Genomic DNA, 144,179 nt, shown 5'->3' on the forward strand with positions numbered 1-144,179 from the left:
AGAATAGAGGGATCATTTCTGATTTTTCAAATGCAGCTACCTTTCCCCTCTTTTTCATTACTCCCAACGACTCTTTCTGCGGATTGTTCCTAAGCAAAGCAGAAGCTATCGGATAGACACAAGTAAGAATGAACATAAGAATGAATGATATAGATAACCTTGAAAAGGTGACAAGAAAGGAGTTTTTATTAAACGCAAGTGAGAAGATATAGTATCACGTCGAGAAGCATTTCAAATGTAAATGCCATTAACCCATACTAAATTCCCACTAATGGTTCCTTATCCCTAGCTTTATTTCTCATTAATGTTTTCAATCACAAATCGGGAAAGAAACTTATTATGGTGGAGAGATTTTTAATTGCGAAAATGTTGATTTTGCGATTGCGATGCAATATTGCAAATCACATTATCGTATTTTGTGGGTGCACTTTCTTTGACATTCCTTTTGTTTTTGTGGGATGCCAAATGCAAAATGTTCTTTATTGTTTTCAAAGCACAACTTGTTCGATAGGATTTCCTTTATAAATTCTTTTTTAATTGCACAGCAGACTTGAGTGTTTAATTATAACATAGTTGGCGATCGGGTCCGAGCTTCTATCGTATTTTGCAATATCGCATGTTTCAAACCTTTCCTAAGGGTTTCCAATGTGATGTGATAAGGGTGACCGTGTCATCACAATATCGCATATCGAATGGTTAAAGATACTTTATGAGGGTTCACCCTTTGTAAGTGGCGATATGCGATGCGGGCCTTATTTTAAGAAGAAATGCCTTAGGACTTAGTTCAAATGAAAATCCTAATAGTTTCGAGGTTAAGCGCGGTAATCCATTTTGATCGTTTTTCGTGAGTTTTGGTCGTTAACAGGGATTATGACATGTTTAATCATGCGATATGCAAAAAGGCGAGCATTTTATAGCTTTTCAAAGGGTTTTATCTTGATATCTTGCTTTATTCCAAAAATAACAAGAAAATGCATAAATGCTAAATTTATTATTTGGAAGGATTTTTTAAGGGTCCCCATTTATTAATAGAATATGAGCTATTATTTTAACAAATGGGGGGGGGGGGGGGGGTTGTTGAATAGCACAACACTCCCCAACAATGCAATTTCTCCTCACTATCATTGATTATAATGCAATTTCTAGTTTTTGTATGGTCAAAGAACCACGTTACCATTTCCCAATGCATGAAAATGGTTTGTCTTGCAACTATGGAGTGGAAACAAGGCTTTGTGATGTTTTCATAGGTGGAACTATCCATTTCATCTTTGTGAGGACCTTCTTCTCATAATTTCCCTCCAAATTAACAATCTTGATGGGACCCTTACTCTTGGGATGTTCAAATTGTTGGATAATTGTGTGGTGGACTGACCAATCTGGGAAATTGACGTCCCTTATGGCTAGGGAAATATCTAGGAGGAAACTTGTGTTGGAGTTCTTTTTATCATTGAGCACTAAGCTCTGAGCTAGTCCCCCACAACAAGCCTTTCTTTCTTGGTAGAAAACTTCAACATGGTACTTTTTTAGTTTTTGCAAGCATAGTGACAAAGAACTAATTATGGAAAACTAACCATTAATGTGAAATTGGGGACAAAATGCACTTAAAAGCTAAAAAATTAAGACTTATCAATGGAAGTGGAAGGTAAAATAAACTTACTAGACTTGAGAGAAAGATTTCCAATGATTATATCTGCATGATAATTGACTTTTATTGACTTAGATTGTTTAAGTGCTAATTTTACATGCTTCAGGAATAGAAGTACTTTAAAAATAGCTATGGTTGAGGCTTTATTTCCAAAATCGTAGCAAGAGTAAAATATCTAGAATTAATGAGCTACCAACTATTATAAATTGTATGTAAGTTAAGGTAGATTGCATATTGATCTAGATCCGAAACGACTATACTTAATATTGATGGAAAACTTTAAATGTTATGATAATGTGATTTGCATGTGAACCATCTAATGTTGAGTATAAATGAAAATTGATGAATGGAGAAGAACATAATGGAGACATGTGTCAAGAGAGGATATCTACAAGTGTGAAAAAGCTTAAGAAGGTTATATTGGCTACAGTTTGGTTCTCCTCAAGGGTTTGTTGATACAATGACTTGGATTGCTTATATATATGTTCATGTTTATACTCTAGTCGAGAATTGCAGAGAGATTCACTCTCCCTTTTGTGATCACTTCTGAATTTGACCAAGTACATTTTATGGGCAGATAATTGGTTATTATAGTGGTGACTTCAACCTGCCTTGACAGTGCCTTCAATAATTCAATTCAGACCTCTTATTCAAACTGTTCTTGGTGATCAAAAGTGACATCTCTATTGGGAATCACGATTTCAACCCGAAAGTGTCACTCAATGATCGGATCGCCAAAGATATGGATTCATCAGTATTGGTTAGTCCATGTCATGAAACACATGGGGAGCATTTGTTTATCCAATGTCCAACAATATACCCCCCAACAAGAGTCGGGTGTGTATCGAACTCATGACCTACGCACTAATAACACTTGTTGGGAATCATGATTACCATTAGACCAAAACCCACAGGTGTCACTCAATGATCACATCACTGGAGATAAGGATCCAAAAGAGGTGGTTAGTCTATGTTGAGAAACAAATGAGGAGCGTTGGTTTATCTAATGTCCAAAAATATCGGCTAGTAAATATGAAGTCAACCAACAAATATGAAGTTGTCCTAGAGTGGCCTAGTAAAGCCCTTGGAATACTATATAAAGAGGAATACTTTGACCTCGTGGAAGAGCCTACCACAGAGAATGCAATATCATGGTATATATATACTACAAGATCATTATGATATGGTCACAAACCTCAGAGAGTGAACCTTATAAATAGAACTACAATGTGTGAGCCTAAAATCATAAGTGTGAACCATATTATTCATGATCTACAAGACATGAGAGAAAGAGCCAAAAATATGTTCGAAGCATACTGTAAATGCAAATTATGACTAATAACAGATAAAAACTATGCCAATAATGGAAATTAGAGAATAAACACTTCAATAAAAATTTGATTTGATCAAGAGGTCCCTAGGAGATTGTATTTTATGATTGATTCAATAGGGATCAAACAGAGCTAGAAATGACCTCACATAGATAAGTTGATTCATTCAAGTGAAATGGTTACAAGTCTTGGACATCGAATGGTCATAAATTTTTGAATACCATGTGAAATGCAACACATAATGGTACTAGGAATGCAACGTATAGACTAACCTTATATTTAATTATTAGGTTATTTTACCATTAGCACGAGAATATTTTGCTAACTGGTGGGATTATACTCTTTTCCTCTCTCTTTCCTATCGGCATCAAGGGACTAACAAATGGCCTGGTTTTGTGTAAACTATAATAGGCTCTATGTCTATAGCTATCCATATATTTTCCCTTGCATCGCCCCTAGGAGCATGTGCTTATCCTAGATACCTATTTTGAGATCATTGTTTCACATTTCATTTATAGTACCCCAAGGGTGATTTCATTCAATCCAATAAGAATTCATTCATGCAAATGAATTCCACATGATAACATTTTAAGACATATGTGGTTGTCATCTAAATATCTATATTTATTTACAACTTTCCAATATTTTGTTTCATCTTTTAGTTCATTCTGAATCTTTTCTACAACATTGATTACAAGCTTAATAAAGAATTTTTTTGGAACCTCTCCATAAGTGAGCAATGCAATCAAACGTCTTGAAAGGGATGTTATGCTCGACTAATAGTTTTTCCCCAGATTTCCAAGGGGTTGATACTTGGGTAACAAACATAATTTTCATCTCTTTCAACTTTTATCATCGACTCTCAAAAAATGGATCATTTTACATGGAAATATTCATTTAATAAGAAAGTTTCCTTTGACTGCATAGCCATTATAAAAAAATAAAACATTGAATGATCAAGTGGCAGGCCTATGAAATCTAATTTCTTAAACATTTTCATTCAAATACATTTTTTGGGTATTGTGAAGCCAAATTTTGTTGAGTCAAAGTCAAAGCCATTTTTGTAAGAGACCCTTATTTGGCTCCTTAAGGTCAAGAAAGGAAAAAAAAATTGTTTCTAAATATCTCCTCCACAAAATAAATTCCTTCTCCCAAAATGATTACTACCCACCTTCAAAGTTAGCCTCCAAACGGAAGATAATCAAGTCAACCTTCATTACAAGCATAAAAGTTGGGTTCAAGTCAAATTGTTCATGTTGGCTTAAATGCACAGTGACCAATAAGTATAAATAGCCTACTATTTCACCATTTGAAGGATATAACTAAAGAATTTGTTCAAGAAGTAAGAGAAACAATTACAGGACTCAAAAAAGGAGAGGAAGTCGAGAATATTAGAAGACTATTATAGAGAGGAAGCTGAAAATGTCAATTGCAAAAACAATTACAAAGAGGCTGAAGTTCCTTGTCGCTAAGATGACTACAGAAAGGGTTGAGACTATTGCAGAAGGAAGGTTGATATTTATGAATCAGGAAGGCTGAGATTTCTAAAGTAGGAGGGTCGAGACTATTGCAAAAGGAGGGTCAAAATTTTGACATTGAAACAAAAGGAGACAAGAACTGTGATTGCAGAGAAAATTGTTGGAGGAACTGGTCTAGTGGTTATAGTAAGTCTATTTATTTAGTCAAAGGGTCAAGTGTGTCTCAACTTGATTTGATATACAAGAGCAAGAGTTGATTGGGTTTTCTCCTTCATACAGGTTTTTCCCTGGCTATGTGCCTATATCTTATGTTCTTTTCTTTGTGATATTCATGTTGGCATTTATTTGATGAAAGGAACACTAACATAATCAACGTATAATTTTACAAGTAACTGCCAAGATAAGAGAAATCAAGTTGAAGAATCTAGCTCACATAATTCCCTATATTTCTCAACCAAGGAGAGGTATTGGACCTCATTTGAGTTACACAAGTGATTTGGTCTCTTCAAGAATTCCGAGGAAAATTTAGAGTGAGAAATAGGTGAAGAATAGCGAGGAAAGCAAGAAGGTGTATTTTTTTAGCTTGTGCATCAATTCTTTGTTTGGAATGCTCGCACGTATGGGAAGAAAGTTATCTCTATTCATATTTGGAGCTACAGAAGAGTATGAAACCGAGTTGTAAAGAGAATAATTACTGTTTGGGTGGTTTACCTATCACTTGGTGAGTTTTCTTGATCAAAGGTATTGGAAGTCTTCCTTGATTTTATATAAGAAGATAATTTTTTGGGTTTTTCCCTAGCGACTTGGAGCCTATTTCTGGTGTTCTTGTTTTCATTGTGATATTATTTATTGGAATTTTCTTGATGATGAACACAAAATAATAATGATGATGATGAACTAACATTATATCACAATAATTGTCAATATAACAGGTTATAAAATAAACACTAATTCTGTTTTCCCTACCTTTTCGCAACATCTATTTTCTTGGAATATTTGCAATACATAAATTAAAAATTGCTTGAAATCAAATGCAACGCAAAACTAAATAACACACCTGGTAGCCAAGAACTTTGTGGGCTAAATTTTAGTAGTACTTTAATGAGTTTCTTTCATGTATATGACTCCAACCATAGTTAATCTTTCAAATCCATATATGCGAATGAAAGTAACTACAAAACAAAGGACAGAGGATAAGTTAGATGCGATAAATAAATAATAAAATAGAAGAAAAATCATACTCATGCCATATGCCCAATTAATTGAGTAAGAGTTTATCCTACTTCCCTGCATGAAAAATGACAGTTTATGGGCTTTCACTAAAATACAAACGTAATTGTCAAAGAAAGACAAATACTACATGAATTTTTTTCTTGGAAAAGTTTGTTATTTCTTACAAAACTTTATGTAACTCCCACTCGACCAAGACATACAACACAAATATCAAAAAACAATTGTTGTATCATCTAAACCCTTACCATTTTGAGTTTTTCATTCAGATAGTTGTTCCACTTCAACATCTGAATTGAACTAGTTTTCCTACATATATTCATGAGATCAATGAGGCAAACTTAGATTAAATTTGACAAAATATTAAATTTAATTGCATGAATAAATAATAATAAAAAATACTTGTGTGCATGAATATTTGAAATAGCTCCTCTTGGTTTTGATTAAAAAATGTTGGAGTAGTTTAACCTTGGAGCAAGCTTCCCTCCACTCGACGAAGAAACAGTGAAGTCAACATTGACTTTGTTGTTGCTCTGTTGGATTGAGGATGTTTTTCTCCAATATTATCCAAATCCTAATTTATTCTCTACTGAACAAGGCCAACCACGTGAAGCTGGAAGATCTCATAGCCCATCACCCTCCACCCCCCACATCACTCTCAATTCCCCAATACCCAATCTATCTACTATATAGGAAATAGTTGAAAGAAAGACATTAAGTTACATAAAAAAAAATAACAAACATTAATTCACTCACTCATTCATTCATTCATAAATCCATAAAATATTTCATCTCAATAAATTTTATCATAAAAAATATGTTTACAAAATATGAAACAATGTCATGTGCATAAAGAGACATATAGAAATTATCCATTAACATATAACATTCATCATTCATTCATTAATCATAGACACAAAATACTTTATCTCAAAAAAAATTATCATCAAAAATATGTTTTCATAATATGCACGTGATGTTTCTAATGATATATCTATTACAATCATTTCTTTTTCTTTTTTTCTTTTTTTTTTTATGGCCTAGTCGTGTACTCATGACGTTGTCGAGGCTGCCACAAGAGGGGTAGATCATCCGTTGTAATAAAAGATAAATGTTAAATTGATATTTTTTGTTATTATTCATTAATAAAAATAGCATTAGAGTTTTCTTTACCTCGCCAACTAGTCGACACTGTAATTTAAAAAAGGAAACAATTACCACAATATCAAAACATAAAAGTGTAATTTTGTAGATACTTCTCAAACGGGGCAACAATACTAGTCAAGAAAACCAATATTGTCTCTTATATTCACAAGTATCGTGTATGGCATATATGCATGAATATGTTTAGAATTCATAGATGCCTAAAATGCTACTGGTGAAGATGAGAGGTAATATTGGTTGTCTTGATCAATACTAATGCTTTTTTTGAGAAGTATCTGCATAATTATACTTTTCCATTTTGATATTGTGGTAATCGATTCCTATTTTAAAGTTTTGAAGATCACTTCTAGGTTTTTTTAGCATTTATCATTTTGTTTTTAAACATGAATCATTAATGGATTATGGATATGCTACAATGGTTGAATGTCGTATTTTCCAAGAAGAGGACAACAACGGAAATATGGAGATTCTTTGTGCATGTTCTACCATTTTGAAGGTACAAATTTTAGGGGAATAGATAAGAGGGGTTTGTATAAAATATTTAGGGAAGAGTAGTCATTGATGTTTTTATATGCTTAAAATGGGAAATTCAATAGCATTGGAAAATTAATAATTGCACATTTATCCTTCAATAGATTAGGTCTCATCCAAATGGCATGCATGAACATTATTTTATGAAACTATGCATTTAAATTGTTGCATCAATTCAAAAATCCAGAAACAAATATGTTGGCATTATGATTCAGGTGTTGTCCTTGATGGAAAACTCATTCAGGTGATAAATCAAGAAGGACGCAGAAAATATGTTCAGCAAGTGCGTCCCCACAGGTAGACCATGCAGAACCCGCGTCCAGGGCCGCAGGCCAGCCGTTCAGGAGGTGCGTCCGCCCAGTGCACACATTTCAAGGCAGAGAAAAGCACGTGGGGGTTTCTTGTGTGGTATCTAGCCGACGGTTTTGTGTTTCTATGGTGTCGGCTCGTGGTATTGTTCCACGCTTTGGGGAGAAGCTTGCCTATATAAAGCAAAGGAGTTCATTTGGATTAAGCATCATCTTGGTTGAATATCTCTTGGTGAGATCTAGTCCAAATCTATAAGGGCGAATCTTCTAATGGACTACGATCTATATGGCGCATGATCAGATCTGTGGATCTGAGTGTTTGGGTTGGTTCTGAAGTCCTCTTATCTTCTATATCTGAAGGGACGCAGATTCAGTGAAGGGAAAGTGCGCCGGGACGCAGTACAGTAAAGGCTCAGGTGCGTCTCTGAGGCAAAGGGCGCGGCGCGACTGTGGTATTGGGTGCGTCTCTGAAGCGAAAGACGCGGCGCGATAGTGTTTCTGTGTGCGTCGGTCGCAGAAAAGCAAAGAGGAACAGTGTGTCTGCACGCAGAACAGCATAAGGTACACTGCGTCCAGTCGCAGGCCACAGAAAGAAAATATGCGTCCCTGTCTTAAGATAATCTGTTGACTGTATATTTCTGTCCATAAGGTGTTCTGGGTTGTTTCTGTAATTACTGATCTGATATCTGTAGTAGACTGTATCTGTTGTATACTTGTTGATCATTTGATTCTTCATGAAAAGAAGTAGGGGGTTGTAGCTCCCTTCCAGGAGAGACTGGAAAACGAGAGAGAGTTGTAGCTCTCTGCAGGTTGCAGCCTGCGTGCTGGTAAAGGACTGCACCAGTACAAAATCATTGTAAAAAGAATTTCTTGAAAGAAGATAGAGACATATTGCAGCAGGTGGTTTTTCTCCCGCATTGGGTTTCCACCTTACATCTTGTGTTCTTTGGTGTGACTGTCTATTTTCTTTATTCATGCTCATTGTTTTATGGTACTGATATGCAAGAATATTTCAAAAGATCAAATAAGGAAGATTTGGTAAATTGCTAGATAATACTGATTCACCCCCCCCCTCTCAGTATTATTTCCAACAATTGGTATCAGAGCAGGTCCTTCAGAAAAGCTTGATCGCTTGAAGGTAGATCGTTCATCATGAGCAACTACGAGAGAGAAGCATCAATCAGGCCACCCATCTTCGATGGGACAAACTTCAATTATTGGAAGGTAAGAGTTACTGCATATCTTCAATCTCTTGGTACAGAAGTTTGGAACATTGTAGAATCAGGCTATGCCTTTCCTTCAGCTACTCCTACAGATCCAGCTGAGAAAAAGCAGTATGAAACAAATGCAAAAGCAGTCAGTACTCTATTAGGAAGTATATCTCAAACAGAGTTCATGAAGGTCATGCACTTCAAATCAGCAAAAGAGATATGGGACAAAATGATCACTAGCTATGAAGGAGATGAACAGGTAAAAGAAGCTAAACTTCAAACTCTCAGGATTCAATATGAGACTCTCAAGATGTATAATGATGAAAGTGTGGCTAATTATTTTCTTCGGGTAGATGAGATTGTTAATTGTATGAAAAATTTGGGTGAAGAAATAAAAGAGACTATAGTAGTTCAAAAGATTCTAAGATCTTTATCCCCCAAGTTTGAATCTAAAGTATCTGCAGTAGAAGAAAAGGAAAATCTCCGTGTTCTCACTATGTCTCAGCTGCATGGAATTCTAACTGCTTATGAAATGAGAAAGGGAGGTCCATCAGACAGAAGGGAAGCTGCTTTTAAAGCATCAGGCAAAGAAGATCACTATGAAGCAAGTCATGTTCCAGAAGAAGAGGAAGAAGAATCAAATTTTGTCAGAAATCTTCAAAGGGGTTCTGGAAGGTTCAGAGGTAAGCTACCTTTCAAATGTTTTGCTTGTGGAAGAGTAGGTCATTATGCTGCAAAATGCTCTTATAAGGATAAAGGAAAGGAACCAGTTAGATGGAACAAGAAACAGAGTGCAAATAAGAAAAGCTACTACACCCATGAAGATAGTGATGCCTTATCAAACAGTGATGAAGATGAACAAGGTAACAAATATAGATTGTTAATGGCATTTGAAGATGATGATTATGAGGATGCTGTAGATGTGGATAACCTTTATGATGAAATTACTAGACTCAAGAGATGTATAGAAGAAAAGAACATGATTATTGATACTCTACAATTTCAAATTGATGAAAAGGAAAAACATCTTGAAAAATTAGAAGGTGAAATTGTTGGTCTTAGAAAAGAAATTGAGAAAACAAAAACTATTAATCTCAAGTTTGTCAAAGGATCTGAAACTTTGAATGAGATTATCAGTGTGCAGTGGTCTCCACTAAATAAGACAGGTCTGGGCTATAATGGAGAAACTTCTCAAGCATCCACTTCAAAAAGTTATCTTGATGCAGCAAGAAGAAATGAGCAAGAGCACAAGGAAGATCATCAGGTAAAGCAGGGACAAACGTCAAACAGAAACTATCAGGGGCAATCCAGCTTAAGGGTGAACAAAAGCCACAACCAGCCACAGGTAAAATCTTCCCAATTTGGTTCAAGAATAGATGAAAATAGAAATTACAATCAGTTGGCTGGTAGATTCAATAATCGCAGAAACTTCTTCAATGGACAATGCTTTTCTTGCCATAACTTTGGTCACAAAGCAGCTCAATGTGTTGCGTATAAAACAATCATGACTAGGGAAGCTCAAAAACAAAGAAGTATGACAGGGATTACAAAAAGGACCTATAACAACTTTTCAGCTCTTGAAAATGAAGTTGAATGCTCTATTTGCAATAATTTTGGACATGAAGACTTTGAATGCAGAAGCAGGTTTCCGGAAAGAAAGGTACAAGAACAAAAAAGGAACAAGCCTCAGGCACCAAAACATGGAAAATAAAGGAACCTCAAACAGAAAGATGTGGGATAGCATTCTATGCAGAAGGACAAGAAAATCTATGGTACATTGACAGTGGATGTTCAAAGCATATGACAGGTGATAAAGAAAAACTTGAATCTTATTCTAATTTAGAAAAGGGAAAGAAAGTCTCTTTTGGAAATGATACTCCTGCAACTATAAAAGGAAAAGGTATTGCTCCTTTAAAAGAAGATGTTAAGGCTGGAAATGTTTTGTTTGTTGATGGACTAAAGCATAATCTTCTAAGTGTAAGCCAGATGTGTGATCAAAGAACCGAGGTTATATTCAGATCAAATGGATGTCTTGTTCGTGATCTTGATACAGGTAAAACAGTTCTCAAAGGAAAAAGAACTCCAAATAATCTATACATATTTGATGAAGGACAACAACAATGCTATCTAAGCAAGGAGGAAGAGCACTGGTTATGGCATCGAAGGTTGGGACATCTAAGCTTCTCACAAATAAGGAAAGCTTGCAAATATCAGGCAGTTCGCGATCTTCCAGATATCAAAATTCCTGACAACACCATATGCAGATCATGTCAGTTTGGAAAACAGACCAGAACTAACTTTCCAGAGAAAGAAGGATCAGCCAGCATGCCTCTTGAGCTAGTACATACAGATGTATGTGGACCATTCAGAAAAAGAACACCTAGAGGAGAGGAATACTTGATATTATTTATTGACGATTTCTCCAGGTTTGTTTGGTTAGGACTTATGAAGCACAAAGATGAAGCTTTCGAAAAATTCAAATCCTTCAAAGCTTTGGTTGAAAATGAATCAGGTCACAAAATTAAGTGCCTCAGATCCGACAGAGGTGGAGAATTTACTTCAAATGAATTTTTCGATTTCTGTGATGAACATGGGATAAGGAGAGAATTTTCTACAGCTAGAACTCCTCAGCAAAATGGAGTAGTGGAAAGAATGAACAGAACAATCCAGCAAATGGCTCGTGCTATGCTTGATGAATCAGGAACTCCTGCAACCTTCTGGGGTGAAGCTGCACATGCGGCAGTTATTATTCTCAACAAGACAAATGTCCGAGTGAACAGCACTCAAACTCCTCATGAGCTCTGGAGTGGTAAAACTCCTTCGGTAAAGCACTTCAAAATCTTTGGGAGCAAATGCTATATCAAGAATACTGAGGAGCAGCTTGGCAAACTTGATCCTAGAGCAGATGAAGGAATTCTTCTTGGCTACTCTCCACATAGCAAAGCATACAAATGCTACAATAAAAGACTTGGCAGAATTGTTGACAGCATTGATGTAGTGGTTGATGAGAAGGGATACATTCCTAGGCAAATACATCGTGAAGACATTGAAGAAGATGAAAGCTACCCTCAAAGACAGAATGATGAAGAAGAAGAACCGCAAGAACAATCTCAAGAAGGACCTCACGAAGAAGCAGAAGAAAGAACAAGAATAGAAGAAAAGACTCCATCCAGATATGTTCAAAAGAACCATCCAGAATCTCAGATCATGGGACAAAAAGAAGCAGGTATACAAACTAGAAGAACAGTTGCAGAAGCTTCAAGTTATTTGGCATTACTCTCCTCTACTGAACCACAAAATGTGAAAGAGGCATGCAAAGATGAATGTTGGGTGAAAGCAATGGATGAAGAACTTGAGCAAATCGAAAAGAACAACACTTGGGAGCTGGTTCCTAGACCAAAGGATAAGAATGTTATCGGAACAAAATGGGTTTTCAAAAATAAATTGAATGAAAATGGAGAAGTAATTAGAAACAAAGCCAGACTTGTTTGTAAAGGGTATGCACAGCAAGAAGGAATAGACTTTGAAGAAACTTTTGCTCCTGTTGCAAGACTTGAGGCCATCCGAATGTTTCTTGCTCTCTCAAGTTGTCAGAACTTCAAAGTATTTCAAATGGATGTGAAATCAGCCTTTCTAAATGGAGACTTGGATGAAGAAGTGTACATTGAACAGCCAGATGGTTTCATTCTTGGAAACGATCCAAATCTTGTATGCCGATTAAAAAAGGCTCTCTATGGTCTCAAACAAGCTCCAAGGGCTTGGTACTACCGGTTGGACAAATATCTTCATCAACAAGGTTTTTCAAAAGGTTCAGCAGATAGCAATCTTTATATAAAAGTTGAAAATGACAAATTACTAATACTTGTTGTGTATGTAGATGACATTATTTTTGGCAGTAATGAAGAAGCTATGAGTCAAAGCTTTGCCTCGGTCATGCAGAAAGAATTTGAGATGTCCTTGCTAGGAGAACTGACATACTTCCTTGGTTTGCAAATCCAACAAAAGAAAGGAGGAATCTTTTTATCTCAAACCAAGTATCTCAAGCAGATTTTGAAGAAATATGGCATGGAAGATGCAAAACCAGTATGTACACCCATGGTCACAGGATGTAGTCTCAGTGCAAATGATGAATCTGCAGCAGTACATCAACCAACCTACAGATCTATGATTGGAAGTTTACTATATTTGACAGGTACCCGACCAGACATCATGCATGCAGTTGGAATAGTTGGAAGGTTTCAGGCAAATCCAAAGGAGACTCATCTTCAAGCAGTGAAGAGAATCTTCAAATATCTTCAAGGGACTCAAAATTATGGCCTATGGTATCCTAGAGATACAGATCTCACTCTTCATGCTTATACAGATGCAGATTGGGCCGGAAGCGTGGATGACAGGAAAAGCACAAGTGGTGGTGCATTCTTTATGGGTCCCAGACTGGTATCTTGGTTCAGCAAGAAACAGAGTTCAATTGCCTTGTCTACAGCTGAAGCGGAATATGTTGCTGCTGCATCTTGTTGCACCCAACTTCTTTGGATGATGCAGACTTTGCAGGATTATCAAATCACTTGTACACCTCCTATTCCTATCTTATGTGACAACACAAGTGCAATCAGCATCTCAAAGAATCCGGTTATGCATTCAAAAACCAAGCACATACCAATCAAGTACCATTTTCTCCGGGAACAAGTACTTGAACAGAAGGTCAAGTTGGAGTATGTTCCTTCTAAGGAACAAGTTGCTGATATTTTCACCAAACCGTTGCCCAGGGACACTTTTGAATACCTCAGGCAAAAGCTGGGGGTTGTTGATGCATCATCTCACTATTGATCCTCTTCCTATTGATGGTATAAGCTCAGGGGGAGCACATAATGCATTGTTGGCATTATGGAGAAGGAGATCTTGGAAATAGCTGCAATATGTCTCTGTCTCCTTCATGATGGATTTCTGGTTACAGATCTGGAGAAGCATGAGCATAGGGGGAGCATACCCTTTGCCCTTGATGTCAAAGGGGGAGAATGATGAAGCTGAAGATTATGTGGTTGCCATCAAGTCCAAAGGGGGAGTTTGTTGGCATTATGATTCAGGTGTTGTCCTTGATGGCAAACTCATTCAGGTGATAAATCAAGAAGGACGCAGAAAATATGTTCAGCAAGTGCGTCCCCGCAGGTAGACCATGCAGAACCCGCGTCCAGGGCCGCAGGCCAGCCGTTCAGGAGGTGCGTCCGCCCAGTGCACACATTTCAAGGCAGAGAAAAGCACGTGGGGGTTTCTTGTGTGGTATCTAGCCGACGGTTTTGTGTTTCTATGGTGTCGGCTCGTGGTATTGTTCCACGCTTTGGGGAGAAGCTTGCCTATATAAAGCAAAGGAGTTCATTTGGATTAAGCATCATCTTGGTTGAATATCTCTTGGTGAGATCTAGTCCAAATCTATAAGGGCGAATCTTCTAATGGACTACGATCTATATGGCGCATGATCAGATCTGTGGATCTGAGTGTTTGGGTTGGTTCTGAAGTCCTCTTATCTTCTATATCTGAAGGGACGCAGATTCAGTGAAGGGAAAGTGCGCCGGGACGCAGTACAGTAAAGGCTCAGGTGCGTCTCTGAGGCAAAGGGCGCGGCGCGACTGTGGTATTGGGTGCGTCTCTGAAGCGAAAGACGCGGCGCGATAGTGTTTCTGTGTGCGTCGGTCGCAGAAAAGCAAAGAGGAACAGTGCGTCTGCACGCAGAACAGCATAAGGTACACTGCGTCCAGTCGCAGGCCACAGAAAGAAAATATGCGTCCCTGTCTTAAGATAATCTGTTGACTGTATATTTCTGTCCATAAGGTGTTCTGGGTTGTTTCTGTAATTACTGATCTGATATCTGTAGTAGACTGTATCTGTTGTATACTTGTTGATCATTTGATTCTTCATGAAAAGAAGTAGGGGGTTGTAGCTCCCTTCCAGGAGAGACTGGAAAACGAGAGAGAGTTGTAGCTCTCTGCAGGTTGCAGCCTGCGTGCTGGTAAAGGACTGCACCAGTACAAAATCATTGTAAAAAGAATTTCTTGAAAGAAGATAGAGACATATTGCAGCAGGTGGTTTTTCTCCCGCATTGGGTTTCCACCTTACATCTTGTGTTCTTTGGTGTGACTGTCTATTTTCTTTATTCATGCTCATTGTTTTATGGTACTGATATGCAAGAATATTTCAAAAGATCAAATAAGGAAGATTTGGTAAATTGCTAGATAATACTGATTCACCCCCCCCCTCTCAGTATTATTTCCAACAAAATATTGATCATGATTAAAGGCTGAAATTCACTTTATGAACACGGTATCCGAATTAATTTTGAAAACACTTTGTTAAAAGATCAAACCTAGTCCGAAAAATATATTCATCGTACTTGAATAGAAAAAACGGTCTTGCACATACATATATAAGATCTGAATTCTGGACAGGAGGATAGAAGTTGAGAGCTATGTTCGATGCATAGATTTTAATGATTAATATTGGATAAATATTGACATATGTGTATGGGTGTGGTATGAGCACGAGACCTCTAATATCAATCAAACTAAGAAAATAGAGAATATGAATAACCTATAAGAACCCATATAATATGATTAGAAAAATTAGTTTTGTTGTGTTAAATTCATTTTCAGAATATGTTAAAAGTGCTTAAGGATTCATGAGGTTAATTGCAAGTTTAATCATGAGTTTTTGAGTTATTTTATGTAAATTTTACGTGCAAATTAACATAAATAAATGACTGGACAGTAACATATCACAGACATAAACATCACCATAAACAGTATCATAGCAGCACATGATGAAGGAGTTCACCCCTCTTGGGCTATGTCTCCTTAGTCCAGCTTCCATTCGCTTATCCCTCTCTATTATGCTCAAAAGTATGATTACATCAGTTTACAATACTCAGAAAGCTCTGAAACTTGTTCCAATGGCTCCAGAATGCCCAAAAATGCTTTTGTAGCCTCTTTCTGCTCTTGATTTGGTCAAACACTGAAGAAGTTATGGCATGTTCAAGTTTCTCGCTAATCGCACCACAAATTCCCCAAAATTTGACACCATCCTACAAATTTGCCCCAAAACGTGCTAACGGAGCGATAATTTCACCGATTTTTGGGCGAAACTGTCAGACACTTTAATTAGCCTCAAACGCCTCGGGTCCGAATTTCATGGCCATATGGGAGCCATGTGCTCGTGGCTAAGGCCAACGACCCGCCCCCACCATCTGAGCCCCAACACTACTCCATTGTTGGTCGTATGCTGGTGGAGTGACCAAGGGTTGCCCCCCACGGGCTGGCCCAGCCACAAAATGGCACACATCTAACCTTCATATATATGGTGTGCCCTTATCTTATTAATAATTATTGCTATGGCATATTTGTAGAGGCTTTGGACTTGTGCTTAGAGGTTGCGGGTTCGACCCTCGTTGTTTCTGCTCAGACTTCAACCCAAATTTTTGGTGGCCCTCGGGCTACCACGTGGCGGCCTCTAGTTGGGCCACGTGTCAGCGCGTGGTTGGCCACCTATCCAACCAATCAAAACCACCGAATCTGAATCAATAACAAAATTCCACTTGTCAACCTACGATTCGCCAGAGGAGCCTGTTGACCAGTTAAACTACCACATAGACCTACATAGTCAGTGCCATGTCAGCAGTACAAACTGCTGACTGGGCTGTCACATTTTGCAAAAATTCCCCTGTTTTGGAAAATGAATAGAACATGATTCTGGGAGCATACATTGTTTGTTTCCCATGAAATGAGTTGCATCAAATTTAGGATGACGATCAATATGCGATCTATAGAAAATCTGTGATAGGTTAACCCGATAAAGCAATATAAATCAAAGCAGAATACTATAACCTACTTCTACTATCAATTCGCAGAAGCTTAAAGATCGAGATGAATAATATAACCAGAAGAAGAATAATCAATGGCATAATACACATGAAAATACTTTGGGGAAGTCTCAGATAAAAACCCCACACTATTGTATTATCATACATGGTGGAAATACATAGGAATTATACAAAGCCTTAGCTCTCACAACTAGCTATCTCTCAGTACAATCCTCACAAATGCTCACAGGCAATCTTGGCTTCTCTCTAGCCTTCCTCTCTGCCCTCCAAGCTCCTATTTTCTTGCATTGTTCGTTGTGGATGATTAGCCTATTACCAAGTGGAAAAACAAGCCTTCAAAACTGCACAATCCTCAAGGATGAATCCTTGACTTCATGCATGAGTTTTCTCCATGAGAAAACACATGCAACTGATAGTACACTATCCTTGAACATTAATCTCAACTGGCTCTTTCTCAGAATAGACATGCATGAGTTTTTGATGAGGGAATCTTCAGTTAACTGGAGTAGAACTAGTTGAGTGCATTAATGCATCAACTAATTGTTAACTCACTATTAGTTCCTCAAACATTTTGGAACTAATTTAACTGGGCTTAACTTAGTAAACTGAGTTAAATAATTACAACTCAAATGTAACTCAATCTTATCTCCTTAATTTAAGGGATAACTCTTGCATGACTTCAGAAAGACTTCTAACTTGAATTTCTCCATCTAATTAATCTAAAATTAATTAATTAATGATTTCCAAATAGCTGTTAAGACTAAATTCGATTTTAATTCACAATTTATTTCAAGGAAAAATTATATTAGAATATTCTTGTTGCCATATTTCAACACTCCCTCTCAACAAGAAAGGGATTATCTGCCACGCTAATCCTATCTCTATGGAACTCGAATTTACACTTTGACAATGCCTTTGTCAAAATGTCAGCATCTTGCTCCTCTGTCAAAATATATACTGCAGCAACATGATCCTCCTCAACATGTGAAAAGCCACGGGCAAAGAATCTTGCCTTATGCTTCTCCACACTACCATCAGCAGCTTGTTTTATCTTGTAAAGCCAATGGGAACTCACAACTGACTTGTTCTCCAGTCTCAAAACCACATCCCAAACATTGTTACGAACTATGGAGTCATACTCCTCCACCATAGCATCAACCCAAATCAACTGCTGCACTGCTTCCTCAAAGGAAGATGGCTTGGTCTCAGCACATTCCCCAGCAAGCGCCATGTATCCAGTGTACCTCTCAGGTGACCTCCTCTGTCTATGCTGAGAAGATGGTGCTCCCACATTCTCTCTCGCATCCTCCAAAAATTTGTCAGCTTCTCTTGTGTACTTCCATCCATCTCTGGAAGACTCTACCTGAGTGGATGTCTCCACTCTTGGAACCTCTACATGCAGCTACTCCGCATCAGTGTGAGGCTCCTCCTCCTTAGGAACCAACAGTTCCTCCACAGCCTGTAGTTGGAGCTCCCTCTCAAGGGAAACTCGCATGGCCTTATGCTCATCAAACTTGAGATCTCTGCGAACCACTGTCCTCCGACTGGTAGGAAAGTACACCCGATAGTTGTGAGGTGTATCAGTGTACCCCACAAATATCCCCAACTCTGTTGTCGGCTCAAGCTTCTTCCATGCATCCTTTGTCACATGGAAATATATCGATGAACCAAAGATCTTAAATTGACCCACATCTGGTCTCTTACAGGAGAAAGCTTCCTCTGGTGTCTTCATCCCAAGTATGTGATGCGGGCTTCTATTCTGCAAATAGACCATTGTGTTGCATGCCTCAGCCCACAAGTGAAGTGGTAGGCCTTGGTCATGCAGCATTGCCCGTGTTGCCCCTAAAATAGTTATGTTCTTCCTCTCGGCCACTCCATTATGTTGTGGGTTATGAGGTGTTGTCAACTCTCGTTTAATTCCTTCCACTACACAGAAGTCCTTAATATCTTGAGAGACATATTCTCCACCATTTTCACTTCTCAAGGCATTGATATTCTTTCCTGAATCTTTCTCGACCAAAGCTTTGAACTCACAAAACTTTGTGAAATTTTGGTCCTTCTTCTGCATGAAACAAATCCAACATTTACGAGAACAATCATCAACGAAAATCACATAATACCTTTGCTTCGTTGTGAATGCCATCGTAAATGGTCCACACAAATCAGTATGAACTTGATCTAAGATAGCCTCTGCTCGACTATCTCAATAATGAAAGGAAGACTTGGTGTACTTTCCTAAGGTACAACCTTTACATGTGTCAACTTGCTCAAGTTTACCTTTGGGAAGTCCTATAGATATTTGATGCATTATCTTCAAAGCCCCATGATGCAAATGGCCCAACTGCCTATGCCACAACTCACCAATGTCTTGGCTTTAGACCAATTCTACTTTCATACTCAATGATGCACAATCATCTACCTCTAGTTTATAAATATTCTTCACCCGAATCCATATCCTCTTGGTCTGACCCGTGGCTATGTGTCTTAGGAACGCCTTTCCTTTACTGAAGACAACATCATAGACTTTGTCCTCCAATATTTTGACCGATACCAAGTTCTTCTTCAGTCCAGGCACATACATCACATCTGTCAAGGTGAGAGGAGCTCCATGCTCCCTTTGAAAAGCAACCATACCCACTCCTGAAATATTATACCTCCCGTCGTCACCCATCTCTATGCACATCTTGAGGTCTTTCTCCTCCAAGGCACTAAATAATTTTTTATCACCGGTTATGTGGAATGAGGCTCCACTGTCAAGATACTAGACACAACCCATCATCGATGACACCATGCATGCGATGAGGGTAAAGTCCATTTCGAACTGAGAGGCTAATGCCTCACCTTCCGATCCTTCCAAGGATCCATTCTTGGACTTCTTCGATGGGAAATTAGTCACATAATGTCCCATCTTGTGACAATTAAAGCATTTTACTTTATACATGTCACCCTTCTTCCCTCCATGAGAAGAATTCGATTTGAAATGGGAAGCCTTCCCCTTCACTTTCCTTGCCTTACTTTCTAAGGCCATATTTTCTTCATCATCATTCTTGGATGAAGAACCATTTCATGTGCTCCTTTCGATCTCCTCTTGCATAATGTCCAACCACAATAGTTCCCAATCCGACAGTTTCTCCCTTCCATTCATAGAGTCCTAGTAGCTATTCCAACTCTTTTAAAGGCCAGGGAGAGTGAGGCTCACTATATCATCATCGGAAGTAGTTATTCCCACACTGCCAAGCCCATCTCTACAGGTAGTGAGCTTGTTCATATATGTGGAAATAGTATTTCCCTTCTCCATCTTGATTCTTCGAGTCTTATCCTTGAGCGCCAATTTCCTCTAGTCACTACTGTTATAGTAGAGGTCCTTCAATGTCTTCCACATTAAAAATGGAGTATCCTTCCCATGGAGACTCGAGACAATATGGTCTCGAACTCCCTCACGGATGATCCGTCTCGCCTTCACCACACACTTCTTCCACTCAGTGAACTCTTGTCCATTAGTTGAAGTTGGCTTTGGGATTTCTTGATCAATGAATTCCTTCAAGCCATTATCTTCTAATACAGCCTCCATTCTATCTTTCCATGCTATGTAATTCGGGCTACCTTCGAAAGCATACTCGAGTCTCAAGCCATAGAAAGCCATTGGCAAACCTTGAAGTATGATATGAATTCGATTTAAACCTACAACCCCGAACTTCAAACTTTGAATTCTCTTCTTAGTATACTATTCATAGCTCTGATACTATGTGGAAAATATGTGATAGGTTAACCCAATAATGCAATACAAATCAAAGCAGAATATTATAACCTACTTCTACTATCAATTTGCGGAAGCTTAAATATTGAGCTAAACAATATAACCAGAAGAAGAAGAAGCAATGGCACAATACACATGAAAATACTTTGGGGAAAGTCTCAGACAACCCTACACTATTGTATTATCATACATGGTGGAAATACATAGGAATTATACAAAGCCTTAGTTCTCACAACTAGCCAGCTCTCAGTACAATCCTCACAGATGCTCACAAGCAATCTTGGCTTCTCTCCAGCCTTCCTCTCTACCCTCCAAGCTCTTATTTCCTTGCGATGTTCCTTGTGGATGATTAGCCTATTACCAAGTGGAGAAACAAGCCTTCAAAACCGCACAATCCTCAAGGATGAATCCTTGACTGCATGCATGAGTTTTCTCCATGAGAAAACACATGCAACTGATAGTACACTATCCTTGAACATTAATCTCAACTAGGTCTTTCTCAGAATAGATATGCATGAGTTTCTGATGAGGGAATCTTCAGTTAACTGGAGTAGCACTAGTTGAGTGCATTAATGCATCAACTGAATGTTAACTCACTATTAGTTCCTCAAACAGTTTGGAACTAATTTAACTAGACTTAAATCAGTAAATTGAGTTAACTAATTACAACATAAATATAACTCAATCTTATCTCCTTAATTTAAGGGATAACTCTTGCATGACTTCAGAAAGACTTCTAACTTGAATTTCTCCAACTAATTAACTTAAAATAAATTAATTAGTTATTTCCAAGTAGTTGTTAAGACTAAATTTGATTTTAATTCACAATTTAATTCAAGGACAAATTAAATTGGAATATTCTTGTTGCCATATTTCAACACAATTGTTCAGTTTCCATATCGTTCTGACAACTTTTAATTTTGAGCTATTTTTTGAGCACTTGATCATTCCTCCCCACTGGAAGCCTTTTGGTCCCCAAAATATCACTTTTAGTTGTCCAGCAGGTGGGGTTATAGTTCCCTCACCTTTCCAATCTTGATCCATTTGGCCTTTGAAGGATTTGCTCCCTTGAGCCCCACTCGTACGTAGTCTACACTCCCTCGTTTTGAAGACCTTGTTCTTTTGTCAAGAATGGTGTCTTGTTGTAGTTCATTAAGGTATTCAGGAGAAAAATCCTCAATGGAAGGAATTTAGACATTTTCTCCTTGATCTTCAATCAAAGGATGCCCATACAACCTTAAGTTCTCAACATTAACAACAACATAAATTTGCATATATGAAGGAAAATCTAACCTGAAGGCATTGTTACCAATCTTTTTCAAAATTCTCATTGGACCATATCTAATTGGTTTTAACTTTTTACCTTCTACTGGGAGCCTCTCTTTGCTAATGTGAAGCCAAACTTCATCACCGACTTGGAACTTGTGATCTCAACAATGTTTGTCGTGCCTTGCTTTGTACTTGCCTTGACTTTTTTCTAGTTGTTCTTGAAGTCTTTGGCGTACCAATTAGATTTGTTCAATGAACGCTCTTACTTTTTCTATGTCACTATGACCAGCAATAGCAACATCCTTTCCAAAAATGAAATCCAAAGGAGACTTAGGCAAGTATCCAAAACATGCTTCAAATGGTGATGTTTGAGTTGAAGAGTGCTTGGCCCGGTTGTAAGCATGTTGAATGTAGTGCAAATGTTCATCCCACAACTTAGGATGCTTGCTACAATACCCACAAAGAAGATGTATCACTGTCATGTTCACCACCTCTGTTTGACCATCTGTTTGTGGATGAAATGTTGTACTCTTTTTCAATTTGGTGTCCATGAATCCCCACAAGCTTGACCAAAAATTCCCAACAAAGCGAGAATCTTGATCACTAATAATGGATGTGGGGAATCCAAAATGCACCCATACATTCTGAAAGAATAACTGAGTAGTTTGTTCAATTGTAATTTGATTTTTACATGGCATCTAAATACACATTTTGTTGAGCCTAACCACAACTACATACAAATAATCATGACCTATTTTTGACAATGGAAGACCTCCTACAAAATCCATAGCAACACTCTACCACGGTCGTGAAGGAACCAGAAGCAGTGTGTACAATCCTAACTTCCTATTGCTAGGCTTATTGATTGTACATAATGAACATCCTCTAATAAAATGTGACACACTTTCAAGCATATGAGGCAAATAACAATACCTCCATAGATGTGCCACCATCTTACTTATGCCGAAATGACCAGCAATAAGAGAAGTGTGTGCCTCTTATGATGTTTACTCTTGGTCCCTGTGGCATACAAAGCTTGCCAAGATGGTACAACAAGTTATCATGAAAATGATAATCAAATTCCTCTGCTTGGTTACCTTGACTCAAGCTTGCATAACATCCTGAAAGTCATTGTCTAATGCATATTGCTCAACATAACTTTCATGAAAAATAGAATTATGCTTGAGTAAATTAGTTGCACTAATAATAGACCTAGAAAGCATATCAGAAACTTTATTTTAGATACCTTTCTTATACCTTATTACCAAGTGGAATTGTTGAAGAAAACCCATCCATCATAAGTGCCTTGATTGCTGCAACTTAGATTGAGATTGCAAGTATTGCAATGGTTGATTATCCGTGTGCATTATTGTTTCCTTACCCATCAAGTAGTGTTTCCACTTTTTCACACTTTGCACCAATGCATACAATTCCTTGTCATATCTAGGATAATTAATCACTACACCATTGAATGTTTTCGAATGAAAACAGATAGGCTTACCATGTTGCATGAGGACTACATCCATGGTGTAGTCACTAGCATCAGTCTAGATCTCAAATGACTATCTCAAGTCTGGAAGTGCAAGTACTAGAGTTGAACTGATATTTTCCTTCAATGCATCAAAGGCCTTTTGTTGTTTTCCTCCCCACTGAAAAACCTTTTTCGCACTAGTAAATGCATGCAGAGGAGCTGCTATAGAAGAAACGTTAACAATGAATTTCCTCCAATATTGGGCTACCCCCAAAAAACTTCTTACCTCAGTAACTGTCTTGGGCCTTGGCCAATTCAAAATGACATCAACCTTGGAGGGATCTATTTTCAACTCACCTCCTCCAACAATATGACCCAAGTAAACTAAAGAAGTTTTTCCAAACTCACACTTTGACATCTTTAAATACAATTGTTCTTTCTTTAATACATCAAGTACTTTTCTCACATGCATGACATGTTCATCACGATATTTACTGAAAATTAAGATGTCATCTAAGTAGACTATAACAAACTCATCAAGAAATGGCCTCAACACATCATTCATCACACGCATGAAGGTAGCAGGAGAATTACATAAACCAAAATGCATAACTAGCCATTCAAACAAACATTGTTTTGTTTTGAATGTTGTCTTCCAAATGTCTCCTTCAGCAATTCTAATTTGATGGTAGCCACTCCTTAAGTCCAACTTAGTAAAATACTTTTCATATTTCAATTGATCAAGTAAACCATCTATTCTAGGAAGTGGGTAACGGTTATTTACCTTAATCTTGTTCAATGCACGAAAGTCCACACACATGCGCCATGTTCCATCCTTCTTTGACACCAAAATAATAGGTGAACCACATGGCGAAGAACTTGGCCTAATGATCCATTTATCCAACAACTCTTGAATTTTCTTTTTAGTTTCTGCACTTTCCATCACTAACATCCTATACATGCCAATGTTAGGAATAGGACTATCTTGCTTTAACTGTATCTCATGTTGGATTCCTCTCTTGGGAGGTAATCCTTTTGGTTCCTGAAACATCGCGTCATATTGGTTAACAACATCAACCAATTAAGATTTCAATCTTGAATCACAACCTTGAAAAGCTTCATTATCAACATCATTCTTGGGTTTGATCATTAGAAGCACAAAATTCTTGCTAGAATTCACCAGTATTTTCATCTGCCCCGCATTAACAAGTGAAAGATTTAGTTTCTTGCTATGGGCTCTCACAATATATTCTACTCCATCTTTTGAACAAATGGTATTTGTTTTCATGTCTATGGAATATAGCTTTTTTTTCATAGAGATATGGGTTGCCCAAAACTATACCACATATGTCTAATGGCACAACATCAAGCTCCACTTCATCTATGAAATTTGCAGTAATGGTGAATTTCAGTTTACACTTTCTAGTTACTTGCAATTGTGCCTTGTCACACACCCATCCTAATGGATATGGTTTATGATGTGGAATGGTTTCCAATTTTAAACTTTTGACAATGTTTTCAAAGATAATATTGGCTTGAGATTCATTGTCAAAAGAGTATCAATTTTTCTATGTTTTGAGATTACCCTTATGTGAAAAAGTTTTATCCCCTTCTTTTCATTTGGAGTTTATTGTGTAAATTTGAAGTACTAGTGATAGCAATGGATTATTTTCCTTTCATACCCATGGCTGTAATTTTAGTTTCATCACCCGAACCAAATCCCAAATCATGTTGAGTGGTTGTCATTGTCTTTTGTTTTCCCTTGTTGTTGAATTTCTTTGGTTTCATCTCAGGATGAAACTTCCAATAATGAGCTTCATTATGTCCCTCTTTGGATAAATTCTTGCATGCTAATTTCTCTCCTTCCTTTTTAATGGATGAATTTTTCTTTCCCTTCCCTTTGAAACTCTTTTCTTTTCCTTTACCCTTAAATGGATTTTTACTACCCTCTTCTAGTGATTGGGATTAAACATAAGGATAGTATGCCTAAGGTAACTGTGTAAACCCCCTATATGCTTCAGCAACATGTCTTGTGATTGCATATTTACACCTAACATTAGAGACCTTTTTCTAAATTCTTGGGTGTAATCTTGCACATTTGACCTTTAAGTTGTCTAAGGTTCTGCCAATTCAAGAGGGCTTTCTGCATATATGCTAGAGGGTGGAATTTTCTTTTAAATGCAACAATGAAATCAAACCAAGAAATTGAGATATTACCGTCTTTTTTTATCTCTTCTTGTGTCTTTGATTCCCACCATACTAGTGTTGCACCCTCCATCCTCAAGGAGGATATTTGAATCTTTATGTCCTCATCTTGAAGGTTTTGAATTCTGAAATAGACCTCTAACTGATGAACCCAATTGTCAAGCTTCTCTGCATTCACTTCACCATTATACATGGGCAGTTCAAAGTTAACATCAAGTTTAAACAGGGGTGTTTTACCAATTCCTTTTGAGGTATGTTGATGAGTATGAGTAAGGGTTGTATTAATGGAAGAAGATGAAGATGCTTGTGAAGTTGAGTAATAAGATGATGATGGTGGAGAGGGTGGAGGTTTACCTCCATTTCCATTACCTCCTCCTCCTGAAGAACCTTCTCCTTTGGGAGGCTTAGAGATTTCACCATGCAATCAGGTATTCCTCTCTTCATATAGGACCTTCACCATCTTTGTCATATCAAAGAAAGCCTTCCTAAAGACCTTATCATCCTCTATCATGTTTGTAGACTCTCCTTCATGTGACATGCTCATTGAAGCCTCAACTGCAACTTGAGGAAAAACTGGTGGTGGATATTGTGGCAACCTTGTACTCCTCCTTGACCCAACTTCAGGACTTTCAACCAACTTCCCTTCTCCTCTCTTCAGCTTCAACCTTGTAAGCATGACATTCACTTGTAAACAATTAAATCATTCTTACACAAAGAAAACCAAGAGCTCTGATACAAAACTTGATCTGATCGGGAAAATTCGTTTTGATGTGCTAAATTCCTTTTCAAAATATGTTAAAAGTGCTCAAGGATTCATGAGGTTAATTGCAAGTTTAATCAAGATATTTTGAGTGCTTTTATGTAGAATTTATGTGCAAATTAACATAAATAAATGATTGAACAACATCATATAATAGACATAAACTTCACCATAAACAGTATCACAACAGAACATGATGAAGGAGTTCACCCCTCCTGAGTTACATCGCCTTGCTCCAGCTTCCAATGGCTTGGCCCTCTCTATTATGCTCAAAAGTGTGAATACATCAGTTTACAATGCTCAGAAAGCTCTGAAACCTATTCCAATGGCTCCAAAATGCCCAAAAATGCCTGTGTAGCCTCTTTCTATGCCAGAGTTGATCAAAAATTGAATAATTTATGGCCTTTCCAAGTTTTTTGTTAATCGCACTGCAAATTCCCCAAAATCTGACAACATCCTACAAATTTGCCCCAAAAAGTGCTAATGGAGAGAAAATTCACAGATTTTCGGGCAAAATTTTCGGACGTGTTAGTGTCAGTCTTTGGAGCCTTCCTCCAGTGATCAAACATGCTCTTACAAAGTGATTGTAGGGTGTCCAGGTCAAATTTTGTCATTTCAGCGAGTCTTCAAGTAAAATTTGGTCACTAGGTATTAGGTCTAGGATTTGTTTTCACTCCTTTCAAAGTTTTCCAAATGTCAGTACATGTCACCATTCAGTTGAGTGTATCAAGATTCAAAAGTTTGTCATCATCATTTCAGGTTCCAATGGGTCATTTTACACCTTGTTCGTGCTTGAGTTGTACTTGGGTAAGGCTCATTTCCCTCTCCTAGGGTTTTTGTTTCTGAGCAAGACAAAATGAATTTGGAAAAATTGAGAGAGGTGTTTATCCAAAATAGGCCAAGAAAGAAAATCCTCCTTCACTTTTTACACAGGTGTCATGGTTTTAGAGAAATGTCAAAAATACAGTTGCTACAAGAGAGTTGTTGCACCTATGGAGTGACCTTGGTAAAATCAATTTTTCTCCTAGATGAAATGACCAAATGAATTTCTTGATGAGTCAAATGACAACTAGACACAAATATATTTCCAATGAGCTATCGTGAGCTCAATTTGGAGCTGAGTAAGACCTTCAAAAGTTGACTGCAACAACACTTTTCATTTAGGTAGCCCCATTCTGAATATTTTTACCAGTCTTGGGATATTGGACTTTTGACAGGGAAAATGAACTCCAAATTAAAAAATTCAAGATTTTTTAGAAATTAGACTCAACAAGCTTTCCAACAAGCTATCCTGTGCCCAATTTGGACACTGGGAAGGCCTTAAAAAGTGTCTTGCAAGAAGGCGCTATGCACTAAAGGCCGGTGCTATGCATAGAGTTGGCACTACGCACTTGGGTAATTTCCATAGTGTAAAAATGAATGGGTGCTACGCACCAAACCACTGCTACACACCTGGGCTAGTGCACTATGCACCTGGTAACCAAGCCCAAAAACTTCACCAAGTTACCATTTTTCCTTAAAACTTCAATTTCTCCCTCTAAACAAGTAAGTACATGAATCCTATCTTGTGTGTTAGGGTTTGTTTACTAAGATTGGTGTTTTGTGTTCTTCAAACTAAAACCCTAGCTTCTAGGGTGAACCCTAGTTTTCTTCATTGCACCAGCGGTTGTATACCCTATCCCCTTAATCCCATTCCCCTCATACATTTTCCCCTTAATCCAATTCTCCGCATATAATTTCCCAAACTCTACACTCCCTAAACTCTACTCACATCCCTAAACTCTTACTCCCATCCCTAAACTCTGTTTACACATACATTTTTACACTATCTCTTCCGTACACTCTACCCATTCCATTCCTTCATCCTGTTTCCACACTATTATCCACAAAACAATCATATATAACCACATTTTGCAAAACCAAAGGAGAAAAATGGAAAGAGAGTGATTACGAATATGAGCAAGAGATATTCAGTGATAGCTCCAGGGAGAGAACCATACAACAAAGGATGCCCACATTCAGATTCTGATGGATAGTTTGGAAAAGGCTAGATATATTGTCACATATCTAGAGCAAGAGGACAAACAGTTGGAGCATAAGCAGGGCCTAATGGAACTTGAAATGTTGAAACTGAAAAGGCAAAGTGACCAAAAGCATCCTGTCACTTTGACTCCAATTGAGCAAGAGATTGAACATGACCAGGAAACTTAGCTCTAGAGGGTCAACATGCACTTGAAGGACTGATCAACAAGGCAAACAGGGACAAGAAGATGCTTCGCAACATGGCCTACCACTACATGATCCAGAACAAAATTTGCAACATAAGAATGAGGTAGCTTAAGGCTAGGTTGAGGAAGGTCTTAAGGAGCAAAAAGGAGCAAGACAAATTGGAAATATTGGTTGAAGCCTCACTAGTTCATCAAAGCAATTAATGATAGTGCCTTGTGCCAAATATGGGCAAGTTTTGACAAATTTTGGTCATTTTCAATTTTTGAAATTTTGTAACTCGGAAATTTGCCCTAGGTGCATAGTGCCACCGGTTCTACGCTTTTCACTGGAGGACTTTTTGGAGAAATGGCTTGTATATTTGGATTCAGCATGATGAGAACATCAAACCCAGAAAATCTCAGAAATTTTGGAGCAAAACTTGGTCACCAAAAGGTCAAAAAACCATCAAAAAATGACCTCTCTGCCTCTTTTTGGACACACAGAAGCAACCTTGGGAGATTCCACTTTTGAGGGGGCAAATGACCTCCAAATGCAAAATTCAAGATGTTCCAGAAACTAGACAGGAAAAACTTTCCAATGAGATATCTTAGGCTCAATTTTTCCAAGGGAACGACCTCCAAAAGTGGGTCTGAAGTGGCGCTACGAACCTGGCCAGTGGCGCTACGCACCTGGCCAGTGGCACTATGCATAAAGCCAGTTTGCCCAAAAAATCCAGTTTTCGCCTAGTTTCTCTGCAAGTTCACTTTTCCTCTCTTCATGGATGAATTTATTATTGTAATTAATGCTATGCTATGTAAATGTAATTTTGAAATGACCTTAGAGGGTAGATTCATCAGTTTGAGGTGGTTTGGGGGTCAATGAATCAATTTCCATTCTTATAGAGGCAAGTTGTTTAACTACCTATATTCTAGTTCTTCGTTGAGAAATGGTTGAAATTGCCCTTATTCTCATGGATTCGACCCCTGAAGGTTAGGATGAGTGGTTTGGTTGTCTATATTATGTATTTTCTTCCTGATTTGTAAAGGTTGGACTCTCTTGGATGCTCTGAGCTACATTGTACACATTTATCAGCATTTTGGCAAGGAAATAAACCAGGATTTGCAGCTATTTTTATGGGATACTTGTGGTAAAGTGTTTTTGCATAGTTCCTTCTTCTGTTATTATTTTTTCTCATGTGTTATGTGTGCCACAATCTAATTCATTTCTTCTAGCTAAATGATATCAAGTTAGATAGGTATAATACATTGGTTACAGAGCTTTGCCTTGGGAAACCATTTAGTTTTTAACGTTTTCTACTGTTTGAGAAAGATAAATGATCTTTTTATGCCCTCCTTAGTTCCTCACCAGTCTTAGACCTATCATATCACTCAATTTCAAGTGCCAAAACACCTACCTACCTCGCCCCATAGAACACCCTGCATTCCTAACTTGATTTCCCGGACCCAAAAGCTACCTACTCCATTTGATCCAGCAACAAAACCATCAAAATCAACCAAAAAACCTAGAGCTACTATACCTAGCCTAAAATCTATATTTTATTCAATCATCTCAACTAATATTGACAAGGAGAGAGCCCTCTCCCGACCTGGTAGGGCTAGCTACCAGGTTAAGCTTGGTTTGTGGTTATCCTAAGATTACCTCCCTTCAGCCTGAGGTCAATCTAGTCTCTAACAGGATGCTTTAATTAGCCTCCAATGCCTTAGGTCCAAATTTTGTGGTCATATGGGGGCCATGTGCCCAGGGCTAAGGAAAATGGTCCACCTCCACCAGTCGAGCACCCGCACTGCTCCGTTGGTGGTCGCATTTTGGTGGCATGACCAAGGATTGGCCCTTCCCTGGAATAGCGCACATCTAACCTTCAAATACATGTCAATCCCTTAGCTTGTTAAGAACTATTTCTATGGCGTATTAGTAGAGGATTTAGACTCATGCTCGGAGGTCACGGTTCCGCCCCTGCTACTGCTACCCAGACTTCGACCCAAAATTTTGGTGGCCCCTAGGATGCCATGTGGCGGCCTATGGCTAGGCCACATGTCAGCCCGTCATTGGCTACCAACCCAACCAATCAAAACCACCGAATCTGAACCAATAACAAAATGCCACTTGTCAACCTACCATTCGTTGAAGGAGCCTGTTGACTAGTCAAACTGCCACATAGACCTGCACAGTCAGCACCACGTCATTAGTATAGACTATTGACTGGGCTATCACATTTTGCAAAAATTTTCCTGTTTGGGAAAATGAACAGAACATGATTATGGGAGCATACGATGTCTGTTTCACGCAAAACAAGTTGCGTCGAATTCAGGATGATGAGCACTACACGGTAGTTCAGGTTCCACACCGATCCAACAACTTTGAATTTTGAGCTATTTTTTGAGCACCTGATCACCATACCTATGATGAAATGTTTGCAAGATCTTTTGAATATGGATTATGGACAATAAACTACCTTCATCAAACCTATACTAATTAATTTAGACTTAGTGTGCCACTTGAAGCTAAAGATCCTTGAAAATAGTGGAAGGCTACATGTCTTATCAATTGCTAGAATTTGAATAGAACCTCACAATAATATTATGAGATTCAATGATTATTGGGATAAATCATGAGACTAGTTGATACACCATCCATGAAGCATCAAGATTAATCTCAATATAGACTAATCGACACTATTGGAATGGCTGCCACATTTTCTACTATATTTATTGTAACTAATCTATATATTGGTTGCATTTTTTAATCTATATTAGTCTAAAAAAAGGCTAACATATATTAGTTGAAAATTCACAACAGTTTGTGATTATGATGACAATTTAAGTATACATGAGTGTAATGTCCATGATGGAATGTATGAATTGTCCTCCACACATTTCCCATCAATGACTATAATCTTGAATGGGCTAGTGCTAGTTTGTCCTCACCATCTCAAAATGACATGGCAAATGAAAATTTACCATGTTTGTCATAATCACTTCACATTGTCTCATAGATAACCACTTCTACAAATTATATGCATGAATTTATGGTAGACCATCCCCTCTACCTAGCCTATGATTGATTGTGAGAACAAGTGAGAGAAGTACAATTTATAAGTAGGGGATAAATAAAGTGTTGAAAACGATGATAATACTGAGAGGGGTGGTGAACCAGTATTAAGGCTAATTTTAAAATTTTATGCTTATTTACTTTTATTCTTCAAGCTTGGAACCCATCCATATAATTAGTAGCAATATGTAATATGGCAGCAACATGAAATTAACATACAAGCATACACACCATGAGTATCATACACATGAGACACAAGTTTTTTCACGTGGAAACCCTTTCAGGAAAAAAATACCAAGATTTTTGTTGTTATTGATGTAAAATAAGAGAACCTACTCTATTACATCAATCATTTTTGTGAGTACCCACTCACAGGAAGCACCAACTCCCTTTGATTATTTTCTAGCATCAACTAGTAAGAAACACCAACTCCCTCTTTTTGTAGACACTTGTCCAACTTACTAGAAGCACCATGTGAGGCACCGACCTCATGGATTTTTTGCAAGAACCAACTTGCAACTCCTTGGATTTTTGCAATCCAACTTGCAGGAGGCACCAACCCCCAAGCCTTCTCAAGCGCCCACTAGAGATGGAAGCACCAACTTCCTATATGCAGGCACCAACCCACACTCAAATAGGAACTATATGTTCTCTTTAAATTGATAGCCACTCTACTTCATATCATCTATGTTATCTCTACTCACATTACTCACTCTGCAACAACGCATTGATATTCTCAACAATAGTAACTCATCATAGTCCACACAGCTCTATGTTCTCTACTCTTTATCAGCATACAGTCGTCTCTCAGCCTTCTGCTCTCCACAGTGCACACTCATCTCTCGGCCTTCACTCTCTGCACAGGCACCTTCAGCCTTTCTCGCAGCAGAGGCAACTTCCGCCTTTACTCACAGCACACAAACAACTTTCGTCTTACACATAGCGCACAAGTAACATCGGCCTTACTCTTAGTAGCGTAGGCAACTTCGGCCTTTATCACACAGTATAGATCTCAGGGTCTCTTACCTCTGCATAGGCACTTTCGACCTTTTTCTATAGAATAGGCTCTCTCTCAACCTTACATAGCAATGCACTCACATAGAGCCTTTTCTACTTAGTTCTCACTAGAAACTATGTTTCTTTCCCCCAATTACTCATCTAAGATCTTGGGATTTTTTCCTCTATTGCCCCCTATCGATGCTACCACTCTGTCCTATATTCACACTATGCGAGTGTACCTCGGCATGGATCTACCATTTTGGTATCACATCTAACTTGATCTTTGCCAATGCATTCACCATGAGAATGGGAACTTGACTATTTCTCCATACTAAGAATAAACTCTTAGTCCACCTGCACACTCCAACTAGGCACAGTCCTCTCTATGTGAAACTCTCCTATCACTAAGGCTCTCCATGCTTATTCATGGTTTCACACGGCTTGGCTGTACTTCGGCATGGATTCTCTGTGGACCATTTTCCTTGTTGCCTTGTCTCAGAGTTTTCTGCTAATCTTTGACAGTCGTCATTTATTCTAGCAACCAACTCCTCTACTCTCATTTACTCTTCAACTGCCAACTCATCCAACCTTCAATACTCCTATGTGCTACTATATTGGATCTTTTACACCTCAATGTAATTTCAAAGCCCAAACATCTCATAAATCTATTAATAATATGTTACAATATTAGAATATTTTGATTGGCCTTTAACCCCTTCTGCTTAGCTCCTTATCACATATCCACCATAGGACCACTATCTGTGACTATCAGTATAGCACTTACTTGCTAAGTCCTTTAGCTTCCTACCGGGGGCCTTTCTCCTCATGTTATTTCTCTATGCCCTTGGTTTTCTAGGCTCCATGACCAAGCACCAACAACATCGGAAGCTTCACATATCATGACTTTCTCCAAAATTCATTTAAAGGGGAGTTTTGAAATCTCCAACCTCTGATATTTTCCACAACACTTAGGTGCTAAGCCTTGCTCTACGCCCTTGTCTCTATTAGTTTCCTCACCCAAGTGCCAACACATTGGAGCCCCCTTATCGGAACTTTTTCAATAACGAATTGTTCTAAAGTTATAATATCCTCAATCCTCTGATTGTCAACTTCTAATATGAAGTCATCACTAGCACATAGTGACTCCATAGAGGTGACATGTGTCACCCAGTTATGTCCCATTAGGCCCCATTAAAACACCAAAATTGTTTGCCATGTGTCATTTCGTACTGCCACATCATGATGACATCATCTGCCACTTCTCCCTTATCGAATCCAACCAAACATTGTTATTTGTCCTTATCAGAGCCAATCACATGCTTCCATGTTTCCTTATCAGAGCCAATCATATGCCACCACGTGTCCAGCTAGAGGAGAGATAAAAGGGCCCGCACTCTTTTGGTTTTGCAATGAAATCCTTTGTTAATCCTTATCGTGTTAAAATTGGCAACCAGGGCAAAACTTCATGTGGGTCACCTTATTCATGGCTGATAATATTTTTTATTAGATTCCTCTCGTCGAGAGGTGTAGGATTGATATAAATATCATCCGATTCCGATAAGTATTCATGGAGATATGAATTTATTTTGATTATGGAATTATTATCAAGCCGACCTACAACTCATGTAGGCTCAGAAGCCCAACAGTCGCATCTATTCACCCACCAATGTTGTGTATAAATATAAGAGAAATTTTCCTCATTTGGACTCACTCATCTCATCACATCTCTCTCTCTCTAATGCGCAGATATGAGTCTCTTCTCTACTGCGCTGAAATGGGTCTCTCTCTCTCACACATGTGAAGCCGGAAGCTGTTGAATTTGAAGCTGCAACTGCAGAAGTAAAGATTGACTTGCGTGGCCTAGAAGATCTCCTCTTTGGAACTGTGTTGTAGGTTCATCTGAACTTCCTCTGAAAGCTGCAACTTTTGGTGGTGGAATGAAGTCAATCCGACAAACGGTTTGCAAGATATCGACTGCCCTAGTTTGAAGCCGGAAACTGCTGAAACTAAAGCTGCAACTGCAGAAGCAAAGATTGACTTGCGTGGCCTAGAAGATCTCCTCATCTGAACTACGTTGTAGGTTCATCTAAACCTCCTCTGGAAGCCGAAACTTTTGGTGGTTGAATGAAGTCAATCCGACTGTCGGTTTGTGAGATATGGTCTGCCCTAGTTTGATAATGAAGCCGCTAATGCTAATGTTGCTGATCTAGGGTTTGCTACTACTGATATAAATCAGATTTATTGTACTATTTCTCTTTGCTGAATTATTGAAGATAAAAGAAGATTTGATCAAAGGGTTTCCCCACACATTGTGGGGTTTTTCCTGGCTAGCCGCCACATCTTGTGTCTCTTGTCTTGGCTTGTTTTCTGTCGATCGTTTAATGTTCTATCTGCACTTTACTTTATGTACATGTGATTGCTAATCGGTGGAATATAATAAGAAAAAGAAGTAAACTGTTATAAGCATAGAACATATCATAACTTAACATGGTATCGGAGCTAAGGTGAAGACAAAGCCCAAGCAAGAGCAAGAGCAATCATTGAAGAGAAGATTGGCAAGGCCATCCTAAAAGAACTATGGGGTCCTCAACACTCTTTCCTGCCGAAGACAAGCTCCGCGAGAAAACTGACTATCACGGATGGAAGATGTCTATCGATCTAACCCTTGAAGATCAAGGAGTGTTGGACCATGTAAGAGGCAATATTGTTGAGCCTTCATCAAATGCATCTGCTACTGCCTGGAACAAATGGAAAAATGGAGAAGTCAAAACAAAGAAGATCATCTCGGACTCTATCGACAAGCGCTTGGTGGCCTACATCTCTGATCTAGACACCTCCAAGGAAATATACGACAGACTGGTGAGTTTATTTAAAGTTAATGATGCAAATCAAGTTTTGTTTCTTAGAAATAAGTTGAGGGAAATCAAGAAGGGTAAAGATGAAAGTATGCAAGCATACTTCTTAAGAATCACCAAGATCAAGAACGATCTCCTATCTATTGGGGAAACTATTACTGACAGGGAAATGGCACTCACGACTCTTGGAGGATTACCATCCGAATGGTACGTGTTCAGGACTACTCTTCTGAACTATAATGTAATTCTTGGTTTCGAGGAATTAATGGCTAGATGAATTCAAGAAGAAACAAGGGAAGAAGTGCAAGAAATGCCCATGCCTAAAGGTCCTCCTACTGCCTTTTCTTCTCATACAAAAAGAAGAAAGGACTCACACTGGGATGATGATCAAAATCCCTCTGATGGCAAATCAAAGGATGAAAAATTCAACAACAAAGGCAAGAGGAGAGTTGGGAATCAAGGAAGAGGACAAGCACTCAAGAAGGCTAGAAATTCTAGGATGTATTAAATGCACCTGACCTCAAAAGGAACCTAGTGTCCATCTTGGCAATGGAAGACAGAGGCTACAAGGTAACCTTCAACAATGGCAAGGTATGTATATGGAAAAATAATGTTAAAGATGCCTTTACTCTTGGGTTTAGTGTTGATTCATTATATCAGGTCGATGGAAGTCCGCTAGGTGTCATGTCTTGTGACACAACTCTTTAGTCCGAACTTTGGCATCGGAGGTTTGCCCACCTTCATTACAAAGCTCTACCCGATGCAAGACAGATGGTAAGAGGGATGCCTGAATTCCAAGTAGAGAAAGAAGGTGTATGTCCGGGATGTGCCGAAGGAAAGCTCAAAAGGGGACCATTCCCCTCAAGCCAAAGCAAGTCCTCTGATATATTACAATTGGTTCACTCAGGCATACCTGAGGTTGGCATTAAGAGGGAGACTACTACACCACATACTCCGAAGCAGAATGGTGTGGTGGGAAGGAAGAACCACACGATGATGGAAGTTGTCTGGGCCATGCTACATGATCAAAGACTTCTGATGTTTCTATGGGCTGAAACTACAATCACCGTCGTATATGTACAAAATCGATGCCCTCATCGAGCATTGGGTTCCAAGACTCCTAAAGAAAAGTTCACCGCAAGGTGAACAATCTTTCGACTTTGAGGAGCTCTCAAGAAGCCAACACCAGGGAACCGAAAGAAAAGGATGATGAATCAATGCCTGATGTAGAAGAACCCATGGATCTGATAGATTCTCATCCACATGAGCCTTCCTCTTCTAGGAAGAGGCCTTCATGGCTTAGGGGGATACTTGATGATGCTAAAGGACATGCTGCACCCTGAGGAACCTTCCGTCAAAGTAAGAAACTTAAATCTTTTTTTTAAGTGTACTAACTGGTTTTGCATTGTGCATGTTAAATCTTTTCAACACCTTTTGTATGTACTCATTCTGAGACAATGTTAATTTATGATTTTTCCTGTCTCTAGTTATTCTCATACCAAGGATTTGTTTCGCAGCTCCCAAATCCTTCATTGCAAATGAATTTGCCAATTTTCTTTTGAGCACATTTATTTCCTGCATGTTAGATCCTGCAACAAGCATGTCATCTACATACAGTAACAATATAATATAGCTGCCATCATTTTGCTTTTTCAAATAAACACAATGATCAGAGTGACATCTAGTATAACCTTGTTCAGACATAAACTTGTCAAATTTTAGATACCACTGCCTTGGAGCCTGTTTTAAGCCATACAAGCTCTTCTTCAACCTGCACACTAGTTTCTCCTTCCCTTTCACCTCATATCCTTGTGGCTGCTGCATATATATCTCTTCCTCCAAATCCCCATGGAGAAAGGTTGTCTTTACATCTAACTGCTCAAGATGAAAATCTTCAGCTGCTACAAGACTTAAAATAGTTCTGATTGAAGTCATTTTAACAACAGGAGAAAATATTTCATCAAAATCAATACCTTTCTTCTGTGCAAACCCCTTCACCACAAGTCTAGCTTTATACCTCTGTTTTCCTCCATCTTCTTCCTTTAGCCTGTAAACCCATTTATTCTTCAATGTAGTTTTTCCTACAGGCAACCTGACTAAATCCCAAGTCTGGTTATGCATTGAGGAGTCCATCTCTTCTTCCATGGCTACCTCCCACTTCTTCCTGCTTTCAACCTGCATTGCTTCTTCATAACATTCGGGTTCACCGGAATCAGTCAGCAATAAATAATATAATGAAGGAGAGTATCGTTCAAGGGGTCTATCTATCCTGGTAGATCTTCTAACACCACTTTCAGGTGTTTGGGGTGCCTGTTGCTGTTGTGGTGGTTGCTGTTGTTGTGGTTGTTGATTATTATTATTTTCAGGAACCTTTACTTTTTCAGTAATTTCATCAAGAACTGCGTATTCCTTGTTTTCCTTTTCCTGTTTCTTTTCCTGCAACTGATTCTTATACAAGACCTTTTCATTGAATATTACATCTCTGCTCCTAATGATTTTGTGATTTTCGTAATCATATAAGCGATAACCAAAATCATTAACACCATATCCAATAAAGGTACATTTCTTTGACTTTGCCTCAAGCTTTGTTCTATTTTCTTTATCAATATGGACAAAGGCCTCACAACCAAAAGGCTTTAAAATAGAGTAGTTTACCTTTTTACCTGTCCATGCTTCCTCTGGAACACCACCATCCAAGGAACTTGAAGGCACTCTGTTTATGAGATAAACAGCAGTATCTACAGCATCTGCCCAAAACTGTAAAGGCAATCCTGCATGCAATCTCATGCACCTTGCACGCTCCATGATTGTTCTGTTCATCCTTTCTGACACACCATTTTCTTGTGGTGTTCTTGGAACTGTCTTCTCTCTGCGAATTCCATGCTCTGAACAGTACCTATCAAACTCTTTGCTGCAATATTCACCTCCATTGTCTGATCTAAGACACTTCAATTTCTTTCCTATCTCAATCTCAACCAAAGCTTTCCATTTCTTGAAAGTATCAAATACATCAGATTTATTCTTAATACAATAAATCCAAGTTTTTCTAGTTGCATCATCAATAAAAGTAACATAATAACGAGAGCCACCAAGAGATGATACCTGAGCAGGTCCCCATACATCTGTATGCACAAGCTCTAATTTTTCATTCTTCTTTTCTTTCCCAACTCTGAGAAATCTGACTCTCTTCTGTTTTCCATAAATGCAATTCTCACAGAAGTCCAAATCAACATTCTTCAAACCCGGAAACAAATTCCTTAAGTGAAGAATCTTCATCCCCTTTTCACTCATGTGTCCGAGCCTATGATGCCATAATGCTGCATCTGCTCCTTTGGAAGTTAAAGCATTAACAGAGTTAGAAATACCATTGCATAAATACAATGTACCAACCTTTTCGCCTTTTGCTATTACCAGGGCTCCTTTGGTGACCTTCCAAGCTTTATCTGTGAAAGTTGTCACACAACCTTCACCACCTAACTGACCTGTTGAAATCAGATTTTTCTTTAGATCTGGAACATGCCTTACCTCCTTTAATAGCCATTGGTTTCCGTTCTGCTGTTTTACAAGAACCTTACCCATTCCAACGATTTTACAGGGTTTATCATCACCCAGACGAACTTGTCCAAAATCTCCTTGAACATAGTCATGAAAGTATTTCTTATCACGTGTGGCATGGAATGAAGCCCCTGAATCTACCACCCAGGAATCAGTAATATTTTCAAAAGAAAGAATCAAAGCATCTTGTAACACCTCACCTGTCACATTTGCTTCATGATTGTTTTCTTGCTGTGCATCTCCTTCTTTTCCCTTCCGAGATCTACAGTCTTTCTTTAGGTGTCCTTTCTTTCCACATTTCCAGTACACTATCCCCGATCTGGACTTGGATCTGCCTTTCCTTGATTTACTGCGATATCCTGAGCTCTTTCCTCTTTCCATTTTTCTTCCTCTATACTCTGCACTCAAAGCATTTCACGATGTCTGACCGGAGATTTTCCGTCGCATTTCCTCGCTAAGGATAGCACCGACAACATCATCAAACTTTAAAGTACTAGATCTAGAAACAGAGTTACTAATGGCCATTACCAAACCATTCCAACTTTCTAGTAATGAGCACAAGAATAACAGAGCTCTAACTTCATCATCAAAGTTTACCCCTACAGAACTTAACTGACTTGTAACTGTATTAAAATCATTTAAATGGTTTGCAACAGATCCACCTTCCGACATATTCATATTAAATAACCGTTTCATAAGAAATACCTTGTTTGAGGCCGAGGGTTTTTCATATAGTTTCGACAACGTCTGCATCAAACCCTCTGTCGTGGTTTCCTTCGAAATGTTGAAGGCGACTGACGCAGCAAGGCACAACCATATTGTTCCGAGTGCCTTTCTATCGAGAAGGTTCCATTCTTCGTCTTTCATACCCGTCGGCATCTTTGTTTTTCCACCCAATGGTAGGTATAGATCTTTCTGATACAGATAATCTTCCATCTGCATCTTCCACAGCAAGAAGTTTTGGCCGTTAAATTTCTCGACCCTAAACTTACCATCTTCCGCCATTGCTCCCACTCGAACCAGGAACCCTTCTTTCCTGCGAGTTTATCAGCCAAATAGACCTTCGGCTCTGATACCAGTTGTTAGAAAATTATATATTATGGAGCAATGGAACACATAAAATATTGCAGAAATATAAACACAGAAAACACACAAAACAAGAGAGACATAGATATACGTGGTTCACCCAGTTTGGGCTATGTCCACCCCGAACAGCCAGTCCTTCCTTTTTATTATCCAGCAAAATGAAGAGACACAACCTACAACAAATCCTCTGTAATATCCTCTGTTTTCTCTCACAGTCTCACCTCTCTGTTTCTCGCTCACATAATACACATCTATCGCACATCCTCAAATACAATACCCTCATACAAAGAGAGGGGTTGCCTTCTAGGGCAAAAAACCCTAAACTAAAAATAAGTTCTACCGTCAGATCATCTGCCTAATGAACAGCCCAGATTGACTAGAAATTACTATACTTTTACAAGGCAATTTTACAGCTGTTTTTAGCTTCGAGGGTGTTGCCCCCGAAACCCCCCGCCAGGGGGGGGCTCCCAAAGGTCGCAGCCGCCCCCCCCTGGACCCCCCTTGCAGCGAACATTTTACGGGCGGCGTTGCCACCCCCATTTCGAACTGGGGTCCTATGTGGCGATACCTTTGAATATAGAAGATAATCAGGCTCCACACCCAACAGCCTCTGAGTTTCATAAACTCATTCGCATTGATGTTCTTGGTGAACCTCCATCCGAACATATTTTTTACAGTTAGCATTGTGAGCTCATATTTGGTTGAGCCTCACTAGATTGATGCTAGGAATCTTCTGAGATGTCTTCAGGACACAATCTCTCATGGATTAAGATACACTGCCGGAGATGTGAGACTACTTGGATATACTGATGTTGATTGGGCAGGTAGTGTGGTGGACCGTAAGAGCACTTCCAGGTGCTGTTTCACCTTGGGATCTACTTCGATATCCTGGATGAGCAGGAAGCAGAAGTCGGTGGCTTTGAGCACCGCCGAAGCAGGATATATTGTTGCTAGCATAACCTCGTGTGAGGTAGTCTTGTTGCGAAAGCTCTTCATTGAGCTGTTTGGATTTACATTGGATACCACTGTGATTCTCTATAACAACCAGAGGTGGGATTCGATTATTGAGGAATCCCATATTGTTCGATTGCTCCAGCAGATAGACATCATCTTGGATATGGTAAGTTGATGAGCAAGGAGGCTCCATCGCATTAAGATGATGTACAGGTTGATACACCTTATCAAAGCCCTGAGGAAAGATCTAATCTGTGATTTTCCCAAACGACTTGGAGTTGGTAAGAAACCCTTGTACAAGGGTCCTACATCTTGCATACATTGAGCTCTGGGAGCTCTGAGGGCTTGCGGTTATTACTGGAGCAACATACGACCACAGGGTGACTCACCCTCCCCTGGTGGTGTGCACTGGAACAAGATGATTTGCTCTCTTGTGGGACAAGATGATTCACTCTCTTGTGGAACAGGATGATTCGCTCTTCTGTGTAGCAGGATGATTAGTCCTCCTGTGAGGCTTGGATTGATGTGCATACGACCACAGGGTGACTCACCCTCCCTTGGTGGTGCGCACTGGAACAAGATGATTCGCTCTCTTGTAGGACAAGATGATTCACTCTCTTGTGGAACAGGATGATTTGCTCTCCTGTGTAGCAGGATGATTAGTTCTCCTGTGCGGCCTAGATTGATGTGTTCTCCATGGCAGCCTGGATTGATGTGTTCTCCATGGCAATTGTAGCAGGATTGATGTGTTCTCCTGTGAGGCCTGGATTGATGTGTTCTCCATGGCACTTGTGGCAGGATTGATGTGTTCTCCTGTGAGGACAGGATTGATTAGTTCTCCTGTCGAGGCATCCTACCCATGCAGTCTGGGACTCATGGGAAGTACCTCTCATCTGATCAATGAGCAGGGAAATGAAGTTAGGGACCATAGTAGTACCGATGGACGCATCGTTGTAACTACCGTACTCCCTACGCTAGGATGACCTCCATTGATCTAGGATCAATGATACTGGTCTGGGACCAGTGGTAGGAGTGGTACTTACTATGATGCTGACTTCAGGTCAGCTGAGACTGGTCTGGGACCAGTGGTACGCACTCTGAGACTGACTTTGAGTCGGTGGAGGATGATACTGGTCTAGGACCAGTGGAGTTGTACTCACTATGACACTGACTTCGGGTTGGTTGAGACTGGTCTGGGACCAGTGGTACATACTCTGAGACTAACTTTGAGTCAGTATGATACATCCTCGATCATTTCTTCTTCTTCATAATTCGGACAAAAGCATAGCAGAATAGAACAATGCAAGAGCAGAGCAGAACAGAGTAAAACAGTACAGATCAGTGCAGGGCAGAACAAGACAAAGCAGAACAGGCAGAATAAAGCAGAGCATAATAGAACAATGCAAGAGCAGAGCAAAACAGAACAAAACAGTACAGATCAGTGCAGGGCAGAACAAGACAAAGCAGAACAGGAAAAATAGAGCAGAGCAGGGCAAGGGTCAGGCTGTACAAGGCAGTGCATTTGATGGATGAATAGTAACGACCGATAGACAGATTGCAGATGAAGTTCTCCATGGTTGAGAGGGAGTATTAAAATTGGAAACCAGGGCAAAACTTCATGTGGGTCATTTTATTCATGGCTGATAATATTTCTATTAGATTCCTCTCGTCGAGAGGTGTAGGATTGATATAAAGATCATCCGATTCCGATAAGTATTCATGGAGATATGAATTTATTTTGATTGTGGAATTATTATCAAGCCGACCTACAACTCATGTAGGCTCAGAAGCCCAACAGTCGCATCTATTCACCCATCAATGTTGTGTATAAATATAAGAGAACTTTTCCTCATTTGGACTCATTCATCTCATCACATCTCTCTCTATCTACTGCGCAGATATGAGTCTCTTCTCTACTGCGCTGAAATGGGTCTCTCTCTCTCACACATGTGAAGCCGGAAGCTGTTGAATTTGAAGCTGCAACTGCAGAAGTAAAGATTGACTTGCGTGGCCTAGAAGATCTCCTCTTTGGAACTGCGTTGTAGGTTCATCTGAACCTCCTCTGAAAGCCGCAACTTTTGGTGGTGGAATGAAGTCAATCCGACGAACGGTTTGCAAGATATCGACTGCCCTAGTTTGAAGTCGTAAACTGCTGAAACTGAAGTTGCAACTGCAAAAGCAAAGATTGACTTGTGTGGCCTAGAAGATCTCCTCATATGAACTGCGTTGTAGGTTCATCTGAACCTCCTCTGGAAGCCAGAACGTTTGGTGGTGGAATGAAGTCAATCCGACTGTCGGTTTGTAAGATATGGTCCGCCCTAGTTTGATAATGAAGCCGCTAATGCTGATGCTGCTAATCTAGGGTTTGCTACTGCTGATATAAATCAGATTTATTGTACTATTTCTCTTTGCTGAATTATTGAAGATAAAAGAAGATTTGATCAAAGGGTTTCCCCACACATTGTGGGGTTTTTCCCTGGCTAGCCGCCACATCTTGTGTCTCTTGTCTTGGCTTGTTTTCTGTCGATCGTTTAATGTTCTATCTGCACTTTACTTTATGTACATGTGATTGCTAATCGGTGGAATATAATAAGAAAAAGAAGTAAACTGTTATAAGCATAGAACATACCATAACTTAACATATCGGTGCTCCCTGATGATTTTTAATGCTATCAAAACTTTTAACAATATCACAACCTTTTAAAGATTTTCACTTTCAGAAGTTCTGATCCTCAAATTCCTGATGTTCCAATCTCCTCTGAGCTTCGACGCTACCTACTCTGATGTATTGGACCTTCGACATTGCGCCTGTCGATAATGCGATGTGCCAATAATGTGACCATCGATATCTCTGACATATGATATGCGACCATCGATATCTCTAGAGCTATGATGTTGCGGTCATCGATATACCTGGTCCTCTGATATGCGACCTCTGATATTCTGGATAGTCGATCTCCATTATACCAATATTCCTTCCTGCCTAAGGCTTCAAATCCCTGAACTTCAGCAGGCCATAACTTTTTAACCAGAAATCTATTTCTGGACTTCCACATATTGTTGAAAATCTCTTCCAGAGCACTTTCCAATGGATAGGATCCAATGTGGGCTTTGAATCCATCTTCTACCTCTAATATGACTCCAAAATCTTTGCCACTCTTTTGCTCCTTGACTCTCCTGACAACTGGAATCAAAACCACCAAGGTGATCCTCTGCATGAAATCTGCAGCTGCCATGGACTTCCTCCTGGTCCATCACTGTAATCATCGGTTTATGGCTTCTCCAATAAGCCTTCTACTGTGATTATTTTCTACAAGAAGCCTACAACTACCATGTACTTTTATCTGGCTCATCACTGTAATCATCATTTTATGGCTTTTCCACTAATCATGTTTCTATGATGATTCTCTACTTAAAGCTTGCAGTTATCATAGGAATCCTATGAGCCATGAACAACCATGGTTTCCTCTTGGGCCATCACTCCCAACATTTGCTGCGACAAGCATCCAAGCTATTCTATTCAACATCAATTCCAACACTCCTGCTAATAGTTAGGAAATGCCAACTGTCCAACACATCTCCCTGGCATAACGGTTGACATCAATGCCAACACACTTGTAGATGCCTTCACTAGGCCACTGACCATCCAAAAAATGCCAACTATCCAACACAAAGATCTGTCAATTGTCATTTATTCACTTGTCATCACAATCAATCATAGGATAGGTAGAGGGTGTCCTTCCATAAATTCATGTAGATAATCTATAGAAAGGGTCATTCATGAGATAATCTGAAGTCACGATGACAAAAATTGTAAATTTTCATCTATCGGGTCATTTTGAGATGATGAGATAGACCAATGCCAACCCATTTAAGGTTATAATCATTGACGTGCAATTTGGGGACCAAAATTCATACGTCCCATCATGGACATTACACACATATGTACTTAAATTGTCATCATAATCACATTTTTTTGTGATTAAGCATTGAAGCAGGAGTAGCTATCACCTAAATTAGGAGTATGGTAGTGTATGGTGGAGTGGGATAGGTATAAAATTAGTATATGGTTGACTAATCATGGGCACGAATTGTGTAAATTCTTAGTTTAACATGCGAATCTAATTATAGTCACTTGGTGTTCATAACAGAGTTAATTGACTTATACCACGAATTTATCAGATATATGGTATTCTACACCCTCCTTGTATAAAAAAAAATATGTTTACACAATATGAAACAAAATCGTTATAATTTTTTGCAATGGAAAAATCACAACTTTTTATCAAGATAGTCTAAAGTTACATGTGCCATGAGGCATTCAACCTCCCAGTCAAAAATGTGGTACTCAAAAAAATGGGCTCTAAATAAACAAGTTCAATCATTTTTTATTAGCTTTCTTTCTCTTCTTTAACATGTAATTAGCCAGTATGTCTTGATCTTGGCCCCCTTAGGTGTTGTGGCCTCTAGTGTAATATGTCTTGTTGTTGACCTAGTCCTACGAATATGCCGCTACAAGTGGGGTTGAGCATCAAGTGCAATAATAAATAAATGTTAAATTCATATTTATAATTATTATTATTACAAACTTTTTATTAATAAAAAGAGTTTTCGGATGTGGCCCTATATTCCTCCTCTTCTCTACCACATCCTGTACATGGTTTGGTGTAGAAACAAAAAAGGTTATAATTAATACACCATTTTCATTTAAATATTTTTAATTGTATTCCATACACATGAAATACCTCTAGTACTAAGCTAAACATCAGTCTCAAGATCAAGCACTCCACTGTCAGTAGGCTCATGTGTTGTATCTACATTGTTTGTCTGCTGTTTACAATCAAGCACATTACTTTATGGCCAAAAATAATAACTAATATATTGTACAAGTAATGCTTTATAAATGTTATTTATTTTTTTATTTTCCTGAGTTTTATGTTGAATGCTAGAAGACTATGAAGACACCAATCTTGTCCTTCGTTCAACCACAATTTGATAGTCATACTTGAAAGCAAGCTTTAGGTCTTCCTCCATGGGAGCCTCTTTGAATTTTGTCCCCTGCAATTTTTCAGTAGAACATGAATTTTTCTTCTTCTGTGATATTAAATTAAAATTGTTAATAATTTATAATTTGGATGCAGATTATTTTTTTATATACTTACAACTTGTGTGGCCAGTTTCGAGTAACCACCCGGGCCGAGATGATGTTGCCCATATTTAGCTATTCTAGCCTCTGTGGCTTTGGATGTATTTGGTAGCCTATATTTAAAACATTAGAAAACTTAATTAGATGTCACAATGATGATAAAGCATCATAATTACATTATTAAAAGTGCCTCATACCTTCTTGGTCCGGATGGCGTCTTCCCTGCTTTTTGAAGTGCCTTCTCGTGTGTATCTTCCATGAGCACTCTCCACTCCATCTCTAGGATCAATGGAGAGATCTCATGCAACCTAGCCCTTTCCAATTGAGACCTATACTAGTCCCACAAATATTTTAAATGTAGGCCTACCTTAGAGGTAACTCCATATTTTTTGAAGGTATCATCACCGAACAGATGAACCATCCTGTTAATAAGTGCCTATTTTAACTTAGAACTTTAGGAATTCCAGTTTGTGTGAATAGTCATCCTAAATATTTCCAAGGTTATGTCATACAAGCACCTATAAAATACATCATTTCATGCAAAATGATATTATCATTAGTTTAAAATCATCACAAACTATACCTTAATTTCATTTAGGTTGTATTTAATATTTAAAACAATTCTTAAATACCTAGAAGTTTCTCTATTTTCATAGGGACATTGTCATCGTCTACCAAAAACATGATCAGTAGTGATCTGGTGCTAGTAACACATTAAGATTTAGGAAGGCTCGTTTCAAATTGTGTAATTGTATCATGCTTTGCATCCACTGCATCGTGTGTAGATCTTGACGTACGTTATTCAAGGGGTGTAGATCCTATTGTGGGCGGTTCAACAGTTGTACCAATCTCAATGATCAGTGACTCACTCAAAGGTGGAGCATTGACACTACTACCAACACCGGCCCAACCCATAGTCATAACATGAGTATCAAACTCCGCTAAAAATACATGTGAAATAAAGAGTTTTTTTTATAAAGGATGAGTTAACAAAATCATAAACAAATAATTAGGATAATTAAATGAGTTGCTCACCCCATACCGGCGAAATTGTTGCATCAAGGTGTTGATTTTCTCTTTTATCTCATTTGTCTAAGGCTCATTCAAAACTAAAGAATTAATTTTCTTGTTTTCTTTGTATTTAAGCTTCCTTATTTCTTGCATTTAATCGCTGGACATAAAAGTTACATCATCAGTAACCTCTTCCTCATGAGCATCTGTGGACTTCTCTAAGGCTAGTGCCTTCCCCTTATCACCCTGTTTATCAAATAAGTGTAATTTTCAATTCATCCACAATTAATCATCATTATATTAATAAGAAAGCCACTATTTACATATGTCTAAATTTATATAGAAACTTCACGTAGTAAATGACAATCATAACAAACAATAGACATTGCTTACAATTTGGGTAAAATTGAATATATATAGCCCCCATAATATCAATATTTGTATTTATTCTATTCAAATTGTAATCAATGAGCAATTCCCCTACAACTGTTGATTTAATGGCACATACATATACATGGTTTCCTTAACATCCCTCGAATATGCAATTGGGTTGCTTGTTTGTGGTGACAAGTTGTGTACTATTTATAAACCCTGCAATATTCCCTATTGCTTTTGGCCTTCCATCAATATACATAGTTACGCCTTTATTTTCATCATTTCCTTTTAGTTGTATATAATTTGTAGCTACTCCATATCTTCACATAATTTTGGTATATTGGACTAGCCATACCCAATCATTATATTTATAACAAGGTTTGACATACTCCATCAATTCAAATAATCCTTCGTAACATACCTATATGCCATCCATGGAAAATAGCCCAAACCATGTAATGACGATTTGGAAATGTTGTATATCCTCCCATTGAAAGAAAAATCAGTGTTTATTTTAGGAAGATCCTTGGGTTCCCATTATTTCACTAGGTGTGTGTACCTCAAGGTCACCTTGATGTCATATATTCTCTCATTATCATAAGAACATGACCCCCATTTAGCAAGAAAAAAATTCATTTGTTTATGAAATTATCTTCTAATATTTTCACCTCTAATTGACCTTTGTCTTCTAGATGACATAGTAGATGCTTTATCAATATCTTCTATCCTACCTAAACTTCCATCACTCAACAAAGATAGATTTGACAAATACCAATTTGGTTGAATGTCCTATAAAACTCCATCAAAAGAGAGAAATTATTATTGAGTGTCATAAGGGATGTTGAGAAATGTCTTGAAAAAACCACAAGAACATTATATTAGTACAAGTGAGTTATAAGGAAGTTCTTTGTGTTTAAAATATTCAAGTAATATTTAAAAACTTGAGAAGCTATTCATCCTAACCAATGAACTCACTTGATAACTTGAGAACTCAACATAATCTAATAGCATTTAATATTCCATTACAAAAAATTACCCACATACTTCGATATGTTGAAGAATGTAACTAGTTTCTCTCTTCATAATTGTCATTTGACGAATGTAACTAGTTTCTATCAAAAGAAGAAAGATAATGATTTTTGTAAAGCATGGGTTTCGTGCTCAAGTCACATTGTCATTAGGTCAAGCATCCATTGAATGATCCTAGGGTTTTTCATGAGTAAAGAGTCTTTTTAATATTGTAAAACACCCTTTTAGGAATTTGCATCAAGGAAAGAAAAATTATTTTGAAATTAGAAATGTTTAGAAGGCTCCCAAGACCAAGTTGGCTAGCCAAGGAAAATTTGGCCTAAAGAGGGTTAACGGAGCTTCCTAGAAAGGCTATATAAATATGGATATTCGACCTATTGAGAGACACATCAAGATTTCAAAAGTTTGGAATTTGTCTTCTAATGTTCACACATGTGAACACCCTAAGGTTTTTAGGGTTTCCTCAAGTCCAAAATTGCAAGAGGTGTTGCAAGTTTCCTTGGTGAGCACAAAAGGCTAGAAGAGCCATCATCTTGAAGAGATATTTTTTCACTGCACTTGGAGGACTAGACAATCTCATCATGAACCATAGTTCTCTTGTTGTCATCATGTATCAAATGAAACTTTGTCCCAAACTTAGCGACAAAATCAAAATGGAAAAATAATTGGTGTTGCTCCTATGGCTTAGTTAAATCAACATGCTCCTATCTGTTGGGAAATGAAACTAGCTTTGGTCTTCATAATTGTCATTTGTCTCATGTCATGATGTAATTATTATATATTGATCAAAATAAGAAAGAAATTTGTAAAAAGAAAATTTTATAAAGCATGGGTTTCATGCTTGAGTCTTTAGTTAATATCTCATGCATCCATTACATGCCTATAAAATTGGCTTGAGTCAAAATTCCATCCTCATTATGTAAAGACTGATTTGGGCACTTGTATCAAAGAAATAAAATCATTTTGTATTTTGGAAAAATGTTTATAGTGCTCCTAAGAACAGGTCACCTAGCTAGTTGAACTTGGCCTCTCATTGGGCTTAAAGATCCCTTGGAAGGCTATATAAAGTAGACATTCGAGCTCCTTTGAGAAACATCACACATGCACTTAATTTTAGAGAAAGTCTGCAAATAAGGAGAAATGTGAAGTACAAAAGAGAGAGAGACGAGTTTAGTTGAGGAGCAATATTCCTTAGAAGACATTGAAGGTTTGTAACATGCGATGTTCATATTGAAAGTTATAACTAGTATTGGTCTTCGTAATTGTATTTGGCTCATGACATAATGTATTTCTTATGTACTTATCAAAACAAAAAGGAAATTATTATAAAAGAAAAATTATTTACTAAAGCATGGGTTTCATGCGCAAATTTTTTGGTTCCTATGTCTAAGCACCCATTGAGTGCTATAGGGTTTTTGTCTTCAGTCAAAGTTTATGTCACGATGTAATAGACCCAATTCGGCTCTTGTATCAAGAAATAAAACATTAATTTGATTTTTGTAAAATTTTAGAAAGACCCCATGACCAAGTCGTCCATCCATGATAAAGTCGGCCTAGAGAAACCCACTCTAGTCAAGCTTGTGAAGACTATAAATAAGATGAATTTGACCTCCTCTAGTGACACACATCTTGGAATTTGATCTTCGATAGAAAAGTAAAGTGAGGAGTATAGAAGATAAGAAATCACCCTAGCAAAGAAAAGAAGAGTCCCAACAAAAGAAAGAAGTCTGATCTCCTAATATTATTGGCCCACTCATGCGAGTTTATGTGATTCTTGGGTTACTGTAGGTTCAAGTTTTTGGAAGTCAAAGTTTCAGACCTAATTGATGAAGCTGAAATTTAGAGAAGTTACATTATTGGTAAGGTCAACCTTGTTGACTCATTGGAGATCTTGTTTTTGTTAAAGGAAGATTGTTTGGTGGTTGGCTTGGTTTTGGGAAGTCTTTGTAGGGATTGTTTGGTGGCATTATTTTTATGACTACTTGGTATAGAAATTCAAGCATTATTAAAAAAAGATTGTTGGAATGAAATTTTGTTTTGCTGGAATTAAATGTTCCTTTTACAAACATTCAGGCATTGTAAAATTAACCCATTGTTTATGTGCAACCTGACAAAGCATAAGATGATATTCAAGTGTAACCCATCAATTATTATAACCATTTAATAGCATGTAACTTATACTTCAAAAAAAATTGTTTAGGTTGAAACTCTAGAATATGACTTGGTCAAAGACATGAAAAGAACTATAGCTAATATTTATTTGTATAAATCGTTAAAACATACTTAACATAAAGGGGAAAAAATTATTTAAAGCCTTAGAAGCTAGCACAAATAATATTCATATAGGAAATAATAAAAATAATTCATCCAAAAAGGTAGGTTACATTGACGTAGCATTGATCGAAGACAAGTCCTCTTCACATACTCCTCCCTTTAACCTCCCACGTGCTCTATTAAAGAACAATGTCTTCACTGTAAGTAGTTTTATAATTTAGTTGAATTACAGTTTTGAGAAAATTTTCAAGGTTATGGAAGAAGAACATGGTCAGGGTTTGAACTAATCTTTTCTAAAGAAGTAACTAGTGTCGGTCTTCATAATTATATTGATGTCATGGTTAGATGTAATTATTGTATTTGTCAAAAAAAAGAAAAGAAAATTATTTTATTATGAAATGGGTTTCTTGCCCATTGGTTATTTTTCCTAGGGTAAAGCACCCATTGAGTGCTCTAGGGTTGTGAAGAAGAGTCAAATTCAAGGTCATGATGTAAAGTCCCTTGAAGGGCTCATGTATCAAAGAAAGTAAATATATTTTATGTAAAAATATTGGTCTAGAAGCTACCAAAATGACATGTCTTCCTAGAAGAGGACTAATTTATCCCTAAAGAAGCATATTTATTTCAATGGCTCTCAAAACACGCTGTAACTAACAATTTTTAAACTCCACACAAATTTTCACCAGTTGGAACTTTATTTCAATGGCTCTCACAACACAATGTAACTAACAATTTCTAAACTCCATGCAAATTTTCATTATAAAGAGAAACAAGCTTCTTAGGAAAAACAAATAAGTAGTGAGTGTTGGCTTGTTGGGGCCTGACCCATGTTTAAAGGTGAGTTAGCCAAACAAATCCTGGTATTACTCACCCTTTCGGCAACAATCCGCGGAGCGCAGACTGAGGTCTCACCCCAAGTAGTATGGGAGGGTGCTAGAACCAGGCTTCCACACCCTGGGGATGTCCTGATGTGTTTCAGGGGGTCCACGATTTGACCTTGCACGTACGTCGCTACGCACACCTAGTAGTACCTCATAGTCTAAGAGGCTGCCTACGCGCAGCCCTACTCAGGGGCCGAACATTTTTATTACCCAAGTCCTTGTTAGTACCTGTTATTAGTTACTTACCTTAGCTTACTTGTATGTGTTTAGTTATACTTAATTTCACCATTCATACAAGTGCGCGCAATAAATAAAATAGTATAATTGCAGAAGATATCAACCATATAATAATTCAAAATAGATACACGAAATTCAAATAAAACTTCTCTTTATTATTCTTCTTCCCTATTTACAGATTCGACTCTACCCTGCGCACTCAACTACAGGGATCTACGCACTCAGCTACAGACTCTACTAGGCCTCTACGCACTCAGCTGCAGAGCCTCTTCCTACTCTATGACCCAAGACACACTCCGCACCTTTTCTTACACTCTAATACCTTTTCTATCCATCTTCTCTATGATTCTATTCCTTCCTCTTTACAACTTAGAGCCTCGCTCTTATTTATACAATCCCATGGTCCGCAGACCATGGGTAGGCCGACACTACATTCAAAACATAGGGTGGACAGCCCTGTGATTCTAACATACAATTCACGCTCTGTACCCATAATTTGCAGAGTCTTTACAACAATATTACTCAAAACTTGGGCTTTGAGCCCCAAGACATGCTTTGGGGGGATTCCATGCCCAACAGGCCCCAACAAAAACATCATGACTTGCCCTCGAGTCACTCTGTTGGCGCGACGATCTTGGCGTGGAGTCCCTCCAGCTGGTCCCGAACGGTCTTGATGTCTGCAGCGCACTGAGCTGTTGTTTGTTGAACCTTCTGCACTCTGTCTTCTGAGACCTTTGTGTCTGGCATACGACCTTACATTTGTGCATGCATCCCCTGAATTTGCACAATCTTTCCTTCAATATCTGTCGTGATTGTGAAGGCATTGTTAATCCATGGCTAGACGCGCACTTTGAGAACAACTTCCTTGTGGCATGCCGCATCCACTTGCTCCTTTAATGCCTTGTCTTGTTGCATCCTTTGAAAGCTGTTGAGTAAGGACTATTGTCCACGCAGTCCCTCTGATGATGTCATATTGTTGTTGGAGTTCGCGTGCCCTAGTCTCTAGCCGCTGGATGTTGGGGTCCTCTTGCAACGTCGTGAGGACCTCAAGCGCTTGCTCCAACATGTTGGTACAGTTGCGTACTGCACCTCCAATCTCTTCCATCCCTGCTGTAATAGCACTAGCATGCTGCTCTCTAACCTCTAGAGGAGTGGAAGGTTATGCCTTCAACCGCAACTCAGCAATCTAAAGGTTTAGCTCCAGTTGAACCTTTGTTGCCTCTTCTCTCACATTACAGATTGCACTTGCCAAACTGTGAATCCGCACTTCTATCGGTAGATCTGCTATGATAGCCAGTTCTGGGACACATTGGCAAGAATCATCTACCATCTGCATGAACCTTTGGTTCTGCAACACCAACTCATCGTGTTGCAAGCTGAGCTACTCCATATTGATCTTATGTTCACTAAGAACTTAGATTGTGTGGTTCTCCCTAGTGCACAGCTCTACTGTTATTCCATCCTGTAGTTGATAGAGTGTTTCTCGGGGAAGGGTAGCTAGATTAAGGCCAAGGCCTTTCATCATGCTAACTGTCATTCGGTCCATCGCATCTGCTGATACTAACACTCCCTCTGGCAACACTATTGTGTTGGCCATCCTCGCGCGCAGCATCTGCTCTGTTGTTGAAGTGCCCACTACGACATGGGTAGACAGGATACCTTCCTGAGGGGGCTGCACCTTTAACTCCTGCAGTTGCACCCTGAGGGCCCCCAACGCACTCTACTACTCCATCATAAACTCTTGGAGCACTTCAATTATGACATCACAGACTGTCTTGTTGATGTCATGGAGATCACCTTCAGTTACGGTGATCAGGTCAATGGCCAGTTTCGAAGCCTTGACCTTCTTTCTTGGACCCAATCTTTCTGCACTGCGTGGCCATTTGAGTTGTCTAGACATGTTCCCTGGATCCACGCTTTCTTCTGCTATTTATGTGCCCTCAGCCTCCTACCCTAAGGACGCTACTTGGCCCTCCTCTGTCTGTGTTGTTGCCGCCTCTACTGCCTGCACTGCTGCTACTACTTTTGCGGCCTTCTTCTGTTCTACAGCCTTCTGTGTCATGTCACGGACTGCCCTTACCTCGCCTACCACTTTTTTGTTTCACCTTCTCTCGACCAGTTGGGTGACGTGCAGCTTGGCATCATCCTTCTTTTTCTAGGCTGCTGACTTTTCTAGTTCTGCCAAATCTGGGGCTCGCCATTCAGGAGGCCATGTCTCCAATACAGTGAAGATCGCGTCGTCAGTGGCTATAAATGGTAGCTTTGTCCACTGCTGTATCAGATCCTTTCATGCCCTGATGTCTATGTTGTGCATATCTACCTTGAAGTCTGCAAAACTCTGCAGACTATTGTGCACTGTAGGTGACAGTTATGGCCTCCTATTGATCCACATTCGGGTTCTTGCCTCCATGAGCACCCAGGAAATCTTTGTATCGCGAATCTATTTCATGTCCTTGGTGGCCCAGAGCGAAGCATACTTCGCGGCCTCTGGTATATCTCGATTAATGTTCGAGAACTGACTATCCTTTGGTAGTTATCCCGCTACCAGCAAGATGGATAAGAGAAACCACGCGTAGTGGAAGGTCTTACCCTGCTCCTGGGCCTCGCGATAGTTTAACAGAAATTCCTCACAGAGGAACTCAGCCTAGTTGAACTGGACCCCCTCCTCGCACTGTTCACCCAATGCGACCATCGGCACTGGTACCTCATCGGCACAGCATTTTCTCGTCACTTTACCGGCCAAGAGTTGGGTGGCTACGTGCACCCCTTTGTCCTTGATGCTAGTGATAGCATAGCCCCTATTTTTCTTCTCCAGCTTATACTTAGCCTTCATGGCATTTGCGAGAGCCAAATCGCTACTTTTCCCGGTTATTGTCACGTGGTCCTTTCTCTTACAAGGAAGCCGAGAAATTCGGTGGATGAGGTCAGTCGTGATGGGAATAAGCTCCTCCAGCCATAGTACCCATCATGCACCAGGCAGAACAACTGCCTGATGACGAAAATGATGATGGGCGCACGGTGGAAATGTGGTATCCATTATAGGTGCAGTAATCTGGCCTTTTCCACAGCACGCAACCATTTTCGTTGCTGTAACGTGATCACTGCCCCCTCAGTATTCTGCTTCATCATATTTGCCATCTCTAAATGCAGGAACTTATCGCTATTCGTGAGGTCCCAGTCTTCAAATTTCATGGTGGGCACGTGGCCTAGGTGCGAGCCCTCAAATACAATACCATCGGGGAGGAGCGAGGTCTGGAGTGAACTCTTTGTTGCATCCAGATCCTTTGGTACCTTGGCTTTCCCTTTCTGCGGAGGGACATACGCAGGCAATTTCACTGTAGAGCACAACAGTTGGACATCCTCTTCCACGTCTTCTTCTTCTTCTTCTGCCACAATGACCAAGGCCTGCAAGTCTTCTTCTTCCTCATCTGTTTCAATTGTGACTGCCTTCCCCTTTTCCTCCATTGACAACTTGTTGTGTCGTGGATTCCTCGAGGACATGCATACTGGTCCCATTGCCTGCTTATCCTTCTTTGGCTGCAGCACCTATGGTGATTTAGGGATTTTTGTTACCGCCCCAGTGCCCTCGGGAACATCCTGCACCATGTGGGTCTGCACGGCCTCATCGGCAGTTCCTTCTTCAATTCCTAACCCATCCCTAGTGGTCGTCATCATCTCTACACTATATGTGGTTTCTCACGAACTTAGGGGCTCAATTATCGCTCGGTTCACAACACTCTATGCTCTGATCAACTGCTCAATTCTCAAATAACCAAGTTTTGTTCGTTGGTTAGCCCTATGAGTTTTATATCGCCTTTTGAATTCAAATTCGACCGTTCCCCCCAATTCCAGGCCATCAATGCTTTCTTGGTGGCAAATTTGTCCAAATCTTGCCCATAACTCGCATCATAAATGCTCGTCTCTCGCTCCATTTGGCCTTAAATCAGACATCTTGTCATCAACAATGACACCAATGGTCACTCCCCAACCAACCCGCGCAGCAACGCAACACTCCATGAGCGGTCACAGACCCTGTGACATTCTGCTCTTGCACACACCTCTAAGAGCGCGCAACTCCCAAGCAGGATAATTTATAGTCTCGCGTTGTCTTTCAACTACCTGGAGTGCTAAGACTATTCTTCCTATGGCTAGTCAGTGGCCGCACCACCTGTGTGAGGCTCCATCTCATCCTTTTCCCTGGTTCACAGGGAATCCTCATCTGCCATTGTGCTGATCAGCACCATGCACTCTACTTTGTGTAATGCACTTCCCTGGTTATTGCGGTTGCTGATATGTGGTCCTAGCCATGACAACAGACTAACCCTTTCTCGGCGATAGTCCTCCAATTCGTCAGTATGATTGGTCGCACCTTGCCTTGCCATCCTTGGTTTAACGAGAAAGGCTTCCTTTATTTCATTTTCCAGCCTCTTGAACTATACGTCCATTGAAGCACATTTCTCCCTTAGCCATACCTAGTCTTTTTCAAGTTCGTGAAGTCTAAAGTTTCCCCCTCGAATCTCTTCCTAAAGCCTTATATGTTCTGCTTCGCGAAACTATGTGGTTTCCTCGTTCTAGTCCACACGGATCATTGTATTTGTGGGTGCTATTACACGCGGACTCAACTTCGCATGTTCCTCAGAGATTACATCCCATTCTTCATACTTCAACTTCATAATTTCTCTCGCGGTCAAGGTTTTGCAAATAGTCCTATAGGCCCATTGAACCGCTGGTACGCACAGGTCCTAATTAGTGTGTTTCACATGGTGGACCCTATTCAGTACCTCGCACACCTTATCAAAGGCTTTCCCCCAAATAATCTTAGGCGTACTTTGTCTTTCCTACCATTGTGTTTTGTTCCTATTTTCTATTATGGGAGTGGTGTGTGTTTGTGCGGACTACGTGCTATACGTTTTTATCCATTGGGAAAGGTGGGCACACAAACTGTTTCACTCCTCAAAACCAGTTCTCATCCGTAGTGGAGGTTTTCCAAATCACATAATCATCATCCTTCTGCAGTCACGCCAATCCTCGAAACTCTGCTGGTGCATACCCCACCACCTTGCGGGTGTAACGCACAGTGCCCATTTCAGAGCATCAAACAGCTGTTGTTCTGGTACTTCACTTTAAAATTTGTTCAGGAATTCATCCACCAATGTCAACCTGTCATACATAGGCAGATGCCTTTCATCTGTTGCTACACAGCGTAGTAACCTTATCATCATGTTGTGTTGAGATTTACAACAAGAAAAGCTAAAAATAGAAAATGATAAAAATAGCACTGCTATAAATAGCCAGGCTATAAATAGTAGTTCAGCCATTGGAGATCTTAGCTACAATGGGTGAAAAGTGAAAGTGCTAAAAATAGCTTTTCTAAAAATCGAATTTCGGGATCCCTTCTTATTTTAGTGAATCCTTGGACTAAATATAGGAAGTAAAATTCGAATTTGATATTAACAGCAATTTGTAAATTGATTAATTAATTCATCTTGAGTTAATTAGTTAAGGAATTATGAACTTCAAGTCTACGTGAGAACGTGCAACAGTTTCTCCTTTGATTGAAGGATTTATCCATCAATTAAAGAGATAAGAGTGAGTTGTAATATTGAGTTGTAATTAGTTGGCTCAGTTAACTGAGTCAAGTCCAGTTAGATTAATTTAACAGTTTGTTAAATTAATGAGAGTTTAGTTAGTTAATGCTTGCATGCATGTAACTACTGTATTTCAGATAACTGAAGATTCACTCATGGATAACTCATGCATGTCAGTTCAGTCAAAGACCCAGTTGAGATCAGATGGAGGGACAGTGTACTATCAGTTGCTACGATATTCCTTGGTGAATATTCCTTGCATGTAGAAGGAATATTATTCCTTAAGGATTGTGCAGTTGGACCTGAGGTTACAGTGACTGTGATGAGGCCAATTCACACATGTGACATCATTGGACCCCAATCAAAACTGCACAAGGAAATAGGAGGCTTGGAGGGCTTGAGGAAGATATATTCTATGTCTATTTAGTCTATGAGTAGTATTGTTTGATTGTAGAGAGAGCAGGATAGCTTGAGAGCTGATTCTTTTTGTAACTTGAACAAGATTTCCACTTGTATGATAATACAGAGTTGGGGTTTTAGGCTGGTTCTTTCCCTAGTGTTATATCTTTTGTGTTATGGTTGATTACTTCTCATTCTCAGTTATATCTATTCATGCTTGATGTTGCTCATGTTCGATTAAGCTTTCGCTAAATTGTTTGTAGAAGTAGATCAAGTGTTTTTCTTTAGTACATTTCATTACCAGGTGATCTACAGTGGGAATTTCTACATGGTATCAGAGAAAAGGTGATCAAGGAAGAACAATATACAAGCAGGAGAAGTTCAAAGTTTGGTTTCTAAATATTGAATTGAGTTCTTATCACATCTATTTCACCGATGGCATTTAGTGGTTTGAGACACGAATATTCCCTTGATGGCAATTTGAATTATATAGCCTGGAAGGATCGCATGGAGTCAGTATTAGAAGATTACGACCTAAAAGAATTCATTGATCAAGAAGTCCAGAAGCCGACTGATGCTACTCAACTAGTAGAATGGAAAAAGTGTGTGACTAGAGCTAGGAGAATCATCCTGGAGGGAGTTCGAGATCACATTGTCTCGAGCCTCCATGGGAAGGAGACTCCATTTTTGATGTGGAAAACATTGAAAGATTTTTATCAGAATAGCAGCAATCAAAGGAAGCTTGCACTGAAAGATAAACTTCGAAAGATCAAGTGCGAAAAGGGCGACACAATCTCTATGTTCCTGAACAAGCTCACCACCTACAGGGATGAGCTTGGAAGCGTAGGGATCGTGACAGCCAATGATGACATGATGAGTCTTGCACTCCTCGTTATTCCTAAGAGTTGGCATAGCTACTAGGACTCGGTTAATGGAAAAGAGAAACTACCAAATTGGGAACGACTTTGGTCAGATCTGATGTAAGAGGAGATAAGGCGAAGCACCCGGGATGGATCTTCATCAAAGCAAGATGATGAATAAAATATAGCTTTAGCGAGTAAAGCTAAGAAAGGGAAAGGAAAGGCGTCCCAATCCAAATATTCTCATGGAGAGAAGAAGGTTGACAAATCGAAAGTGCGATGCTTTCACTGTCATGAAGTGGGCCATTATGCTATGAATTTTCCACAGAAGAAATCCAAGAAAGGTTCCTCAGAGGGATTTGATGGTGATGCACTAGCTTCACAGTTTGAGCTAGATTTCTCATTTATCACATGCATGGTTTCATCCATGGTGGGATGTGTTTGGTACTTGGACAGTGGAGCTTCTTTCCACATGTCGGGTGACAAGAATCTTTTCAATACATTGGAGGAGAAGGATCTCTAGATGTGGATCGAGATGGGTAATGATGGAAAGTACTATGTCTTCGGTGAAGGTACAGTTGTGTTTCAGAGGGAGCATGGTGCTCCTCTCACCCTATCTACTGTTAAGTATGTACCAGGTTTGAAAAAGCATCTTGTGTCTGTTGCTATGCTAGAAGATAAAGGCTATGATGTAGTCTTTAGTAAAGGAAAAGTTTTCTTGAGGCATATCGTCACCAGACAGACCAAGAAAATAGGGATTCGAGTAAAGAATCTCTACAAGCTAGAAGTAGATGATTGTGCTGCACTGAGTTCCAAAGCAAAGTTGGTGCAAAGTCAAGATGTTGGCGAGCTATGGCATAGAAGACTATGCCACTTGCATCACAGGGCCTTGAAGATCATGCAGCAAATTTCTACTGGCTTACCCAAGGGAAAACTAGAGCAAACAGACACATGCAAAGGATGCACCCTAGGTAAGTATGCAAAAGCTTCCTTTCAAGATCGGGATAGTAGAGCTGGAGCAATCCTGGAGTGTGTTCACTCAGATGTATGTGGACCATTCTCTATAGCCTCCACCACTAAGCAAAGGTACTATGTTATTTTTATTGATGATTTTTCATGTAGATGTTGGATCTACTTTATGCAAAAGAAGGATCCGACCTTCTTGAGGTTTTGTGATTTTAAACCCTTGGAAGAGAAAGAATCAGGAAAGAAAGTAAAAGCCTTGCGTAGCAACAATGGTGGAGAGTATGTTTCCTAGTAGTTTAAAGACTTATGTGCAGCAGAAGGAATTAAATGGGAACTGAAGGCACCTCACAACCCACAACAGAATGGGGTGGCCGAAAGGAAGAACAGATCTATTGTGGGAGCATCTCGAGTGATGTTGCATGACCAAAGCCTACCACTTCATCTGTGTCTTGCGGCATGCAATATAGCAATGTACCTTCAAAACAGAAGTCCTCATCGTATTTTGGGGATGAAGACACCTATGGAGGCCTTTTCGGGGAAGCGACCAGATGTGAGTCACTTTTGCATCTTTGGATCACTAGTTTTATGTCATGTGACCAAAGATGCTCGGAAGAAGCTAGACCCAACAGCTGAGTTGGGGATACTTGTGGGGTACACAGATACACCCCACAACTATCGTGTGTTTTTGCCTACCAGTCAGAGGACCATAGTGCATAGGGATCTGAAGTTCGACGAGCAGAGAGCCATGCGAGTGTCACTTGAGAGGGAGCTCAAGTTGCATGGTGATGAGGAACTTTTAGTTCTAAAGGAGGAGGAGCCTCCTGATGATATGGATCAGCCACATGCAGAGGATCCAGTAGTGGAGACCACCATTCCTAGAGAGTCTTCCAGAGACGGGCGGAAACACTCGCGGGAAGCTGACAGATTGATGCTAGATGTGAGAGAGAATGTGGGGCAGCCATGTTATAGACATTTTTGTGCCTTGCATCACTGAGCATGAAATGTCAATAATCAAGGGATCCAAAGTCCCTAAACATGTTGTTCCTACCCCTAGAGGAACAAGGCCAACTAACCACAGTAATTCACTGAAGTTCTCCACCTGAAAACACTCAAAAACAAGCCAATTCTGGATCATGTCAACAGCTCCACTGAGCATCTGCGCTGAATGTCAACTGCTCCACTGTCTACCTGCATTGAATGTCAACTGCAACAAAGGCTACCTGCGCTGAGCGTAACTGGACAAGTGGCAGGCTCATTTCTCAAGGTGTCAATGCCCAGGAAGCTTCCAAAATGACACTTGGATCAGGGAATTCGACTGGTGATGAGTAAGAGGTTCCAAATCTCCAAGTGGAAGCAAGAACCTCCAAGTGGACTCAAGAACTATGAGAGGGAGAGGACATTAGTCAGTTTCATACCAGTCTCAAGCTGACTCATCCTCTCTCTAATATCCCTATATATAGATCTCTCCTACAAGAGATCAGGGAGGCTGGAATTTTGTGAACGTAAAGAATTGCTGTTGGTTTGTGGCTGGATACATTGGGTGTTTATGCTTTGAAGGGAGCTGAAGAGGGAATTCTATTCTGCTGGGAAGGAGATGCTGGATTGGAGCCCTATGGGTTGTATCTCTTCCTGAACCCTGTTACTTTCAATAAAGCTATCTTGATTCTTTCCTATATGCTGGTGTATTTTGTATGAGTGCATTAGTGTATTTGATTTACGTCTAATCCTGAATCGTTTATGAATATGTATATTTTCCTTTGTATTGTGTTCTTCTCTTGTCGCAAGTAGTTGTTCTCTTGTCACAGGTAGCTGTTCTCTTGTGACCTCGTGGGATTCAAGTAGCTGTTCTCTTGAGCAAGCGAGGAGGCGAGTAGCTGTAGACACACAAAGGGAAAGAGGATCTAGATTGAGGGACAACCGGAAGACAACGGTAAGTCTGCCAATCTCCCCTCTTTCACATTTCATAAAGGAAGAAATCATAATAGTTGTATTCGTTTGTTGCTAAGGCGCTGTCACACCTTAGGTGGATAGGATCGTCCTAAATAGGCATTTTTCCCCACAACAAATTGGCGACTCTGCTGGGGAAGAACTTGTTTATTCATTCCATTTGTGTTTCCATCATTTGTTTACTTCATAGACTTGACAGCAACTTTGAACTACAAAGTGAAAAGTTGCTGCTTTGATCCAGTAGTTGGACTTGTCTATGATCTAAACTAGATCCACAAATGATTTGATTGATCCTTGTGATAGTCTTTAGTACCCTATCAAAGCATCCCTCTGTTTATACCTTGCTTGTGTTTCTGATTTGGCCTGAAACAGTCGATTTTTGAGCATTTTGTGACCCAGAAACCAAGGGAAACGAGAGTTTTCCCTTTCAGCGCAGACACTGTGAAGGCAGTCTGCATTTCAACGCAGGTCCCGAAGGGGCTACCTGCGCTGAACCAGTGTGGCCTTGTGCAGCTGGGGTTCTTTGTCCTTTGTTGCCCTGTTTTGATCTCTGTTTTTGTAACCTTTGACCAGCATAGGTGCCAGTCTGATAAGCTTTTCTTTACTTGATTCCGCCTCATTGTTTGTACAAAAAGATTGTGAATGTTTTTATGTGTTTGTGGCGTCATTTACAGTCTTCCTTTGCATGAGTAAAGTAGTCATCTTGTAGCCTTTGTTTCAGATTTGATTGTGATCTTAGAAGAGAGTTCATTGGCTGATTGCAGATTGACTATAGATTTACTTTAGCTTATTGGTTTGAATTTGTGTCTTTTAAGTGTCAAAACAAGTCTCTATTTCGAAAATCGCAAAGTGATTGTAATCTCTTCTACCCTTGTTGATTTCGAAGAAAGTGAACTTGTTTGTATTGTTCATTTTAAAAGCAAATTCAAATTTGTGCAAAAAGCTTTCTTTGTAGGCATTTATACTAAGAAAGTGGAAAACAAACACTTGCATTGTGCATTTTGCATTTGATAAGTTTGCATGTTGGATTTAGGGAAAGTGCATTAGAGTGTGCTGATTGCTCTTTGAGGAAAGATAGTGTTATTCTTTTCCCTTAGTAGCTAGGATTTTCAAAGTTGAAAGATAATAAAGCTTGCTTATCATCTTAGACTGCATTTAGGAATTTGTATCATACATCTCGTGGTGAACCTTGAAAGGCAAACTTTAAAAAGATCAACCTAAAATAAACTGAATGAACCTAACAACGCTTTGTAACATAACGCACAACATAGAGGTCTAGGCTAGAGACGTGTTCCGGCGTCGTTAAACATAGTGACTGTCGATCTCGAAGAAGGTGGGTGATTCCTCCTGAGAGTCAGTGGCGCTAATACGGATTGTGCTCCCACGTACCGTCGCGTATATATTGGGAGACCCCTATAGGCATATATCTTTTATCCTTAGGAAGCCGTGTCAGCCGCCCTACTGATCGCAATGCAGTGAACACAACATTCACGAAGATCGACCACCCGTACCGTAAAAAGTATTCTGTGGTTTTGCGAAAAGTTTGGCACACCCTCTGCCTAGATCTCCAGAGCAGTTTCTTTTGGCCTTTTTCAGACTCTATAATAGAAAAAGTCCATCCGAGCATTTGTCACTTCGGGCTCGTTAAAACATCGAAGGAGACTAGAGTCATCTTTAGCTTTTTCTCGACTCTTTAAAACTGAAAAAGCAAGTTGTGTCTAAAGCGTCGTTAACAATTTATTTTAAACAAAACAATCACCCTTTTATCCTGCGTTGATCTTTAGGTTGAAAAGATGGAGCACACCAACAAAGGAGTTCCCTTGGGTGGGAATCCTAGTCCCTTCTCCTCTTGGGGAGATGTTGGTGCGCCCCACATGGCCACATTGTTGCTTCCAGGACTGACAATCGGCCTACCAGTTTGGCTCTTTTCAACCAATGTCGTTCAGAATACCACAATTCCTGAACAGTCGAGTCAACAGTTAGATCAGACAAGAGTTGCCTCCCAGCCTTCAACTTCATCTTCTTCCCCTCCTTCCTCTTCGCTTGACGGAACTGGTAAATCAAAAAACCGTGTTCCTAAGGAGAAGAAGGAGAAGAAGAAGAAGGAGCCTAAGGCGACTGGGGGCAAACAAGTGTCATCTAACAAAAATCCACACACCGCACTCGTAAGGCCTAAATCGCCATGCATCATATGCAGGGGAGACCACTTCCATAGAGATTGTCCCTGTATCCCCCGGATACTAAGAGACTGGTCCCCCCGTTTGCACAATTCGGTAGCATCGACCTCTGATAGCCATGTCGACTGCTCACCGTCAACTAGTGGGAGTGAAGCTCCAGGACAGAGCGGGAAAGCTAAATTTCCCTGCAGACTGTCTGAAGGCGATCACGCCATCGACCGTTGTCCCTTCTTAGACGAGGCAAAAAGAGTTCTGGAAGATCGCCCGATTTTACGAGCGAATCTTCCTCCTGGATATCAAAAACTCCTGCCAAGTCCCTCACTAGTTGAGAATCCGGCTGAGCCGCTTAGATGGTCAGCCGAAGCGCCTGTCATTGAAGATGAGCCGTCTGGATCCATGCCTGACGAAAGTCAAAAGGTTGATACGGCAGTTGACCCAGTTTTGCCTTCAGAGGCTCTATCTTCGAATGACACCGTCACAGAGGAGAATCAAGACGACACCGTCCAGATTCTCTTCATCAGCACTGACTCTGATGATCAAGGGGGCAATGCCACCATTCCTTTATCGCAGGAAGGAAGTTCATCAGAGCGCTATCCGGCCGTATATTCGGTCCCACCACCAAGCAAACTGGTTGTGTCCTTTGATTGGAACCAACTAGGCAGACCTCGGTTGCCAGCTAGTATACCATTGAGAATTATTTGTCAAATATATAGAATGGTAATGGCTGGCACTATCATTGATGAGGGGGCATATGTGAGTATCCTTTCCTCTATTGCTTGGAGAGCGCTTGGTTCACCAGCACTCTTACCTGAGATGAGAAATCTATCAGGTTTTGATAAAGGAACCAGTCGACCTTTAGGGATCCTCCCCAATGTGCCTATAACATTGAAAGGGAAGACCGTTCAAATGAACGTGATGGTCGTCCAAGGACCCTTGGATTATAACCTACTCCTTGGACGAGACTATATATATTGCATGGGAGCTGTAGTCTCCTCACTCTTTAGAGTAATGTGTTTTCCGCATGAAGGAAGAATGGTCAAGCTCGTAGACCAACTTTCGTTTCCCGGATCACGCATCGCAAATAGTCATGTGCCATCCCTAAATGGTCTATTCATGCAAGAAGTGTCTCAACCCACGGTCCGTCCTCCTGATGAGTGCGAGTAATCCGGGAGGATATGACTGGAACCCAGGGGGCATGCATCCTGGCCTGCTTCGGCAGGGAAACTTTGGGTATAGAGTAGGTTTCCACGGGAGAATATGACTGGTCCATACCCCGTCCGTGGATGGAAGAGGGGTTGTTCTGGAATAGGATTCTTTTTTCAAAGTTACGTGTTTGGCACCAGTCATTCACCCTTGTCTATTTCGGTAGACATTGCCAGAGAAATGTTTTGTTTGAAAGATTAACGAGACAATCTTTGGGTAACCTGAAAGAGGTACCTCTCCCGGTGAAACGAAAGTTTCGATGGCAGAAAAGTAGAGGTAACCTTGAAACTCTGTTTTATACCTGGGGGCATGCAAACCTTTTGGAGTGCAAGCAAGGGGCGACTATTTATTTTTTAAATTTTTAGGTCCTCCCTTTAAACCTGTAGGTCTAACCCTTTAAACTCATAGGATTAGCCGTTTCCAAACTTGCATAAAGAAAGGATGAGTGAGCATAGCTTTGGTAAGGCGCAAGCTCTATAAAAAATGGGATCTTTCATGAGACACTCTTATCTTATGACTGGGTAATCGAGCAGTTTTAGCATAAAGTTCATGTTCGTTAAAAAATAAACGCAAGATCCGAGCAGTTTTAACGCGGTCTTCATGCTCGTTAAAAAATAAATAAAAGCAGTGAGCAGAGTTTCCTCCAGTGTTTAAGCTCATTTTTATCTAAAAAATGAACCTATTCCGGTAAATAACCACAGTGATCGTAAGTTTATCAGCCGTTAAAGCCTTAGTCGTGTTTGCACCTGCCACCTCCACTTTTCATTTGGCCGATCGTTCACCTCCATATGATTGTTTACCCATTTTGAGGAACAGCTGCGAAGAGTGATTTCACCTAGCCATCCTTGTGACACTGCCGTGATTGGAAAATTCCAACCTGTACCTGGAATCAGTTGCTATCCCTGTTCATCACTCGTTCCTCAAAAGATGAGTCTTCTTTAAGCTCTTTTCAATTGACTCGTAAAATATGAAAAGATTGCCGAGTTTTGGCCTTCCAGCTCGTTAAAGTGACCGGAAGAGCTATCCCTCCTCTAGATTTTAATCTTTTTGGACTTGAGGGATTATTGCACAAAAAGGTCGAGCGCTTGTTTTATTCGGCTCGTTAAAGTTATCGAAAACTCATCCCTTCTGTATTGTTTTATACTTTTTTGGACTTAAGGGATTAGATGACGAAAAAGGAATTTTGGAGTTGACTTTATGTATCTTTTCAGACTCTCTAAAAATGAAAAGGACCGAGTTATCCTTGTCGTTAGACTCGTTAAAATGATTAAATAGTGACAAACTTGTCTTTAGATGAGAACGAATTTCCCTATCGCTAGGCTCGTTAAAACACAGCGATGGGCTTGCCCGAAGGGCAGGTTATAGAACAAGCATATGTTATCCTCCTCAAGCTTGACAAAAATAAAGAGGTACTGGTCAGCAATGACTGGGGAAAAATTGGGAAAAATCAAGAAAACTTTGATGGTAGCAGGTCGCTCTTGAACATGACACTTTTCCTCCGTACCACATTCGGGTTGGGTTGTTTCATTCGCCGGTCACATCACCATGGTCTCGCCATACCATCCATATTTGGGGTAATGCTACCAATCCATCGCATCAGTGTCGCCATATGTTCAAGAGAAGTCGTTCAGAAAGAGTCAACCGGGTCCCATCCACTGCCATACATTATCCTTCATCCATCCATGATCGCCACCCTGAATCATATGTCACAGATCGTTTTCAACTCCATTAAAGTCATTAGCTCCGTTCCGTGTCACTGATGTGGGATTCATTAAGGCCCTCCTGTGACGGATCGCTTCTTGTCGACATCAGCTCATTATCTAAGAAGTTGATCTAGGAACACCCCCTTCAGTACTTTGAAGCTTGCATGCCTCAATGGCAAGTTTCTCACTTCCGGCGACAGGTATACATCAATGACCTTCAACTAGAAGATTTTGCGTGGTGTTCGACGCCAAGTCCTTTATTCACACCACGTGAATTGTACTGCAGTACCTTGAGGGTCATTATCATTATCGGTGATTGCTCTCGCGCTTGTTAACGGTTTACATCATTGACCGGTAATCAAGCGATGTCTTTCCATGTTCGACTTCAGCGCAATTCTCACATGGATCGACTTGTACTTAGAGTGAAGATCGAATGAGTTTGAAGACCCCGGATCTAGTTTCATCCATCCGGGTTGCGATATATATTCAGGAAAAATAAAGACATTTGACATGTACATCATTGCAGCAGATGATCATCCTACTCAAAGGATGATAATTTCACCAAAATTATCAGTCTACCATCAGACGATCATCTGTTCTATGTACGGAAATGAATTTATAAAGCTGAGCATGGGAATGCCCGCCTCAGCTAGATCATGAAAGCAGAATGAATCATAATGTATTGTATTGTATTTTATTATAGGTCTCCTCCCAGCAGATGGATGAACTTCGGACCCTCCTGGATAAAGCATTTCACCCGATAAACGGCCTCATACTTTAGGGGGCAACTGTTATAGACATTTTTGTGCCTTGCATCACTGAGCATGAAATGTCGATAATCAAGGGATCCAAAGTCCCTAAACATGTTGTTCCTACCCCTAGAGGAACAAGGCCAACTAACCATAGCAATTCACTGAAGTTCTCCACCTGAAAACACTCAAAAACAAGCCAATTTTGGATCATGTCAACAGCTCCACTGAGCATCTGCACTGAATGTCAACTGCTCCACTGTCTACCTGCGTTGAATGTCAACTGCAACAAAGGCTACCTGCGCTGAGCGTAACTGGACAAGTGGCAGGCTCATTTCTCAAGGTGTCAATGCCCAGGAAGCTTCCAAAATGACACTTGGATCAGGGAATTCGACTGGTGATGAGTAAGAGGTTCCAAATCTCCAAGTGGAAGCAAGAACCTCCAAGTGGAGTCAAGAACTATGAGAGGGAGAGGACATTAGTCAGTTTCATACCAGTCTCAAGCTAACTCATCCTCTCTCCAATATCCCTATATATAGATCTCTCCTACAAGAGGTCAGGGAGGCTGGAATTTTGTGAACGTAAAGAATTGCTGTTGGTTTGTGGCTGGATACATTGGGTGTTTATGCTTTGAAGGGAGCTGAAGAGGGAATTCTATTCTGCTGGGAAGGAGATGCTGGATTGGAGCCCTATGGGTTGTATCTCTTCCTGAACCCTGTTACTTTCAATAAAGCTATCTTGATTCTTTCCTATATGCTGGTGTATTTTTTATGAGTGCATTAGTGTATTTGATTTACTTCTAATCCTGAATCATTTATGAATATGTATATTTGCCTTTGTATTGTGTTCTTCTCTTGTCGCAAGTAGTTGTTCTCTTGTCACAGGTAGTTGTTCTCTTGTGACCTCGTGGGATTCAAGTAGCTGTTCTCTTGAGCAAGCGAGGAGGCGAGTAGTTGTAGACACACAAAGGGAAAGAGGATCTAGATCGAGGGACAACCGGAAGACAACAGTAATTCTGTCAATCTCCCCTCTTTCACATTTCATAAAGGAAGAAATCATAATAGCTGTATTCGTTTGTTGTTAAGGCGCTGTCACACCTTAGGTGGATAGGATCGTCCTAAATAGGCATTTTTCCCCACAACAAGCCATCCTCTCAGCACAAACAAAGGAGATATCCTGAGAGATACACTAGCTACATGGCCCTTGTTGGGGAGTGTGTAGCGACCAAACCATTTTCTTTTCAGGAGGAAATGTAGCAACCAGTCTGGGTTGATGCAATGGTAGAAGAGTATGATTCTATCATACAGAACAGTGTGTGGGATGTTGTCCCTAGACCTAGGGACAAGTCAGTGGTTGGTTTCCCAATGGATTTACAAGGTAAAGAAGGCAACTGATGGTAGTGTTGAGAAACACAAGTCAAGGTTTGTTGTCCGAGGTTTCTCACAGGTTGAGGGGATTGACTATGATGAGACCTTTGCTCCCATAGCAAGGTACTCATCTATCAGATCGATGCTAGCTCCATTAGCTCAGATGGGTTGGAAGATCCATCAGATGGATGTGAAGATGACGTTCCTCAATGGGAAGATTGAGGAAGAGGTATATTGAGCAGCCCGAAGGATTTGAGACCTTCGATCTCGACTCACATGTTTGCCGACTCAAGTGAGCATTGTATGGGCTGAAGCAAGCACCCCATTGTTAAGGGAAAAGTTCCCATAGGGTCTTGGGCTGATACCCTAGCAGACTAAAAGTTATCTATACAGAGAAACACACATTCCATACAACCATGATGCTAATATAAGCAAACTCTACGATAAGGGGCGTACCTGAGGTCCTACATTTGAGAAGGTCCTTCCAGGGTCCAAACCCTTCTTGGAGTTCCTTTTACTCCTTTGACCTGAAAAGCAATCAATTACAGAAAGTACAACAATATATGGACTAAACATTATAAAGAAACCATCTTCATATTATAAAGAAAGGTAGTTAGTTATGCAATTAAACAACCATTCATACATGAATCATAACATGGATATCATAAACATGAAGAAGATTTATATCAGGAACAAAGACATGTGTTTCTTTTATTATAGACAAATAAAGTACAGAAAGGAATAATTTCACCTAAGTCGTCCTTTCACAGGCTCCAAGCGAAACCGACCTCCAGATTCGTCCAGTCTCAAGCCTTCAACAAACTCCTTCCATGACTTACTCCATGATATCACAAGTAGTAGATGGACATCATCACACAAGGAAACAAGGGTTTCCTGTAAAAATGGGGGAAGTGCAGGAAGCACTAGGATCTTCAAACGTGGTTAGGGAAATCTCAACATAATAACCTTTCTCTCTCTTATCTCCTCCCTTAGGCCTTCCCATTGAAGCCTTTTTATACTTCTCCCAAAGTAGTTGTTTAGTTGGGAATTTGTTGGGAATAGTTGGGCAAGGGGCACTAATAGGTGATTAGCAGGTAAAACCCGCGATCTCCGCCCGAAATTAAGGAGATTTAATTTTTTAAGTGTTTTAATACATATACGCAGGTTGGGTATACACAGACCCGCATATACAAGCGTTTAGCTCAGGAAATGTCGCGTATAGGGAATAAAACACTGTTTTTTAAATTTTGGACCAGGTCTGGAAGGAGGGGTTGCCTTGGGCCATGAGTGCAGCATCACAAACCCCAAGAGTGAGATTTGGAGCTATAACAGATGCCCCCTAATATATGAGGTCAGAAGGGGTACATGATGGCCGAAATGTATTAAGCAAGTACATGGAAAGGAAATCTGTCAAAAACCGAGAAGGACTTCACCAGAGTTTAGCCTGCCAAGCTACAAAAGGAGATCAGAAAGAAACACTGTCTGAGGCGGGAATACCCATGCTCATAAAAAGTAAAGCATGTCCGCATATCAAGTACAAGCGGATCCACCAAGTATACAAGTATAAACAACTGGAAAAACATAATGGATCATCTGATCATGATCGAACAAGTACATGTCTGAATATCACATATAAGAATGTCAATGATGCTGAAGGATGAGCCGAATCACTGATATCGAAAACTGATCACAAAAGGTACCAACTGAACATGATGGAATAAGATGGTACTACACTGCAAACTCAGGTGCCAGCATAGAGAATGTCGCCATGACTGACTACAACATATAAGGTGGAAGGGTATCAACTAGCAGCAACAAGAGCAACTGTCAAGTGAACCAATGAATGCTAATACAACCTGAGGTCTTCACCGACCGCTGTGGTACATTTCTACACCATGGGAATAAATGATCTAAAGTCGACCATGTGAGAAATCATTTGATTACCGGTCATTGATGTATACCGTTAACAAACACAAGACTACTCACCGATAATGATAATGAGCGTCAAGGTACCCAATACAATCTAACGAGTGTGAATAGATGATCTAGAGTCAAACACCTGTAAGAATCTATCGGTCAGGAGACAATGATTGTTTCCCATTATCGATAGCAAAGGATCTGCCACTAATGACTGCAAACCCCAAGGTACTGCCAAATGGACTCTAGATCTTTGCCCCAGAGCAATGAGTCGGAGTCGATAGGGAAATATCCACTAGAAGGAAGGAATTAAGGCATCCTTCATCAATCTAGCGCGAGTGTAACTCGTAGGCCAATAATGTGGAAGGAATCGGACAAAAGAGATGTAGTAACTCGACCAAAGTACGTTTCCGTCGTACACAAGATGTGGCTAGCACACGACAGAAACCCTCTGAACCAACCAATAATGGAAGCTGACATAGAGGCGAGGTATCCACCAATAGGGTCAAATGGAAACCAAGGTACTGCACGAATCCCAATGTGTGATAATATAAGCTGATGTCGAACACAAGGGAAACCACTCAGTCAAAGACCCATGATACTGATCGATGCTGAGCACAAGGTGACCTACCAATAATGAAAATAGGGCCAGGGTGCAGCTCTAGGCCTATCCTCAGAGCAAGATGTCATCGTCGATAAGGACAAGACCCACCAGCAAGAAGTCAATGGAGACCTTCTCAAACTAGCATGAGTAAAGGACCAATATAACTTATGTGATGATAGACATGATACTAACAACCAGGGATGGCCGACTGAAAAATGAGTCAAGAGACACCACAGAGAGGCCGACTCAGGCTAACTTCCCTTGAACAAAATCACGACTCAATGTGACTATGTGGTAGCATATGATGACTCTGTATAAATTCGTCATGCAGGAGGCACAAACGAACCCTCCATATGATTGGAAGAGATAACCAATCGGGGGAGAACTGAATCAATAACAAGGTTAACGCGTACCTAAGTCAAACTAAATCCCGCCCAAATGGGGGAGACTTTGTTTTGAGTGCTTTGTTCAAGGGCGACACGACTGACTCTAGCTTCCAACAATAAATGGAAATATTGTCCCGTTCCCACTCTTTTTTGGAATATATAATTTTTTTGTCTTTTTCTTTTAAGCTAGAAAAAGAATAAAAGAATGTTATAGTACAGTGGAAAGAACGAGTGTCGGTGAAACAAATGATCTACTTCCTAGGATTGGAACATTCCTATGCTCAATGCAGGGAGGTGAAAACTGGTCAGTGACACTCAAAGGTGTGTTCCTTCCACGGGTCAAGGTGCATCAAGTTGCAGAAGTTAAAGGTATGCAAGTTTGATTTTGCAGTCGGCATGGTCAAAAGTTGGCTTAAACACGAGTCCAAGTGAAGTCGGCTCTAGGCCAAAAGGTGCAAGTAGTCAACATGCAATGCAGTAGTACAACTCAACACAAAGGAGCCTCTACGGTATAAGGCCAGAACGAAGCAAAGAAGCAAAGGGGAATGAGTCTTTATCGCATAAGTCATGGCGGGACTACAGAGGACTCCCGAGCCTACTCAAATTGGAGCAGCATGGGCAACAAATGTTAGTGAGGTGCTAACTACGATGCCCATGTAAAGGATGGCTCTACCATCATGTCATGATTTAAAAAATCAGCGAGTGAAGATGGCTTACAAACCATAACATGATGGGATCGACCCTATGGCAGATGTATTGACAAATGGAGGCTATTATGCATAATGCAACAGAAAAATGGCTTCCCTAACCTATATGCCAGTGAGAAAATGATACTTGCCATGACGGGTCAGCAGTCATGGAACCGTCTCGAAACTATCGAAAAATGTCCAAAAATGTCCTGAAAATCAAACCATTCTCGACATTCCAAGCTCCCAAGTTAAAAGTTACATGAGGCCAAACAAAATAAAATTTTTAAAAAATTTTGCATTTTCAAAACCTATAAAATAGTTTTTGGACTCACCATTTTCACCATTTGAGTTTGAGAGCAGAGAAGTGGAGTAAAAGGAGCAAACTTTCCATACGCCAAATTCAACCATTCAGATTCTTCCAAAATCCCCAGGTAACTCTTATACTTGTCTTGCAATCCATTGTGACTAGTTTTAGAATTTTTAATTAATGTTTTACCGTTGAATTTTTTGGAAAAAATTTCACCGCGGCGTAGACGTGGGTTGGTAATATGAAACCCGCATACACGCAAGCCCTATACGCAACTGTGTGCAAAGGGACCCGCGTATACGCCGCGAACATTTTAAACAAAAAAACTAACGGTTGAAAATCATTTTTTCTTCAGGATGCCAGTCACTTGGTGAGAAAGAGAGCATACCGCAGTGGATGATGAGGTCATGAATGATCCTGATGCTTTGGATGCCCTACGGGGATGTGGTTTGCTTAAATTCTTCAAACTGCCGAATATGAAAGCAAACACACGTCTACTTAAGATGCTCATTGATTACTAAAATATCGAGGAGGATGCCTTTATGATTGACCAAATGCCACTCAGGATAGAAGTGGAAGATATCTATTTCATCATAGGCCTTTCCCGAAGGGGAGAGGTAGTACATTCCTGGTGCAGGACACGGAGCAGTCTCTCAATCGAGGACTACGTACAGATATATTGCCCAGGACATCCAAAGAAGGTTGGAAGTCAAATTTCCATCACACATGTGGCGAGTCTATCGCTGAGGATAATCTTGTTCACCATAGCTAGAGTGAACAGATCAGCTTCTCTGCACGAGGCATCATGGCTAACCATGAGCTTGGAAGTTGACTGTCTCACCACTGTATTTGACTGGTGTACTCCTCTTCTGGCCAGCATGAAGAGCCATCTCACTTCTATCAAGAGGGGGCAGACCAAAAACTTTGGATATGGGACTATTCTGTGTTCTTTCTTTTTTGAGAGGGTCCCTGGAATCTGCCCTAGGGTAGCAGTTTCCATCAGCACCCCACGAGATCCACGCATGGGCAAGTGGGCTGACCTGATGAAACGTCTAGGGAGTGGGGACATCCCACGGACTACATTTGACGATGACTTCTTTACCTGGTGGGATCAGCAGATCATCGCCATAGATGACTACCCTTATGCTGGGTTGGATTTCCAAGGAGATCCCGATCTAGCATTACCACCAACCGCAGCATGGGGTGACATTGGTAAGTATTTTTTGATTTTATGATTTTTTTTGGATTTTTCAAATATAATAATGAATTTTGAAAAATATTTTTGATGGGATTCAAATGACTAATATGATGATCATGTTCCAGATATTGGGCCGGTACGACCAGATGGGTTCCCGCGGCATGGACAGTGCGGTCGAGGAGCCAAAGAGGCGGCTACTGATACAGAACAACTTCTACATACAGTTCAGCGCCACTTGGTGAGACTAACTCACCGAGTACCGATGGCTGCCGTAGAGGAGCTTCTTGAGGATATGCAGCGTCATGTTGTTGGCATGCCATGTGACTGGGTTCGCACTTTTCAGCGTGTGGCCAATGCGATAGCTACCTACTTAGCCGCTCATCCTGAGCCTTGGCACTAGATGTACTAGACATGATTATGGGCATTTGAGTCCCAATTTTGTATATTTTTTGGATAGACTTATGTACACTCAAGATGTTTTATGATATACATATATATACAGTTCGACTTTTTGATGCTTGATTTTATTGTGATGAATGATTGATGTGCCAGTCTGATGCTTGATTAGCGATAGAATACGCTAACCAATTATGAGATATTGGAATGTGCAAACAATTAATATAAGTAAATGATCTTTGCAACAACCTCACCCTTAAATACTGGCGATATAAACATGGATCCCTTACCCGATAAATGTTGTTCAATTGTGATACTATCAATTGTGAATCAAGATAAACTACCAACGAGTCAATTCCATAAGAAATTGCCTCGGATAGTAAATTAATGACGGCAATATACTCAGCCATGTTATTTGAAGCGGGACCAATGCATATGCCCCTTGATACCATCAATTGACCAATTTGATAGTAGAGTACCCAAGCTGCGGAAGCGAGATTCCAAGTGTGCCGACTAGCACCATCGGCGAACCCAAAATAGACCAAGTCATCCATCAACACCTACTACAGCAGACCAAAAAGTGTTGATATCAAAAACTCTCGATGAGATATGTACAAATATACATAATGTACAAAGAAGCCATTGCCTAATTCCTACTTAAGCAAAGTACTTCTTTAGGTAGAGCCCGTTTTGGGGCTCTGCCAACTTGTTTCCCTCAAAATCGATTAACTCATACGACCCTTTTTCTAAAACTTGTTTAATAATGAAGGGACCGTATCACATAGGCTTAAACTTGCCTGCCCCCAAGGTGTCCTTATCTTGGTCATAGACCAAGACAAGGTCACCTTCAGAAAAGACTTGAGGACAGACAACTTTATCATACTGCGTTTTAACCCTTTTCTTATGAGCCTCATTCATTGTGGCAGCATCTCGACGTTGCTCTTCGAGACTCGAAGTCTCTGGAAGGAGCTCAATAGCTAACTTAAGAGATGGAATTTCACATTCAATAGGAAAGATAGATTCCATCCCGTAAGCTAACTGAAAATGTGTAAAACCAGTAGCAGTCTTCACGGAGGTCAGGTATGCCCAAAGAGCTGGATACAACATAAGATGCCAATTGGACCGATTTTTGTCGATTGTCCGTTGCAGGATCGTCTTAAGAGTTTTGTTGACTGCCTAGACCTGTACATTGGCCTGAGGATAATAAGGAGACGAATGCTCCTGCCAGAAACCCAATTTGAGAGCCAATTCAGACATCAGTTGATTCTGGAAATGACTGCCATGATCAGTGACAATCTCTCTCGGGACACTGAATCTTGAGATAATCTGATTAAAAAGGAACAACGCTGCCTGTCACTATCATTTTTATAAATGGGCATGGCCTCGACCCACTTCGTGAAGTATTTTATAGCCACGATAATGTACCTGTGATTCGCCGCTAAAGGCAGATTACAAGTTGTAAAATCAATACCCCACTTAGTAAAGGGACCGATAGTGACAACAGGAAAAATAGGAGCTGGATGTGCGCGCATATTTCGAGTATAGATTTGACAGGGGTGACAGCGTTTGACCGCTTCAACACAGTCTTTAAAGAGCGAAGGCCAAAAATAGTTGGCACGCAAGATGCGCTGGGCTATAGCAAGCCCTGATAGATGACCACCACAAGCTCCACTATGGCAGTCATTTAGCACTGACTCTACTTCCTCTATGGTTAAACATCACCAAAGGATTGAATCAAACCCTCGACGATATAATGTATCACCAATGATAACATAATTTTTAGCCAGGTGACATAATTTTCGACGTTCATCCTTCGAGAAAGTAGAGGGAAACTTCGAAGTCTGGAGATAGAAAATGATATCTCCATACCAAGGTTCGAGTGAAGAGATGAGGAATAAATGTTCGTCGGGAAAACTTTCCTCATACATAGTATCCTCTCCACAAGGCAGCTCGGAAATTAGCTCGGCAAAAACCATAGATTTCTTAGACTTGGCAAACAAGAACTCGAGATCAAATTCTTGCAAAATGACTATCCATCGATTAGATTTGCCCCCAATCACTCGCCTACTGAGGGAAAATTGAAATGGATTGACCGCCGCTAAGACAAAAGTTTTGCATAGGAGGATATAATGACGGAGCCGTTGGACAGCATGAACAGCTGCGAAAGCCAACTTCTCAACTGGAGAGTAGCGAAGTTCAGGACCTATTAAGCCTTAACTCAAATAATAAATCACGTGCTCTGTGAGAGCATCGTCTTCCTGAATGAGAACCATACCAATGGTTGATTCTGCTGCAGCAAGATATAAAAGGAAGTCCCTACCATAATCTGGTGGACTCAAAAGCGGGGCAGAGACTGATGCCTTTTTCAAAGCATCGAACGACCGCTGCACAAAGTCATCCCATACAAATGGAACTCCTTTCCGTAGCAAACGCATGAACCCTTTAGTGATCTTGGCATAGTTTGCTATAAACCGTCTTAAAAAATTAGCCTTCCCTTGAAGACTTTGAAGTTGTCGAATTGAGGACGGGGGAGGCAACTGAATTATTTCCTCTACCTTGAAGGGATCGACCCTATTCACTTCATTTGACATGATGAACCCTAATAACCGACCAGATGTAACCGCAAAAATGCACTTGGTGGGATTCAACCAGATTTTATAGAAACGACATCGCTCAAAAACCAATCGAGGATGACTAGGGTGATCAGTTCTCTTTCGAGAACGAGAAGCGAGATCGTCCAAGTATGCTTCGATGATATGTTTAATGTTGTGGAAAGCATATGACATGGCCTGCTAGAAAGTGGCTCCAACATTTTAAGACCAAAAGGCATCTTTCTGTATGCAAAAGCACCCCAGGGACATATAAAAGTTGTCTTATGTTGATCTTCAGGACGGATAGAAATTTGATTATAACCGGAAAAACCGTCCATGAAGGAAAAAATCTCATTACCCGCACACTCGTCGATAATCTGATCAATAAATGGTGTGGGGTAATTATCTTTCGGACAAACCTTGTTTAGGTCTCTAAAATCGATGCATACTCGGATTGTTCCTTGATTTTTATCCATAGGGACTGGATTAGAAACCCAATCAGTAAGAGGAACATGGTATATGAAACCCGCCTTTAGCAGTTTCTCAACTTTAGCTTTAATTGCTGCTGCTTTCCTAGGATTAACTGGTCGAAGCCTTTGATGAACCGGTTTGGCGTTTTCATACGTCTTGATCTCATGTTGAACTATAGATGGATCAATGCCAGGCATTTCTTCATAAGACCAAGCAAATACATCTCGAAATTCCTTGAAAAGGTCGGTGTAAATTTGAATTTTTTCAGGGGAACATTCGATTCCGATGAAGAGATTCTCGATTACGTTAGGGTCCCTAGAGATGTTTATAGATATCGTTTTTGAAATCACCGACATATTACCTTTGGCATGAAAGTGTGTTGGAGCCAAAGGATTTGATACTATATAAACATCACTAGTAAAGAGCTCGGAGAACCTAGATTCTACTTCCTACAATGGAGGAAGAAAGTATGAACCATGGTGTAAGTCTTCCCAAGGTCGATCTATACCCATCATCTCTTCGAGGATTGCTTCTTCAGAAGGTAAAACCAAATCTAAGCAGTCCAAGGCAGAGGTAGAATCAAGGCTCCAGGCCGGGGCCACATCACCATCTAACTCCTCTTCGAAAAAAGGAGTAGAGTGGTCGTCTGCAGAGTTAACGATAGACTGATATCTAAGCTCAGTTGTAGACATAGGGAATGCCATTCCATTTACTTCTCCTTCAGCTAAAGTGGTCGTAGGTGAAGGCAAGGTCCAAGGGTCTGAAAAATAATGAGTTCGAAAGAACTCTTCTCGAGGAGACTCCTTAGATGATGAAATGACATTAATTTTAGAGATAGGAGAGGGAATATCAAAGGTAGCCAACAATGAGGAATACATCCCAACTCCTAGATTCTCAGTAGGCGGACAAGGGTTATCCATTAAAGGAACAGTAGAGTCAGAGATTTCCTGGGGATCGACTGGACAATAATCCAATTGATCAACCTTAACGATTTTCCCTTCATGAGGAAAGCAAATGACACGAAACAGAGTCAAAACAACGACGTCCATTTCGTATACCCAGTTCCTTCCTAAGAGGAGATTATAGTCTAGGTTAGCATCAATGACTTCTACTTCAATGTTAATGACATTCCCCCCAACACGTATGGGAAAGGCCGGGATAATCCCATGCGGTTTATGAGAATGACCATCAAATGCAGTCAGGATGGTAGGTGAAGGAACAACCGAAGGCGATCCAATAGCCTTCCAACATGACATCGACATGACACACGTGGAAGCTCCTTCATCAATAACGGTATGAAAAATGTTAATTTTCCGATATGTAGACTTTATTTGGAAAGCCATATGATGAGGGAGTTTCTTTTTGACATTTAACATGTCGAAAGTGAGCACTAAAGAGTTAGTTGGATCAACTGCCCCAATCGCGGAAAGTAAAGAACTTCGTTGAGCCGGAAACAACTGGAGAACCTCTAAAGCAGACATGGCGCATGGACTCTGAGCCAGATCCTGAAGTTCTAGGCAACCCTAGCATTAGGATTAATAGTCGCGCATTTAGCGGAACCTTTCGGTATCCGTGGTATAGTCTCGACAGGGGGTCGCTCAATATGAAGGTCGGTATTTCCGGGAGTAGTCTTGTCCTTGGAAGTTTCGGCTTCACTGTAATCATGTGACCGAGTAGCCACATGGACGTTAGAACCCATCATGAAAACATTTGATGATTTTTCCCCTTCCTGGTTGCCCCCTGCGGAGGTTCTAGGGTTTGAACTTGCGCCAACAAGAAGTTGCTGCCCTTGGGGAAAAGGGTTGGTTAACATAGCCTGAGAACTAGAAGTCCCTTGCTGCCCTAACAAGCGTTGAGCATCTTCAATCTTAGGGCAGAGGTGAGTTAAATGGTATCCACCGCACAACTTGCATGGAAACTTGACTTTCTTTCTAGACTCATTTCTACCACCACCAACATTATTGTCGGATTTATTTGCGTTAGCCTTCCCAGCCTGGTTCTTTTTCTTACCTAGTCCTTTCTTTTCCAATTGGAATTTTGATTTCCTTTGGGGTTGGATTGGACGGCATTAATCGAAGAGGGTTGGGAAGAAGGAGGGTTAGACGATGTGACTTGGTTGTTAGGAGCAGTTTGCAAAGACAACTGCTACAATTGGCTCAACAAGTTCACCGCATTTGTGTCTACCGATCCAACAATACCATCCGCATGGGGACCTGGCTTCGACTTGGCTATATCAACCTTACACCCAGGAGCATCTGGAAAGTATTTTTGTAGGATCCCAGACTAAGAGTAGATCAATTCTAATTGCTGGGCCCTAAAAATGGTTTGCTCCTCAGAATAGACTTCGGACATGGAGACATCCTTAGAGATCTCAGGTTGTAAAGATTTCAAAAACCATTTGAGACGATACTCCGGAGGGATTTCGGCTTTAATGAGCCTCTTTCTCTATCTCCATTCCTGAATATGATCAGAAATGTGAGTTACCGTGTCCTGACGAAAATTGGCCAGAAGTTCAGTTCCGGCATCATAACGGACAGGCAACTGGAAATGATTTAAGAAAATATTAGCTAAGTCGGCAAAAGATGTAAAGCTACCCCCTGCCAACTCTATATAGCATCTGGCCGCATTACCAGTCAAGGTGCGTTGAAAAAGTCTCAACCTAACCAAGTCATCGACAAGGGAGTTAGATGAGCACCACAAATGGAATGTGGTTACATGGTCGCCTAGGTCTTCACTGCTCTTCCTTTCGAATTTTGGAATGTCCGAAGGGAGTTTGGTTGGGACTAGAGGCCAGGTCAGATTATATTTGATTGGATCGTTTGTTAATTTCGTGAGATCTGGCAAGTTCAAAGTTGCCAGAAACGGAAGCCTAGGAGGACCTTGGGGATTCCACCCAGACTTGGCGAAGCTCCCAAAGTTCTGAAAAGATTGGCCTGGATTTTGGAAGGCACCAGGCTGCCCAAAGTAACTAGCTGAACCAGCTGAACCAAAAGGCAAGCCTTGTGATCCAGCAAAATTCAGAGTTTGACCAACTCCGGCCGCAAAACCTCCATAACCAGCAAAGCTTCCTCCTAAAGGATTATAAGGAGTCGATAACCCCTGATACGGATTCCAAGCAGAAGCTAAGGGAGGAATACTTTGAAACGAGCTAACTGTGGAGTACGGCCTATTCCCTTGTTGGCCGAAGAACGGATTCCCAGTTCCCATGCCACTAACCGCAGGGTTAGTCCAACCTTGGAAAGGATTGCTGCTTTGTCCTGTAGAAGAAAAAGGCATAGATCCTACTGTCGGGTTGGAATGTGGTATATGACCACTTCCAAAAGGAAAACCCTGGAATGAAGCCGATCCACCCATCATGGATGTGGCAGCACTAAACGGAACTGATGGAATACGCTGTGAATGGGTGCCAAATGGGAAGAATCTAGAACTAAAAGCATTGGTTTGGGAATTTTCACTCGTGGAAGGAATGGAGGTAGACCCAACTAAAGTTGTGCTAGCAAAAGACCCAAACAAAGAAGCAGAGGAGATGGAAATCGTTCCTCCCCCTTGTACTGATGTTGGAGTCTGCATAGTTGTAGCACTTGTAGTAGAAGCCATGCTTCCAGTAGTGGTCATCGACGGTAAGTGTGTAATGTGACCTGGACTTGATGGTCTATGCATCGGAGTCCCAACGTATTGTAATACTTCCGGATGGCTAGATGGTAGGGGAGAATTCGGAGCCGCTAACGACTCTGAGAGTTCTTCTACCTCTATGTTATTCTATGTTTGAAAGAGAACTCGAGAAAGAACTGGAGTGTTCCTCTCTTGTTCTGTGGAAGTGCCAGGCCTTACTTGAACACTAATGCCCGCGAGAGGAGGATCAATCCCCGATGCGTCAGCTGCCGTGGGATGAAACCCACCAGCAGTATTACCTTTGCGCCTTCTAAGAGAAGGCTCTAAACTTGGTGGTGAAAGACCACGAAGTCTTCGAGACCGTCTAGGTGATCGGTCAGCCACTTTGAATTTTTTATTAAGATCTAACTAAAGACTCAAAAAATTGAAAGTTAGGCCAACTAAGAGCACAGAGCACACACTATAAAGTCCCTAAAAGATATCAGCCAGTCAAACAACTTCCAAGTATTTCCGTTCCAGGTGATTAGGACCGGACACCAAAATACAAGAAAGTGAATTAAGGGGCCTTCCGAAGATAGTCCGGGATAATGACGGCCTAGTCCTATCAACGAAGGTAACAGAGGAAGTTACGCTTACCTCCTAACAACAGCCTGCGTCGGTGCAAGCCCCCAAGCTTCGCAAGGATGCCCTCCAGTAGTACCGTTGAGAGTGATGCAACGTCAACCTTAGGTGCCATGGGATTCCCCTCCGCAGCCACCTGTGCAGATCCCTAGGAGTAGCAACTATGGATACCAACTCGTTGCAGAAGCCAGGCGGAACAGTTGTGAGGTAAGATCGGACAAGTAGGAGAGGGGGTATCTCTCTTCCCTGTCTTCAAGAACCCTCGTGCTTAACTCCCAGATCCAGAGCTTTCCTGGTCTCCCTAACACTATTGGATTTTTACTCACTATTTAGACTCCTATGTTTGACAGTTTAAATGGCCTTGGAGAGTTATCTCTCCACTCGCCTGATCCAAGGCCCTAAAATATCCTAAAACTTGTGAGTGTGTCTAACTTGATAATTATAAAAAGTTCTAGTATATTTTAATTAGTGCTTGTTTTTAAATGGGCTGTTCTTTAAGTCAAGGGATAAGCGGAAGTGAAACTAGTGGTGTTTTGATGCAAAAGAAATTAATAAAAACCAAACTACATGCAAATGCACTTGTTTTCTTTTTTCGATGAAAAGAAATTTTGACAGGGTTTAGAGGAACTTCAAGAAAAACAACAAATTTTCTTTTCTTCTCTTTTATTCAAGCTTCACACTCACAAAAGTTAACAAAGCTATGGATGCCTAAAATATGTGCAAATCTATCCTAATGCAATGAGTACATGCTGATGCAAGACTTAAGACTACTCTAAATCAAGAAATGAAAGTTACGTGTTTACCAATTTTTATTTTACCACTTAAAATGTTTAGATGGAATATGAGTTGCTACCATTCATTTCGTCTAAACACTAAAAACAAGTTTCAAGACAAACAAAAATGCGCTTTCATTCACTAAAAGGAAACCAAATCTAAACAAAGTTCAAGAAAGCAAAACCAAGTTTTTCAAAAAGTTTTCTTCAAAAGAAAAAACAAAATGTCTTTTCAAAAAATTCTCTCAACAAGACTGAAACTTTATGATTGAAGAATAGGCAACAAACACTTTTGCAAGTTGACAACACATAATGGATGAAAACTCAACAAAAATAAATGTGTTTAAAGATGCTCTTAACAATCAAAAGCAGGAATGAAAGCTTTGGCAACAAAGACCAAAAGATCAAAAAGACAATTTTCAAGAAAGTGTCAATCAACAACTTTCGAAAACAAGAAAAGTAGATGGTCACAAAAAGTAGTTTTAACAAGCAAACACAAAAGGTCACCAAAACAAGATTTGACACAAAGGCTGAGATCAGCCTTTTTTCTCTGACAAAACAGAGCAGCCAAGACTCCTAACAAGAAATCTTGTGTGCTTGACAAAACAATGACGCTTGCAAAAACAAAAACAAGACCAACACTTCACAATCAGAGAGAATTTGAAATCAGATACTTGCTGTAAAACTAACAACTGACACTGGAAAGTAACTGTTCAGGACTGAATCAAACCAGCAGACAAACCTTCAGAGACAAAAAGATTTTAAAAATCTTGAAAATTGCAAGATATACGTGACTGTATTGATGTATAGTTGCGTGTATACGCGACTGTTCCCAGGGAAACCTGCGTATACGTGGGTTTACTTAAGGAAACATGCGTATATACACTTCTATAAACAAGAAAAACAACGTATATAAAAGATTTCAAGAAAAAATAAAAAACAGTCTGACGAAACTGACCAAACTTACAAGTCAAGTTCCTACAGGAACAGACTACACAGCAACAGCAAGCAAACAGACATCTAAGCCCTGATTGGCTTGAACACACCCAAACTAGGAACAACAATGATGTTGTCCCTAGTGGAGTCGCCAATTTTGTTAAGGGAAAAGTTCCCCTAGGGTCTTGGGCTGATACCCTAGCAGACTGAAAGTTGTCTATACAGAGAAACACATATTCCATACAGCCATGATGATAATATAAGCAAACTCTACAATAAGGGGCGTACCTGAGGTCCTACATTTGAGAAGGTCCTTCCAGGGTCCAAACCCTTCTTAGAGTTCCTTTTGCTCCTTTGACCTACAAAACAATCAATTCAAGAAAGTACAACAGTATATGGACTAAACATTATAAAGAAATCATATTCATATTATAAAGAAAGGTAGTTAGTTATGCAATTAAACAACCATTCATACATGAATCATAACATGGATATCATAAACATGAAGAAGATTTATATCAGGAACAAAGACGTGTTTATTTTATTATAGACAAATAAAGTACAGAAAGGAATAATTTCACCTGAGTCGTCCTTTCATAGGCTCCAAGCGGAACCGACCTCCAGATTCATCCAGTCTCAAGCCTTTAACAAACTCCTTCCATGACTTACTCCATGATATCACAAGTAGTAGATGGACATCATCACACAAGGAAACAAGGGTTTCCTGTAAAAATGGGGGAAGTGCAGGAGGCACTAGGATCTTCAGACCTAGTTAGGGAAATCTCAGCATAATAACCTTTCTCTCTCTTCTCTCCTCCCTTAGGCCTTCCCATTGAAGCCTTTTTATACTTCTCCCAAAGTAGTTTTTTAGTTGGGAATTCGTTGGGAACAGTTGGGCCACGAGAACTAATAGGTGATCAGTAGGTAAAACCCGTTATCTCCACCCAAAATTAAGGAGATTTAATTTTTTTAAGTGTTTTAAGACATATACGCAGGTTGCGTATACACAGACCCACGTATACACGTGTTTAGCTCAGGGAAATGTCGCGTATAGGGAATAAAACACTGTTTTTTAAATTTTGGACCAAGTCTGGAAGGAGGGGTTGCCTTGGGCCATGAGTGCAGCATCACAAACCCCAAGAGTGAGATTTGGAGCTATAACACCCATGCTTGGTATACTAGGATCGACAGCTATTTCACCGGGTTGGGCTTCACCAAGAGTGAAGCAGATGCAAACCTTTACCACATCATGATGGAAGGTAAGCCATTGATTATTGTACTTTATGTTGATGATCTGATCTTGATAGGTGATGATCCGCTGATCAAATCTTGCAAGGAGGACCTTGGAAGAGAGTTTGAGATAAAGGACATGGGGCTCATGCACTACTTTCTAGGCATGGAAGTGTGTATGAAAGATGAGGAAGTATTTGTGTCTCAAGGAAAGTATGCCAATGAGATACTCAGGCGCTTTCACATGGAGAAGTGCAAACCCATGCAAACTCCTCTAGCTGGGAACTAGAGGAAGGAGGATGCTACTTCAAGTGAGGTAGTAGTTGCTACTATTTACTAGTGGCTGGTGGGTTCATTGATGTATTTGGTGAACACACGACCTGACTTATGCTTTGCAGTGAACCAGCTGAGTCAAGCTATGGTTCAGCCTACCAAGCTGTTTTGGAAGGCAGCGAAGCATGTGCTGAGATATCTTAGAGGCACTACATAGCACGGATTATGGTACAGAAAGATAGAGGGAGTGAAGCTGCAAGGCTTCACAGATGCGGATTGGGCTAGTAGTCCATCAGACAAGAAGATCACTTCTGGAGGAATCTTCAACCTTGGTTCAGCTGCAGTTTCTTAGTATAGCAAGAAACAGAGATCAGTTGCACTTAGCTCAGCAGAGGCTAAATACATGGCTGCTAGTCAGGTAGCATGCGAGGCCATTTGGATGCAGAAGATTCTAGTGGATTGTTTGGTCAAATGATGGATCCTACGGTGATATACTATGATAATCAGAGTTGCATAAAACTCTCTGAGAATCCAGTGTTTCATGACAAGTCCAAGCATATAAATATCCGTTACCATCATCTATGGGACTGTGTGGTCAAGAGGATCATGATGTTGCAGTATGTTTCGACCAAGGAGCAGGATGCAGATATTTTGACTAAGGCATTGTCAAAATGCAAATTTGAGTTCCACAGAGACAAGATCGGGTTACTGATAATCCCTTTCTTGTTGAGAGGGAGTGTTGAGATTTGCAACAAGAAATGCTAAAAATAGCACTGCTATAAATAGTCAGGCTATAAATAGCAGTTCAGCCATTAGAGATCTTAGCTACAACGGGTGAAAAGTGAAAGTGCTAAAAATAGATTTTCTAAAAATAGCATTTCGGGATCCCTTCTTATTTTAGTCAGTCCTTGGACTAAACATAGGAAGTTAAATTCGAATTTGATATTAAGAGCAGTTTGTAAATTGATTAATTAATTCATCTTGAGTTAATTAGTTAAGGAATTATGAACTTGAAGTCTATGTGAGGACATGCAACAGTTTCTCCTTTGATTGAGGGATTTATCCATCAGTTAAAGAGATAAGAGTGAGTTGTAATATTGAGTTGTAATTAGTTGGCTCAATTAACTAAGTCAAGTCTAGTTAGATTAATTTAACAGTTTGTTAAATTAATGAGAGTTCAGTTAGTTAATGCGTGCATGCATGTAACTATTGTATTTCAGATAACTGACGATTCACTCATGGATAACTCATGCATGTCAATTCAGTCAGAGACCCAGTTGAGATTAGATGGAGGGACAATGTACTATGAGTTGCTAGGATATTCCTTGGTAAATATTCCTTGCATGCAGAAGGAATATTATTCCCTAAGGATTGTGCTGTTGGACCTGAGGTTACAGTGAGTGTGATGAGGCAAATTCACACATGTGACATCATTAGACCCCAATCAAAACTGCGCAAGGAAATAGGAGGCTTGGAGGGCTTGAGGAAGATATATTCTATGTCCATTCAGTCTGTGAGCAGTATTGTTTGATTGCAGAGAGAGAAAGATAGCTTGAGAGCTGATTCCTTTTGTAACTTGAACAAGATTTCCACTTGTATGATAATACAGAATTGGGGTTTTAGGTTGGTACTTTCCCCAGTGTTATATCTTATGTGTTATGGTTGTTTACTTCTCATTCTCAGTTATATCTGTTCATGCTTGATGTTGCTCATGTTCAATTAAGCTTCCACTAAATTTTTTGTAGAAGTAGATCAAGTGTTTTTCTTTAGTACATTGCATTACCAGGTGATCTACAGTGGGAATTTCTACATGTTGCAATTTAGCATGGTTACCTCGTGTAACTGGTTTTTCCATCATTCTACTTCCTCATCCGAATCTGAAGTGCAGGAGCTGTCGCGCTCCCACAAAATTCTACCATCTGTTGTTGGGTTCACCCAATCATGTTCTCGCATGGTTATCTTGTAGATACAATCGAGATTTTCATCACTTTCATCGTCACGCACCGGTTCTATGTAGTGCGCTCCTTCCGCATGGTCTAGAGGTACCACTATGCGCAATGACTTTTTTTCAAAAATCATCTTGCGCTTTTTTAGATTTATTATTTTGTTCATATCAGTGGCCCAATCTTTTCCTAGTAGTGCAGGGTAGGGATTGTTTTCATCAACAATATCTATTACTTCAAAATCGACCAGTGCGCTCACACCTTCAATATCCACTATTACTCCTTGTAAACTCCCCATTGGTAGCATCTTTTGCTTATTTTCCATTCTTAATTGAATAGGGGACCATTGCAACGCAGGCTTACCCATGCGCTCCCATGTCTATTTTGCTAGAATGTTCGCATCCGATCCTAGATCCAAAATTACCTGATCCATTTCATATTCTTTGATTTGCGCAGTCAATCTCATTTCCCTTCCTCTTCACAATGTATGTTTCCCGAGCTTATGGACTACGCGTGGTTCTCCTGACCCAGCGCACCTAGTGATAAGCTCCTGCAGTCCTTTCATAGCCTTGCTGTCATGCAGCAGTTTCATACATGTCTCCAAAAAGGTAGTGAGCATTCAAGGATCCATATCTGGTTCTAGTTGATCCTTACTGCCTAAAGTGGAGGCCTCTGTGAAGCTCTTCTTAGCTTCCATGAAGGTATCCTTCACTCACTCCAAATCAAATTCAAGTTCCTTTGTAGGAGCCTTGCGAACCCACGCACTTTCTTCTAAATGCTTACCTTTTTCATCTCTGGTTGTGATACTGCTTTGAAGTATTATCTTTACATTCGGGTCCTCTTCACGTGGCTCAAACCTCATCATTTGCAAATTTTGAGTCGGGGAGGCTAGAGTACCCCTTGCGCAGCCTCGCTATCAGTGTAGGGCAGTCTTCTACCTCATGAAAACTGAGTACAATATAAACATGATGTTCTCGTTGGATTCACAATTACGGGCATAGTGCCCTGGCCCTCCGCAATTGTAACAAATTAGTTGCCTGTGACACTTTCCTAGTACCATTCCACCTCGACCTCGTCCGCGCCCCTGAAATCCAGCACGTACCATCCCTACATTTAGTTCGAGGGCTCACGTTTCAGTCTATACTCTGTAGGCAAGAGTCTAATCCATCATTAGTTCATAGCTTCTACAGGTGCGCTCATCATGACCTACTGACCTACAGAAATTTCAAAACAATTGCTAGGACGTCTGCGTATACTTATGCAATAGATGACAATTATCTATGGCATGTTTTCCTCCTATTTGATAGATCGCACACCACAATGCAGGAGCCACACTCAGTCCTACTTGTGCCTCAGGTCTTAACAGCATCGGCCCTCCTCCCGCTAAGTAATTCGCGAAAACTGGGTAGTGTTCCTTGTCATGCCCCTAGTGTTTGCATTTTATGTACCATACTTCCTCACATGTCTTAGGCTGAGGTGTCCTATCCTATTTCAAACTCTGCATTTATAGACACAAATTTTTCAATTGCACGTGGATTTGTTAGACTCCTAGGCCAAAATCTTGTATAGGGGTCTCGTGCAATCTCATTGCAATCTCCAATGCTTCAGCCTGGGTGGAAAGCTTTTTTTGTGATAGCGTCATCCTTAAATGCAGTGTTAGTGACGCTACAAACCATGCACGGTGTTGTCCATCTGTTAAGGTCATGTTGGATTCACGAATCATACTCTTCAGTCTTTTTTCTAGATCCCATGGGGTCTCGCCCGGAAGCATCGCAATTTCCTTAAACCCGATAATCAATTGTGTCTCCGATTTTGGCCTACTAAATTCCGTATTCAGTGCGGCCTGGATATCTACGATCCCTGTGTCTGGATGGTCATTAGAATGCTTAATGTACCATGTTAGCGCACGATCCTACAATGCGCTTACTAGTGTAGCCTTGTTTATATTGTCATCCATGACTCCTTGTGCTTCCCATACCGCCTTTACTACGAACCAAAATTGGTCCAGATCTTCGTTCCCTACTCCTCTGAATACCAGCAGTTTGATCACATTCACCTTATTGAATTGTGGTGGTGGCGGAGGTGGGGTGGGTGGAGATGGAGGCGAAGATGGTGAGACTAGTGGTGGTGGAGGTGGAGGTGGTAAGCATGGAATTCGCTGCCTTATTAGAATAACCGCGCTTCTTGGAGAAACTTTCGCGAGCTCTTCCTCACTTTCCTGCCGAGGTGAAATCAAGGGGTTATTTTCTATCCCTGTGCTATCTTCGTTTCTATATATCCTCCAACTTCGCATAGCCCCAAACATCAATTTATTTGCATAACCCACTTTTCACAAAATAACATCTTAATCCAAGTGTTCAAAGATTTAATGTACTTACTTCACGGTCCTTTGAGGAAACATCATTCCACCTTGCTGTAGCTGACTTTCGTGTCTACTGCGAACTCAGTGATAAACCCTCCTATAATTCAATCGAGCCAATGGTCCACAGCATGCGCGATCTTATCTTCTAATTCTTCTTGTCTGCGCACTAATTCTGGAGTCCACACGATTGGTTTGTCGAGCCTACACCTTCCCTGACTATCTGCTAGCTTCACAATCCACTCATACAGCTCAGAGGGAAAGGATGCAAAGAAAATTTCATGGATTTCCGTATACACGTAGCGCTCTAACCATTGTTCCTTTGATACTCGTGGATTCCTATTTTCCTACACCACGAATTCATGACTCTTTCTTTCCAACCAATTCTCAATTTCTTTCTTGGTCGGATTCTAGTGACATGACGTTAGACATCCCTTACGCAGATCTCAGTCCTGGCAACGGAACCATTTGTTGGCTTGTTGGGGCGTGACCCAAGTTCATAGGTGAGTTAGCCAAACAAATCACGGTACTGCTAGCCCTTTTAGCAACAGTCTGCGAAGCGCGAACTGAGGTCTCACATGTAGTATGGGACGGTGATAGAACCAAGTTTCTGCACCCTAGGGGTGTCCTGATGTGTTTCAGGGGGTCTGTGGTTTGACCCTACGCGCATGTCACTACACGCACCTAGCAGTACCTTGCAGCCTAAGAGGCTACCTTCGCACAACCCTACTTGGGGGCCGAATAGTGTTATTACCCTAGTACTTGTCAGTACCCGTTATTAGTTGCTTATCTTAGCTTATTTGTATGTGTTTATTTATACTTAACAATGTTCACCATTCATACAAGTACATGCAATAAATAAAAAAGTATAATTGCAGAAGATATCAACCATATAATAATTCAAAACAGATACACAGAATTCAGATAAAGCTTCTCTTTATTATTTTTCTTCCCTATTTACAGACTCGACTCCGCCCTATGCACTCAGTTGCAGGGGTCTGCGCACTCAGCTATAGATCCTCTTCCTACTCTATGACCCAAGACACACTCCGCACCTTTTCTTACACTCTAAGACCTTTTCTATCCATCTTCTCTATGATTCTATTCCTTCCTCTTTACAACTTAGAGCCCCGCTCTTATTTATACAATCCCATGGTCCGTGGACCATGGGTAGGCCGACACTACATTCAAAACTTAGGGCGGACAGCCCTATGACTCTAACATACAATTCGCGCTCCGCGCGCGTAATTCGCGGAGTCTTTACAACAATATTACTCAAAACTTGGGCTTTGAGCCCCAAAACATGCTGTGGGGGGATTCCATGCCCAACAGTGAGCAAGTTAAAAATCAAAAAACAATTCTTAGCATCTGTGCTGATGAAAATTATCATATTTACACGAACTGAAGCATGTCAAAATTTAATCTAATGCAGAACTAAATTTGGCATCATGCTACAATTAAAATGCAAAATATTGTTAGATCAAGATGTTTCCTTCACGAAATCCTCTAGCAAGGCTTAAAAACTCCTTTTCATTACAAATAAATCCCTAGGTCAATGCAATACTACCACTAGTAATAGTGTACATTGTAACTATCAACTGCCATTGGAAGTATGATGTGTTTCCTGGTTGAATGTTGTAGAATTGTACAAATCTACAATATAAACTGCCAAATTTTCCCCCTGCCTTATGATACAATTGATGCCTATGTAAAACCAATTGTTCAAATAAGCAAGACATGCTAGTCCTAGTACAACCCCCTACCAAGTTTTGCAAAGGTTTCAAATGACAGAAGTACAATAAATACGATGGTTTCAAATGTCAGAGGTACAATACATACGAGGGTTTCAAATGGCAGAGTTACATAACATACTTGGGGTAGGGAAGTTGGGCCACTAGAAGTATCCATGACAAGTGACTCTTCGGCATTTCAAAGACCTTGGAAGAAAACACAATGTCTGACAAGTGTTGACATCTATGGGTGGGACTCTACCACACTTTTTTCTAGAAAACTCCAGGCCTCCTGACAGTACTATCTATTATAGCATAGTATGGATCAAAGTTCTTTCACCGAGGTGAAAGAGGTGTTTTCCATAGGTTAAAATTAGGGTTACGTAAAGGAAAAGGATGTTGTTATATCATATTATGCCTTGAGTGTAGCATAGATTTATACCTTTAGCCCTATTCATTCATTCCCGATTTTATTAATGTTAGATATTCAGTGTTTACAATATGTAAAAAAAATCAATTTTATATTGTGGTACAATGTAAAAAAAACATACGAAATAGCTTAGAGGTGGGGTTGGAGTAGCCAACACTTAGAGAATACATTTTGTCCTCTTTCTATGCTCTTCCTTAGTCCCTTGAGTTGGATTTCCCTCAGGTCTTGTCACGATGGCGGAGGATCTTCCTCTTGCAGCTCAGAGGTGGGTGAAGGCTCTTCCTCTTACAACTCTAACATGGCCTGAGGTGGGCAAGGGGTGATGGTGGAGGTCATCTTCCTTGAGTTGGCTATCCCTCATGTCTTATCAAAATGGTGGAGGCTCTTTTGTTGGGTTGTGTTATATTCTTTCCACAACTAGCCCACATAGTTAACTGGGGGACTAGAGGGGGGGCAAGGCCCCCCCTTCGTTTCGCCGATTTTGTGGTGGGGGGTCACAAGGGGGGCGGCAAGCCCCCTTGTCCCGAAGGTTTGAGGGGGGCAGATAGTCCCCCTCTACAGGGTCCGGGATAGCGCCCCGGGAAAAAAAAAAATTGGACCCTATATTAGGTTGGGCGGACTTGCCTATGGTTTTGTGCATGGTTTTCGCACATGGTTTTGGACGCGATTGTTTTCGGTCCATGGTTTTGGACGCGATGGTTTTCGGTCCATGGTATTGGATGCTTCGGCATGTATAAATATGTATTGTAACATTGAAAGGAATATAATTAAAAATCAATCTGGTAGTCCTGGTTTTGGGATCCAGGGGAAAATCTCCATGTATATGTGTTTTATGTGTTTTATGTGTTCTCTAGTGATATCCAATCCCAATTTCTCCATGATGGCCTTAGGCATGAGATTATGAGACGTGCCAGAATCAAACATAGCATTGTGTAATACATAGTCATGCACCCTGAGATTGATGTAAAAAGGAGCTACATCACTATCTTGAGACTGACCTTCCAATGCTAGACCAAAAATCAACTCAGGTCTATCATCCTCCACGTTCACCATATCAGATGATGGATCTAAATTCAAAATCTTAGACACCTGACCTTTGTAGCTGTTTTTCTTCATCAACTCAGTCAAAGGAATAGATACTTTTAACTTAACAATTTCATTTTCTAAGTTAAAAACTAAAATTTTCTGTACCTCTTTCACTGAAACATCCTTCTTTTCAGCTTTCTCCTTTGATACACTTGGTTGATTGGATCTTTCATTTTCTAATGGCGTTTTTTTGGTGGTAGGATCAGCTGTCTCTTTTCCCTTTTTCTGCATAATGGGAGGATCATTCTTTGGCGCTGTTGTCTCCTTCCTTTTCTGAATTGGATTTATGGGCACATCTCTACTTCTAAGTGAATATTGTCGTTGCTGGGCTGAAAAAGCATTCATGTATCCTCTTTGATATTCATCAAACTCCTCCTCAAGAACTGTTTCATTTGCCAAGATGAAGTTTTCGTCCCTTACAGCTGAATTCTTGGAATACTCCTCATCTTCAGTGATAAAAATTGGCATATCATCGGGTGTAAAGAAATGATTCTCTTCTCCAATTACGTTCTCCTCATCATCTGATTCCGGACCATGTAAAAAATTATGTTGTAAGGGTGTCTTTACTTGCTGCTGCGCTGCTTGGTCTTGTGCTCGTTGCTCTCTTTGCTTGATTCTAAATTGTGGTTGCTACGGAAGTTGGGATTTCTGACTTGTGGTTCAGGCTTGTTAATTGTCAATCTGTCAAACATCTTCTCCATCTTCCGGAGCACTTGATCTGAAGTGGAAACCTCTTCCTTTATTGTTACCTTCTTTTCAGCCTTTTTTCTAGCTCTCTTGGCAAGCATATTAGCTTCAACGCTGACTGCAATTTTCTGCATGTCTTCCAAAGTGGTCAGATATCTTTCTCTTAATTGATAGGCCATATCAGGATCAAAACCATCCGGAAATTTAATCAAAGCCAGTCCCATAGGTGGCTTTATATGATCAGGAATTGCATTGTAAACAGAATTGAATCTAATACAATAATCTTGAACAGACTCACCAACATTCCGCTTGATGTTCTCATATTCGAAAAGGATCTGAAAAGGATTTTTCTTCACTTCCTAGCGATCCAAGAATTGTCTCTGAAGATTAGTAAATGTAGTGATACTTGCAGCCGACAAAGATCTGAACCACTTCCTCACTTCACCACCAAAGGTTTGTACAAACAGTCTCATTGTCACATTTTCTACATCAATCTCATGAAGGTCAAAGAAATCTGCCATCCTATCCACATGTTGCTGAGTTGTAACACCGTGAGGAGTGCCATCAAACAATGGAATTTTGCTTTGATAATTGGCGAGCATATCATCCAAATTTTGAGGCAGCACAAGGGGTGCAAATCGAGCATCCATTGCTCTTGGCATATTTGCAATCGGTCTTGGGGATGTTGGGGAGGTGGGTGCAGCTGATATATGGGGTGTATGAGGTGGGGATGGTGGTGAAGAAATTTTGGATGTTTGAGGGGTAGAAGGAGTGGATGGAGGTGCCATGGGAATGGTGGGAATGAAGGGAGTTTTGGTAGGAATTTCGGAGCTAGATGCAATCACGGAGGACCCAAGGGTTGCAGATGTAGACTCTAAGAAATCAACAATGTTTGAATCCACAATTGAAGTTTGGAGTTGTTTCAAGATATAATCGTCAATTGATTTATTGGCTTTTTCAGTTTCAATATCTTTGACAAACTCTAGATTTAGGACAGTAGAACCAACAACACTTTCAGATTTAGTCTCAAACAGTGACAAATCAAACTGTTCGTCAAACTCAAGATCTTCAAGATACTCAAAAACCACAGGACATGAACGAGATTTGAACACGGGAATCACATAAATTTCTTGGCGAAGGATTCTTGGAATAAGATTGGGATTTTCGTACACAGGAGGTGGATCAGGATCTGGATTTGCTCTGGTATATCTTCTGGAAGCCAGTGTGTTATTATTTCCAAGAAATCAAATGGACATTATCAACTTGTTCAGCCTATCAAATTCTAAACTTATCATCCAAAAGCTTAGAATTATCAGATGTACTGGGGCAATTTGCAAGTTAGATATTCTGTTTATAAGACTAGATTGGAGATTGACTGAAGTAGCTTTTATCTACTTGCGCTAATGCAAAGCAAAAGCGTTTCGAAGGCTACCTGGCTAATCTTCAGACTCCGTCTGTAGTTTATAAAATGAAGAAAACTAACAAACAAACAATTTCTTCCCCAATATGGTTGCCACTATGTTAGTTCACCAGACTTCATTCCGTTCTCAAGGAACAAGTATTACCGGAAGCTCCTGGCAATAGACAGGCTCTGCCTCAGAGATTACAGACAAACTCTCAGACTTTCCTAATGGTTCAGCCACTTTAGGTTCTCACCAGTGCCAAGCACACTGATGCGCAGGCTTCCAAACCAGACTCTAAGACTTACAAAACTCTTCGTGATGCAAGCAGATCAGACATAAATGTCCGCAGATGCAGAGCAGGAAAAGTCTATGACTCTAAACTCTCTCGACTGAATGAGTCTTACTTCGCAGCTAGCTCTTATTTATAAGCTGGAAGGGAACAAACATTCATGAGTGCGCTATGTACAGACTGATGACTCAAAAACACAAGTACTCAGACAGATCTGAGTAGATCGCCGAAAGCAAGATTCGGGCATAGGACAATATCGTCCTATGTTATCTCGTCCCTACTCTTTATCAGAGAGCCCGAGGCATGTGGGGACCGAATCTTAGTACCAACAAACTATTTACACAGAGGAAATTCATGAGTGAACCCTCGAAAGACTAGAATGACATAAAAGATGAGATTTTCAAATCTCCAAAGATGTACAAGGTGGAGATTCCAGAGCGAGGGAATCCACGAAAGCTCGTCCAGCACCATAGTCGGCTGAAAAGACATCAATCAAAGGTATAGTAATCAATCTGTGGGTAAGTATAGTACTGGTAATTCCATCTTTCAATCAAGTAGTTGGAATAATATTGTACCCATACTTCTTTTTCAGTTTCCCAAGTTGAATTATCATGAGGATCGGGAAGATCTAATTCATTTAGATTCAGGAAAGGATTGAGTTCAGGATCAGCTTGTTGATGAAAATCTTCGTAACCGGTACTTGGGTTTATTCTTCTGCACTTGTAATGATTCATTACGAACCATCTCACATGGCCACATCTTCTGACACCATTCAGGAAATCTGTACTGCTGATATTTACCAAATCTCTTATTGATTTATCCAGCACTAGAACCATCATCGTGCTATTAGGACTGAAGTTTGGTATTTTCATCATGCCCATGGAGTATGGTTTTATTAGTAATGGGGATAAACCATATTTCTCCCACCAATCCATGAACCATTCAGGTACATGATCATCTTCTTCCATGTCTTCTACTGGAGTGTCTTCAAATAAAAATGAAAACTGCAAAGAGTAAAACATATTAGTGGAATAATTCTGCATATTCATTGCTGTATAAAAAGCTTCTTGCTGCCTTTCTGAATCATAATTGCCTCTGTGAAGATGATTGTCAAATCTTCTGAATGTTATATGACAACTGGTGATTCTGTTATCATCTTCATGATCCCTTTCAATCACATAAGCAATGCTTCCAATTTGCCTTAAATAATCTAAAGCTTCAAGAGCTTCGTCATTCGCTTCATCTTGATGAGGATCTGTCCAAAGAAAATCAATCCTTGTTCTATACCTGACTTCTTTTATTGGCCGCCAATCTTCATCATGATCTAGAAGGAGTGTGTCTAGATTATATGGAATCCATCCAGAAGAGGTTTCAATTTCCACAGTATTTTCATGTCTTCTGATGAAATTACATTGCAGACTCATTATTGAATGTTCAGATAAAAATTCTCTGCTTAACATATCTGCAAAGCTGTTCTTATCTCCTTTGACAAATTCAATGTCAAAACTATATTGGCTGAGGTGCATGATCCATCTTACCATAGAAGCATCTTCAAAATCACATCTATGAATTGCATATTTTAAAGCTTGACAATCTGTTTTGATGGTGAATTTGGTGTAGATAACAAAATCTCTGAATTTTTCTATCCCTAAACAGACTGCTCTAAGTTCTTTCTTCAGACTTGACCAATTCAGCTGGTTTTTAGCCCATAATCCTGATCCATATTAGCAAATTTCAATCTCCTTTTTGCCGCTAGGATTCTTTTGGCATAGAACTGCTCCCCATCCTTCATAGCTTGCATTTGTCATAATGATTTTCTCCCATTCTTCTCTGATAGGGGAGAGTGGCTGAATGTTTCTGACTTTTTCTTTTATTGACTTGACTGCTTGTGTGCAATCAGTATTCCATGGAATTGGATCCTTTTGAAGCCTCTTGTTCAATAATTTTCTTTCTTGTGCACAATGCTTCAGAAATTTAGAAATGTAATTCAAACTTCCCAAAAACCTTTGGAGTTGAGTTTTGTCCTTAATTTCATCAGGGAAGTGATCAACAAAATTTAAACTTCTTTGGATTACAGTATAGGATCCGTACTGTATATTGTAACCCAAAAAGTCTATCATTGGCCGGAATAATTTCATCTTGGATTCTGATAATACTATACCCATTTCTTTGACCCTGTGGAGAAAGATTTTCAAATGCTTAACATGGTCAGCAATATTATCAGAATGAATCAATAGATCATCAATATATTTTTTCAGGAATTCTTCCATTCCTTCAAAGGTTTCATCCATTATTCTCTGAAAAGCTGAAGGAGCATTGATCAAACCAAATGGCATGATATTCCACTCGTAATGTCCCCCAGGTACAGAGAATGCAGTCTTCCATTTGTCTTCTTCCTTGATCCCTACTTGCCAAAAACCAGATTTGAGATCAAATTTAGAGAATATCTTGGATCTTGATATTTGGGCAAGTATGGAGGATGGTTTTGGCAAAGGATATGCATCATAATCCAGAATATTGTTCAGAGGTTTATAATTTACAACCAACCTTGGTTTTCCTCTGGCTATTTCAGCATGTTTATTAACATAAAATGCAAAACATGCTATGGGGCTCTTACTCTTTCTGATAAGCCCTTTCTTCAAAAGATCTTTAATTTCTTCTCTGCAGAGTTTCATCTGTTCTTCATTCATTGCTACTGCTTTAGACCTTCTTAATTTTCCGTTGAAGTATTTTTTGAGAGGAAGTTCTACCTCTTGTTTCTTAATATGCCAAAAGGCATTTGGATCATCTGAACAACATTCTTTGAACTGGGAAGTGAGTTTTGCTATTTCAGAAGCATACTTTCCATTATCCAAATGTTCTTCTGTTTTCAATACTTCCCTTTTCACTTCCATTTTTGCCAAAAGATTTTCCATTCTTTCAACTCTCTTAATCCTCATTGGAGAATTAGAATTTATGAATGGGAAAAAGACTTCCTTATTATCAAAATTAATAAAATATCCATACCTCTGAGTTCTTGCATCAAATTTTGCTCCATGCATGCTAAAATTCTGAAAAAATGGAGTCCCGAGGTACATTGCACAATCCAATCCTGGAACAACAGGACAAATTAGATGAACTCCAATTTTTTCTGTAAGCAGAACATCTATTTCTGCTTCATGCTTTGTAGGGATGTCACCGCTTGCAGTGATTACCCTTGGACATGTGGTTGGTCTTCTATGATGCATACCCACCACTGTATCACTTACAATATTTAATCTTGAACCAGTATCCATAAGTACTTTCCAAAACTCATACTGGTGTCCAATCTTTATCTTCATCTTAACACAATACATGACATCTCTATTCATGCTATTGCATCCAAAATCTGTTCTTGCTACCTCTTCTTCTTCTTCTTCTTTATTCTGTTGTTGAACTGGTCCTTTATGATAGGTCCAGTTCTCTGTCTTTCCTGAGATTGGATCTTGGGATGAAGAAGCAAAAATTCCTGAAATAGGATCTTGAGATGAAGAAGCAAAAGGAGCTTGTGCATTTAACATCTTTAGGCTTAACTCATTGTGCTTTTCAACACACAACCTTCTATTCTCTTTGATTGTTTTTCTTAATTCCTTTATTGCCTGATGTACTGCAGGTAAAGTCTGTGGCAAGTCTTCTCCAAAATCTTCATTCTTAAATTGTCTGGTTAAGGCTTCAACAGAGAAAAGAGTAGCAGGAGGCACATACCCTTTATTTGGAGAGTTCTTTGGAGTAGAGGGTGATTTCTTCAAATGTTCTGTCAGTAAAGATCTGTACATTTCTTTCATTTGTGGATCTGTAGCAGCCATCATTTGTGCAAAAATATTCTTACTAATTTCATCATAATCAGTCTTCATCATCCTGACTGCATTGCATGTACAAATATCAGGATCATCACAATCACAGTATTTACATTCTGTACAATGGGGATCATTACAGAAATCTTCATCAGATGACTCTTCTGAATCAACAAAATTAAATTCATTTTCAGATCCTGAATCAGAAGATACCAATTCATCACAGCTACTAGGAAGATCAAATGAGTTTATCTTTCCTTTCTTATTTCTATACTGGACTTTCTTTTTAGAAGAGTCTTTCTTTTTATTTGGACAATTTGGAGCTGTGTGACCTTTTTTGTTACAATTGTAACAAATTATTTCTCTATCTTTAGAAAACATTTTTGTATGCTTGTAAGGTTTTTCTTTGTAATGTTTTCTTTTTGGCTTATCTTGGGAGATCTGGGAATTCTTCTTGAAATATCTTTTTCTCCTCTTATGCCCCTCAGAATTGCCAGCTTTACCAAGATGCCATTGTTTGCAAAGCTGCTGATATCCATGTGGTTTTTTAGGATTTGTGGCAGCCCTGGCAATCTTCATTTGTGAACATAATTCAACAATGATTGCTTTTACTGCTTGTCTGATTATTCCAAATTTATAATCCCCAATCTTTCCTGGCAGTTTATTAACAATAGCTGAAGAGACCGATTGGGGAAGAGATGCAACAAAAATTTCCTTCCATTTTGGCTCAAGAATTAAATTAGGAGTCAATGTATGCAATCTGTGAAGGAATTCATTAAAGTATTCATCAAAATGTTGCATGTTATGCAACTTCATGGCCAGCAAAGTAATGGTTGTAATATCATTGGTTATCTGAGGAAAACCAATAAAATTGACTGTGATAGCATAAAGGAGCTTGCCTATCATATTATTTACAGGCAAACTAGTGACAGGATCTATGTGAGTAGATCCATCTCCATTTTCAACAAGTGCTTGTTCCCATCCTGCAAGGAGATGGGGATCTTTTACTGTCTCAGCTTTTAGCCAAGAATCCAATGTTCCTTCAAATCCGCCGATTATTCTCCTTGTAGCATTGATAGGTCCTATGTCATCTGCAAGGTAAGTCCTATAGCATACAAGCATGGAATGTAAAACAGACATGATTTCAGCCTCTGTGCAATTATCAATATTCCATGAGTAAGTAGCATTTGCAGACCAATCTTTATGGTACTCAGATTTCATAAGATCTCTTCTATCAGGAGCAGGATTCCAAGTAGTTTCCCATCTTGATCTGGATGATGTAGCATTGACTTGATTTTCATTATCAGGTTGGTCATGTTCTTGATCTGTCAAAGATAAGTTATTGATACAGGTTTCAAGCTCTTCAATCTGTGGTTCTGCTTCTATCTTGTGAAGAGTCATATCACCAAAGGATGTTTCTGTTTTATGAAAACTGGTATCAAAACTTTCTTCTTCTTCTTCAGTCATAAGACTAGAAGACTCTGGTTTGCTGGATTCACTAGTCTCTTTGGAATGTTTTATGACAGGATGTGGACTAAAGAAACTGGGATTTGCAAACAGAGAATATGGATGAGAAGAAGTAGGTGGTGGAAAGGTTATAGAGTTGGGTGTTCTAATAAGGCTTTCCACAGAAGGAGTAATAGAATATGGGACAGAAGTCTTAGGTTCTGAAAATATGGTTGCTGATTTATAGGATTCAACCTTAGGCTTCTTCTTCAAGGATTCTATTCCCTGCGTTACTTCCCAGACTTGTTTTTTTACAATATCCAAGGAATTACTGATCTTTACAATTTCCTTTCCATGAGCAGTGGTAGCATCATGGGTTTTCTTATCTATCTGACCTGTTTGTAAAGATAATCTGTCAAGACTCTTAGCAAGAGCCTTATCATTTTCTGCCAAAGTATTAACACTGTTATTCAAGCAGACTGTATTATAGTCTTGCTTTCTTAAAATACTTTCAAGCATGATCTTCATTTCAGAATTGGCAGTTTCAATATTTTCAAACTTAGATCTGACAAATTTTTCCAGACTAGATAGAGCTAAGTTTGTCCAATTTGTAGCAGCAACAGCATCTCTTGCTACTAAACTAGAATCATCAATATGAGATGGAAGTAACTTGTACAGTTTTCCATCTTGGCTTCTTATGACAAAATTTTTCCAAGGGGGAAACTCTGTGTCTGTTTCTAATAAATTTCCATCAAGTAGTTCCCACTTGTGTTTATTTGGAGTCCCAGTCCGCATCATGTTTACTTGGAGCTGAGAACAAATTTTTCTTAAAAGTTTTTCTCCTTCAATTTGAACAGCGATCAGAGATCTAGAAATGTTTGGCTTATTTAACATACTCTGAATCTTAGGCTGAAAAACATGTGCTTTCAAAGGAGGAGGAATCACTACTGGATTTTCTTTCAACTTTTCTTCTACAAATTTTTCTGGATCCTTGATTTTTTTCTGCTTAGCCTGGTTCTTGAATTGCTTCATCAAGGATTGTTCTATTATATTTGCAGAAGGATAATACCATTCATAGAATGATATCCATTGATTTTCCGCCTTCATCCATTCTTTCCATTTTTCAACATTCTGTCTGTTGAAGGCAGGACGATCACTCTTTGGAAGAAGCATTACTTCTTCAAAATACAGATGTTCTTTTTCATGTGTAAACATGTCCCAATTGAACATTTTCTTTTTCCATTGATCATCAGGATCATATGGACTGATTCCTTTAAAAATCTTTAAAAAGGCAATTATCTCTGAATCAGAAGGAATCTCTACATGTCTTGGAATCTTATCAATGGGATTTCTTCTGTATTCAGGAATAGGTGAAGAATCAACATAACCTAAACCATAAGTAGAAGAACTGGATACAGTATGTACAAGTAGTTCTTCTTGTGGATTAAAAAATACAACCTTTTTGTAATTTTCTTCAGATGAGTCAGATGAAGGAGTAAATCTGATCATATTTATTCTATGCCGATCTGATGACTCACCATGTGGAGTTGGTGGTTCTGAAGAAAATTGACAGAAGGTTTTGGAGCAGTGCGGATGGTCACAGACTGAGCTAAAAGGCTGAGATGAGCTTGGCTGTGAAAACATTCTTCTGATAGAATCATACACTGCTTGGTCTATTACAAACTGTGGGGGTGCAGGAGACTGACCAGGATGTAACTGACTGATTGTAGTAGGAATTGCAGAGATAGAAGTAGAGGGTCCTTCATTGTGAACTCTGGGAAATCTTGTGGTAACCTTCCCATCTATCTCTGTTATTATTGACTGTGCAGCAGCAACAGGCTTCTTCGTGGGCTTTCCCCAATTGGTTACCCAATCATTAGGTGGACATAAATCATTTCTGGAGACATAGACTGGTGCTACTGGATTGCAAGATGAATCATACTAGATAAGAGTAACTCGGCCTTCATCTTTATCAGGAGTGTGCAGAACAGCAGGGATTGTTGTGTTGTAAAACCTAACACAAGTAATATAAAATATGGCCAAATTTTTTGATTTTGCTTTGAAATTTTGATACCCAGCAGTCTGGATACCTAAGGTTAGGCATTGCAGGACATTTGGGTCGTCAAGTGCAACAGAGAAATCTGGAAAAACATCATACTGTACTGGGCCTTCAGCAAGGCTTGTTTCAATGCCACCTATCATAGCCTGGGTGAATGTGGTCCATCGATTATCGAATAGGGCTGAGAATACATAAGCTTTTTGTCCTTTTCTATGTAATGCATTCAGTCCTATCCTCACCATCCCCAGATGGACATACTGGTAACCAGCTTTGAGGGATGATTTGATATGTTTAGCTTCCAGGAGAGATATAGTTAACATTACATTCAAAGTTAAATCTTCTTTGATGGATTTTTCTTTGATTTTGGTTTGACTCATGGCACATAAATTAAAAGAAGATAAATTTCTGTATACATCATGCGGAGATACTGGTGGAAGTTTCCAATTAACAGAGGGATCTGTTTCTTCTTGTTCTATGATAGCAGAATTTCCAGAAGTGGATTCAGATCGACATAATCCTTCTAATGCAGATTTTGATTTTTCTTCCTCTTTCATAGTTCTAAAGTGCTTAGATCCAAAAATAGAATCAGAAGATTCAGCTGAAGAATGTCTAGAAGCATCCATTTTAGAATAGATAAATACCCGTTTCAAAAGTCGCCTAAATCTACCTCAGGCTAAGAAAGGTAGGATCTAGGATAACATCAAACCATGCTTAACCTGGTAGCTAGCCCTACCAGGTTGGGAGAGGGCTCTCTCCTTGTCAATCTCAGCAAAATATGATCAATGAGGGCTTGAGATGACTGATGTGAATACTGATCTTAGGCTAGGTATGTGTTCAAAAGAGCTTGGTTGAATATAATAATGTTTTGTTGGCTCAAATGGAAAGGCAAATTTGGGTCTGGGAAATAAGGCTCAGTTTTGCAGAGATCTCTATAGGGCAAGGTAGGCAAATGATTTGACACTTTAAATTGAATGAAATGGAGAGATTTAGACAGGTGAGGAGTTGGATAGGGCAAGAAAACCTCAGGGATCCTCTTCAAACAGCTGAAAACATCAATAACTAAGAAAACCCTAGGTAGGGCACTGCAATTTCAATGGATTCTACCTTTATCTTTGTTTATTTTAGTTAAGAAGAAGCAAGAGAGATAATGGCATACATAAACACATATAAAATTAAAATTTACAGGAGGAAACACAATACCAAAGCAAGATGCCACATGAATCCCATAAAGTGCTGCAAACCCTGGTCTATTCCTTAGCCAAAACTGCTGAGATGAATATACAATGAAGCTCCAAGCTTTCTCAAAAGTCCAACCATGTTAATGACTGAAAAATCACAAGATATAGGCAAACAATAACTCTTCCTAGCCTCTAGGGGTCGATCTCATAAGTTTAGGAGCTGTTCCAACTAATTCTAAACTGAGAACTAAAAATTAGGTAGTGGAATAGCTTGCCTCTAGAAACTAGGGAACTCATTCATTAAGTTGCAAGCTACTTTTGATAGATGAATCTACCTCCATGAGTGAAAGTTTGACATAAATACATCAATTTACATTAAATTACATCATAAGTTTGACATTAATAAGGAGAAAAGTCAAACTGTTTAAAAATTAGGCAAAAAACAGAGTATTCTTGGTCAAACTGAGCAAAATTTCCCCAATGCGCCACGCTAATTTCCCTATGTGTAGCGCCTATTAGCAGCCACTTTTGGAGGCCTTCTCGGTGTTGAAATCTACTCCAAGTGTGCTTGTTGGAAATGTCTGCCTATCTGCTTTCTAGAACAAGTGGAATTTTTTAATTTGACCCCCATTTGTCCCTCCAAAACTGAGTTTTCCCAACACTGCTTCCTGTGTGTCCAAATAGGGGCAAAAAGGTCATTTTTCTGGTGTTTTTGACCCTTTTGGGGGCTCAAAACTTGTCAAAATTCCTTTTCCATTGGTGATCATGCATATTTCTTCATGAAAAATCCAAAAATGCTGAGTTTTCCTAATTTGGAGGCCTCCATCAAAAGCGAGCGCCAGGTGGCGCGATGCATTGGGCAGAAAAACCTGTGTTTTGGCCCAAAAATTTCAAAATGCAAAATGTGTCCCAAATTTTTTGAAATTTGGGTTGAGTGTTCTCCATCAAGTGTTGTGTTGGGCCAAGGAATCCTCAGCCAATATCTGAGGTCTATCTTGCTCCTTTTGCCTCCTCAATGCCCTCTTCAACTTTGCTTTCAAGCTTCTGATTCTTGCCTTGTAACTTTTGTTTCTCGCCATGTAATGATAGGCCATATGCCTCAACATTTTTTTCTCCCTGTTGGCCTTCTCTAACAACTTTTCCAAGTGGATATTAGCTCTCTCAAGCCAAGACTCACGATCAGCATTGATTTCTTGTTCAAGTGATGTGAGCTTCACCTTCCTCCTTTTGGCAACTTGGCAGTTTTCTCGTATGTTTTGCAACTCCATAATGGTTTGCTGATCCTCTAGCTACTTGTTTCTTTACTCCAGGTACTTTATTATCCACTTAGCTCTTTCTAAGTTGAGGGACAAAGCATTAATGTACACCTGTTTCTCTTGGATGACCTCCTTGAGCTTTGAGCTTTGTGGGCCCAAATCAGTGTCATCATCCTGAATGAGAATGAAATCGGTCTCTTGCTCACCTAAAGGCCCCTCATCATGTAATGGCCTCTTGCCCTTGTCCTGAACTTTTTGTGCTGATGAAGGAAGCGAGACCCCTTCCACCCCGGGTGGAGATAATACTCTCTTTGCTGCTGAAAACAACCCTCTAGTTCCCTTTTGATAGGTGACAAACACCAACACACTAGCGGTTTGTGTCTAATGACCCTCCTGTTGATGTGAAGGTCCACCTGTCTCATGAAAAGCTTCTGGAGGTACTTGAGGAGCCATGAAGAACTCATGAGAAATGAAATCCTCCCATGAAATGTCCTGCAAACCAAGCTGATACATGACCACAATTTTGATGAGTGCAAAATGATATATATTGTTATACTGTTGCTGAGGAGTTTTGTCTTTCACTAGGGTGGTCATCTTATCAATATTTCGGCACATGAAGTAGGGGAGATTCATCATTCTCACCCTGGTAAAGTGCATCAACAATCTGATATGATAGGCATATATGCGAGAAAATCGGCCCTCACAGTTGAAATACTTAATTATGATTTTCATCAAGGGAGCATATGAGTCTTTTAGGTACCGAAAGGGAAAACTCTGCTAAGTTGTCTCAAATAACCGGGCCTGATGTATGGTTCATAATGTTCCCTGTCAATTTGTTTCCTTTTATTCCACTGCTCCCCGACATTAGGAATGTTGGTTGCTAGAGAAATAGACTCCGGTGTCAAGGTGAATGTCAAACTAGCTAGAGTAGCTTGGCCATTATGTATATGAAGCACAAACAATCTGGCCAACTCATGATGGTACTGGACTCTAGGAACCATCTCATAGAACTGATAACAGGATTGGTGTTGGAAGCACGTGATAGCAAGAGGGTAGGCCTGCAACTTGGCAAGTGAAGTAGGCTCATCTCGTATATGTTTGCCACCCTTGTGCGGTCTCCTTGGTGCATGCATTTCTATAGGAGAGTCACTGTGTGTCTCTTCATCTCAGTCATATGAAGGATCAGATTCCATGTTTTCTAATGTGTGAGTTTTCTTGATGAGTATGAAGAGATTTATGGTGTTTTTAGTTTTCTGCCACCAAGGGTAAGAATGTATGAGGGACTGTGGAGGGAGAGGGTATGAGGGGTTTGGGGAATATTATGACAAGTTTTTTTGGAAATAGGGGGTTTAGGGAATAGTATGTAAGCTTAGGGACATCAATTAGGGTTTGGGGATGTTGTAGTTAGGATTTGGGAAAATGGAAATTGGGGATAGGGGTGAATGATTTTAGGAATATAGGAATTAGGGAATGAGTGGATGAAACTGAAAAATAAATGGAGTCAAAGAGTAAGGGAGTGATGAAATAGACTTGGTAGCAAAAACATAAATACAAACCCTAGGCAATTGTTTTTGAGCAAAATTGCAAAGAGGTAGGGTTTGAGATTTTACACACTAAACCACCATAAATTCTAATAAAAACTCTTTCACTAGCAAGGGAAGAACTCTAGACTTACTTGCACACCAAAGGATTGAGCAATTTTGGAAATTCGAGGGAGTTTATGGTGAAATCGGGCTTGCAGCTCTATGCGTCATGCCACAAACCCAATGCATCACACCCTTTATATGCGCCGCACCAATGTATTTTTTACACTGTGGAGGGCGGCCCAATGCACCGTGCCTTCTCTATGTGTCGCGCCTCTCACCCAATGTGCCGCGCCCACGAACTTGCACAGTTTTGCTGCAACTTTTCTCCCTTTGTTCAACACGGCCTTCTATTGCTTAATATTTCTTCTTTGAATGCAAATGAGCTTTTTGAATCATGAAAAATGATTTATATACAAGAGCTTTTGATTTTTTCATTCATAAAACCCACTTTTGTAATGTTTGCATTGTGACTTACTTTTTCAACTCTGATTTTTGGGCAATTTACTTTATGTGTGCCTTTGATGAACTGAATGACTTGATTTTTTGTTTTCCTTGTAGGGGATGGAGCAGCTGAAGCTTGGCAAGGTGACCAAGGTTGCCACTAAAGTTTTTTACATATGAGAGAACTGAAATTACACCAATTTATACAATAAAAACCTAAAATACTATGTTTTTCCTCAAAACAGGGTTTTGAGGGAAAAAAAAACATTTCTGAGCAAGTGATTATGAAATTGGTATTGGAACTTTATTCAACCTCCTCATGTGTCTGCTGATCATTATTTGACATTTTGAAGAGCTTTTTGATGAAACCCTAGACCTAATGAAACGGAAACCCTAGAAATGACTCTTGCAAATTTAAAGACAAAAAGTGACTGCAGATGATCTTGATAAATGAAAATGGGCCAGCAGGTAAAGGACATGAGGGAAAATGTACAACAAGCCACTACCATCAGATGATCCATTCTCCTAATGGAATGCAGCTGACTGAGCGACACACCTAATATGCAATGCAAGAAGAGAATTTGATCTCTGACGGAGGGATGAAGATACCGACACTAACACCTCCTATATTTGTATATGATTCTTCAAACCCTCCCATAACATCAGTGCATGTATCTACTATAACCATGTCAAATTTCAATGCATACAAGCACAAAATAATAATAATAATAATAATAAAAAATAATATTAATATATATATATATATATATATATATATATATATATATATATAAATTCAACGTTGGCCCCTTTCACAGGTCATTCTGTGTGGGGTCAATTAATTAAAGCATAATTTCAAATAATTGGTAAATGTTAAGTGATAGATTGGTACTTAGGGGTAGGCTCACAACAACAATAAGATTGAAACCAAGAGTATAAGAGAGACATATAATAAATTATGTGATTCATTGAGGCATTATTCCTTTTCATATAAATGATGTTGATGGTGATGATGATGACGACGAAGACATCGAAGATGATGATAATGATGTTGACGGCAATGATGTTGATGATGATGATGATGATGATGACAATAATGATGATGATGACAATGATGATGATGTTAAAGATGATGTGGATGAAAAATATGCATAATCAAATTTCTAAAAATCATTATGAGACCCCTTAATGGTGGGAACTATGTGCATGGGCAGTCATGGTCCGAACTTACTTCTTTTATGTGAGCACCCCTTTTCCAAGTCGGGTCGAATCACCAACTCATCGCATGAGCGTCCCTACTGGGCGAAATTTCTGGCATGCCCAGCTTGCGACGCCCCCATGGGAGCCCAAGTGCTCCACTTTCATGCAAGTGTGTCAAAGGCATGGGCATTCTCCCTGCTATGAAAATCATTCAACACAAAACATTAGATCATCAATAACAATAGAATATTATCATTTGTTAGTATGTCAATGTTGCATAATCAATCGATTATAAATAAGTTTTTAACACCTAAATATTAATTTAGTCAAATTTCTAAAAATCATGATGAGATACCCTGTTGGGAAATCAATTCATGGGCAGTATTGGGCTGACTTTACTTCACATTTCTTCCTAATCATCATGTCACCTAGTTCACCCATCACCCAACTCACCTAGTATGTCTGCTTAACGAACCATTAAAGTCAAATTTGGAAATTATTGTATAAACATAAATGATATTCTATATGTTTCAAGAATAGCATATTCTCTACTTAACAAGGCCAACCACGTGAAGGTGGAAGCTCACATGTCTCCTTCGCACCCCCCCCCCCCCCCCGCAACCACCCCCCACCCCACAACATCACTATCAATTCCTGATACCCAATCTATCTATTATAATATATTTGAAAGAAACACAGTAACGTTCAAACATAAAACTAGGAAAATAAAAAGTTAAGGTGAACGAAAGAGAACAAACCAATTGAATACATATAAATACATACATCATACTTTTCAACATTTTGATATGATTAATCTTCTTCCTCATCCATCTCATCATTTGTATCATCCAGTTTAGAATTAGGACTCACAATATCAGCATCATCATCATTGTCTAGTATATCATCATTTGGAACATGCTTTTATACATTTGGTTCTACTTATTCAAGTTCTTCATCTGACACAATGTCAATATTATATAGCTCATCCAAATTAACCCCCTTCTCCTCTACATCATCTTCTTCTTCAATTTCATCTACTTTTTCTACATTATACTTTACAAGCCTTCTTCAGGGATCATATCTAACAACATATGACCAACCCGCTTTACCTAGAACTTATACATAAAATACTTGTTCAAATTGTCTTGGAAGAATATATCGCTCTAATCCTGGCTCAAGATTCCTTGTATCAACCATGGTAAATCTGTTAGCATGCTCAATAACAATTCTATCAGGGTCACATCCATGGATTTGTATCCTAAACCATTTGACATTGAACACAACTATTTTGAAGGATTCAAATTCACACTCAAGTATATCATGCAGATACTCATAGTATTGATTCTGAAATAGTTTTGGATGTTCATCTTTTCATCAAACCTTTTGATGTGAAATTTTCAGTCATTGCACCAAATTTTTTGTGGTGTTTCAACTGCAATACATAAAACACATAAAAATGCATTATCAATTGATAAGCATGCATATTTATACTTGCAAAGTTTGAAAATTAAGAAAAAAACACGACATATGCATCAATATAATTGTAAAAAAACTTAGTATGGGTGAATATGCTTGCCTAGTAATCTTTTAAACCATATGCTAAACTAATTTTCCTCTGTGTAATATTGGTATCTCCACTACGTTGAGCTTCTTTGACCAATGTAGACACACCATACCATGATAACTTACCGTTATTAGCTTTTTTTCGTTCAATCCATACCTGCATCCAATCTTGATTGTTTGCAATGTATAAATGTATTGCATCCCACTCTCGAATGACTGTATTAAAATAAAACAATTCACATATATATAATTAATTATCGTGTTATACCTTCACAATAATGGATTATGCAAGAAGACTAAAAATTAAATAAGTATGATGTACATAAAAACAAAAAAATCAAATGTTCTATAAATCTTCACTATATATCTACTTACATCTCACTTTTCTCATTCTACCTTTCCCCAATAGGTGCTCCCCTTCAAAATTGTCCACAAAGTTGAAATCCCAAATGTGATCCAATACATTAATAATATTTCCTATTTCATCACTATACTAACGAATATAAACCATGGTTGTATATACCATATATCCCTCTACCATAGAAGTCTCAGGACATGCTCTTTGTTTGACCAAAGCCTTTAGTGATTTCAAGTGCCTCTCAACCATCACCATTGATCTTGTGTGTACGGGTCCATACTTTCCAATCTCCACGACTTGGTGTATGAGGTAGTGTTCTTGTGCATTGAAAAATGTTGGAGGTATATACTTCTACATTTCACACATTATACGAGGAATTTGTTTTCTCCGATACTTTATATCTTCTTTATCGATTTCTTTAAATGACAACCATCTACAAATGAAGTACGAAAATCACAGGTTTCAACAAAATAAGTATAATATAGTACATGATGACAAGAAAAACACTTGCAGTCAAAAATATGTGACACAACAACTTATTGAAGTAATTACACTTTGCACATAAATCTCCCCTTACCTCACGTATTCGCAAAGATCATATATAGCTTATTTGACATTGTTGTCAAAGTTTTCTAGGAGAGATAAAGGTAGAACATATTGTAACAAAAGTAATGATCAATCATTATTTTTTCCCACATTAGTAGAAAAAAAAACACTAATTAACAAGACGTTTCACCAATGTATAAAATATATATACACCAAAATAACTACCTTAATGAATGTATGCCAATCATGAGTTTTTAACCCACCTTATTCACTTTCTTTTTTAGGATATTCTTTATGTTTGAAGAAAATCTAGTTGGAAATTTAATTTTTTCAATAACCTCTTTAACATGTTTTCTTTGTTGCTTTGTCAATAACCATGGAAGGGTTTTATATTTTAGTCGACTCTATCGCTATTTTAATGAATCGCACTTTGAAATGCATGGTCGACCTCCTTGATCCCATCACAAATATTGACAATTCTTTCTTTGTCTCTCCTTCCATCTAAGATTCCCCATAAGGTATTTATTACATTCTTCCCGATGTGCATTGTATCAAACAAATGAACAATTTCTAGGTGCTCATAGTAGCCGAATCTATTGAATTGCTCTAGATAACTTTTCTTCCCTCATGGAAGTGACCTATTATTAATGCCTTCATGACCTACAACATGAATCATGGTTAAAGATATTTTAACAAAAATATAACATGTCAATCAGTACAGTGAATAAAATTCCATAAAAGGATAAAATAATCCAAACATATCATGTATATTGATACATAGACAATTTTATCCATACCTTGAGAGACTCTATTATATTGCAACTTCCATACACGAAGTTTCATTCTCCATGTTCTTATTCTAGTCTCTTCTTTCCCATTGAAAATATTTTTTTTAGTACTTCGGTACCTATGGTTCTTAGAAAATAAGTTCATATACTCATCAAACACCTCTTTTCCTAAGCTTCTTGAATGAAAATATTTCATCTTAGGAGCACAAACTGGACAAGAAAATTTACCCTTTGTTTGAAGACCTGCAAGAAATGGAATATTTTTATATCAATTATTTTAAGTATGTACAATGAAGGTCGAACTATTTAAATTAAAACATACTTGAAATGAACTTCAAAAAATTAAACACTATTAAAGTGCAAGGTAACATTATAACGTATCACAAAAATGTGTTAACCCTAAGACATCATGAATTGTCCATACAAGCATTGCATGGAATTCAAATCCCCCTTGTGCAACTATTGGTCAAGAGATATTATACATAGTGACACTGTTCCATAACTCCACTAACTCACTGATAAGAGGCTCGATATATACATTCATATCTTTGACCTGGTACTTACCTAATGGGTTGAACATACAATACATAACTACTACATATATGAGTAAATAAAAATAATTATAGAAGATAATTATAAGGCATAATTGAACAAATATGAGTAAATTAACAAAAAAATGTAGGACATAATTATGAAACAAACAAGACAAAAGAGATGTTATTGTGCTAAAAAAAAATCTAAAAAAATTAATACCTGCAACAATCATTGTTTGTATTATGTGCTCCATCATTATTGAATTCCATACAGGAATATTATTGTTGATAATAAAAATGGGCCACACCGAGTAAGTAGATATAGCCTCTCCAAATGGATTGACACCATAAGCTACTAATGAAATCCTAAGATTACAAGGTTCTCTTTTAAACTTTGTCCACTTTTCCTCTATATTCCTAAATGCATATGCATCTACATCCATTTGAAGAACACCATCTTCACTTCTATTCCTTGCACAGTAATCCATAGTTTTTGCTACACTTTTGAACATGAATAATTTTCGCAAACATGGAATTATGTGAATACAATGAATAACCTTGCGAGGCGTCTTTTTGTTACTTTATCAGTTTGGTATCTACTCTCATCACATTTTGGGAATTTTTCTTTCAACACATGTTCTCTCTAATAGATAATGTCATCATTAGGGCATGCATGAATAGCTTGATACTCCATTCCAATATCTTTCATAACGACATGTAAATCTCGGTACTTACAAGGTAAAAAATTTGATGGTGGTAAAAAAAATCACCTAATAATCTACAACATAAAAAAACAGTATTGTTTAATGTACTAAACAATATTAATCATATAGATTGCATCCAAATATTACAAATTAATGATTTGATGCAGATGAACATACAAACATTAAAAACAATAGAAAAAATAATTGCTTTATCATGTATATAGTACTAAATGTCACAAAATATAATATTACATATATACCTTAGGAGTTGTGTCACACATGTGTTTGAAAAACCATCCACCAACTTTAAGTTGACCAAGAATAATTAAATGGAGAGAAGAGATGTTTTTGAGCCTTCATAAAAATGTTTAGTCGCCATATCAATTACAAGTAAATCAAAAGCACGATCATCATACTGGTTGTCATCATCATCCATTCCAACATTATTAAATGTGTCCTGGATCAATCTATTTGTCCCATCTTCTTCAACTATGTTATCAACATCATTATCTTCTTCCATAGGATCATTAGCTTGATCCTCAATATTAATCACTCCATGTTCTTGAATAGGTGCTTGTACTACAACCACCTCTTCCTTGTCGAGCAATGCCCTAGGGGGTTGATACTATACAATTACAATCAATAAAGTAATATTAGTATATATAGAAAATATTGAAATGTCAATATAAAAACAGTTTATAAATATAATATATAAGGAAAACGAAGAAAACAAAGAGAAATAGAAAGACAACTAATTAGGTGAGACCAAGAAACAAAGACAACAAATAAATGATGGTGCTTGTGGAATTAATCAATATATTTAAGAATATGTACTTGAAAAAAGCTAAGAAATATGTTGCTTTTCTTGACATGTAGGTCAAAGTGAGACACTTTCTGAGATATATAGTCATGACCATAATAAAAAACATATTGATTGTATTTTTCATTCATCATTATAATGTCATGTTCTTTCTTAATGCCATATTTTGCATAATATACTTTAAAAACTTATTAATACTGCTCCATAAAAACCCATGATTAACCTCTAAATCCTATAGGTCTAAATGAACACCCTAAACATACATTAACCCCATAACACCTTCAACCCATTCCCCTAAGAATTTAACCCCTAACCCCTAAACCCTTAAACATTAATAACATGTTATCCCTCCATAAAAACTGATCATTAACATCTAAATCCTCTAGGTCCAAATGAACCCCCTAAACATATATTAACCCCCTAACACCTTAAACCCATTCCCCTAAGCACTTAACCCATAACCCCTAAACCCTTAAACAGTAATAACATGTTATCCATAATCCCATAAAGTAATTAACCCCTAACTCAACCTAACCCCTTAATCGACCCTAACGAAAATAATCAAATAATATTTCTAGTCCACAACAAGATGACAACATAGTTCAAACACCTCCCAAAAGAATATTATAAAATACATTTACAATAGAAATATAATACAATTTACAATACAAAGACTTACAATCTAAAATACAATATACATATAAACATTTACAAAAAAAAATCTACAATAAAAAGGCATATAATAAATAACTTAGAAATGGGTGATATCCATTTCCTTCAATGTGTACATAGCCTCTACAATGTATTTTAGCTAATTTTATTAGAATTATCCTTGGCCTCAAGCCATTGCAATTTCTACAAGGGAAATAACATTTTTCATCCTTAATAGAAGCCCTCAAGTTGATCCTTGCATGTATCCTTGGTCTCCTTGAGGAATGCTATGTGACATTTTTTGTCACCAAACTTTCAATGATGATTTTGTACAAAAATTAACCTCAAAATAAGCCTACAACCTTTCAAAAAAATCACAAGTATTATATATAGCAACTAGTCAAAGTTATATGATGTTAGGGCATATATATATATATATATATATATATATATATATATATATATATATATATATATATATATATATATATATATATAAGTTATTATAGATCAGAGGCAACAGAGGGACAATAGTCCCAACAGCTGACCGAGAATGGAGATTTTTTGACAATTACTGCTGATATAAATATAAAACAGAATCTATTTGTATGCGAATAGGCGACAGAGCCGAACATAGAAATGTAATTAGTTCTTTTTGATACACACTGAAAAACACCTGATAGGGTGGATATTGTATGAACAAGACAGTAATGCTATGGCATCTGCTTATGTAATTTTCAAATATAAATGAAAGTTACTGATTTTCCCAGTGGAAAAAAATATATATATAAGTTATTAATATTAATTTATATTAGTTATATATTAATAATATTATATTTAATTTTAATATTAATGTTATATTTATTTTAATTAGTTAAACTGATCAATGTAAAGCGGTCCCATATTAGATGTTGTCAGCGAAAAAAGCCATTAATGGTGGAATTGAACATTATGCAACAACTATTTGCTAGTTGTTGGAAATTGGACAACACATTTTCATATTGGATAGAGTGTCAGATATCTGACGGTAAAATATCATGTCATATTTTCGACGAAAGGAGGGATTATAGGACACTATCGAATAATCAATGGAATAGGACAATCCATCAAATATTCGAACATTAAAGAACTCTCGTAAAATATTCGACGAGTGTTGGGATTTTAGAAAGAAAAAACAAAAAAATACATTTAACTTCCAACATTTTTTCTAATTTTATCCATTTTGTCGAATTTCGTTGTCGGAATTTCCGCCCAAATGTAGTAGTGACATTAGTGCTTATTTCAACCCACTTTTAAAATAGGTTCTCATAACGCAAAGTGATCTCTACTGATGATAACACACAATTGTTGAAACCTCAGCTCCATCATTGAACACATATATAACCTTGATCTATGCCCTTGTACTTACCATAATACTGGGATATTATAAGAAATCCCCAAAATCATTAACAAAGAAAATGCATGCAAAAAAACTTCCTTCCAATTCTCCATATCATAATATTTTCTATCAATTTTCTGTAATTTCTTCATTAACTGATAGCATAGAACCATCGAGATATTATATATCATAGGATTGATAAGTCAGTTACTTCTTAAACTCATAGTGTAGAAAATTTTGGTTGATAGACAATGTTTGCTCGAAATTTCTTTGTCTATTGTCATGACTGAGGGCACTAGTAGTATCAAACACAAAATTTTATTTTTGCAGCAGAATATTGGAAAGTACTTTGGATCACTTAATGCTAAAAATCCCTGCAAAACCAAGAATTATGGGGCCCTTATGATGGAAAATGTTTATGTCAATTGCCAATGACCTTTTTTTTAGTTGATGGGCTCAGAACTGGGATATCGAGATACTAGAGAGATACAATATTTTTTTTTAACCACACTCCTGATATGGTGATATGCCAAGGGTCCTTAAGCCCTTAAGGGTTATAAACCAATTCCTCCATGATTAAGTATTATAATCAAGGCCTTGCTAGATATCAAGTAATTGGAGAATTCAACACTGCACCTTTTATAAAACCCTGATATGCAATGTGTTGAGGACCTTTAACCCTCAGTTGTTATACGTAAGCACCATATGATTAATGGTTTTGACATGGGGCTATTCAAGTATCGAGATACTAGAATATCTATGAACATATTCTTTGACTAAATGTCGTAGTAGGAAATATTCCAAGGGGCTTTAGTCCTTAGGTGCTACACTTATGCACCTTGGTGACTAGGGGTTGTGACCAGGAGCAATAATATATCAAGATATCAAAAAGTTCAAAACATACCTCATATAAAAAGTCTGATATGGCAAGGGTTTGATATATGGACTACCAATTTTGAGCAAAGGTTTTATCCCATTAATTGATGGAGCGACTCAAAAATAATAAAAAAATGTTAGGATTTCACATTATAATAGAAATTTTGGGTTTTTCAATAATTTCAACTAAATTTATATTTCCGCGCTTTGAACTCAGCTCGTGCCATAAACTTCATATCATGCTTCAAACCTCTTCACCACTGCTCCTCACACCTACTCCTAAGTTCATATCACATTGTCACTTGTGCTTGATCCATTCTAATGTATTGACCAATCCATTTACTTATACAAATTTGATTCAAACCTTTTCTAATCCAACTTGATATGCACTACCCTCAATTTTACTAGGCCAATCTGAGTCGTTGGCTTAGCTAACATGTAAAAGGGTCTCCCCCTTGTTGAAAAGCAAATGCTTTAATGCTTTGTTAAGAACTTCCTCGAATCTCAAATGGTTGGTGAGATAATGGGATAGTTCCCAGTATTTATTTCCCTAAATGTGTTTAAAACCTTACTATGTACAGTGAATGTGTATATTGAAATAAAAGAGAAAATTATATACAACAAACAAACAAATGAGAGAGTAATGATATATACAATATGCAGACTATATAATAGACACAAATTGAATATCTAGACACCTAGGGGGTTGAGTAGTTAGGAAACTTGAGGGAAAATGGCTCTCGCACGTGGAGATTGGGGTTAGGGTTTCGAGCCCTGTAGAGCTCCTGGTTCGGTGACGAAGTTTCTTGGAGGTGGCCCTCATGAACTGTTAGTGTTTTCCTCGGTTTTCTAGGTCACTCATCTTCGTTGTTTGATGTAGCTTTTAGCGGTTACAATCGGTTAGTTGTTTGAGCTCCCCTAGGTGGTTTGTGGTTCCCCTCCGACACTCCTGCAGGCAGCTGTCAGCACAGGTTTTTGACAAGCATGGAGGATAATACCGTTTCTTCAGCGATTCCGTCAGAAAACCAGCCGATTTGGGTGCAGTCGGGGACCACAGAGGATGATTTTTTAGTCTTCGACCATGAATTAACAGCTGAAGTCAACGCGCTTCCCACACTCTCTCGGCACAACCCTACTATCTCAATTCTGGTTGGAGCAGCTGCCATTCGAGACTTCACAGGTCCACAGCAAATCACTGACTCACAAGCAGAAGCCGCACTTTGGAACGTCGAGGCGTCTCATATCCTAGGGCAAGAACAAGGTTCGATTCCCGGCGGGTTTTGCTGGGGGAAAACACTTGGTGGAGGACCCATTGACCAAGGTAGGTCGTCAACAGTCGCATACCCCGCCGCGGAACTCCGATAACCCTTCTACAAGAAATTTTATAGATATTGGGGTCATCTTGGGGCTCTTTGACAACCTCGGAGCTAATGGCCCCCTGACTGAAAAGGTCCAGGCTACTCACGAGGCATTACTGGAGGAGACTTCGGCTGGAGGCTACCAAATAGGGACATCCAAACGAAAAAAGCACCTCCCTCTGAGAAGCAGCGAAATCTTTCTCAAGCTTGCCGAGGACACGATGTTCAGTGAAGCTATGGATTTGGCGGAGAAGGTACTGGTGGGGTGTGTTAGGGGCCGTCATTACAGTGTGGAGCGGCTCCAGAAATGGGCTATGGAGACCTGGGGACACCACCTGTCGGAACCTCCTAGGGTACAGACTTTTGTGCGTGGGTGGTTTGCGTTGAGGTTCAAATGTCTAGCCCACACTAACTGGGTTCTCTCCACTATCTGGCACATAGACCAGGCTCCAGTCCTCCTCCAAAGATGGACGCCTATGTTTGACCCGGAACTGGAAAGGGCGGGGGCGGGACCGATATGGGTGTGACTCCCTGGTCTACCTGTCCATTATTGGACCGAGCAGATTTTTAAACAAATTGGGGATGCCATGGGAAAATTCCTTACCTATGATGACTCTTTTATTTCCTCCGGGAGAATGGCATATGCTAGAATTTTGGTTTATTTGGACCTCACAGATGGGCTTCCGGAATTCATCAACATTCAGTGGAGGGGTTTTGCGAGGAGGTAGCCGCTGGACTATAAGGGAGTCCCTTTCAAGTGCCACCGCTGCCACAAGGTGGGGCACTTATTTAAAGATTGTCCACTTAATAAGTGGAACAGCAAACGTTTTGTGCGACACTCCCCACAGATTACCCGCGAGCAGGTGGAACAGGATCATGATGACCGGGTTGATGAGGATTTGCCTCAAGCTTCGGTAGATATCCAGAGGTTGGCTTCCCCATGCTCTGGTGGTACTAACACACTCTTGGGACCTATTATGCGCTCTCCGGCACCTGCTCTCAGCGCTTCGCGGAAGCGTGGTCGGCTGCTACACAAACCCTCGTCTTCTGTACCTAGTCCGACTACTGTTGCCTCTGGGGACTCCAATACTTCGGGTATGCAATCCTCCCATATTCCTCCCTCTCATTATATTTCCGATGTACATGATTCAAATGCTGAGTTGTTCTCATTTGAAGCCCCTGTTCATAATGCATGTGAGGTTTGCCCCCCCCCCTCTCTTCCCCTCTCCTCCCCTTCCACTGTTTGCACCCCTTCCCCTCTACCCTCGACTCCCATGTCCTCAGCTTTGGTTCCTAGATACATCACCCGGTCTCGTTTGAGGAACATGGACCTTGATTTGGTGGGCCTTGATATTCTCCACCCTCCACCCTCATTCAAGGCTACCAGAGGCCGCCCATCTGGATTTAAAATCGGCCAAGCCCAAGCTGATGTTGACATTGCTTTGGGCAAGCAATCTACCATTCCCAGGGTTCTTAGAGTGAGGACAACCCCTTCTGATCCCCCCCCATGAAGATTCTATCCTTCAATTGCAGAGGGCTGGCTAGGCCTGATAAAAAACTAGCTCTTCGTCGTTTACTAGCTACTGAAGCTTTGGACATCATCTTCCTACAAGAGACTCTGGGTCCCACATTAGACATTGCTCATTCTCTAGAACATATGCTGCCTGGGTGGAAATTTTCTGGTTTAGATGCCCATGGCCGATCTGGGGGCCTTGCTGTGGGCATTAATACCCGTTCTATTGTGGAAAACAAGGGCTGGAGTGGTCAGGGTTTCCTTGGAGCAGATGTTTTCTCTTTGGAGCTGGGGCTCTCATTCAGGATTATTAATATTTATGGGACTTTCCAGAACCGACCTGAATTCTGGGACCACCTCCTGATGATGGATCTTTTTTCGGCTGAGAACCTCATTATTGGAGGGGACCTAAATTTTTCTATTGGCCATGCGGAATCCTGGGGTCACCGGGCATAGAGGGATCCCCTCTCAGACTACTTTTCCTCCATTTTGGATCATCACCATTTCATAGACATTCCAGCGACAAAGTTGCATGCTACTTGGAGGAATAATAGAGTGGGGGAAAATAGTCTTGCTAGGAGGCTTGACAGATTCCTTGTCAAGGAACAGGTTATGGATTTGGGGCTCAACATCAGGCACTGGGTCGGCTCGGGTGGTCTCTCAGACCACCTTCCTATCTTTCTGGAATTGGATAATGGGAGAGACAAGCCGAAAGGGCCTTTTAAATTCTGCTCTACCTGGCTCAAAGATGACTCATACATCAGCATGATCACTGATTATTGGAAAAGGAACCCTCCAGGGGTAATAGGTTCTGTTACAGCTGGCTTTATCCACAACCTTGCTGAGTTGAAAAAGATTTCCATGAATTGAGCACATAATAAACATTTACAGGAGGACCTTGATCATCAACAAATTGAGATAGAGCTAGGGCTATTTGAGCAGGAACAAGGTGGCCTCTATAGCTCAGATGACCACAAACACCATATCTCTACCCTCTATTCGAAACGCGGAAATATACTCAAGGATAGAGAGGACAATTGGCGATTGAGAAGCAGAGCCATTTGGGTTCGGGAAGGGGACACTAATACAAAATTTTATCACAAATTCGCAAAGGGCAGGAAGGCCATTAATACTATTTGGCATATGCAAGATGGACAGGGAGGTACTGCTGACACATTCCCACAGCTTGCCTCCCTTGCTAACTCACACTTCAAATCTACCTTCCGGGACACCAGAGACACCAATTTAGCAGAGATTATTAGAGTTGCACAGCTTTTCCCCAGGTATGTGGAGCCGGAAGATGAGGAGGATCTAGTTCGGGAGGTCACTTTGGAGGAACTGGAAGCCACTTTGAAATGGTTCAGTAAGGACAAAAGCCCTAGCCCTGATGGCTGGTCCGTTGAATTTTACCTATCTTTCTTTGAAGTGATTGGGTCGGATCTTCTCAATGTTGTTGAGGAGTCTCGGACCTCGGGACGGTTGGAAGTAGCCATCACCTCCACATTTATTGCCCTCATTCCGAAGACTGATAACCCTTTTACTTTTGATGATTTTCGTCCCATTTCGCTTTGTAATTGTTTGTACAAAATTATTGCCAAAATTATCGCTAATTGTGTGAAGCCTATCTTATCTAAGCATATCCTTCCTGAACAATTTGCTTTCCTGAAGGACAGACAAATTCATGAGGCGATTGGGATGGCTCAGGAGGTTTTACACACCCTTCACTGCAAAAGAGGTAAAGGTATGATTATGAAGGTGGACTTATCAAAAGCTTTTGACAGGGTTAACTGGTTATACCTGAGGATGCTTCTTACCCATCTTGGTTTTCCTTTCTCATTCATTAGATGGATCATGGGATGCATATCTAACATACCTTTCAGTGTTTTGGTTAATGGGAGTGCCACACCATTCTTCACCTCGGCTCGGGGACTGAGACAAGGGTGCCCTTTATCCCCATTGCTCTTTCTTCTGGTTATGGAAGGTTTTAGTAGAATCACTTCGGAGGAACATAGGCGGGGTAGATTCAGGGGCATAAAAATCTCAGAGAACTGCATCCTTACACACCTTCTGTTTGTGGATGATGTGTTGGTCTTTCTCAATGGCAGCATTGGGGACATCACAGTGATCAGGAATATATTCTCCTTATTCTAGAAGGCCACGGGTATGCTCATTAATGAAGGCAAATCCACTTTGACAGTCACGGCTTGCTCACAGCACGAAATTAATTATGCACTTGACAGATTCCACTTCACGAAGTTGGAAATGGTTGAGGGTTTGAAATATCTGGGGTACAAGTTGAAACCAAATGGGTACAAGATTGCAGATTGGACTTGGCTCATTGCCAAGCTGGAGAAAAGGCTAAGCATTTGGTACCATAGATTCCTCTCATGTGCAGGCCGTTTGACCCTCATCAAAAGTGTACTGGAAGCGACTCCTGTTTACTGGATGTCCCTGGCATGGATCCCTAGAGGCATACTTTCTAGGATCCAAAATATATGTTGCAGATTTTTATGGAGAGGTAAACAGCCAAGCAGGATATTTGCTTGGGTCAAGTGGGATGCACTCACCCTTCCTAAAAAATGGGGGGGTTGGGGCCTCAAGAAGTTGGATGATTTTTCATCTGCTCTGGCTACGAAACTTGGATGGAAACTGATGGTTTCGGATAGTTTATGGACCAGGGTTGCTTACTTGAAATATATTGCTCCAGCCCGAGTTGTGGATTGGATCAGAAGGTCGGCTGGCCTCTTCATAGGAATTTTGATTATATGGAAGGCTGTCCTTAAGGCTTTGGATCCCATTCGCTCTGGCATTACCTGGAGGATTCAGTCAGGGAACAGTGTCTGCATCGGCATAGATCCATGGATTGGTTGTGGGGACTTGTATAGATTGCCTCCTGGTTTAATAGAACACTTAAAGGAGTAGAATATCACACACCTGGCCCATATTGCAGACGTACACAACTCTACCTTTCTACATCAGGCTTGGAAATCGGTTGGTCAGCTTAATATCCCACCACCTTGGAGGCAGCACTGGCGGGTTTTCACCCAGACTCTTTTGGAAGCACATATTCGTATCACTGAGGGGGAGGACGAGATTATTTGGGGCCTGGCGAAATCTGGGAGATATACACCCAAGGAGGGTTATTTGGTCCTGGCTTATCCGCGTAAGCCTCTGGTCATCTTACAATGGTGGAAGCATCTCTGGAAGCTCAAAGCGCCTCCTAGATCCAGAGTTCTTATGTGGTGCATTTTAAAGAACAAGATCCCCACAGGGGATAATCTGCTAAAAAGGGCCTTTTATGGCCCTCACTAGTGTCATTTTTGCCACATTGCTGGGGAGTCTGCTTCTCACATCTTCCTCCACTGTCCAGTAGTTTGTAGTGCTTGGCAGCTGGTGTCTGATGTTGTCCCCTCAAATTGTGATTGGCTTTCAGACTCTCTAGTAGAGGCCTGGGATTTGTGGTACCAATCTGTTTTGCCTCATAAATTGAGGAACCTACCCCTGTTGTTCTGCTGGGCTATTTGGATAGCTCGGAATCGATTGATATTCCATAACATCCCTCCTAGATGGCCTTGTTTGGTGGCCATGATCAAAGCTGACTATGATCTCATCCCCGAGGACCCTTCTCCCCCCTACCCCGTTCTATCTCCCTGGAACAGATTGTCCCTGGTAGACCTTGGGCTTACTTTGATGGGGCGGCACAAGATGATGGCTGTGGTGGCGGGGCCATTCTACATTTATCTGAGAGGCACTCTTACAGTCTGTCTATGGGCTTTAGACGGGGCACAAATAACTTCGCAGAACTTTCAGCTGCTTATCATATCATTCACTTTGCATTGGAGAAAGGATGCACTGCATTACAGCTGTTTGGTGACTCAAAGATTGTCTGTGATTGGTTGAATAGAGCATCTTCTTGCAGGACTTTCACTTTGAGACACATTCTTGATGAGGCTTTAAGATTGATTTCATTTTTTGACCTTTTTTCCTGTAATCATATATACAGGGAGCGGAACATAGAGGCTGACCGTCTTTCCAAAGAAGGCGTGATCAGGGAGCAAGGCAACTGGCTGATTATTGAACAGATCGATGGAGAACACCACCAGTTCTATCACAGGCCATTTATGGACTTTTTGATATAATATTTGGACCAGACTTATATATTTGTACATATTTCCTATGCTGTTTCTTGATTTGATATGCGGCCATTGCATTTGGTATTGTTCATGTTTTTTGATATTATCTCCCTGCGTGGATCAAGATAATATTCTCGATTGATTTTTTGTCACTTTTGGACTCTCCTTCAGACTCGGTCTGGGCTCTTTGCTGTGTGGTGGGGGTAGTTGTTTACTGCCTCCATCGACACAATGTTCTATGATAGATATTTCGGAATATGCTTATGCATCTACAGTATGTAATTTCTAAATCTAATGAAATTACGAATTTTCCATGGGGAAAAAATAGACACAAATTGAAACTTAAACAATGTAACATCAAACTAAAAAGCAAAATTATAAGTAGATTTATAATAGTACTCCATCAGCGATAAGACCACACAAGTATAACATGAAAATTGGACAAATTAGCCTATAGTATTAGCAGCAAATGCCAACAGGTCTGCTCAAGAAACTTAGTTAATATAAAGTAAAGATTTTGGAGATATTTGTCAAAAAATGAATGTTGTCAAATGTTGATTTATTAAAAATTATAAGAGTACAACATAATGTTTTGGCTTATTCCTGCAAGAATCTAGACCATAAATCTATTATGAAATGTCTAAGATATTCAAAACTCATACATAGACATTCAAATGTCAAAAATTAAGAAATGCAATATGGATGAGAAAACTTTGACTCTTTTGATAAGATTGAATCAGCAAGATATTCTTAATCAAACAATCAAAAATTGATGTGCTCGCTTTCTTCTTGGCACTTCTTGAAATATTTATCTCCTCGTTGTAGTCTTCCATCCCCTCCTTTTGTGCCCTTTGGCTCCTTGGGAAGTTGGAGAGTATAATTGTTTTGAAATTAATCTCATTATGATGTTAAAGTTTTATTTTAAATTTGGGATAGGGCTTTTAGAAAGAGTATTTAATTCATTTAAATTATGTTGGTAGGTGGGGTCACCGATTATGTATATATTCATAAAATATTTTCATCAAACCTTGTAACTCTAATGAAAAGAAAAAAAACATATGTAAATATGATATCATTAATAAATACCATCACCATAAAAATTATGCACATGAAGCATCACATCGTCCACCATCATATATAAATAGGTATATGAAGTAACCCTTCTATCTCCCATCAGTAATAATGTCATAAAAAATAATAGCATGTTCAAAAGTAATATGTTGTCTCAAAAAACTAATAATGTATTGTAATCTGAAGTATGTCCAAGTAAATTCAAATAAAAAGAATCATGATAAAGTAAATAACTTATGTCAACTCAAAATGTATATTAGGGCTTGCCATGTAGAATGATCAGTTTTCTTCCTTTTTTCTTTCTCCTTGCACCTATGAATGCAAGATAAGCAATTAGAGAAGTAGTGAATTATATGATATCATGCTTGACATAATTGTTTAGGTATTTTGAAAGCACACATAGAAGGTAAAGAGTTACATAAAGGGAAGGAGCTTTGTACATGCAATCAGAAACAAATGTTATAAATAGTATGATGATGTTAAAACTAGCAACAAGAGGGAATACATTTGTGTTCAAGTAACTTTATTAATTGTATGAAGATAATATTATATATGGCATTTGCACCATATTTTTTATGTCTTGCATATAGTTGTATCCATCAGCAAACTAAACAAAATTATACATGCATAAGGAGTGATAGGGAAAGCTAAGTTGGTTGTTATAAGTTTGCAATGCAATCTAATATAACTAAGCACTGTGAAATTGTAGAAAAAAATATATTTATTTGAATATAATGATTGAATATGGTGATATAAATAAACTACAATGGAAGGCTATATCAATAATTTGAATAATCCATAGTCATGCCTAAGATAAAATGATGCATTTAACTCATAGAATACAATTGTGCAGTGCAGAGGGATATTTCTTAGATGAATACAAATTTAAGTACGTTGGAGACAATATAAAAAGAAATGAAAGGAAAAAGTTGTCTCTAAATTAGTTATGTACCATCTATGAAAGAAATTTTAAATTTTCCTTTGTCAGTGGGAATTATAGGTAGAGATTTTGTTATGCAAGATTCATTACTCAAAAATCCTTGAGGTGTGATTTTTCAATTTTTATTTATTTTTGAATATGTAAATTAGCTCAATATTCGTGAGAAAATGTCTTCAAAGCGAGACAAAGGGGGTGACATGTGGGTGTAGGGGAATGGAAAGTGTTATTGATTTCAAGAGGAATGGCTATGGTAACAACCACGATGCATTAATAAAACCAAAATGAGGAGCTTTCACATTGTTTTCAAACTGCCAGAAATCATAATATAATTTGTCCTCAAAGAAAATAGGGTGTTCTTGAAATATATACTTGGCATTGGGTACCATGTCAAATTTCTTGTAGTACATGTCTGGAGATGGCATGAAGGTGTTGAAAATGTAAAGGAAGTACTGGAGTTAAAACACGTGAGAGGCAAGGCCTAACCATTTCCAGGGCTGAGTGATTATTTAAATAAGAGCATGGGCTTTGACCAAAATAATGGAATTGACATGAAAGTGGTTATAAAGATTTTATTTTCATTGAAAAACAAAGGAGGTTAAAAGATAGAGTGATTTTCCATATGACAACATGACAAGGGAAATATAAAGTTACTCATTTATTGTGTGTCATGACGAGGTATAAGTTGTTTGGCTCCAATGTTGTGAGAGCGTCATTATTTTATCCTTTGGAGGCTGTTAAGGGAAAATTTGATTTTTCAAACGAAAAATGGAGAAAAAAACAATGTAGAAGAAAACAAGGGAGAATGGACAAGGAAGAACAATGGAGGCGGTTCAACCCATAATGAACAAGCACAAACGGAATCAATAAGAACATAACTTGTTGAGCAATTATGTAGCCAAAATCCACTTAACAAATATGGTTTTTCTTCATACGTGTGACACAATGCTTTTAATTTTTCTGAGATGGTCATTGATGGTTCCTTTGAGCTCTTCACAATGTCTAGCTAGGGTTCAGGAAAAATCCTTGGCTTCAATTCTTATAGAAGTATACTTTAGAGTAGCTAGTGTGGTCATGGTAAGTTGGCGACCTGTTTTCCAACTACCACAAGAAGTTAGAGTCTTAAGAGTGCCTTTGGGATCTTTTTCATTAATTGTGTGTCACATCATTTATGAATGTCAAACAAAACCTTTAATATGTGCTTGCGATAACTTGAAATTATAAACCATAGAACACCACCATGTCATGGATTAAGTAACCAACCATATGTAATATTATTCCATAAGTGAAAGTGGATAACCCCATAATGTACTATAACATAACAAATGCATTCTTAAGCCTTTCACTGTCACCTCCTTGTATAAGGTTTTTGAACATTTTTATGTCCATTAATAAAAACATACCTTATTTCTCAATGCATAACCAAGATCACGTGGATGGCATAGCATTAATATTAATATTTTAATTCCAACCCATTTTTATTATTGTGGGGTTGTTCTAGTGTATGAGAATCCGAAGTGGTTAATCACATAAATGTTTATAAAGCTTATATGATAGAGAACTCATTATACCTGTAGATAGTGATTTATTGTTAATAACCTATCAAACTAAGAATGACTATATATATATATATATGCCAATGGATTTTCCAATTTTCTTCCACATGCAAGCTTTTATTTCATACATAGCATTCTTATATCACCATACACATTTATAAAAGGCATAAAAAGAAATGATTAGTTAGATGTTAGATCCTTATTGCTCCATGATGGGAAAACACCTTCCAAGGATTAACATTTTTTTGTTTTTTTTTTAATGTGTTAGTATTATGCCTTTCTGAGGAGGAATCGAAATGGAGTTCAATAGCTTGCACATATTTTGAGAAGGTGACTCAATACCCATGAATTTTGACATCAATGACAACATTACAAGAATATCCCCCTTTTTCATCAATGATAGCCCTCAAACAAATTTTGCAAGGTGTTGTGGAACTCCCCCTGTCTACTAACTTCTCTTATCTAAAACTTCTTCTTTGTATGTAACTTCTTGTTTGTCTACAACTTCTCCCCCTTTGACATCAATGGAAAAGGGATGCTCCTCCGAAACAAATGCTTCTCCTCATCTATAAATTTCCTCTCCTTTTCGTAAATCAAGAGAAAGATACTACTCCCCCCAAGCTTATGATTCTTTTTACTATTGATATAAGAGATATATCACTCCCAACTATTATCTTAGATATTCAAATGTTTCTCTAGGAAGGGGTTTGGTGAAGATATTTGCAATTTGTTCTTTCATAGCAATGTAATCTAGCTTGACATTTTGATTATTTACTTGTTCACTTAGGAAGTGGCTATTTGATAGGAATATGTTTTGTTTTTTAATTCATAATAGTGTTCCTTGAAATATTGATTGTGCTTGTATTGTCACAAATAATTGATATTAGTTGATGATAGTCTATCTTGATATCTTTCACACTCTACTTCATCTAGAGAACCTAACTGCAACGTGTTGTTACTACAACATATTTGGATTTAGTTGTGGATACAGAAATTGAGGTTTGTTTCTTACTCAAACCATCAAACTAGTCCCACTAGTAGTAGTTCAACAACTTTACACGTCCCACCCAATAGTTCAACTTCAGTCCAACTAGTTCTAATTAGCTGTAGTGAACTCTGCCAATAGTTGAAATGATACTTCTTTTTCAAAATGACAACTTCTTCCAATTTGGTGTTGTTGCTCAATGAAACCTCTTTTTAGGGGGTTTGGATTAGCTATATCGGGGAACTAAAATGGATTCGATTCTTTAGTCAGAATGCCAATTAAGGCACTTATTTACTTAGAACTAGTGCACTAGATAGAAGAGACTCTACTTTGATGACTAGCCTTTGTTTGTTTAATGAATTGTGTCGGAGCCTATTGCTATTGCAAAGGAAGGAGCCTTTCTCACTACTAATGAAACTAATCCTACTAATTGAAATAATCGGAACTTACACTAACGGAGGAACTTTTATAACTACTCAAAAATTGGGGGGACACCCTGTATTCCAGCGGGAACTACCGGTCAAGATATTTTGATTGGAAGGAGCGCTTTCCACCCTAGCATAGGCAATACTAGCACAGGCAACCCTATCATAAGTTATTGCAATCCTATCATCATAGTACATCTGTTCATGCATGGATATTTTGATTGGAACAGCCAGGGCAGGGAAACGATCATCGATCAGGGCAAGGAAACGATCGATCAGGGCAAGGATTGGATATTGAGATTGGGAAGGATGGGTAAGGCGCGAATCCTTCATCCCTACCATAAACCCAACCATTATACCAAACAATTTCCCAAAAATAATACTCCTCCACTAATGATTTTATTATAATCGACACTTCCTACCCAGAATACATCTATATATTCTATTATGGTGAAATCATTCCTTCTTCACTACCATAAGCCAAAGTCCATTGTCCCCTTCAAATATCTGAAAATTATCTTCATTGCTTTCACATGTGTCTCCTTTGGTGTGGATAGAAATCTTCCAACCAATCATAATGCTGGCACAATATCTTCTCTTGATGTTGTCAAATATAGTAAGATGTCAATAATTAACCTTTACAAAGTTTGATTTGGATATAGAGATTCATAATATTTGCTTAATTTGCATCCTAAGGCCACATGAGTGCTAACAAGTGCACAATTCTCCATTCCAAATTTCTTCATCATCGCCTTAACATATTTATTTAGGGAGATGAATATACCTTTACTGGATTGAATAGCCTACAATCCTAGGAAGAATGACATTTCTCCAAACATGGAAATTTAAAACTCTTTCCACATTTATGCTACAAACCTTTGACTCATTATGTCAACATCACTTCCAGAAATGATATCCTCCACATAGAAAACAATGATCAATATATTTTCATTGTCTAATTTGATGTAAATATTATTATCTGTTGTTCCTCTCTCTAATTCTTATTTTTGTGAAAATTTTCGATTCTTGAGTACCAAGCCCTGGGAGCTTGCGTTAGTCCATAGAGCACTTTATTCAATATGCATACATAATCTACATCTTCAAGTAGCTAGAATCCTTTTGGTTGTTCAACATATACCTCTTCTTCTAAGTATCCATTTAAAAAAATTGGCTTGACATCCATTTGATAAACTTTGAAATTTTTAAAACATGCAAATACCAAGAACGTCATTTTGATTGTTTCTAGTCTTGCAAGTAGAGAAAAAGTTTCTTCAAAGTCAACACACTCAACTTATGCATATCATTTATAGAGAAATATAGCTTTGTTTCTTACTACTTGTCCATCCTCATAAAACTTGTTTCTAATGACCCATTTGGTGCCAATCACATTCTTATCTTTTGGTTTAAGCATAAGATCTTATGTCTCATTTTTCTCATTATGGTTTAGTTCTTCTTCCACAACATTGACCTAGTGCTCATCTTCACTAGATTGTGCAAAAATTCCAAGTACTATTTTGGATATAAAAGAAATTTTTTCATGCTTTGGTTTGTTTGTCAATCTCCTTCTCGTTTCAACCCCTGAATTTTTATTACTAGAAATTTGATTTTTTGGATGATTCTTTTGAACAAATCTGGATGGAGTCCTTGAATTTTGAATTTATATCTCCTCCCCCTCCTCCTCTTCCTCCTCCTCTTCTTCTTCCTCCTCCTCCTTTTCATGCTCTATGCTAATTGTCTCCTCTGTGTCTTCATTTTCTTGAGGATTTTCCTTTTCCTACTTAGGTAATGCTTCATCTACTACTACATAAATGCTTTCACTGTATTGCATAATATTTTTTCGTAACATTTGTATCCCCTACTTCTAGATGAATAACTGAGGAATATTCTTTTTTTCCCGAAATCAAACTTCCCTAGATTGTCTTCATTTATTTTGATATATAATTTTCTTCCAAATACTCTGAAGTACTTGAGTATATCTAGTCTACCTTTCCATGATTCATAAGGAGTATTGTTGTTGTTCACTCTCATTTGAGATCTATTCATGATGTAAATTGATGTATTAAATACTTCTCCATAAAGGGTGTTTGGGATATTTTCTCCATTAAGCATTGTTATTTCCATCTCCATCATGGTTCTCTTCCTTCTTTCAATAACACCATTTTTCTATGGAGTCGTTTCTACTAAAAAATGTCTTATAATCCCATGTTTTTCACAAAATTCATTGTAAACTCACCACCTAAATCTAATATCAAACATTTGGTCTTTAGATTTGTTCCAATTTCAACAAGATATTTAAATGTTTTAAACTTCTCAAATACTTCATATTTCTACTTAAGGAAAGTAGCTTATGTCATTCATATGTAGTCATCAATCAAAAGAATAAAATATCTCTCACGTTTTAATGTTTTTGTTCTTCCAAGCCTAGAGAGATATGTATGAACAAGTTCTAATGGCTTTGTTGATGAGTACTATTTTATCTTGAAGCTAACTTGGGTCTACTTCACATAACATGGCTTGCAAATAATTTCATTCATCTTTGAGATTTTTGGCATGTCTCTCACTTCTTGTGATATGTTGAGCTTCACTAGATTGTCAAAACTAAAATGACCCGTTATTCTATGATATAACCAGATTACATCTAATTTCCCCATACAATATTTTTTTCCTTTAACTTCATCTAGGATATATACATTTCTTGAGGTTCTAGCTACATTTTCCACTAATCTTCCTAATCTTGTTGTCCTTATCTCACATCCTTTAAAATGAAATGTGAGATCATATCATTGATCACACACACTTAGAATATTGTGTTTTAAACCTTAAAAATACAAAAAATTTTGAGTCTTAGTCCTTCTATTATCAATATTAATCACGTCCTTCCAACTATCCTTGTTGATGTGTTATTTCCAAGAATAACACTACCTCCTTTTTCTTATTTTAGAGTAATAATTTACTTTGATATCCTATCATGCACCTTGAGCATCCACAATCAACATACCATTGGATCTCTTTATTTTTAGCATATAGTGCATGTTGGGAACGGGATCCCCCAAGGGCAGTTTTGGGGCTAAAATCTCATGTTTAACTCAATTTTTGTAATATAATTGTAAAAACTCTGCATTTTGTGGTCACGGAGCGCAAAGGTATTATGGGTAAAAAAGGGTAGTCTTCCCTTAGTTTTGTAAAGTAAATTCGGTTGTAAGATACCTACCCATGCTTCGTGGACCATGGGATGGTATAAAAAGAGCTAAGCTCTAAGTAGTTTAAAAAAAAGAGAGATAGACAATGGCAGATCATGTAAACGAGTGATAGCTCTGAAGAAGAAGTCTAAGTCATGGGTCATAGCATAGGTAGAGGCTTTACAACTGAGTGCGCAGAGGCCTGGGGTAGAAGTCTGCAGTTGAGTGCGCCGACCCCTGCAGCTGTGTGCGCAGGGTGGATAGAGTATGTAAACAGTTGGAAGATATTAATAAAGAGAGATATTCTGCAATTTCTTTGTCTTTGTTCTGTTGATGCATCTGGATATTTTATGTATGAATTTCCTTTATTGTGCTTATATGATGCATGAAAGACCGCAATTACATTAATTAATTGGACACATTTATGAATATCTGGTTACGCGGTGTTAACTATAACTGTTTGATAAGATAAGAAAATCAATTAGATTAATTGGGGAATTTGTACGGCACGCTTCTCTAGCAGCGCGAAAGTACCTGAGTAGTAGGTTAGGGCTACGTGAAGGTCGATTGTACCCTTTCGCAGAGGTATTGAAGGTTGGAATAGAGGGCTAGTCTTGTAAGCCCTAGAGCGAAGCGACCTGCATGAAGGCAGGGATAGAAGGAATCAAACGACATCACCACCATCTCAAGGTGCGGAAACTTGGTTCCAGCATCCCCCCATACTGCTTCGGGTGAGACTTCATTCCACGCTCAGCGAGTTGATGCCGAAAGGGCCAGTAGTGTAAGGATTTTTTTGGCTAATTAACGTTGAACTTGGGTCAGTCCCCCTCAAGCCAACAAATGGTTCCGTTGCCAGGACCAGAATCTGCATAAGAGATGTGTGATGTCGTACCACTAGAATCCAACTAAGAAGGAGATTGGAGACTGGTTGGACAGAAAGATCCACAAATTCGCGGCACAGGAGAACAGAAACTTACGACTAACAAAGGAAGAGTGGTTGGATAGATACCTATGTACAGAGATCCATGAAATATTTTTTTTCTCCTTTCTGGTTGAGCTATACGAGTGGATTGCGAAGCTAGCAGATAGCCAAAGAAGGTGGAAACTTGACGGTCCTATTTTTTGGACCTCGGAGCTAGTACAGAAATTGTAAGCATCTGAGGGCAAGATCACCTACGCTGTCGATCATTGGCTCGATCGCGTCATAGGAGGATTTGTGACTGAATTTGCGGTCAACACCTCAGTCAGCTACAGTGAGGCGGAGTGGCACTTTTCCAAAGGACCGCAAGGTAAGTACGTGAAATATTTGAATACTTGGATTAAAATGATATTGTGCAAAAAATAGGTTATGTAGCTACCTTGATGTTTGGAGCTACGCAAAGCAGAAAGACTTATAGGAACGAAGGACAAAAGGGTCCTAAGTATAGTCCATTGATTTCACCTCTGGGAGGTGACGAAGAGGGGATAGCGCAAGTTTCTCCGCAAAGTGCTATTCAGTTAATAAGACAAGGATTCTCACGAATACCACCTCTGCCCACACCACCTCCAACTTCACCACCATCACTTCCAACTTCACCCGTACCACCTCCACCGCAGTTCAGTATGGCAAATACAGTGAAGTTGCCTTTGTTCAAAGGCTTGGGAAATGAGGACCTGGACCAATTTTGGTTCATTGTGAGGGCTATCTGGGAAGCTCAAGGTGTTACAGATGATCATATAAAGAAGGCGACACTAGTTAGTGCTCTGCAAGATCACCCACTACCTTGGTATATTAAGTACTCTAATGATAACCCGAATGCTAGAGTGGCAGACATCCAAGCAGCACTGAATAGAGAATTTAGTAGGCATAAATCTGAGGCGCAGTCGATTGTGGGATTCAAAGAAATCACAATGCAACTAGGTGAGATGCCTTGGGAACTAGATCAGAGGTTGAAGTGTACAATCTGCGAAGCCAACATGAATTTGATAGATGGACAACATCGCGAGTGTTTTTTAGCTTCGCTACTACCACACTTAAGGAGTGTGTTGTCGCAGCAAAAGATAACAACTTAGGAAAAGGTCTTAGAGATTGCCATGATACTACATGAAACTCCGATGCAAGATCCAAATCTAGGAGTTCAACAGATCCATGTGCAGCTAAAGAACCTATGCCTTGAGATGTAAAGTCTGAAGCAGGACAGGATGGTTCGACCAGAAGTGCGCGAGGAGGTATGGTGCTTGAAATGCAAGAGTCAGGTTCATGACAAAGACCATTGCCCAGTCTTTTCAAACTATATTGCAGGAGGAGGACCGATGCCTTTAAGGCTAGAAGCTCAAGCAAGACCTAGAGCAGGGCCTACATTATGGTGCCTATCTGTCAACTAGTCTGGAAACATGCCACAGATAACTGTCACTTGATACAGAAGTTTGTACAGGCACCACAACATCTTTTCTACAACTTTTGTAGAACAGTAGGACATGATGAGCATACTTGCAGGAGCTATGAACTGATGATGGATAGAACTCCTGCCTATAGGGTTCAGGCCGAAATGCAGCCCCTTTAACAAAGCCCAGGGATGGTGCAGACAGGATTTCAGGGGTGCAGACGAGGTCGAGGCAGAGCAGGACCTGGCAGAGGTCAAGGACAATTGATTTGCTACAATTGCGAAGGACCAGGACATTATGCCCACGATTGCACTAATCCAATGCATCCGTCGTGCAAGTATTGCATGTTGTTTGATCATGAAATGGAACATTGTCCTACGCTGATAGCTAGAATACGTGACAAAGGGGTGCTACCCCCTCCACCGACTCAGAACCTGCATATGATGAGGTCTTAGCTGCGCGAGGAAGATCCAAATGTAAATATAGTGCTCAGAAGTGGAATCGCGACAGGAGATGACAAGGGGAAACAGCCAAAAGAGAGTACATGGGTTCAGAAAGCTCCAACAAAGGAGGTTGAGTTCAATTTGGAGCATGCACGTGAAACCTTAATGGAAGCTAAGAAGTGGTTCACTGCTGCCTCCACCTCAAGAAGAAAGGATAAGCCTGAGCAATAGATGGACCCCTCTATGCTCACAACTTTCCTAGAGACCTGTATGAAGTTACTGCGCGATAGTAAGGCTATGAAAGGATTACAAGAACTCATTAATAAATGCATTAGAACCATGCCAGGTGAGCCACGCGTAGTATGAAAGATTGGCAAGCATAAAATAAGGACGGGATGGGAGATGACACTGACCACGCAGATAGGAAAGTATGATATGGACCATGTTATTTTGGACCTGGGGTCAGACGAGAACATCCTATCGAAGAAGACTTGGGAACGAATGGGGAGACATGCACTGCAATGGTCTCCTATTCAGTTAAGGTTGGCGAATCAACAGAATATCATCCCCATGGGGTGACTGCAGGGGGTGACCATGGATATTGAGGGAGCGAGCGCGCTCGCTGATTTTGAAGTAATAGAGATAGTGGATGACAACAATCCCTATCCTGTGCTCCTGGGAATTGACTGGGCTACTAATATGAATGGGGTAATCAATCTAAAGAAGCAAAAGATGATTTTTGAGAATAAATCGTTGTGCGTAATAGTATGGCTCAATCCCGCTGAAAGATTGCGCTATACTAAACCAGTATGTGATTATGAGAGTGATGACGACCTGGACTGTATCTATAAGATAACCGCACGAGACCAAGATTGGGTGAACCCCATCATGGATGGATGGATTACATGGGATCGAGAGAGTTCCTATACTTTGGACTCCGATGAAGAGATAGAACACTGGCAGAATCAGTTACATGAAGTAACTATGCTGAATTGGAACATGATGACCCGATCACTGCGCTATGTATCCACAGAGGTAAGAAATCTGCCTACTTATGATGGTATGAATGAGGTGGATATATTTTTGGATGCATTTGAAAGGGAGGTACCAGAAAAGCAACGCTTCCAAGCATTGGACTGGGCATTACGCACTACACCCGCAAGATGGTGGAGTACGCATAAAGGAAGCTTTAATGATTGCCGTGAATGTAGGAGGATGATGAGAACACGATTTGGGAAGCATAAGATGAAGAAAGAGTTTCATGTACATGTCAACGCGTCATGTATAGCATTGGGAGTAGTACTAACACAGGCTGGCAAAGAAGGCTTGGACCATCCTGTTGTGTTCGCAAACCAAATATTATCCAAAGCAGAGAAGAACTATTCCACCACCGAGCACGAGGGGCTAGCTATGGTGTATGCGCTCCAGAAGTATAGGCATTACTTGCTGGGAGGCCATTTTAAGATGTATAGGATCACTCTGCGTTGAAGTACCTGGTCAATAAGCCTGTGTTGGGGGGGGAGAATCTACAAATGGCTCTTATTTTTCCAGGAGTATGATTTTGAAGTGGTTTTGAAGCCTTGATGATTGAACGGGAGATCAGACCATCTGTCGCGCATCGAAACAGGGGAGGAACCTACTAACTTGGAAGAAGGATTGCCTGACACACAACTATTTTCAGTGCATGTCGCGGATGGTCATTTCAAGGATATAATGCACTTCCTAACAACAAGAACTACACCGGAAGGATACATTGTCCAGCAAAAGAAGGAATTACTGGTACGCGCAACAGATTTCTATGTCATTGTTGGGCATCTATACAAGATGGGGAATAATGAGATATTGTGACGGTATGTACCTAAGTTTGAAAGAAGCAGCATCCTCGTGGATGCTCATGGGGGTGCCATGGGAGGCCATTATGTAGGGAGAGAAACTGCACAGAAGATTCTACGCGTAGGGTTGCGATTGCCAACCCTTCATCAAGACTCAAAAGCATATTGCAAGGCATGCGATGTGTGTCAAAGGACTTGTAGGCCATCACTGAGGGATGAGATTCCTTTGAATCCACAAATGACGTTGCAACCCTTCGAGAAGTGGGCAATATATTTTGTAGGACCCATTCAGCCACAAGGAAAGATGGGAGCAAGGTACATTATCACCATGACAGATTATTTGACTCATTGGGCAGAAGCGCGGCCAGTGAAGGATTTCATGGGTGCGGCTACCGTGAAGTTCCTATTTGAGCATGTACTTACACGATTTGGATGTCCAAATATCTTGATGAGTGATCATGGTACGCATTTCCTGAATGAGACGATCAGCGCGTTGATGGAGGAATTTCAGGTATACCACCAGAAGAGTACGCTTTATCACCCACAGGATAATGGGATGGTGGAAGCATTCAACAAAGTGCTCAAAAATGTGTTGACAAAGGTTTATAATGCTCAACGAAGTGATTGAGACCTACGCGTACCTGTAGTATTGTGGGCTTATCGAACAACGTGCAAGAAGTTGACTACACAAACCCCTTTTAGGCTTGTGTATGGTGTGGAAGCGGTAATGCCTATGGAATACATCATACCTAGTCTGCACATAGCAGCACTCACAAGAATGACAGATCGCAAAGCCCTGGAGGAGAGGCTTGCACAACTGGATGAACTGGAGGAAGAAATATTTTTGGCTGGATTTCACAAGCAGGTCCAAAAGCAGCGCAAAAAGGAATGGCATGATCGACACATCAAGATGCACACATTTAAGGTAAATGAGCTAGTTTTGCTATATGATAGTATGTTTGATAAATTTCCAAGGAAGTTCAAGATGCATTGGTTAGGACCTTATGTTATTAAGGAGATTACCGATGGAGGAGTAGTATAGATGGTCAAATTGAATGGCAAACCCTTCCCAGGAAAGGTGAATGGCAGTCGCTTGAAACCATACACCAGTGGTCCAGTCATGTGAGTAAATGAAGGTAGCATAGTATTAGCACTCCAGGCAGCTAAAAGGAGGCGCGAGACTATAAACTACACTGCTCGGGTTGGGGATTTGCATGATTAGAAAATGGTGCGAAGCAAGGATGTGTCACTGGGTCCATGGAAGCACAGAGGGAGCTGGGCTACCTAGGAGAGTGCAGTCACGGCAATGGAGAGTGCAATAGCAGACTACACATAGTTGTTCGAGCAATCATTTGAGGTCCTAACCAGATTATAGGAGGACCTGTTATCACTCAGGTTGTTCCCTAAGCTCCTCAAAGGGAATACGGCCGAGGTAACCACTAACCAATATTTTAGCTGCAGGTCCTAGCTTACCTGCAACCAGAGAGGGCTCTCTCTTTATGATTTAACTTTGTTTTGGTATGTTAAGCTAGATATGAAGTGCAGGGTTTTGTTCTAAATTTGGTTGGATGATGATTTCAGGCAGAACTGGTATGCAATCTAAAAACAGTCTAGACCATTGGGCAATGGAGTCAATGGTGGTGTACTGCTGAATGGGAAAATGTAATGCTACAGAGCCAGACAGGCATCTATGGAACAATCCTTGAAATCTGAGATATGATGGCATGAAATTAGGGAATGAAAGGCAGTCAAGGATCTTTCACTATGCTGATAGAGGGAAAGTGTGAGAATATTATCTAGGAGCAATTAAGAATTCCTAAACAACATTCATAATGAGAGAATTAGTGCAAACATGAGCAATTAAGAATTCCTATTTATGACCAACTCCGAAGAAAACATAATTAGAAACAGGGATTGAGCAGAGGGTGTATTTAATCAAGTCCTGAGCTATTCTTCTTCTCTGTTTCTAAGATTATGAAACATATATGTGAATTTTGTAAACAAAGAAAGGAAAAAACATGGCTTAGGAAAACTTATTGTTCCATTCAATGACACAGGAATTCTGCAGCATAACAGAGTTGATTAATTTCACATCCAGACAGTGCAGAGACCACGAACTTCACCGGCCATTTTATTATAAAGTCTGAGAATTTACAGTGCAGTGTCTTAGAGAGAAAATCACCAACGACCAACCCCAAATATGTTCTGTGGGGCAGTATATATACAAAAAATGAGTTACAAAATATCTAGTTGATGAGTTAATAACTCATAACTTCTTTACCAACTCTTGAGGAATAGTAGATGAAAGAGTAAATGATGCAGTATATATTTAGGGTAATAGCTATCCATTCTGTCAAAGAATTTAGACTTTTGGGATCAAGTGAGTCAGCTGAGGCTCTGCTTATAATTTGCGTTTTTTGGGCCTACTACCTTGGTGCTTTGCTGAGTCACGGCTTTGTTATCCTGCTTTCGGTATGCATATTTGACCTTTTTATAAAATTGCCGTAGTCATATCTTGACTCCCTCTGCCTGCTATCATTTCTTTAGTTCTCTGTTTCCAGCATTGCCTCTTGCGAATTTTTGGGTTTTGCAAGTAACAGAGCAATAGGAAGCTCTCCTTTTTGAGTAATTTTTCTTAGCGCTAATCGCGCATCGAAAACTGCCTCTGTTTCTTGATTCAGGCATTCTTTGACGCGATTCTCGCCCTTTGCGCCTTTTCTGTGATGACGTCAGCATGACGTCATCGGCAGGTCCCGAGTACGGCAAGGTGACGTGGTAGTGACATCAGTGGAGGACATGTGGCGGATGACATGGCAATGACGCCAGTGAGATGACGTGGCACATGATAGAAGGCATTTTGCAGTTTTATTGGACCACCTCCTGTACGGGGGCGGTATTTGTCAGAGCCCTCCCAATGCAATAAAAGGCAGACACGCGTCCTTTGTACAACGGAGAAACCGTTGTGCCATCGGACACTAACTGTCGGACGTCAGGGCGGCTCCGAAATTGGTGAGAGCCGTCGGATGGGGAGGCCTCGATCTGACGGTGGACGGAACTGTGAGCTGCGGGTATGATAATGTATGGGGCCCACTATATTATATTGATTTATTTATGCAGCGGGGGTTCAAAACTTTGGGTTTGTGGGTTATATGGGTTATATGCGCTGGAGAGGAGTTTAATGTTTAATAAACATTTAAACACCAAAGCTTTAAAATATGAACGTGAAGGGTGTAGTAACAAAGTTTAATGAACGGAGAGGTGGGCAGCGGTTGTTAATTTAACCAGAGGTTAAACTAACTCCAGGTTATGACGCGGAAAGGCTAATGCCAAGCCCCAAATGAACTTAGCATTTCCCCAAACTGATGTTATAGGGCTATAGTGCCAGGGGATGGGAATATGTATTATTTTTGGGTTTTTATATAATTTTTTGTATAATAGGGGATAAGGAAATGATCTAGGGAGCTAGATAATAGAGTTAGGAGTTAATATGACCTTGTGAAGTGAAAGTGTAGGGGCAGAGGTTAAGTTTATGGACTGAAACTTAGACATGAGAAGTGAATGGAATGCGGAGAAATGATTTTTACACAAGAAATGTGGCTTCTTTTCATTGAAGAAAGTTAAAGCTTGACTTAGTATTTTACAAAAATGAAGTGATAACAGGACTAGTTTGGCAGATCCCAAGGTCCTCAAGGGGATGTTAGTGAGTGATTTATGGGGGAATAGAAGGGGAATTAGACATTCTTCCAAAGTTCTGCCATCAAAATAGCTGCTTTTCCACTTCTGTCATTGATGAGATGAGCTCTCCTTTGATAAGACAAAACTGATCAAAACCTTGCTTCTGCAACCTCAAACTACCTACCCAGCCTAATACACCTAACATTTTTTTCTTCCTTTTGAATGGGTGCACTTAGACTTGCAGACCCTGATTATTTTCTTTTCTTTTTACTGCCCTCCTATCTAAATGTACCCTTATCTCTTCCAAGGGCCCAGATTAAGCAGTTGTTCTCCTTCATTTCTCTACCTAGCTACTCATCTGCCAAGCTTAAACTGTTTGGACAAGCACTTTTTCTCTATTCTACAACAGCAATTTAAACATGGCATGGTCCAGATTGCACTGTTGGGCCACCCATCAAGTGTGAAAACAACAATACTTGCACATTGTGGACATGTAAATAAGGTAGCAGTGCCATTTTGACTGGCCACTTTCCTGGTCTTTCTTTGGGGTTCATTTCTATTATTTTTTCTGACCAATTCATTCTCTTGCCTTTTGATCATTCTTTTAAGGCATACCCTCTTTACATTTTTTAATTTTCTCTGTCTCTTTTGAAATATGGAACCTTTGCAGCATGGAAAGGATGAACATATTTGGCACTTCCCAGTCAATCATGAAAATGACACCTATTGGTATAGGAACCTAACAGGACCCAAACATCCAAAGGCTAGAAACGGAAGTGTGCGAACTCCAACAGTGCTATGACAAAGTTAAGGGCACAGTACGAACCGTCGCACTAACACAGAGGTTATCCAAGTTGCAAGAAGCCAAGCAGCTGAAGGAATAGGTGGACGCAGCGCTTCACAAGGAAGCATTGTTGAAGGCACAACTAAAGCCCTGGCTGGAGGAATATTACGCAGTCACAGGAAACATTGAAGGCAAGCTTGCTACTCTACAAGCAACGCAACAAAAGCTTCAGGCTGACAACACAGGAGTAGTAACTGAGAAGACAGTTGAAGATGCGAAGTAGGCAGCAGCTTAGTGCGCGGCCAAAGTTGCAGTCATCCGGGTCGACTTGGACGGGCTTCGGGCAAAGATCTCTGTGCCTACCAAGTGACTCGAGGGTGAGTCACGATGTTTTTGTTGGGGGCATGTTGGGAGCGGGACCCCCCAATGGTAGTTTTGGGGCTAAAAGCCCATGTTTAAGTCAATTTTTGTAATATAATTGTAAAGACTCCACATTTTGTGGTCACGAAGCACAAAGGTATTATGGGTCAAAAAGGGTAGTCTTCCCTTAGTTTTGTAAAGTAAAGTCGGTTGTAAGAGACCTACCCATGGCGTGCGGACCATGGGATTGTATAAAAAGAGCTAAGCTCTAAGTAGTTTAAAAAAAAGAGAGATAGACAATGGCAGATCATGTAATCAAGTGATAGCTCTGAAGAAGAAGTCTAAGTCTTGGGTCATAGCATAGGTAGAGGCTCTGCAGCAGAGTGCATAGAGGCCTAGGGTAGAATTCCGCAGCTGAGTGCACGGACCCTTGCAGCTGTGTGCGTAGGGTGGACAAAGTCTGTAAACACTTGGAAGATATTAATAAAGAGAGATATTCTGAAATTTCTTTTTCTTTGTTTTGTTGATACATCTAGATATTTTATGTATGAATTTCCTTTATTGTGCTTATATGATGCATGAAAGACTGGAATTGCATTAATTAATTGGACACATTTACGAATATCTGGTTACACGGTGTTAACTATAACTATTTGATAAGATAAGCAAATCACTTAGATTAATTGGGGAATTTGTACGACATGCTGCTCTAATAGCGTGAAAGTACCTGAGTAGAAGGTTAGGGCTATGCGAAGGTCGATTGTACCCTTTCACGGAGGTATTGAAGGCTAGAATAGAGGGCTAGTCTTGCGATCCCTAGAGCGAAGCAACCTGCGCGAAGGCAGGGATATAAGTAATCAAATGACATCACAATCATCTCAAGGTGCGAAAACTTAGTTCCAGCATCGCCCCATACTACTTCGGGTGAGGTTGTTGTCCGTGCACTGCAGGCTGATGCCGAAAGGGCCAGTAGTGTAGGGATTTGTTTGGCTAATTAACACTGAACCTGCATCAGGCCCCTTCAAGCCAACAGTGCAAATCCACATTCTTCTTGTTTTCCTTGCTTCCTCTTCCATACCTTTGTGTATAATTTTTGCCTTTTTTGTTAAGGAACCCTTATTGTGTTTCTTCTATAGCCACTTGCCTCATGCCGATAATTATTTCACTTATAACATTTAACAAGACCCAATAGAGGAGTGAATGAATTGTAATTTCTAACAACACTCTCATTGAAATTTCTAAGTTTGTTTATCACATAACCATTCCTTGAAGTCTTGTATGATTCTCTATATCTATCTCAAATATAATCATTTCTTACATAATCTCTACAATTCATTTCTTTATGAACAAAACTTTTACAAGCATAGAAATAGCCTAAGATTATATTCTGATACCTATATGTGGAAGGCCTTCTTGGGGAAATAGTTCTTCTAAAACCATTTTGGTTGATTTTGTGAGAAAAATCAGGTCTATGTTGGTCCTTAACTCAATTTTTAGTGTTTCTTGTATTGCTAATAGATTCTTTTGAGAAGTTGGGTCTCTATTGGTCCCCACCTCCTTTCCTAGTTCTAATTTCATTGTTGATAGAACTCTGGAGCACATTAGCAAATATTTTAAGTTCTTCTTTTCATTACTTCTATGATGTGTTTGTGCTTGATTCTCCCTTGGAAGTCTCATGATTTTCTTTATAGAAAATACTTGTTTTGATGAGAGGATATCTATTGTGGCTAATAAAGTCATCTAAGATTTCGATACTTTTCCAAATTTCAGGCTTCAATTCAATTGAGCATTTTCCTTTTCTAGTTCCTTATTCAAATATATGAATTCTTCTTTGAGATTATCATAATTTCCTTCATTTTCCTTCCATTGGTTTATCAATACTTTTCCTATTCTTTTTTCCTCTTCTAGTTATGTCTTTAGGAGGATGATTGTTGCTTCATCTAAATTATGATCTTTCTTTTCATATTTCTACAATAGTTCATTCTACTTTTTAGTCTTTCCTCTAAGTATATAAGGGGTTTTATAGTTAACATGGTCTTATATAAGGGTTAACACTTTCATCTATATAAATTTAATATATGGCAGTGACCCATGCGAGTAAGGAATTTGTATGGTTGTAGAGATTTTTTCCATGTACTTCGTTTGTACATCTAATTTTAAGGACATATTGTAACAATTAGAGTCCAATATTCCTAGCAAAGAGCCCTTTTATCATTATAAGTTGAAGACAATTGATGTGATGGTTTCATTATCTTTAATAGAATCCTCCCAATTATGATCTCATATTTAATTATATGGTACAATCCCTAACAAAGAATATGTGGTTATTATCCCTTATAACTTTTAGAAGGGTTCAACTTGGATAAGGACATCTTTTATTGTCAAACTATAGATTTAATACCATGGAACAATTTCAAACAAAATTTTGGACTAGCCAACTAAAATTCATTGATCTTGGACAAGATAAGGAAATGATTCTCAACTCTTTTTTCATTAAGCTTCACTTGTAATTCCCTGATCTTGGTGAAGTGGGCCAAAGTAAATTGCAAAAAATATAGTCATATTGTATTAGGATCCCAATGTAACTACCTTAGTTAGTGGAATATATTGTTTCTTAATGTAGTCAAGGATGTATTTATGAAATAAATTCCCATGAGGTATTAGAGTGTGAAATCAATAAATGTAAGTGGTCTCACTAAAGAAGGTCCACTATTCACTGGTTTATCTCTCATTAATTGAGGTCCACTAGGTGGTTAATTTCTTGGTAAGTTAAAAACTATTTAGAGTAGTAGAAGCTATGTAATCAATTGTCAAGTGAATATTATTGTATTTTGATTTCTACTCATTTTTAAGGTTTACCCCTCGAAGAGGAAAGTGAACATTGCATCAAATATTGATTATCAATACATGTTTTCTAAGTTTATTTTCTTTCCTTCTACAACTATATTTCATTCTATCTTTCTTTAAATATCATGTTTCATCTAATAAGGAACACCATAAGTGGTATCAAAATAGTTTCTTGTGCTAGGATGTGCTCCAATTTTATAATTTTCTTACTAGGCTAAAGATTTTTTTTGGTCTCTTAAAATAAAAAAGGGATCTATCATTCAATCATTAAACCTATAGTTTGGGAAGACTACATACAAAAACTACAAGAAGTGTCACCTAGTTGGACACCCTTGTAAACCTTTTTGGTACTCCTTCAAATATTACTACATCAAATAACCCATATACAAATTTTACTTCCACATAATCTTAGTAATATTGGAAGTCCCCTAGCAACCTTCCAACACCATTATCGTAGACCTAGTTCAAAACACTTCTTGTGCAATATTGATCACCATGGTGTCACTCTATAGTAATATTTTTTTGAATACCCAGTTGCATGATTGCTTGTGACACCTCTCCATATATTCCTTTTTACATTGATCATGTTGGGATAAATCTTGAATAAACTCTTTAGTGAGCCTGTAGGTGCCATGAAAAATGGCTTCAAAATGTATTGAGTCTTTCTCCTAATTAACTAACAACATTGAAATCATAATGTTTTGATCATGTTGTAAAGCTAAAACG

Source organism: Pinus tabuliformis, chromosome Q, assembly GCF_031772625.1.
Source record: "Pinus tabuliformis cultivar Carrire ecotype Pingquan chromosome Q, CPIR1, whole genome shotgun sequence".
Classification (NCBI taxonomy): Eukaryota; Viridiplantae; Streptophyta; class Pinopsida; order Pinales; family Pinaceae; genus Pinus; species Pinus tabuliformis.